Below are 117,067 nucleotides of genomic sequence, written 5' to 3'. Positions count from 1 at the left end.
ACCCTGCCTTTGTAATTAGTGTTTTCATGAGAATGATAATAAGATATGGTGATTAGGTCAGGGTACTAGAATGGAAATGACTTGTCAGCTAAGTCGGGCCTCAAACAGCCCCGCACATGATGGACCATCAATATGTGCTTCCTCCAGAAGCAATTAATGATGTTGAAAGGTAATTGAAATTGGATGGATGGATGTGGAAAGCAAAAGTAGGCTATTAATCAAATTTCTGCAAGATATTGCTTCAGCAGAGTTTTTCCTTTCTTATTTGAATCTTCTTTTTATCTTTTTGAGTTTTTGACTCAAATTTTCTTACGTTTCATATCTAATACATTGTGTGGAGGCCTTCCAGTTTTAGTCCTTGAAGGAGGTCAAAACGGATATGGAAGATAAAAAATATTAATAAACATATAAATGCTTCGATAATTTTGCAATTTTTATCCTTTTTAAAAAAGTAACTGAAATATTAAAAAATATTAAATAATTGTTGTTGTGATTTTCCTCATATTCATTTTCCTTATAAGTACAATTTTAAGTCCAAATTTAGAAAAGAAACTGGGACAGGAAACACCAAAAGGACTTTAAATCCAACTCCTGCAGATAAAAAAAAACTCAACTAAAAACTAATTTAGCACCTGGGAGAGTTGTCATAGATGAGTTGACCCTCATCTCTTCCCTTTTCGCACAATCCCCCTTAAAGTCAAACACACTGCATGTTTTTTTGGGCAGGAATGAAAAAGGTTTGCGAGTGCCCTTTCTTCACCTGTATCAGGTGCACCATCAACCTCTTCAGCCCTTGTCCTCTGTAGTAACCATACAATAAAACCCTCTGTGTCCCCTCTGCAGACAATATTACACGTAAAGCAGAGGAGGTGCAGAGAAATAGAGAGAATATGAGAGCAAGAAGCTGGCTGCTACAAGGATAGGTGCAAATGGTGATGTAGAGTATCGGTGAGAACTTTATACAAACACGTCAGGGCCATAAAGGTCATAGTTTTTTAATAAACAGGCAAACATTATGATCCTGGAATTATCCCGACTTCAACCCAAATAAAAATGAATGGGCTATGATTGAAAGATGAGTCTGTGGCACTACTCAACTATTTAAAATAAACTTTACCAGTTCTAACAAGAAGAGTGGTCAGATATTCATCCAGAATTATTCCATAAGCTTTTCGATGGGTACAAAAAATGGCATTGATGTGCAACTTCTAAAGTGACGTCAAGCAATATTATAGGGGTGCGTGGATATATCTGAGTCAATAGAGTCAAACTTCAGCACCAAAATATAGTTATTAAAAATGATTCAAGTTGCTTGGAACATGAAAAGATAAAAGAAAGGTAAAAAAAATGCCTTCTTAAAGGTCCAAAAGTAATATGATATTCCTGTCCATGATGAGTGTGTATAAACTTCTCATCATCACTGTAAATGTGTAGCTGTGCTGCACACCTGTCTAGTTTATTCATAAAAGACAAAACATAAAGAAGGGGCAGCATTATCTATCCAGTGATGGGGTTTACTCTTTGAGAGTTTTATGTCTCTTGGACATCCCTTTCTCGCCTGGCAGCACCCAAGACAGAGCCTTCCTCACAGACTGGTGACCCCACATGGAAGACGAAAATCGTCATGCCTGTAACCAACAGATAAAATTGGCAGGAGCTACAAAGGAGCTGAAATGTAAGGGCTGTGATCTAGAATGGAAAAATAAAAAACATGGACAAAATAAAAGTAAGCTGTTGGAGGCTTAGAATGATATTTGTGTGTTTAAGTAAGTTTCTCTTTCCTTCTGACACCCCTATTTTCATGATAAATGACGGAAGTTGACCATTCAGTCTTCCCTGTTAAGAATTTGCCTCCCAAACTTTGTTTCATTATAGATATTAGAACGACCCTGGGAAGTGTTTTGTGACAAGCTTTTTCAGTAGACATGGATCAGTGTGAGATTCTCACAATATAACATTAAGTAAAAATACAATGGTTCCCTGGGCATCATGGTATCAATCCAAAAGTTCAAAACAATCATGAATAACATGAAGTAATACGTTTAAATATAAATTTATTTATAATTAAATATAGTAACAGTTTGTAGTGCCGATTTCACATAAAATTATACTTTTTACTTTTATTGTTTTTATAGAGTAAAACTGTTTTATTAGTCAAGCTTGCAGTCAGCTGCTCACCGGAGATGTTGCTCATATCTTGCCGACCGTAGTTTTAAAAGAACACCTTGATTGGACTGATGACTGTTGCTACTTTAGTTTCCATACTTTGACTGCGGTCATGTTTTTTAGGTGTTTGAAATGTTTTCAGTCAGCCAAAATAGTCCATCTTACAGGTGAGAGGAAAATGTAGTATCATTATTTAAGCCAGGTGACCAGCAAAGCACAGCAACAGGTGTGGGGCACCTCATTCAAAGGATTTTAAGCTATACAAAAGGAATGATGGAAAATGTTTGTGGTTTTGAAGCATCTGCTTTTTAAAACCTTACTACGTTGATACTAGTAGCAGGGGTTTTCATTTCTCTTTCTTTAGCCTAGTTTAGCTTTTTGAATTTCACCAATAACACAAATACCAACAAAACCATTGATTTCATCCCCGGGTTGCAAATCCAATGGATAACCAACAGTGCATCTCCTGTCAAGGCAGAGAAAAAGCAGTTTGAATAATTTGTGGAGTGTGTTTTTAAGTTATTCCAGCTCCCTTCAGCTCAGCAGCGCCTGACCCTTCTCCCCTTCTGTCTGCTAAGAGGCCTACGGGGAGGAATCAGACCAAATTACCTTTATTGATCCAGAGAGACAGGTGAATACCAAACAGGCCTCTTTCCCTACTTTTATCTTATCTTTCAACGTTTCATTCTCCTATCTGGCTGCAGGAGAAGTGAATATAAAAAGAAGATGGGATTTTTTTTTTCTTATGAGACAGGGACTATTCTAGCCATCAGTCTGTGCAGTAATTTACTGTTTACATTCAGGTTGCTGTGATTAAACCTGCTTTGTTGTTGCTCATCTTTCACCATCAACGACAGGAAAGAGAAACAGGACTGACTGCTTTTCTGCCTCCCATACACAGACGACCTTTTGGCCCAGCATACAAATCACTGTGGCGGTGGAAAAGATACTCCATTAGGTCCAACTCTGAGTTAAATCAATGCGTGACTTATCAAATGAAATAGGGGATTATGAGGTAATCACCTGACAAACGTTGCTGAAATTGTAATTATCTCCATCTCAGGGAAAAAAGACCAAACTAACTATTTAAGTGGAGGGTAAGATAGCAAAGTGCAAGAGAAGCCCATCAGCGTTTTCTCTCCCAGACAGGAGTGGGAGATGGGATGTTTGTGAGGTAACTCCAAAAGCAAAATATTTACTTCACATTCTCTGTCTCATTAATACAAAACCACTTCTCAACCTTTCTGTTGTTCTGATTAAACATGTTACTGTTGCCTGTTTGTGTTACCTTTGTAGAAGAATAGCGTGGATGATGGATAATTAACAAACAGTTTGAAATAATTGAAATCAATCTTCTCTTGAAGATTAATTTAATTATTTATTTAAAGGAATAAAAAGTGAAAAAATATTAAATGAAAAAACTAACTGATTACGTTTTTACTTTCTACATTTTTTTTTATTAATTGAATTTTTTGTAATTGTAAGTTACTGTGTTTATTACAGTTATTTATTTTCTAAATATCTAAAGTAATAAAAGTAACAAAAAGTTACATTTAAAAATAATAATAGATTGAATTAAACTTTAATGATTATGTCTTATCCAACTTTAAATGCCTTTAAAAGTACAGGAAAATAAGAATGAAAAATGGTAAATATTAATCATTTCAATTTATTTTCACTACAAATAGAAGTTTATGGTATAAAGTTGAAAACAAACGTAAAAGTAAGTTTTAAACAGTCCTCATTGTTTTGTTAAAATTTTAACTGTGGATGTTACAAATTCTTTCTCAAGTACAACACCGCCTCCAGGTGGAAACTCAACGCTATTACAGTACAGAAGGCAACTTTCACGTTTTTGTTATTTTGCGCCATCTATTGGTCAAGTACATCGTTATAAAAGGTCAAAAGTCTAAGGGGAAATAGAAGGGAACAGTGAAAGCTGTTTCCTTGAGGAACAAGTGAAAAGATCTTTATCAGCTCATGTACTGACAAGCTGTCAGTACATGATACTAAGACAGGTGTCTTATTCATTTGTCTTATAACTCAAACTTGAATGTATTTTACTGTGATTTTATGTGATAAAATAATACAAGAAAAATGAAAAATGTTTTGCTGCGATAGATAGATAGATAGATAGATAGATAGATAGATAGATAGATAGATAGATAGATAGATAGATAGATAGATAGATAGATAGATAGATAGATAGATAGATAGATAGATAGATAGATAGATAGATAGATAGATAGATAGATAGATAGATAGATAGATAGATAGATAGATAGATAGATAGATAGATAGATAGATAGATAGATAGATAGATAGATAGATAGATAGATAGATAGATAGATAGATAGATAGATAGATAGATAGATAGATAGATAGATAGATAGATAGATAGATAGATAGATAGATAGATAGATAGATAGATAGATAGATAGATAGATAGATAGATAGATAGATAGATAGATAGATAGATAGATAGATAGATAAAAAATAATCTCATTTAAACAAAGACCATTTAGAGCGTTTTGAGATTAAAACAGAAATATGAATTATTGCCACATCTATTGCTCAATAATTATTGCATATCTTTGCAGAGTAATTAATGATCACATTGTGTCTGATCTGACCAAAGCACTTTCTTCCACAAGGGCCAAACTTTAAATGTGATGTTGTATAGCTTTTTTTGCAATAGTTTTCTTCTTCTCACTCTTCCATTAAGACCAAATATGTGGAGTGAACATATAATAATGGTCCTGTTGACTGATTCTCCAAGCTGAGCTGTGGATCTCTGCCACTTCTCCTTAGTTATGTTGCGGCTCTAGGTTGCTTCTTTTACTAATGCTTGGCTTCTTAGACCTGTCAACTCAGATTGATGGATGCGTCTTGGTAGGTTTGCAAATGGGCCATAATCTATCTGTATTTAGATGAATGAATTAACAGTTGTGTGAGATATGTTCAAAGTTTGGAGTATTTATAACCTAACACTACTTGAAACCTCTCCAAAACTTTCTCCCTAGCATGTCGGCTGTGTTCCTTGGTCGTTATGAAGCTGTAAGGAAGGAAGTAAGTTGAAATTAAACACATGTGGACTCTATTTACTAATTAGGTTAGTTCTGAATGCAAAAGGTTGTGCTGCATCCTTTTACAGGTATCAGAGTAAACTATTTTCTAAATACATGTACACTTTTCAGATTTGTACTTGTAAAACAATTGTTGAAAATCGTGTATCATTTTCCTTTCACTTCACTTACTTTGCATTGGTCTATGACATAAAATCCCCCTCCCAAAGACACAGTAATATTTGTGGCTATAGCATAAAAAATGTAAATAAGTGTGTTTCTTTTCAGCTATATAATTTCTAAAAGAGCTCACTGGCAACTCACTAAAGATGTAGGCCATGCTCTCAAACTCATGCACAAACCCTCTAAATTACCCAGACAGTGTAAAGAGTAAAAGGTTAATGGTGCTTTTGCATCACATTTTAATTTCCCATTAGCACAACATATATTCTTTAAAACGCTGACTATAAAATAAAATATCAACATTAAACACTTTCTCAACACAAAACTGAGCAAAGGTGAAAGAACAGCACCTCCACCCTTTGACTGATAACTGAATCATATCTGCAAACAACCATCAGACAAGAAAGATGCAACTCCAGCAGCGAGTTCTCTGCATTCCTTGTATTTAACTTGACGTGTGACTGTGGGAAGCAAGACTTATTAGATTCAGCCTCAGTTTGGCTGAGTCACACTTTGTCACCTCGCTGGTGTCTGTGATCACACCACAACCTGTAGTTAAAGCTCACAGGAGGATGACAGCAGTTGTACTCTCCATATTAGTTGCTGCAGACTAAAAATTATTTAAAAAAAATACAACAACAATAAACACTGACAACTTTGTCCTCACTAACAATAACTGAGCAGGAATTAATGCTCAGATATTAAAACAGAAACAGTTTAGAATTTAACAAAGAAACTCAAACAGCAGTGTTGCAGTAATTTCCAGTCTTTCTTATTCATATAAAAACATCCTTTATTTATTGTTACTTGCATATTTGAAGATGCTTGAATTTTTTTAAACAATAAGTTCAAACTTTAAACTTCTTTTTATCTCGGAAAAGTTGAAGCTTTCAAAAATCATGAGATTCCATCAAGTCCAACTGTGATAATTTATGATTAAAAAATATTTGACACTATATTTTATTATAAAGTTTTACTATTCCTGTCTATATCTGAAATTAACACTATAATATAAGGCAACCCTCAGTGAAATATCTGTTTCAGCTGGTATACACAAACCCACAGAGCTCAGAGAGGGCATCAGTGCTCTTAATTAGGAAAGTGGACAAATTTCGCACTAAGGTAACTGACTATGAATCTGACACTCACAATATGGAAATCCAGAAAGCCCAGCAGCTGTAACAGACATGATGGCTTTATCACAGCTTCTTATTTTATACAAGTTTTATATAGGTTTTGCATCAGTTTTGATGCAAAGCACTCAGCCTTTCCATTGCTTGGTCTCAGATCTAAAGTACTTTGTTTCTTCTTTATGCAATTAGAATGCTGGCAATTTTTATTTTTTATTTTATCTATACGGGCACTCAAGAAAATGTGAATGAGAGTTGTCAATTTATCATAATACTGCAACTTGGTTAGGTCTAGTGGAGGTCACAACTCCAGAGGCAGCACAGGGAACCCTTCCAAAGGACACTATGTTTCCCACAAAAAAGGTGTGCAAACTTTACACTCTGCCAAACACCTCAAGGCAATCCAAGAAATGTTCCCACAAACTGGCAAAGCAAAGGCTGACACTGGGTTGAGTTGAAGAGTTCAAGACTGAAACAAGTCTCCAAGCATCAACAAATGTACACTGAACTGTAAACCACAACCTATATGTGGATTACTAATAAAGCAAAATGCTTCATGTGATAATCCTGCCAATTATTGAAACTGGTTGTTAAAACAATTGTAACCATTGTTTGAGTTTAAAAATCTGATAAATAACAGCATGCTATTATTTTTACCAGGAAAATTAAATACTGAAACCATCTCCATCCCAATAACAATGCTTACTTTCCAAATGAACAAATCTTAAATGTCAGTTCAACTTAATCCAGTTTATTTATATAGTGTTAATTCACAACACATGTCGTCTCAAGGCACTTTACAAAAAAGTCAATTTAGCCCTTATCATACAGACAGATTCGAAAACAAGTACATGCTGTCCTTTCCAAATTAATCCTAGTAATCAAACAGTGCAGTCCGATTCAATTTATTATACAAATTGCGTTGACAGATTGCATCGAGTCGGTGACCTGCAGTATTTACTCCTCCTGGATGAGCAAGTTGTTGACTTTGCTGCAATCCCTCATACCAAGCAAGCATGTAGCAACAATGGAAAGGAAAACTCCTCTTTAACAGGGAGAAAATTGAAGCACAACCAGTGTGAGCGCCACTCTGCCATGACCAACTGGGGGTTTGAGAGAACAGAGCATACACACAAAAAGAACACAGGAGCACTGATCCAGAAGTACTTTCTAGCTTCTTCAGTGGCTTCAACTAGGAGAGAACGAGCTAAGCAGAGAAGCTCTGAGGCAGTTTTCAAGTCTATAGGCTGAATAAAGAGTGCATACAGTTAGTTGCAGTGAAGCCAATAGCTATAGGGAAGACAGAGTTAAACACTGAAAGACAGGGCTAAAGGGATCATATGTAGATGGACAATATTAATTTGTTTGCAGCAGTAGCTCAGGCAATGCCCCTCTCCAGGAAGGTGTCATGGCTGAACAGAAGAATAGACCAGGTGTAGTTTCAAAGAAGAAAAAAAAACAGGGAGAGAACATAAAATTAAAAGGTAAAATACCAGCAAATAACACATAAGTGGAGAATAGTATGAGAATGTTGCAGATTGAGGTAAAGTGATAATTATGCCACCCCAGCTGCCTAAACCTATTGCAGCATAACTACAGAGATAGCTATATATTTTATCAAAAAGGAAGATTTTAAATCTAGGATTAAAACCAGTCTGCCTCACAACCTAAAACTGGGATCTGGTTCCACAGGAGAGGAGCCTGATAACTAAAGGATCTGCCTCCCATTCTACTTCTAGAGAGTCTAGGAACCACCAGTAAACCTGCAGTCTGAGATCAAAGTGCTCTGTTAGAAATATATGGAACAATCAGATCTCTGATGTATGAAGGAGCTAGATCATTAAGGGCTTTATATGTGAGGAGAAGCATTTTAAGTTCTACTATGGATTTAACAGGGAGCCAATGAAGGGAAGCTAAAATAGGATAATTGTGATCTCTCTTCGTCATTTTCATCAAACACTTACTGCAGCATTTAGGATCAGTTGAAAGCGTTAACTGTATTTAATTGCCTTGCATTGAAAGTTTACATTTAGCTGCGTGCTGCATTTTTTACAGCAGGAGAAGTTATGGATAAGATTTATACTGCTGGAGATAGGCACCAGCTCCCCCGTGACCCTGTACGGAAGAAGCAGGTATAGAAAATGGATGGATGGATGGATGGATGGATGGATGGATGGATGATTTTACTAATTTAATACAATGCATCCAAATCCTATTATACAGGATTGTCATGTCTATAGGTTGGTTCTTGTATGTTTACTTTGTAACTGTAAAAGTAAATGTATGTAAGCTGAGAAAAAACTGAGCAATTTTACAAAAACAATTTGGATAATCTGTTTTTCTTTCATTTAAGGTTCTACTTTGAACTTTAGATTTATTTTACCTGTAGTAGCCAATCACTTCAAGTGGAACCATGTTTATATGTCAATATGTCAAGCTGCTTCATTTGATCTTTCAGTAAGGCCTAAAAGGTATTTTCAAACTGAACGGAAGAAACCATCATCTTTAGACATTTTGTTACAGGACTCACAAAGACATGCAGCAATCTAATTATTTTGTTGAATCGCTGACAAAAACCAAGAACAACACAGTTTGTCACACATAAAATAGTATTTTGGCACCAACAGGTTGATTCTCATATGATCCCATGATACAGTATGTTGATATTGTAAAATGGCTGGGCAGAACTTGCTGGGCAAGTGAAAAGAAGCAAAGTGCAAAGTCCTGAGCAATTTTTTTAAAGTTTTGCAGAAGTAAGAGAGTCTGACCCCTTGGAGATTAAAATATAAATAACTTCTAAGTGATTTAAAAACTTTGTATTTATAATAGAACAGAATTCAAAATATGTGTTATGGTGTTTTTATAACAAATACTAAAGAAGATCACATAACTTATCTGGAGCGTATGCAAATGTACTCATGTCACATGTCATTAAATGCTGTTCTACCATATGAAAACTGAATAAACCGATTAGAACTGCTTTAACTTAACACACAGGCATTTAGTACTCCAACACAGACAGTCACAAAATCACTAAAACATTCATAGATTTGTTTTCTTATTTAATAATTTACCATATAATCCAGAGACATCCAATACAATATTTTATTGATCTGCATGAGGTTAAGTGTTTAATTGCATGTTTTCTGTTAGCTTTTCCTTAACATCTTTCTGACCCATTATTGTTCCTTCCTGACTGGGTTTGCATTCTCCATCTGTCAGGTTTTAGCACTTCAGGTGACATTGTGCAGATTGTGGAGGAGCCCTTCGGCACTTTGCGCTTATCCAAAGGAAGACTTGTTAAGAAGAAAGCAGGCGGATGTTAATGATAAGTAAACTAAATATGAAAACATACACTTACATTTCCAAATAAGGGTCTCATGCTAAGCTAGATATATGTTATTATGTCATTGTTGGTTCATTTACCCGCATACATGTCAAAATTTCTAAAAATAACTACTGGGAAAATTCTCATTAGGGAACCTTATTTACTGCATACTCTTTGGTAATTTGATTTTATTCAATATAATAAATATGCAACACGGCAACATTTTATAAAAGACTTTATTGCAATGATAAACGAAATACCAGAGCTTGAATGTCTGATAAATAACTTAGTTATAAACATGTTTGTTAGGTATAGAAATGAAAGTCTATGTGCATGTATATACAAGAATAACTTAAATGAAATATAAATATCATATCTTGGAACAGCTTGTTTTCTTCAACTGTTCGCGTTTAATTCTGCTCCTTTCCCTCCACCTCCTCCCCATCCCCATCCTCATCCTCGCCTTCTTCATCGCTGCTGGAGTCTTCGTAGGGGCAGATGGTCGCTTGGACTGGATAGTTTCGCAGGAGCGTTTCTGCATCCCGGTACAGATAGTCAAAACATCTCGACTTCGGCCAGAATAACCTTAAAACAGAAAACATAGAATTAATAATACTATTGGTGATTTCTTTTTAAGAAAAAAGATTATGTTATGAAGATTTTTTCTAACTTGACGGGATGGATGAATTGTGGTATCTTGGGCCATGCGCTAGAAATCTCTCCATGCTCAGAGCGAGTCTGAAAGTTAAAACAGAATACAATGCTTATAAGCATTCCTTCAAAGCATTGTCTCTTTAATCATTTATATATAAAAAATCACAGCTTACCGTCAGTTGAGCACTTTTGCCCTCGGTTTTATTCCACGGTCTCCACAAATTGCTTTCCGTTGAATTTTCTCCAGCGCAAACCACTGCTCCTAATCCACTGTTGGCAGCGTTATTCTCCATCTTCAGGTTTCGCTGATCTGGTTTGAGTAAAACTTCTTCTGGAAGTGAGGCTGGGGATAGGAGGCTGGTATTTATCTGGGCCTGCAGCCCCGTGCCAAATTGAACTTTGACGCGTCCGCAAGTGTCTCCATCCACCACGGGTTAAAGGTGAGAAGTCACACTTGGCAAACAAACGGCCATATGGCCATTTTGGTTCATTTCAAATGCAATGCTAAGAAAAAATAAAACCTCCTAAGAGTTTGTAGAAAACACACAAACCCGGACAAATTAGTGCCCAGAATTATGTAAAATTGCCAATATAGCACTATTATATTTCTATTTACACATAAAGCTGTGTCAAAGAATCATAGTTTATAAAAAATAATGCATTAAAGGCTTTGCCCTAAAAAAAAAAATATGGCTTTGATAAAAAAAAAAAAAAAATGTTTTCATTAGATATGTTTGAGTTTAGATTCGACATTTGGTATTTTCTTGCTGAACTTCTGATCTCTCTTTATCTGATTGGCCATTTGGGTGGGAGGTGTGAACAAACAGGTGCCCAACCAGATTCAGTGGATGGAGGAAGGCTCGTGCACAGTTTAAAAAGTCGGATGAGGTGGGAGGAGAAGGAGCGGAGGGGGGTCGACACGCGCCAGCCTTTTGCGCAGCCACATAACAAACGGATACAAGTTATTATAGCACCTTAACAGATGCATCTCTTTTCTACATATGGCAACCCTTACATTGTTGTTTAAAAAAAATACAACATCCTAATTATGCTGAGCACTAATTGATCGGCTCTCATTATTAAAATTTGTACAAGTCAGCATTTCTCCTGCACCAGCAGGGGGCAGCGTAAAGCTGTATTACTATTGGAAACATTTTCATATCTGTCAGATTTTTGAATTAGTACTTTGCAATGCTCTGCAGTTAGGTGTCTTGGAGCACAGTGGACTCCGCTACTAGGTGTGCTTTTGTTATTTGGCTCCATTCACAACTAATGGGTGATGCATTTGCAAGCAGCACTTGTCACAGCAGTTCGTCTGCTTGAAAATGAATCATGCATAACCAGGCTTAAATTTCTTTGCCCACCAGTTCTGTTGATATTACAGAAATTGTGTCGAGGGAACAAGAGATCAGAGCTTGGTGCTAATATAGTCCACATAGATTCTATCTTTCCCTCTGTCTCTGATACAGCTTTGGAGCTAATTGGTCACCCTGGGCACAGCTACTGGACTCTTGAATGACTTCAAGTGTCATTCACTCCTTTGATATGATTCACCGGTTGTCAACCGGATCAGAAAAAAGTTTAGGTTATTTGCATGTAATTTTTTTACTGGGATGCGCTTTAAACAGAGCTCTCTGCTCTGTTCTCTCAAACCCCTAGTCGGTCGTGGCAGATGGCCGCTCACACTGAGCCTGGTGCTGCTGGAGGTTTCTTCCTGTTAAAATTGAGTTTTTCCTCTCCACTGTCGCTACATGCATGCTCAGTATGAGGGATTGCTGCAAAGTCAACGCCAGTGACTGTCCACTGTCTCTACATGCTCATCCGGGGGGAGGGAATGCTGCAAGTCACTGACTGGTTGCAATCTGCTGGGTTTCCTTAGATAGAAAAACTTTTTATCCAATTTGAATAAATAACTAACTCTGACTGCACTGTTCAATGGTTAGGATTAATTGGAATGTATGTACCTGACTGTTGTGAAGTGCCTTGAGACAACATGTGTTGTGAATTGGCACTATATAAATAAAACTGAATTAAATTGAATTAAACTGACAAAGGTTTTGTATATATTTCCTCATCTGTTCCCTGCAGCGTCTCAAAAGGTTTGCTGATCAGCATGCAGATCAAAGTAGGTATAAGTGAGCCATGTCAGGATTCTTTGTACAGGGTAAAAGGTACATGGCGTGGAATTTTATGTGAACGACCAAAACAAAGAACTGAATAATCATGAGAGGAAGGAAAGAGATATGTGTTTTTGTATTTTTTACAAACAAAAAGTACACACCTTGAGCTGCTATTACACCTGCAAGTCTTGTAAGGCATGAATATATCAGCTTTGCTCAACTAGAGGCTGAAATTTTTTGCAATTCCTCTTTGCAAAATAGTTTAAGCTCAATCATATTGGATGGAAAAATATTTGTGAACACCAGTTATCAAACTTTGCCCAAGATTCTCAGTTGGATTTAAGCCTAAAATTTGAATGGGTTATTCTAGCAATATGCTTTGATCTAAACAAAACATTTATCTGGCTGTTGGGTCCTTTGGAAGGTAAATGTGTACCTTTCAGAGTCTTTTTCAGCCTTTAACAGGTTTATTTCACCAGGATTGCCCTACATTTAGCTCCTTCCATTGTGGCAAAATATGAAAATCTTTAAGGGTTATGAATAGTTTTTCAAAGATCTTTAAGCAGCTTTTAAAGAACCATATACTACAATCTGTTTGTTAAAGGGGAGTCTGTTTATTTCTTATTTCAGTCAGAAAATATCAAACTATATAATCATTTATTCAGAAGGATGGTGATGTAAAGACCATTCTGCTGACTTTTACTGTTAAAGACGTCTGGCAAACAACAGCTATGAGTTCGGAAACATTTAGCTATAAAATCTGCGTTTAGACTGTTTCCCATTTTTCTACTTTAAGTAACAAAATGACATAAAAAGAGATAATGGCAAATGTTTTTTTTTTTTTGTTACCTACCTTGTTCCACTTTTGTTGCGTTATATTTGTAAAATTTTAACCAAACAACAAGTTAAATCAAAATCTATCAAAAAACAGGAAACGAAAGATGTAATTTCTTCAAAACACAATTCCAAACAAAGGGATGACCTTTGGAATCTTCACAACCTAATGACCATATTGGTGCATACCAAAAATATTTTAAAAAAACATTACCTTTTTCAACCAGTTTAATTAAATTTCCATTACTTCACCTATGCCCTTTGTTAATTTTGCAGTCACAGTTGTTCTGTAGACATTCAGCATTCTTTCAGAACACTGCAGAGGGACTCAAGAGAGTGAGTGAGAGGGGAATATAAAAGAAGTAGAGATGATAAATGGAAAATATGTGCCAGATCAGAATGAGGTAAATACAAATGTTTCTGTGAAGACCACAAAAAGGCACTGCCCACCCCTAAGCTCATATGCAAAAAAAGAGTCAAAATAATGATAAAAACACACTCATCAAGGAGTGCTCCGACAAATGTGGGTGAACCCATTTTCTTTTCAGGGCTGAACCCATTAACGATAAATTGGTAATGAAGAATACGATGGAGGGGAAAGAGGAGGGGATGAGCTGGCACACATTTCAACAGCATTATACTAATCTTTTCAACCAGAGCTTGCTTGACTGAAAACCAGCCATTTGCTGCCGACGCAGATCGCTTTTTGTTTTACCAAACTAACATACTTGGTTAAACTTTTTGCATACTTTTTGATCCATCACTAGGGGACTATTTCCAATCAAAATAATTTCAATTTCTCATTTCTTTTCAGTAGTTTCTAAAATATCAATCACAGCAAACCACAAATACACAATTTCTACCTCCGCGAACCGCATGACTCTAAGTTACATATTTATTTTCTTTTTATGTTAATATCTTCATGTTTCAGCGTTGTAATTAAGTCAAGTTGAAGGCCACAACTTTTAGCAGCTAATAATGTAATCTTTCTGCTTCCCATGGTTCTGCATTATGTTTTTAGTTGATCTGTCTATGAATGTGCATGTTTATGCACATTTCTCTCAAATTACAGTATGAGGTATCAGTGTTGCCAGATCGGCATAGCTCTCCTTAACAAAGAATGAAAAACATGCTTTAATGTCATCTTTTAATGGGCCTAATGGCTTTCAAGCAATTTCTTGGGATTTAAAAAGGTATATAAAATTTGGAGAGTGTCGCTGGTGCCACTGGAACCCTCAACGGAGCTCTGGAGACTGGTCAACCAGAAAAACCATTAACAGTGCTCTGGAGAGCAGCGTGGAAGCCAGGGAACTCTCGACGGAGCTCTGGAGAGCAGTGTGGATGCTGGTGCAACCCTCAATGGAGCTCTGCAGAGCTGTGTGGAAGCCAGGGTAACCTTCAATGGAGATCTGGAGAGTGGTGTGGATTCTGGAGGAACCCTTGACGGAGCTCAGAATCAGTAGAAGGAGACAAGGCCACCTGGACCCCCCTTTCAGAGAACTTAGGAACAAGAGAGGGTCATTATCGACCCCCATGGAGAAGGCTAAACAGGAGATGTAGGTGACAACAATGATGATGATGACAGAGCAGGGGGTGCAAATGGCAACAATGAGGATAATAATGATGGAGCAGTAGATGACGATGGTGTGCTGGGACTGAAGCCTGCATAGTGGGAGTATCTGATGCTGCGGACCAGAGAAATCACTGCAGCTGTGGACGTGGGAGCTGCTACTACTGTGGCAGATGAGAACATGAAAGCTGCTGCTGTGGCAGACAAGGATGTGGAGGTTGCTCTATGCTCTAACCTGTTAAGTGGCGGCTGGGTGAGGCTTGAAATGGACTCAGGTGGTCTCAGGAGATGTGAAGCGGGCTGAGCTGCTGAAAACAGCACATAGGGAGTTGTAGGAAAAGCTCTCTGATGGTAACTACAGGAGAGGGCTGAAGATGCAGCGGAACTGGCTGGAGTAGTATGGGTTTGGGAAAGCTGAGGAGTGACTTGTGATGAGGAGTCAGTGGTGGAAAGGTGGTCTGTGTTAAATAGGCGGAGAGGAGAAATATCACCATGGGCCACTTCCCGGTGGAGAGATCCCCAACCTCAAAGCCCTTGAAAAGCAATCGCGACTCCCCAGGGTCTTCAAACCTGGGCGTATTCTTCTCAACCTCGCAACGACAATATTGAGATTCATCTCTGCTCCATTGGTCCTTTTGTTTAAGTTGTGAAGCGTGTCTTTGAAGTACGACGAGCAGACAGGGAAGGGGGATGAGATTGATGAAACTTTGACAATAATAATAATAGAACACTTAAAGATTAAAACACAAGGAAAACTGAACATGAAGCCCTGGCAGAGTCACAGGCCAAAAGCGAGAAGAATGCAGAAAATAATGGGCAGTCTGACAGTGGAGAACAATGAGAACCAGAGAGCTTATATACTGAGGGAGTTGTGGAGAATAACCATAGCGACTGCTGCGTTATTTAAGAGACAGTATGGAGCAGCTGAGGCTGAAGGTAAGCAGAGAGACTGAGGAAGGGAGATTAATTAACATAGAGAAGCTCAACTGAGACACAAGGAAACACTAAACCAAGTGGAAAAGACAAAAATGTGACCTAAGTGGAATAAATTTAAATACACGGGGAACATAACACAAGAATAAACTAAGGACCTAAGAACAAAGAATAAAGAATAAACTAATATGGCAACACCTTAGAAACAATAATGCACAGAGAAATGAACAGGATCTGTGCTTCCAGACAAGGATCCCAACTGTCATATTCCTTGTGTTAAGCCACTTCTGAACCAGAAGTGAGATAAAAAGATAATGTTTCCTTAGTCGTCCAAAGTCCCATTTTCTGATGGAAGTAAAATCCCCAAGGGCTTTTCATGAAGTTTGTGCTTGAAATAACATGCCCAAATCTAATTCAGTTTTTATCAGCAATTACAAACTCTATTTAAATAATCTTGGTATCAAATTAAAGCTAACACTTAGGAGATTCCATCAGAAGTGTAAAGTGTAAATAAAAGTAGCTGCTATTGTTTCAGAGATGTTGAAGAGGGAACAAAAAAAATAAAAATAAAAAAATAAAGATTTTAGCCTCACCAGAGGTTTTTCTGCATTGTACAGTATATACACCTTTTAGAAATATCATGAATAAGGCTACAAACTTTTGAAAACCCTAAATCCACATGTGGACATTACTTGTGCAAGGATTTATGCAGGCGGGGTAAAGTAAAGTAAAGTTACAAAGCTTTTAGGAAAGATATACCAAGGTATTTTGCCCAATGGCACAGTATGTTTTTACTTGCAAAACTTTTTTTAACATGTCTAAAATGGTTCGTTTTAACATATTCGGTTTTTTAAATTACCAACATTAATTTTCCATTTTTAGTGAAACACTGAGAAACTGCTCTCTTTCGCTCCAACTGCAGCACATTCACTGACAAGTAGAGTTATGCAGAACATTAACTCAAGTTTGGCTGGTCTGAATTGCACAAATGACCCCTCCTTTTAATCCGTAGAGCCATTAGAATCTGATTATACTAAACACGTTGCTGTCAGTCCCACCAATCACCAGCAGTAAAAGACGAAGACTTGTGACGCAGACTGAGTGACTTTTACGTTTGTACAAACAAGCATAGACATTAATACGTAGACGCCCTATCAAACGCTGAACGGCGCTCCGACGTCACCGCCATTTTTGTGGAGTCAAGTCGGAGACCCAAAATGCCTCGCACGTGTGCAGCATGTGAATTGTTTGAACCGTTTAGGTGTCCAAATCAAATCATGGTAAGTTGCGTTTTTTGTAAGAGTTCTCATAAAAATTCTTGTAATTTAAAAAAAACAAAACAAATAATTTTAGCCTGGCCCTAATTCTCTGTCGTACATATGAACATAAGTGTGTGTGTGTGAATAAATAAGGTGAGGCATTGACGTAAATCTCTGTTAAAATTTGCTTTATGAAATGAACTCCCTTTGTATTAGTTCACATAGCAGCCTTGCCTCCAGCAAACACAAGGTTACATCTCAGCAGCGGGCCAACCCAGTCAAAGAGGCGTCTACGTATTAATGTCTATGCAAACAAGACTTTCTATCCAGAACCAGGAAGAAGGGAAATGTGCTAAAACCACTTGCAAAGCACACTGGGAGATGTAGTTGTCCAGTAAATGCAGTTTACCACCACTAGATTTAGGATTTGCAGAAGAAAAAGTTGAAGGTAAAAAAGTTTTTAAATTATGTTCTTCATTCGTGAGTGATAATTCTGGTCTTCTTTTGCTGCTGGTTTAGTAAATCCTGGGTGTATTTTGACACAACCTATATTTTCGGAATCTGTGAGCTCTATGTTTTCTGCAGAAATGCTGTTTGTGTGTGTTCAAGCTGTATGGTGGAGACATAGATTGGTGATGGCATTCTGTGGAGTTTGTTTATTTTCTGATTCAACTGCTTGTAGTCTTAACTGTGTTTGGTGTTTGTAGAAATTTTTTATATCAGCTTATAGCCTTGAGTCTGACTTTTTAGAGGATACCACACGTGTCTATGTGTAACTAAAGGAACGTAAAGCAATGAATGCATATAAAAAAGGGAAAACTCCTCCCCCAGTTCCAGGGAATGTGGCTGAAATAGGACAGAATCTAATACGCTTAATGTTCAGTGTGAAGTTCTAATGGTTAATAATGATTTGAGTAGCCATGTCATCTACTGGTTTTGGTCCCCTGTTTTTGGTCAAGTCCAAAGTCAGCACAGCTGCCTACAAAAAAATATGAGCACTTCATGCTTCCCATTGCTGACAGGCTTCATGGAAATTCTGATATAAAATTTCAATGGGACTTATTACATGCTGTCACTACCAAAAATACCAATAGTTCCTTTATAACCACGGTATCATTCTGTTTGATTGACCAACAAACTTGCCTGACCTGAACCCAATGGAGAATCTATCGAGCTTAAACGCCCATAAAATGTATATAAGTTGAAGGCTGATTTTAAAGCAACCTGGGCTTGCTTAACACATCATAAGAGCTACAGGCTGATTGCCTCTATGCCACAACATATTGTTTCAGAAATGTATGCAAAAGGAGCCCCTGCCAAGTAGTGAGTAAATACATGGACCTACTTTTCATTGGGTGGACATTTCTGTATTATAATTCTGTTTTTATTGGTCTTATGTTGTGTCCTAATTTCAAATAAGCAAAAATAAATGTTTAAATATATCACGCTGTGTGTAAAGAATCCATATTTTATATGAAATAAAAAAGATTCATAAATGATATTTTAATTTGAGATGGAGATACAGAATTTAAACAAATTAAAAATATATATTTGCATGCAATGCAGTAAAAAAGGTTTGGCTTAAGTTTATTCCCGACCACCCGGAGAATGGCCTTTGTTATCCATACTGTAGTATTTTTCTTGCTAATCCTGGCTTAAGAAAGCAAACATTCCTCCACGACAGCAGCAGGGGTATACTCCTGACTCATTTAGTGAGGACCACATGCTCACAGATGCACCATACTGCACCAGCTTCATGTTGAGCTTCATTTATTTTCTTAACCCCTACAAAGCCTCTATTTTTTGTTGCAAATGTATTCTTTGTCTGCATTTAAAAAATGAGCCTATTCTCAGTTTTATTTCAAAGTTCCAAAGCTGTTACAAATATAACCAATTTACTTTCTGCTAAGCCTGTTTAAGGTTAAGATGTGCTTTATGTCATCATAAAATATTCATTTGAAAGAATGCATCTTAAGTAGATATGCATGCTAAAACAAAACATTAAAAGTCCAAAATAATACTACCGGGATCATCCTAAAATGGCTAAATATTCATCAAAACTGCATATGCCATAGGAACGTTATCGGTATTTTCATTAAACATTGTTGTGCCATTCCTCTCTGATAACCTTTGAAAATACAAATTCAATATCTATTTTAGGCTTAAGAAAAATTATACATGGTTTTCAACAGTTTTTGCAAATTAAAATCTGAAAAATGCATTATGCATTTGAATTTACTTCCCCTTACTCTGATACCCCTAAATAAACTCCAGTGCAACCAACTGCCTTCAGAAGTCACCTCATTAATAAATAAAGTCCACTTGTGTGTAGTATTAAGGTTGTTCTCTGAAGGCCTTAAAGGTTTGTAAGAGAACATTAGAGAACACACAGCATCTTAAATACCAAGGAACACAGCAGACAGACACAGACACAAAGAAAGCAGGATTAGGTCAAAAAACTAATTTCAGCCTTTGAACATATGTCTGAGCACTGTTCTACATCACCCAAGGAGTATGGTACACTTACCAAGAAATGGCTGTCCACCTAAACTGACAGGCTAGACAAGGACAACATTTATCAGATAAGCAGCCAAGAGACCCATGGTATTCTGGAGGAGGTGCAGAGTTCCAGGTGGAAGATTCTGTTGACAGGGCAAATATCAGTTGTGCAGTTCTCAGCAAATATACAGAAATAGGTTTTCTAGTCAGATAGGACCAAATATACATGTTTGGCCAACATGCAAAAGCACTGTGTGGAGGAAAAATGCCACTCCGCATGCCTCTGAACAAGCCATTTCCACAGGGAAACAGGGCGGTGACAGATTCATGCTGTTGGGATGCTTTTCTTCAGCAGAGGCAGAAAAGAGTTGACAGGAAGATGGATGGACCTAAAAACAGAGCAATCCTAAAAGAAAACTTAGAGGCTTCAAAAGATGTAAGATTGGGGTGAAGGTTGACCTTCCAGCAGGACAAATACCTTAAATATACAGACAGAGCTATACTGGAAACATGGACATTAAATTATAGGCATGTTTTCAAATGTCCCAGTCAAAACCCAGACCTAATTCCAACTGAGAAATTGTGGAAAAAAGTTGAAAGCTGAAGTTAACAGATGCTCTCCATCCAATATGAATAATCTTCTATCAATTTTGCAAAGAAGATTGGGCAAGAATCTGTCACTGTTATACACTATTTGAACTAGAACTGTCACACAAAATCCTATTAAAACAGAGTGAAATTGCTGGTTGTACCAAGACAAGATGTTAAAAAGTTCCAGGGTTTTAAATAGTTTTGCAATTCACTGTACATGATCATGAGTTAGATTAGAACATAATGTGATGCAACAAATGAACATTGATATCTACATTGTACAATCTGTGGACTACACAGATATAACATAGATTTTGCCCACACATCAAAATTCTATAAGTGATCCAAAAGGACCTTTCACAAATTATCTATGGTGATAATCTTGTGGGAAATATCTCATATATTTCTTTTTCTACTTCTAATACACAAAGTATGAGTTTAAGTCATGTATCATATGAAAAAGAGATAGGAAAAGTATTTTTTCTTCCTGTGTTTGGGTGGTTGCATGTGTATTATCTACAAAGATTATCAAATGATCAACAGCCAGCAGACTAACAGAAGTTAATAAAAGGTAAGCTGCATCTTTTATCTATCAGGTGTCCAGTGGTTGTTTAATAAAACCTATTTAGTATTCAGATTATCATCCTCTGGGAGCTGCAGTTCAATTATGATTCATGATCTGATTCAAAATTTGTATGTCACATGATGTCATGAAGTACTTATGAATACTGTAGCACACATGAACATGTCTTAATATGAGTTTCTATGAGCTTCCTTCTCAGAATGGATGCGGCGAGGGTCAGGCTGTACCAGATCCTAGTTTAATTGAAGTCCTGAGTGTTCCCTTGGAAACCACTGCAGGATAAAAAAAAAATGTACCGTAAATAAAGGCTTCAGGATAACCGGGTTCAAAGAAAAATATTGGAAAACAGCTCAAATACTATTAATTAAATGTCTAATGTTAGCACAGGTAATCAGAGATAAATGAAATGTAATCTAATTAAATGTTCTATGCTGATGTTGTTTTCTGCAGTATTTCCTCCTTAATTATATCAATACTAGTCCCTCTTTATCTGTAACTTAAAGGAAAAGAATAAGTCCCCAAGAGCAAAGCTGAAGAAGACATCCCTCCATCTGGCCCTATGCTCTGCCTAGGGATTAACTTGTGTCACTGTTTTGGCTTTGTTGTGACAACAGGAGAATGCTAATGCATTGAGAGACAGAGCTGATGTCTTAATGAAATGAGAGAAACAATGAGAGAATCTTTAAAGTTGATCTTGTTGATACAAAAAAGTGCATGAAACATGAGAGGGTGTGGAACATTTCTGGTTCAGCGACGTAATACTGTTGTATCAGGGTACAAGCAACGAGTTGCCGTATCACAAGACACATAAAGGAAAAATATAGATGCAAAGACTTAATAAAATGTTGCAATGAAAAGCAATGACATTGAAAAGAAGAACAAGTTAAACTTTAGCAGTTGAGCTTGTTAGGTAAAGTCAGAATTTACCCCAATTCTGTCCTGAAAATGCATTCCACATTGTAGGAGGGCAGATGTTAAATCTCTAAGGGTTTTTACTCGCATCTGTTTGGCGTCTCCAATGCTTTTCACTTCAGATCAGTCAAAGAGGTGGGTAGTAGTAGCTTGAAAGCTGAGGCAAATATGTGATCAGAATAATAGTCAGTATAATGTGAAAATGAAGGAAAGAAAAGTAAATAAGGATCAACAGTAGAATTTGTGTTGACTCCCCACATCACTCTGTACGCATACAAATTACTGAAGGATCAAAGTGGCTACTTAAGGCTTCAGAAAGGTTCATCTCTTTGAGTTTTCGCGGCATCTGAAGTTGTGACACTTGAGCCGTTGGTCAGAGTCATTTATAAGCATCAGAAGTCTGCAGGAGTCTCGCCTCTAATCAACGGACTCCTGTGCTTCAAGAAAGATTAATATGTGAAGTCATAATCACGTGATTATGACAGGGTGAGACCATACTTGTAACACAAACACACTAAGCAGAAGGCTATTACTATTAAAATAGTACCACATGTTGCACACTAAATAATCATTCAGTGTGGATTTTGCGAGTTCTTTTATTCTTCACAACTGTTAAAGACCGATACAAAGTATCAGTGAACGCTCCCTCCCGCAGCCGTTACAACACTATTGTCGTTGGCCCCCTGAATTTTAACAATTTGGCTCAAATAACAAACAAACACAGTAAATAAACAAATTACAACTACAACAATTAACGAATTAGTGCACCATAGCTCATTTCTCCAAATACACAACAATTATAGCGGCACTCTACCGTAATTCTCATCTCCCTAGTAACCGTTGGTTTAGCTGCTCCGATCAGTTAGTTTAGCTGCGAGTTACTTCAAACAATTAACTAACATTTACTAACAACACTACAATTTCGGGGATAACCGGCCTACTTTCCTTCAGCAGCCAGACTCATCACTTTCTTACATATTGCTGTACTTGTGTACAGGTCCTTCTCAAAATATTAGCATATTGTGATAAAGTTCATTATTTTCCATAATGTAATGATGAAAATTTAACATTCATATATTTTAGATTCATTGCACACTAACTGAAATATTTCAGGTCTTTTATTGTCTTAATACGGATGATTTTGGCATACAGCTCATGAAAACCCAAAATTCCTATCTCACAAAATTAGCATATCATTACAAGGGTCTCTAAACGAGCTATGAACCTAATCATCTGAATCAACGAGTTAACTCTAAACACCTGCAAAAGATTCCTGAGGCCTTTAAAACTCCCAGCCTGGTTCATCACTCAAAACCCCAATCATGGGTAAGACTGCCGACCTGACTGCTGTCCGGAAGGCCACTATTGACACCCTCAAGGAAGAGGGTAAGACACAGAAAGAAATTTCTGAACCAATAGGCTGTTCCCAGAGTGCTGTATCAAGGCACCTCAGTGGGAAGTCTGTGGGAAGGAAAAAGTGTGGCAGAAAACGCTGCACAATGAGAAGAGGTGACCGGACCCTGAGGAAGATTGTGGAGAAGGGCCGATTCCAGACCTTGGGGGACCTGGGGAAGCAGTGGACTGAGTCTGGAGTAGAAACATCCAGAGCCACTGTGCTCAGGCGTGTGCAGGAAATGGGCTACAGGTGCCGCATTCCCCAGGTCAAGCCACTTTTGAACCAGAAACAGCGGCAGAAGTGCCTGACCTGGGCTACAGAGAAGCAGCACTGGACTGTTGCTCAGTGGTCCAAAGTACTTTTTTCGGATGAAAGCAAATTCTGCATGTCATTCGGAAATCAAGGTGCCAGAGTCTGGAGGAAGACTGGGGAGAAGGAAATGCCAAAATGCCAGAAGTCCAGTGTCAAGTACCCACAGTCAGTGATGGTCTGGGGTGCCGTGTCAGCTGCTGGTGTTGGTCCACTGTGTTTTATCAAGGGCAGGGTCAATGCAGCTAGCTATCAGGAGATTTTGGAGCACTTCATGCTTCCATCTGCTGAAAAGCTTTATGGAGATGAAGATTTCATTTTTCAGCACGACCTGACACCTGCTCACAGTGCCAAAACCACTGGTAAATGGTTTACTGACCATGGTATCACTGTGCTCAATTGGCCTGCCAACTCTCCTGACCTGAACCCCATAGAGAATCTGTGGGATATTGTGAAGAGAACGTTGAGAGACTCAAGACCCAACACTCTGGATGAGCTAAAGGCCGCTATCGAAGCATCCTGGGCCTCCATAAGACCTCAGCAGTGCCACAGGCTGATTGCCTCCATGCCACGCCGCATTGAAGCAGTCATTTCTGCCAAAGGATTCCCGACCAAGTATTGAGTGCATAACTGTACATGATTGTTTGAAGGTTGACGTTTTTTGTATTAAAAACACTTTTCTTTTATTGGTCGGATGAAATATGCTAATTTTGTGAGATAGGAATTCTGGGTTTTCATGAGCTGTATGCCAAAATCATCCGTATTAAGACAATAAAAGACCTGAAATATTTCAGTTAGTGTGCAATGAATCTAAAATATATGAAGGTTAAATTTTCATCATGACATTATGGAAAATAATGAACTTTATCACAATATGCTAATATTTTGAGAAGGACCTGTATAGTTGTCTGTTCTACATTTACCTGTTAAAGACAGATACAAAGTATCAGTGAACGCACCTTCCCGCAGCCGTTACTATTGCCGTTGGCTTGCTGCGGTAGGAGAGCCCACTGAATTTGTGACGCCCTCTGTTGGCGAACTGCTGCCACTACATGCTTCTTCCAACTCTTTGAATCAATAACAGAAATGGAGCCTGATTAACTATTTACATAAAACAAGAATTGTTGTATTCAAATAAAACAAATCAACAGGTAGGGGGAATGTAACTATATTTAATATATTCTGTCACACTCTCCCCTCTAAAATGCAATGTCGTCCCGACATTCAGGTAACCAAGCTTTACAGCAAATAAACCAGCGAGCATGTTCTTGTGATGCCTCAACAATTATATAGAGTACTTCTAAGTAGGAGTCAGAATGTATGTTCAAAGTGATGCTATACTGTTTCCAGTCCCACAATATGACATGTATCTCCTGTTAATGTCACATCGCTGCAGTCGACGTCATTGTGCACGATGACAATTCCCCACTTTATTCGCCAGTAGCGTAAATATCTGCAATCTCCTCTGAGAGTAAGGTACTAAAACACAGAAGTAGACTCTACCTTCAAGAACAGGTTGCAACTGACATCATAGATACCACTATTATCTTTCATTTTAGCTAAAATTCAACAATTATATAGTTGCAAAACCTCTGAACCTTTTACTGCTTTTAGTAAAATACCAAGTTATTTTAACCAGGCTTTTCACCAATGCAATCCTTGTAACTTATTCACATGACATAACAGGCTGTCCTAATCTATGGTAAGTAAATCTCAACATAGGTCTTCTTGTTCGAAAAGGATACTTTCCAACTCTGTGAATTGGTGTGTCGGCCTCCTCTTGGTCACTGGAAACTGACTGGTGAGACCCATCCCTAAAGTCCCTACTCTCTGGTCGAAAGTCCTCACCCAGTGTGGCATCCACTTCCTCACCTAGAGTCGATTGTTGTACTGGTCCACCCTCATCAGCTATCCAGTCACTTTGTATGTCTTCTCCAGTTGGATGGAACTCTGGTGCCTCAGCTCTCAGATGACTCTCAGTGCGATGACCTGACTCCATATTGTGATGCTGTAGAGGTGGACTCGTGATGGCCTCCCAATTCTCATCATCATTAGAGCTGTCCCCCTGTCTCTGCTTCTCTCTTTCTTTTCTGGGTCTTTTAGGTTGAGAGGGCACTTGTGATTCAGTAGTTGGTAGGAAGTCACATGGAGGCAGCAGTATGGTATTTCTTTGGTAGGAGGAGCTGTGAGTTGCTGGCTGTCTTGCGATGAAGTAATCCATCTTCGTCTATGTGCAGTCTGTGTTTTTGTCTTATTAGAGCAGCAATCTCCCTGGTGCTCCTGTGCCACCCACCTTTTGGCTTTTCATTTGCAGCAACACATCTCAGTACTTCCCCAATCACAGAATCGTCTGAGAGCTGCTTTAGTGGTGTCCTTTACTGATGTAATCGCTGCATCACATTCCTCTGTGACCAGATTATTGACAGTTGCCGGGCATAACCAAGGCTCCGACTCCTGAAACTGAACAGCAGCTCCCTGAATAACGCTGTTCATCACCTCAGAGTGTACTGCCTGTGTGCAGCTTTGCATGTACTTCTCGATGCTGAGTGGGATTCGGGAAAGATCGTCTGCATCTCCATTTTCTTTCCCGGGGCGATACTTTATCACGAACTGGAAATCAGCAAGTTCAGCAACCCATCTATGAGTGGTTGCACTCGGTTTAGCTGTGGAGAGCACATATGTAAGAGGGTTGTTGTCAGTAGAAATTGTAAATGGTGGTGCATAATAGAGATAATCTCTAAACCTCTCACATATGGCCCACTTCAGAGCCAGGAATTCCAGCTTCCCTGAATGAAGATGTTAGTTTTTCTCTGGAGCCGTTAGCGTCCTGGAGCCATAGGCTAAAACTGTTAGCTTTCCCTGCTGCACCTGATAAAGTACAGCGCCAAGCCCCCATTGTGAAGCATCACAATGTAGAATGAATGGCTGTTCAAAGTCTGGATAACCCAATACCGGTGGTTGCACTAGAAAGTCCAATAATTGGCCAAGCACCTCCTGATGTTTTGCCAACCAAATAATTGGTTGGGATGATGGTAACTGTCCACAACTGTTTCGATACTGTTTCCCTCCACCTCGCTTTTTGTGCTTATTTTTCCCCTTTGCCTCAGGACCCACAGAGAGAAGATCGTAAAGAGGCTTGGCTATGCGGGAGAACTTTGGGATGTAACTGCGATAGTAAGAGACAATTCCCATTAATTTTCTCAGCTCTCCCACGGTGGAGGGGTGTTTTTGCCTTAAAGCTTGTACAGGAGCAATATCTGCAGGATCCATTGTATATCCATCTTTTGTGACTAGCCTTCCCAGGAATCTCCCTTGGTTCTTGAAGATGTCAAATTTCCTCAGTGTCAGCTTGACTCCTGTTTCCTGACAACGGTGCAATACACTCCTCAAATGATTCAAGCGATCTTCAAATGGTTTAGAGTGCACCAAATTATCATCCAGGTAAGGCAAACATACCTCATCACTTAGCCCAGTTAGGCAGTCTTCCATGGACCTCTGAAACTCTGCTGGGGCAGATGACAATCCAAATGGTGTTCTCACCCATTCATACAGGCCCCAGGGTGTGATAAATGCAGTGAGTTGGTGGCTGTATTCTTCCAGGAAGCCCTGGTGATAGGCTTTTCTCTGGTCAAGGACTGAAAACCAGGAACTTCCAATCAGGCTGTTTAGCATGTCCTGTATGCGGGAAATAGGATGACGGTCTGGCAGAGACTTCTCATTCAACTCTCTTTAATCACAGCATAACCTGAGGCTGCCATCCTTTTTCCTTATGCAGACTATTGGGCTAGAATAGTTTGGCTTTGACTTTGTTATCCAACCCCTATTTAACAAGTCTTCGAGATATTCTTTTACCTCATTGTGTAGGGGTTTGGGTAGAGATACATATGTCCTTGTCACTGGTGTGGGATCCTGTAGACGGATTTTGAGCTGTAGCGAGGGGATGGTTCCAACATCATAATCATCACGGGAGAAAGCTGCACACTCTTCTCTGAGTAGTTGTCTCACCAGTCTGTTGTGTTGGGGGAAGGTGGGTGATAGGCACTGGTGGACCCCAAGTTCCTTCACTTTCAACCCCTTCTTGGTCCTCCTTTCTTTCTCTTTTTCATTCCGATCCTGTTGACAATCCCTTTCCACAGCTGGTATTTGGTGTCTCTGTTCGATTTATTTCTATCAATTCAGTTGGTGCCTCTTACATTGCCTTTACTGCTTGAATTTGCCCTACTTTACTTTTGGAGGGTAAAACGATGTCATGAGCAGTATCATTATTAACTGGGATTTTGAACCGGGACCAGGAACCCCGTTGAAGACACACTATTCCTTCTTTGACCCGTAGCCCCTCTGGTGATTGTGACTGTGACAGAGGTTTGAACAGGACCCCTTGCTGACCTATAAGTGGGCCAGCTCGTGCACTACAGTCCACCATCTTTACCTGACCAGCAGGGATGATGATGTTCTCCTTCTGTGCTTTCACAGTACTTGTGTCCTGTGCAACATTTGTGTTCCTCATTACTTTTAGAAGCACCTCAGCTTTTTTACTTTCAATCGAAAATGCTCTGCTGACCGCTTCTGTGATGAGAGGGGGAGAATCTACAGCCATTTTTAATAGGTATTCAATTACATTGTAACCAATGATTGCTTCTTCTCCCACCTCATCTTCTTTAGCAACCAGAACTGGTACTCAGAGCTCTAACTGTGTGTGACTCAGAGATGATAATTTAAATTTAACTTCAATCCACCCAATAAAAGGGATTGGTGTCTTATTCACTGCTCTCCCGTCCAACATTCCCAGCCCAATAAAAAACCAACATTGTAAAAGAACAGAATATATATTTCAGAATCAGAATCGGAATCAGAATCAGCTTTATTGCCAAGTTCGTACATACAAACAAGGAATTTGCCTCCGGTACACTTTGCTCTTTTGTTCTGTTTTTGCATTGCAGAAGCACAGTCTGACTGTGGGTTATAGGAGAAATAAGAAATAGAGTCCTTATTTCCAGACACATGGAGCCATCCAACCTGCAAAATTCATAAAAATCTGCTTTTTGAAGAGGAAGCTTGAGATTTTGCTGTAAAAGGATGGCTCAAGGCTTCATGCTCCATACTCTGGTAAAGCCTGAAAATAACAGCTTTAGCAAAACAACAAAAACTCACATTTATAAGACATAGGCAATAAAAAGCAAAAGTGTGGGTGACTAAAAATGAAAATAAACATGGATGAATTGGGGTTTTTTCAGGCAGTACCACCAAAACAGCCAAATACTGTAGGTCCCATTTTGAGCCACAAAAAAACTAATGCCTCTTCCACTCTCAGCACAATCCAGAGACACCTAATGATTAAAAATGAAATGATCCCAAAATATCCACAACTTCCAAACAAACATTGTCAGCTATGCAGGAGGGTACAACCATGTCACCTGTATTCCACATTGTCACTGGAGCACCACAAGGATGTGTACCCCGCCTCTCGCCCATAGACTGCTGGAGATAGGCACCAGCTCCTCCGCGACCCACTATGGAATAAGCGGCAGAAAATGACTGACTGACTGACTTTAAACCAATGATTATATCATTCCTTCACCAACCACTTACTCAGCTGACACAGCCATCACTGCACTGCTGACAGATGACCAATCTTCTCTGGACTATTACAACATCATCAAACAGTTCGCACTTTAGTGCAAAGACAAACATCTCCATCTTAATGTCAGCGAGTCATTAACCCTCCCACACCTCAACAGAACATTACCATTAACAAGTGGTTCCCAAAGTTTTCAGCTTGTGATCCTGTCAATTCATGGAAAATATAAGCATTACATGTAAGTGAATTCAACAGAGGTTTAGAAAAAACACAAACATCATCAACAGCCAACATTTATTTTTATGAATTTCCAAGTTCTGCTTTAGTCTTCTGCTGTGTTTTAACCACCATTTTTTTTATACTTTGTCTGATTTTAGAATAGGATCTTAAGACTAAAACTTTGAGAATATGTGCCACAGATAGTAAGACTGTAAACAAGGTGGACAACTTCACTACCACTGAACAATAAACACACATTCAACCAACACATAATTGATATCCAGATGTTCCATTTGTAAACAAAGGATTTTATGTGCCCCAACAGCTCTTGATCCTGCACTACAGGGTCGTCCAGCCTATTCTGCTTTACTGTTCTACCTGCTTCTACAATATTACATGCATCACTGCATCACAATCTTCAGGATCCTAGCACAACTAAGGAACATGACTGTAAAATACATTTGCATCAGGATATCTCATATCCACTATACTGCCAGCTAGAGCTGCTACCTACTGGGAAAAATTATAGGGCCCAGAGATGCAAAAGAGAAGACTGGGCTTTGAGAAAAGTCTTATTCCATCAGTCAAAGCCTCCTTGAACAAGGGTATCTTGTCTATCAAGAGTAATAATGTGTAGTTTCTGAAAAGTATGTGCTGTGAGAATACATTTCCTCCTAGAGACAATAAAGTCTAAAGTCTGAGAGAGTCGTTTTGTTCATAAGGACAATCAAGAATTGTTATTTTCTGAGAAAATTCTAAATAAAATGACAGGTTATCCTGGTTATTGATGAATATGTGAATGCACAAATAGCTAGTCCAACAACAAGAATGAAAATGGACCCAGAGGGACCTAAGAAATGTTGCCAGGAAAAGTGATAAACATCACATAATCATATATGTTTCCTCAATCCTGATGCTTTAACTCCACCCTAACTCCTCCAAGAAATACATTTTTTAATAGATTGAAGAGCATAAACAAAAAATATCCATAGAAGCTCCCAAATAGTTTTGCAATGGTCATATTTAAAGTTACTTAAAAAGTAAATGTGCAGGAATTTGTTTCCCAGAAAAACTAGCTCCATATTGGCAAATTTACTAAAGAAAATAATTTTCAATCACATTTAGCTGTGGGCTCATACTTAACTGTGTCCTGTCTGGCAGAGCAGTGCTCAGAATTGTTGTCTGAGTGCCAAGAAGAAGCCCAACAGATTTACTTTCACAAGTGGAGCATCACAGCTAACGCTTTAAAGCTCTGCTTGATATTTATAAAATAAACTTTATTAGAAACTGCTTTGGGATTATTTCAATTGTTACGGACACGGAGACAGAAATAAAAAGGAAGAAAGTAAGAAGCACGAAAAAGAGAGAGGTGGGGCAAAAAGGAAAAGGGGAGAGAAAGAGAAAAGGAGAAAAGAATGGAGGAAAGAGAGAATGATGAAGAAAATACAAGATATCACCCTGCTTGTTTCCACACCTGCAGAAAAATTCATATTAACAGTTTTTTGACTAAAAAGTGCACTTACGAATCCAAGATGTATTTAGTGGTAAATGTGGCTCAATAGAGAACATTTGTGTATCTGTTAACACCTGAATCGGAACACCTGTGGGCCTGAGTGTGAGTGCGCTTGCGTATGCAAGGTTTCTCCATAAAAATATGCAATAGCGAGTGTGAGGAGCCACAGACCTGCCCCCCTGGACCTGGGACAGATACGGAGGAGATCCGAGACATAAACATCCAAAGGCCCCTCAAAACACAGGAACCCCAGGAGAACCACCGCTGGGACTACCGCAACCCCCCAAGAGAAGAGCAGGGGAGAATCCCAGGGGAACCACCCAGCAGCAAAAGTGCAGAAGCCCCAGGGAGCTGCAGTCAGTGGGTTTTAACAATTGGTTTATTATTATTAAGCCAGCTGGTGAAAAGGGACCATAATTTATTTGTTTAAAACAAAGTAAAATTTCTTCCATTTTCAATAACCGGTTCAATAGTTGCAGGGTTACCTGGGGGCTGAAGCCTATCCCCAGCATTCAGTGGGCCGTGTACACCCTGCAGAGGTCTCCAGTTCATTATGCGGCAACACAGACATACAACCACCTATGCTTCCATTCAAATTAAAGGGCAATTTAAAGGGGCCAATTACCCTAACACACCTATTTTTGGACTGTAGGAACAAACTGGAAGACAGAAAGAAAACCCACATAGATGCACACAGATGAAAGTTATTAAAAACAAATAATTACTCTAGAACGTTGTGATACAAAGTCACATAGGGTGGGTGTTTTCTCAGACTTCTTTATTGCATCTGTGTTAAAGGAATCTGTGAGAAAAAAATCGGCAGTAAGTATAATAGTATGCTGTGAAGCTGAGATGGCCTGTTTTGTGTTATCCAGTTAAGACTGTCCAACAACCTCCAGCACTTCATTCCTAGTCATATTTGCAACAGAGTAACCTCTTTTTTTAATTTTAAGGGAATAAAAAAACAAGTATTAGTACAGTTTTTGGCCAGAGGAATAACCTATTTAAATACATTTTTAAATGTCTTGTTTAACTGGTTTAGATAACAAATTTGTTTTAAATTAGATCAACTTTCAGGATGACTTACCTTGTTTATCCCTGAGGAACAGAACAAGATTCAGTTCAAGAGAGCACATTGAAGCATAAGCAATAGTAGTAGTAGTACAGCATAAGTAGATGGATTTTTGTTCTTTGAAGCCAGCAGTATTTCAGATTTCCACAAACAATAAACAAATACGGACATGACATAGCAAATTCTCTGGTAATTTAATATCAGCTTTTTTTTTGCTAAAACAAATCCATGCCTTTCCACAAAAATCTACACAATACTGACATGCTGCACTAGCCTTCATTCATTCAGTCAATACAATATTTCAATCTTTCATTTTGCACTTACACTTTTGTTGGTGATGCAACAAGCTCTTATATCTCTGTGAGACATTTCAGCCCTTTTTAGTGTCAGCAGCCATTATATGCCCTCCTTCTGATCAAAGCCCATGAAACACCACCTGAGAAAACAGCATAACATCTTCTCAAGATCACTTTGGCTAAGGAAGAACAAAGCAGGAGACCAAAGAAAATCGTGCAAGACAGCTTTTAGAGACGAGCATGTTTTATTAATATGAGTCATAACTTTGTGGAAAGTAAGCTCATATTTACCTTCAGAGTCCATTTCAGCTTTTAATCAAATTGACACAGAAAAGAAGTAGATACAATATCTTAGGTATCCTTACTACTATACATTTGGCATATTATATAAATAAAGAGTTTGTTTGGAACAATCCTTTTGGTTTATAAAGACATTAACTCGTTGACAGAATTCAGATGTAGATTATTATTCAGTAAATAAACCACCAACACATACATTTGGGTGCTTAAAAAAATCAGACAGAAATGTTATATTTTTATCGAACTGCTTTTTCAAATTTCCTTTATTATGTGCCTCTTAGGGGTGTATAGTGATGGATAGCTCTCACCAAGTGTTATTAATATCTTTACAAGGATTTTTACTGAAGAAAGAACACGTGGTTAACGTTGTTTATGGAAAAGGTGATAAACTGATAAATGAACAATAAATAGTTTGGGTAACTGGTCAACCTTGAAAATGATCCAGCTTGTTTTGATCTTAGTAACCAAGGCTTAGAAACATTTTCTTGTGAAATACGAATTTGCAGAACCCAGCAGCCAAAACAACGTTTTCCAAGAGTTATTTAAGCTTTTAAGAAGCAAAGTAAAATTTGGGCTAAACAAAATTTACTTTCAGGTCTAGCCTCTACACTTGCTTGATAAAATTATACAGCCTCAAGACTTTTAGATTCTGGGGCCACACCTATTCTCAAATCTAATTCCAAAAACTTCTTTAGAAATGGATTGTATGGATCTAAATTGGGGCCCTAAAGTTTGTTCAAACGAAAACAATTTGAACCTGAAAAAAAAAAGTTTGTTCAAACAAAAACAATTTGAACCTGAAAAATAGAAGTTTGTTCAAAAGAAAAAAATGTTAATCTGAAAAATAAAGGTTTATTCAAAAGAAAAACATTTGAACCTGAAAAATTATTTCAAACCTCTCCCCAAAAAATGTGAAAAGTGGAAAAAAAGTTTTACAACTGAAAACAAAAACTGCTGTGAAACTGGCAAAAATAAGTTCAAAACTACTTTTCAGATTCAAGTTTTTTTTTTCGAACTTGAGATTTTTTTTTTCCAGCTTCAAACTTTTGGCCCTGTTTTGGCGTGGGGGGCGGGGCCTCAGATCACAGGGGGTGCGGAATCATGACTGACAGCTCAACACAGCGGCTGAACAACATATTCCCAGCTGTTGCATTCAGGGACCATAAGAACTGGGATTATCTGTAATACATCATCAATATTTTATATATATGTGATTGGTTTTGAATGATAACATGCTTCATCGATAGAAGCAGCTTACGTGAATACACAACGCGCATCTCAGAGGAGAAAATATGATCTTGACAGATTTGCACAGCATTTTAAGTTCGTGTTGGAGATTTCCCATGCTCACAACATAAAGTAAACGAATCGCTAAGCAGCGGTACTGAAACCAGATGCAAAACAAGCCGGTATTTTCTGAATACCCCTGCATAATTAAGCCTGGGCTTTTTTTTCTGATCTCCACTCTTCATTGTCAGCTCAGCTGCATTGCAGGTTATGTGTTATAGATCAGCTGTTCGCCAGCGTGCAGCAAAGCTGATCTGCCTGACTGGAGCAGAGGAGAGGTTTGCCCGAGCTACCGCACCCTGTTGGCGGTCAGATCTCTCGGGAGTCTCTCCAGTCCCTGGTTCCCAGAGGCGATCAGACTCTATCTAACATTGACTCTTAAATGAACGACTCTCAAAGAGTTTCAAACTTTAAGCTCCTTTAATCTAAATTAGGCAGAGGAATGATTACAGAGATCAGCGCCGAGGCTCCCGTCTTGGACCGTCACCATCTGTGAAAGGATGACGAAGAGCCCCGAAAGAAGGTCACATGTAGTTTTATATCTGGCACTCCAATGCAATGGATGTTTCCTCCCTCAGTGATTATTAGTAGACTGTGTGTCACCATTGTGGTGTCTATCTGATAGGTTGTGTAGTAGCAGGTGTCCATCCTTAATCTAAGTGTGCTGTGGCTTTCTAATCAAACCAGTTACAGCCTGCTCCACCATCAAACCCAGTGCCCCAGCCACAGGTCATTCATGACAAACCTTGGGCCATTTATCTTTGTAATGTGTGTCGATGAGCATTCTTTTCTAACAAAAAGGAAACATTAGAATTTATGCTTAATATCATTATGGTATGAGTGGGAAAAACAGCTATGAGTCATATAAATAAAGGTTATCCCTAACAGATTGATATGGCATAGTTTAGGGCACAATGGTCCAGCAAAATATCAGCGCCCAAGAAACTGTCGCCTCTTGCGTACTTGATGTCACGCTCGCCCTGCGTCTGTGCTGGGCGGTGAGCCGGTAGTTCAGCTCGTGGACCCATGAAAAACTTACCCATGTCCCTACACACACATACATATATATATATATATATATATATATATACATAGCAGAGAGATGCACTGCGGATCTCTCTGCTGGATGTCAGACACAAACGGAGATTTATTTATATATATATTTATATATATATATATATATATATATATATATTTATATATATATATATATATATATTTATATATATATATATATATTTATATATATATATATATATATAAAACGGTGGTGAAGTGAACCACCGTCCCGCTAAGCCAGCGGTCCACCGGAGATTTCCCCGGTTGACCCGTATGCCAGTTTGCTCGGATGTGAAAATACCTGCTCGTTTTGCATCTGGTTTCATACCGCCGCTTAGTCTGGCGGTTCTTTTACTTGATGTTGAGAGCATGGGAAATCTCCAACACGGACTTAAAATGCTGTGCAAATCTGTCAATATAATATTTTCTCCTCTGAGATGCACGTCGTGTATTCACGTAAGCAATCACATATATATGGAATATCGATAATGTATTACAGATATTTCCAGTTCCCACGGTCCCTGAATGCAACAGCTGGGAATATGTTATTCAGCAGCTGTGTTGAGCTGTCAGTCATGATTCCGCACCCCCATGATCTGAGGCCCCGCCCCCCACGCCAAAACAGGGCCAAAAGTTTGAAGCTGGAAAAAAAAATCTGCAAGTTCGAAAAAAAAACTTGAATCTGAAAAGTAGTTTTGAACTTATTTTTTCCAGTTTCACATGTTTTTTTTTGTCAGTTGCAAAACTTTTTTTCCAGTCTTCACATTTTTTGGGGGGGATGTTTAAAATTACTTTTCAGTTTCAAATGTTTTTCTTTTGAACAAACTTTTATTTTTCAGGTTAAATTTTTTTTCTTTTGAACAAACTTTTATTTTTCAGGTTCAAATTTTTTTCGTTTGAACAAACTTTATGGCCCCAATTTAGCTCCATAGTTTTGTTGTGAATCCAACTAAATTTGTCTCACAACCAAATTAGGTAATTGAAAGCTATATCTTCGTTTGTGGAATTCTCTCGTACCATTGAGTTCTCTCTCTGTCATTCCTGATCCCACCACCAGATGGAGCAAAATTTCAAAATGAAGTACCCAATAAATTATTATAAAGAATCTGTTGTTGAGATTTCTGAACTTGATATGCTGTGCTGACTTCCAAGCTCTGCCTCGGTCACATTTTACAGCTGAAGAGATCAGACAATGGAGAATAAAATCAACAATCAAAACACAATCTAGATTGCTGATTGAACTGAGCTTCTTCAAAAAATTAGTTGAGGGCTTTAAAAAATGTTAGCGTTGTATCCTTTTGAGAAACATTTTCAGTTATAAGTAGACCACCTCCTGCAAGTAAGTAGCTGTTCCAGCTTTAATAACTACCCTTTATCAGCCACAGGAGCAAAACTTCTTAATGAAATTATTTAATTTTCTTCTGAATTGTTCACTCTATTTTTTTATTTTTTTTGCTGGTTGTTTTGTTATTGTAAAAAATAAAGCTTTTCATTTTTTCTCTGATTCCTTTTTAACTCAATTTATGGTATTCAGGTCACATTGGAAGTTAAAAATACCAGACCTTTATACCAGGCCTGAAAATAAGCAAACTGCACTATATTGCCAAAAGTCTGTCTACTTTTACATTTAAATTAACTTTGATGACATCCTATTCTTCATCTACAAGGTCCAATTTCTTGATGGACTGTTGCCAGCAACAGCAACTTTAACTGTTCTGTAAACACCTTTCACAAGGTTGAGGAGTGTGTTCATAGTTAGATGAGAAAACCAGAATTGCTGCCTCTACTCTAATTCATCCCAAAGGTGTTCAAGTGGGTTGAGGTCAGGACTCTGGTCAAGCCAGTCAAGTTTCAGGTTGTTGTTTTGGTAGATCCTAGTCTATAAGACACAGTACTGGTACTATTATAGTTTGGGATATTTCATTGTTATGATTAGCTGGTAGAAAAACATAAACAACCGAAGTGTCAAATGTCACTACAAATAATGAATTTAAGCATTTTTGGCTTGGGTTGGTGTTTCAGTGTTTACTTAATTGCTGCTGCCTGGCAGGCTTTCAGAAATAGGTAAATATTGCAGGAAACTATCAGGCCTCACACAACACCATTGCACTATGTAAATCATCATAAAATACCATTCCTCAGTTATAGATGACTAAGCATGCAAGCATGTGTTGTAGTTATGAAGTTGATAACTAAATTTAACATATTTGTTTAAAATTCACGTCAGCTGCCATGACAGAAAAAGCAAACATAGAGATATTTGTTCAACTGCATGAACTTAAGGTTGTTATGTAGTTTGTTTTGTTTGGTTTGTGGCTATTTATCTAATGCTTAGTTGCACACATCTTTTATGACTTCTAAAGTTAACTTAAATTACAATTTCTGCTCATTTATCTATGAACTGAATTTCTGGGTTAAGTGGAAACATACAGTAACGACTCAAAGAATATTTGAAAATCAATAAAGTTAATGTTTTAAGATGGTTGCAGTCCTAAAAGAAGCAGTTCCAGTTGAAAAGCTAAAGGTGTTTTCTAGACCTGAATTCCTACAAAGAATGTTCAGAACAGACATTTGAATGTTGCTTTTTCTTCAGATTTAAGCTTTTACACTCTGAGATGGAGTCTAGGTATTTATTTGTTTTGTCTCCAATATTGTTACTGCTTTGTTGCACTTTAGTATAATGTAGAATTTGTAGCGCGGTAATAACGTTTCTTTGGTATCAGGTTTTCATACAGAAACATAAAGAAAAAAGCAAAATCTTTCACATTGTCCCCCATCTTTAACTTAATAATTTAAATTTTAAGCTTGGAACAACTACTTGGGTCTACATATGTGATATGTTTGCAAAACACAATCCATGCATGGTCCGTGTGTGTTTTGGTAGTTGGATTTCCTCACGAGAGCTGAGTAATAAAAAAATGAAAAATATAATCTTAACATAAAAATGATCGCATTAAAATATGAACCATTTTTCTTTTTATCTGGTAAAAAATAGATGAGCAAAAATTTGATTTTTCAGGGTTCATCAGGGGGATTCAACATGGAGTCACTATGTGAAAAAAATATATATAATTATTCTGCATACTTTTACACAAATTCTTACATTTTTTTAGATACAAGTTGGATGTGTGTTTTATATTTGTTATAAAGGGAAAAAACTAGGATGAAAACACCTTTTAGGCGTAGGCTATAGAAGAAAGAGCGCCTCCTAGAGTCACAGTATAGGATAGTCGCTAAAAATCTAAAAACAATTTTTTTGTTCGTTTCTCTTTTGTTTTCTCAAACCAGATTCAAATTACGACCAACAAAATATAAAAACTACTTGTATTTCAATTTATTGATTTGTATTATAAAAGAAAACCAAATAATAAACGGTTTGTATTCGTTTTTGCATTTTTGCTTGCTTGTTTATTTGTCATTACTGGCTTCTGGCGAGAAAATCTAAATACATTCATAAATAAGTGCATGCAAAGTGTGTGTTAAATTATTATATTAACTATGCTAAAGTAACATTAACATTAACTATGCTATAGTAACTGTGACAGTGTTAATGTTACATTACTTCCGTGCAAATACGTTATTCTCAGCTGCACAGGAACCACACCATTGACTGGAGGATATCAGCAGGTTCCTTAGAACATATCTGCAGCGTAATCTCTCCGTTCCCAGGAGTGAGTGCGCCACTAGCACACAGCTGCTGGATAAGGTGATGCGCACTGTGAAGCTCTCTAAAGCTGCTGCCTCACTCCCAGGGCATGACGATGGGCAGAGTTTTCCAGTAACGCCATGGATTTCTATGTTGCGGCTCACATCGTGGATGCTCTGAACTGCAGCTGAATATAAAATCTTAGTGTTTTTACTTTTTACATTTAGGATGTGAATTTGTTTTTTGTTGGTTTTTTTAACCGCAGGCATGTTCAACATACCTGGAGATGGGCTTCTGCCAACTTCATGGACTCACTGAATCCGCTTTTGCATGGCTTGTTTTTTGAAGGGACTGAATTGTCTTTTGCTGTAAATGTTCGTAAAATTGGTTTGAAATGTCCGACTTCCACAACCGAAGCCAATTAGTCAGCACACGACGCAGTGACTACGTCTGGCAATATGAGTATTATGACGACGAGGAGCCCGTGTCCTTTGATGGACTCAAAGCGCACAGATGTAAGCTGAATTCATTCCTCAGTCTTTTTGTCCCTTGTGGGTTTACATTTCCACCTCATGCATTAAGTCTTTGCGTGCCTTTTGTGCACTTTTATTTTATTATGATTTAATTAGACTTTTATTGGAGTCCATTATTTATATTGCTTTCACTGAAGGCTGACCTTCTTCATTGGCCTCCTTCACAATAACATTATTAACTACAAGCAACATTTAAGGCTGCACTTTTCCTCTGCTTCTCAGATAATGATCAAGCTACTTAATGAGACATCATTGTGGTTGTAAACAAGTCAGTCATAGTAGTGTAATCAAGTTTGGAGAAAATGTAATACTCATTGTGATTAATTAGGGATTTTTCTCTGAGAACTAAGTGCTCCTGGAAGAATTTAGCCTCATAAACACAGAGGAGAAGCAGACATGTTAAATGGGATTAAAACTAAGGCACCATAATGAAATGAAATCTTTTGTCACCTTTTAGACTCCATCGTCATAGGCTTCTGGGTGGGACTGGCAGTATTCGTCATTTTCATGTTCTTTGTTCTCACGCTGCTGACGAAGACTGGAGCACCACATCAGGAGTGAGTGTCAAAGCCGTCTGATCCATGTTTCCCCTTTTTACTTCCAGTCTCCTTACAGGGATTGAGTCAGTGGGTGAGATCAAGCCATTCAGAGCTGACCGTTTCATATCTGAGCTGTGTCAGGAGCAGGTTTCAATTGGATTTAGGTCCAAGGACTGAGATGGCCATGAAAGAAAGTTGATTTTGTGTCTGCAAAAGCACTTTTTTTTATTTAGTTTTATATTCTTGCATCAATATCCTTTTAAATCACACATCAAAGTCCACCTTTTAGTATTATGGTGAATGCCACCAGATTTGTATTTAAAGTGTTAACATGCAATGTAATGAGGTGCACACATAGAAACAGGCCAGTATCATAAGTAGCCCCCATCACTTTAATTTAATGAAGGAATGAAGGCTTTTTTTTCTGGCATCACTCCCAAACAAGAAGCTAGCACATAGACAACATCTAATGGCTATTGTGGAGACTTGGTGACCCCAAAATGCTACTCTTCAGTTAGCTTTGGATTTTTTTTACCCTCTTGCTCACTGTGATTTTTTGCTTATTTTAATGTTCAGTCAAGGCAGCAGTGTCCCCCAGTGTTTTGCACCACGTAAGCACAGTAATTAGACATGGCTGTATACCTGGCTAATGATGCTCAGGCTTGTGGTAGATTTGCAGCTTTGGTTGCATTAAAGGGCAAGTTCACTGTTAAAGAATCTAGACTAAAAATGATCATTGATAGTTCTAAGTCCAAAATACTTTGTTTGTTCAAACCTAAAATGGGCTACTCCACACTGAACAGCGAATCTCTAAACACAACTTTGGGTCCACAAAACCTTTATTATGTTTGTTGAAACACAAAAAGGAGCTCCGTCACATATATTTTTTTTTTAGGCAGGACCAGTTTAAACTTATACTAACAATAGAACACACGAAATAATCAGGCCATCTCAAAAATAGTTTTTGTGTAGAGCAGGACAAGCATCAAACTGATCTATATTTTTGAACTTCCTAATGTTTCTCTTAAGTTCTGATATACTTATTTCCATCAGAATGGTGTCCATTGCAGCAGGGTTGTGTGTGGAATCTGCAGAGGTTGGGGGGGGTACCGAAGGAGGGGCTTGCCCAGGGCAACATTCACATAAGAACCAGCACTGATGGGCTGTGTAGATAAACCAGGGTCCCCAATCCAGTTTAGTGGCCAGTGGCTACAAGTCATTTGCTTCTGTTATGTCACATGTACAGTATCCCAGTGAGAAAAAAAAAGCCATTTATTACAGAGTAGAAGTTCCTAGAAAGTCTGATCAATAAATGCTAGACATTTATTTTAAAAGAATTGGTCAGAATACTAACAATTGTGTCACTGGTGATTTTAATAAAGACAAGTATTTGCTAGAAAAGGGATTTTTTTTGCCTTCTGAATTAAAAACAGAATTTTTCAAAACAAATTTAATGTGTAAAAAGTGTCCAGAGTTACTTATACACAGCACAAAAAACTGTGACTGTGACTGTGCAAAGATAATTGGAGTTTTATGTCAAATGTGTTTTTATCTTGTCAAGCAGTACAGAATAATGATAAATCTGTTACCTAAGTCAATGTATAAAGCCCCAGCAATAACCCAAGATACAGTCGAGAGATTATTACTCAGCGAAAAATAAAAACACCCCTTCCCTACCTTTATCATATCCTCATATAAGACCTGGCAGAATGTGACAAATTGTCCTTAAAAAAGACAAGATGCTGAAAAATAAAAGATATCTGAGCCATTTTAAGTTTTGTTGACATCCAAAGAATCTTGAGTTTTTAAAGCCATTGCCTTGTTCAAAGTCACTTAATATTCTTTTATTGTTCAAACAGAAACCCAGACTTGGCGGAGAAGCGACACCGACCAGAGGGCCGTTTGGTAGATATCAATGGCCACCAGGAGGAGAATGACAAAGCTTTCTCCCGCCCACTGCTCGATGGCTCCCCTTCATACTTTAATTTCTACATCAGTGAGGAAGATCAGGCCCATAAGAAACGGAAACTAGAAGACAAAAGGAGTTCTACAAAAGACAAAGTAGGAAGACATCTGTGTTCCTCTGAGATAGAAGAGATGCACGAGGACATTGAGGAAAGCGGGGGGCACCAACCTCTCAATGGACTCATTGAGGAAAGTAAGACAGACAGAGAGTGTGCCTTCCTGTCTCACTTCAACATCCCTAATTTTGTGAACTTGGATCATAGCTCCACACTCGGAGAAGACGATCTGCTCTACGAGCCATCCATTATCCTGGAGCGTCAGTCTCAAGCTCACAATGCTCACTGTGACACCCACTAAGGCAGATAGGTGCCGTGGTCTTGTAACATAATTTGGTTTACATTGAGATGCATTTTAAGATGGAGCAGAGGGAAATGTATGCATCTGCTATGCCTGTCTTTCTGTAAAAGCTTTTAAATTACATTTTAATGTTTTCTAAAAAAACAAAAAAAAGTGCATTTGGCTTCCCAAGAAAGAGGACAGAAAACAGTCTGTAATAGCAAACTCAAAGTAACATGATGAGTTTCCTTTCAGGAGAAAAGATTGCTTCGGAAATTATACCTGTTATTTCAAGTACTGTGAGCCTAAACTGGATGCAGCTGGGCTGTATCCGGACTCTGCACAAAAAACAAGAATAATGAAAGACAAGTGGGGGTCACTGGGGAAGGATGGATTGTGGAAATTATTCTCCTGTTGTTGCTGTTTTTGTTATACTGTAAGATTCTGAACATTGGGTCTTATCTGTGGGTGAGAAGCCGGTCGGTTAGAAAAAGGGAATATCAAATTGAATCGATGTTGTTGTAAAGTCTAATACTATTTAAAAAAGTGAAATGCATATGTGTCACTTTTCACAGTACATATACATGTTAAATAATGAATAAAGATTAAAGGAATTTTAAGTCACCTTCAAGATTTATGTGGTGAAGCCTTATTTAACAACATATTATAAAAAATGCATAATTTCTAATGACAGATCCACCAACATGATGCAACAAGGACAGTTTTGACAAAAAGGCACAGAGGTAAGGCTTACCTAGTGGGAGATTTCTGTCTATTTGTTTCTGTTATCATTATTCTCTATTTTATTTTTCTGATTACATTATTTTAATTTACTCTTCTTTTCTTATGTTTGAAAAAAAGTTTTAAAAAAAACCGATAAGATTAAATAAATTAATTGAGGGGGTCAAATGTAATACCAGTAATAAACTTATTGCTGTCCTAGTTGGGAGGAAGAGACTACAGAGCTTGAATGGACTGTTCTAACACCTGAAAATGCTTTGATCTAAATCATTCCATTGTAGTTATGGATGTGTTTTTAGGGTTGTTGTCCTGCTGAAAGGCCAATATTCACCATAGGGTCAAGTCTTCTGCAGCCTCTAACAGGTTTTCTTCAGGATTGGCCTGTATTTACCTCCACCAATGTCCCCATCACCTCTGACCATTTTCCCTGTCCATTTGGTAAAGAAACACTACTGCAGCATGATACTACCACCACCATGTTTCATCTAAATGCTGTCTCTCAACAAAGATTCTCTTCTTGCCACTCTTTTAGAGTCCAGATTTGTGGTGCTTGACTAGCTGTCCTGTTGTCAGATCCTCTTACTGGAACAGTGGCTATTTTCTGTTTAAAGCTCTCAGCAATGTCTTTGTAGGTATGCATTTGCTCTCTACACTTTCCATTTCATTAAACAGTGTTCTGTGAGTAGTTCAAAGCTTGGGAAATTGTTTTATAACCTGACCCTGCTTTCACTGTCTACTGAGAGCCGTTCAATGATTGATTCCTGACCTCAGGACCTTTGCTGCATATCTTCCTCCTTTTTCTGTCTGAACAGTATGGATAATGGAAAAAAGCCAAGTGAAATCTTTTACAATTTGCCCTTGCTGTGTTTCTTGGCCTTCATGGTGCTGTTTGTTGACTAATGTTCTGTGTCAACCCTCTGACACCTGCACTGAAAGCTCAAGTTGTATCAAGATTTCTCACAAGTAAAGACTGTTGGTTGCACTGGATTTTAATTAGAGGTATACTATTGAAGGTGGACCATGCTTTTCAGATTGTTTTTAAAACCATACATCTTTTACCTTTAACCTTACAATTCATGCACTACCTTGTTTTGGTGTATCAGTAAAGAATCCAAATAAATACTGTTCATTGAAGATTCTGGTTGTAATGTGTCAAAATTTAGGAAGGTTCAAGAACTCTGCTAACTTTGTCAAAGCACTGTAAATTTATTTAGCCTGCAGGTGGATTACCTATGCTTTGGGCAGGTGTGTATTTCTCAGGTATAAATAACAGAAGCACAAACATTTCAGAATCCATAATTACACCCTCTAAAACTTGAATCATCTGCCATGTCAAAAGAACAGCGCGTATTCAATACAGCCTAAGAACCTTACAGAAAACGGAATCTTTTGGAGGACAAATGAGTAGAAACTTCATAAACAAACCCTGAAAGGGCCTACAAAATTTACAAAAGGAAAATGGAATAGGGGATATATGCCTCATGGAAGCCTACACAAGATGTAAGGGTAGCACCTGTATGTATTAAAAATCATATCAATTTTATTAAATAAAATATTTAATCAGTCTCAAATCATTAAGTATCTTTCTGTTTGGAAAATCAATAATCTTTATCAGGAAGCCTAAACTTCACGTTATAAAAGGGATGAGAAGAACATATGTTATGAAAATACTTTTATTCTCAGAATCAAAACATTAATACTTAAAATTTCAGTGATTATACGTCATCGAAGGGTCACTAAAGGATTTGACGTGATCTTGGCGTATGTTCATGTGTAAAGCTCTTTCATGCTCAGCAGATCTCCACTAGTGGGTGTGGCCGACACTCTGCAGCTTCCACACATAACTTCAATCCTATTATCATCTTTGGGGATATTAGGAGTTGCTGGACAATCAGTGTTTTCTTACTGATTAGTCAGGCCGTCTGTATTATTTGTTATTCCCATAGAGTTTGATAATCTCTTTGTGATCTGGTTACCTCCTTGTGTTGTACTGACTTAATCTTCTTTGGTCATCTGCTGCTGTGGATTCCATTCCAGATTGAACCTCCAGAAGCAGCCCCTCTGTGTGACAGAACAAACCTAAAAACCTGCTCAACGATTGTTGTTCACAGTTCAGATGCTATACTTGTTGCCTATCTACCCTCTTTGTTTTGCTCAGATCTGATCCACCTGGAAATCATCTACCTTCTCTCATTGCCTCACTTCCCTGCTCATCAGCAAAATCACTGCTTCCTCCTCCAAATCCAAATGCACCACTTGAATATATATATATATATATATATATATATATATATAGTTCAGAGTTGTCTTTATTTTCTTGACTATGAATATTGTAGCTTCATACTGAAGGCATCAAAACTATGAATTAACACATGTGGAATTATATACTGAACAAAAAAGTGTGAAACAACTGAAAATATGTCTTATATTCTAGGTTCTTCAAAGTAGCCACCTTTTGCTTTGATTACTGCTCCACACACTCTTGGCATTCTGTTGATGAGCTTCAAGAGGTAGTCACCTGAAATGGTTTTCCAACAGTCTTGAAGGAGTTCCCAGATGCTTAGCATTTGTTGGCCCTTTTGCCTTCACTCTGCGGTCCAGCTCACCCCAAACCATCTCGATTGGGTTCAGGTCCGGTGACTGTGGAGGCCAGGTCATCTGGCGCAGCACCCCATCACTCTCCTTGGTCAAATAGCTCTTACACAGCCTGGAGGTGTGTTTGGGGTCATTGTCCTGTTGAAAAATAAATGATGGTCCAACTAAACGCAAACCGGATGGAATAGCATGCCGCTGCAAGATGCTGTGGTAGCCATGCTGGTTCAGTATGCCTTCAATGTTGAATAAATTCCCAACAGTGTCACCAGCAAAGCACCCCCACACCATCACACCTCCTCCTCCATGCTTCACGGTGGGAACCAGGCATGTAGAGTCCATCCGTTCACCTCTTCTGCGCCGCACAAAGACACGGTGGTTGGAACCAAAGATCTCAAACTTGGACTCATCAGACCAAAGCACAGATTTCCACTGGTCTAATGTCCCTTCCCTGTGTTCTTTAGCCCAAACAAGTCTCTTCTGCTTGTTGCCTGTCCTCAGCAGTGGTTTCCTAGCAGCTATTTTACCATGAAGGCCTGATTCACACAGTCTCCTCTTAACAGTTGTTCTAGAGATGTGTCTGCTGCTAGAACTCTGTGTGGCATTGACCTGTTCTCTAATCTGAGCTGCTGTTAACCTGCGATTTCTGAGGCTGGTGACTTGGATGAACTTATCGTCCGCAGCAGAGGTGACTCTTGGTCTTCCTTTCCTGGGGCGGTCCTCATGTGAGCCAGTTTCTTTGTAGCGCTTGATGGTTTTTGCGACTGCACTTGGGGACACTTTCAAAGTTTTCCCAATTGTTCGGACTGACTGACCTTCATTTCTTAAAGTAATGATGGCCACTCGTTTTTCTTTACTTAACATAATACATAATACAAATTCTAACAGTCTATTCAGTAGGACTATCAGCTGTGCACTGCATCCACCTCCTGCACAACACAACTGATGGTCCCAACCTCATTTATAAGGCTTGAAATCCCACTTATTAAACCTGACAGGGCACACCTGTGAAGTGAAAACCATTTTAGGTGACTACCTCTTGAAGCTTATCAACAGAATGCCAAGAGTGTTCGGAGCAGTAATCAAAGCAAAAAGTGGCTACTTTGAAGAACCTAGAATATAAGACATATTTTCAGTGTTTTCACACTTTTTTGTTCAGTATATAATTCCACATGTGTTGATTCATAGTTTTGATGCCTTCAGTGTGAAGCTACAATATTCATAGTCATGAAAATAAAGACAACTCTTTGAATGAGGTGTGTCCAAACTTTTGGTCTGTACTGTGTGTGTGTGTGTGTATATATATATATATATATATATATATATATATATATATATATATATATATATAATTTGCTTACCTTGTTCTGTCTAACATTTAGCCTGTCCCATGTAGAGTCCGGATCATCCACTTTACATAGCTGCACATTCTGTATTGTAAACAAACTGTTTACCATTTTCATTCTGTTTCCTTGAGTGATTTCTGCATGTTGGTCAGGAAATTAAACATAGACACAATATAATCAATATTTATTAACCTATTAGTAATCACACTAATATCATGATTAATTAACAAGACTTAAAATAACATGAAATCCAACTATTTAAAATGACCTCTGAGAAGGTTGAAGAATCAATACTCAGGCTTTTACTAGCTGGCAAAGAGCTAACCTTATCATGTGGTCTCTCTGCAAATATAAAGTCATAGTTTACCCCTATAATTTGGATTTCCAAATGTCTAATTGGAATCGGAGGTAAGGTTTGGAAGAGTTATGAGGTGGGTCCAAACAGAAGAAGGGCTGGAAGTCGAGAGCCAGAAAACAGCCTTATAATAGGACTGGTTAGAGATCATCTCCAGACGGGTTTTATCAAGTTCTTGCAATCAAATTCTTGCACAATCCAAACTGCGTCTATGTAACCGCTTGTTCCGATCATCTCATTCTGATTGGGCCAATGTGACCTGAATGCTCTTGTATTCCCTATGTCCACATGACACATTTCTGCCTTTAGTGGCAAAACATGGAGGGATGACAAGATTTCCCGCTCTCTCATCCAGTATCGCAGGAACAGCAACTGCATGTGTTGCCGGGCCTGTAGCTTAATTATGGAAAGCAATAACACCTCAACTGCGCTCAGAACCTGGCGCAGGTCCATTGTGGGTGCTCAAAACACTCAGAACCAACACACTTCTCATTTGTTGTTTGTTTTCTTCAGCGCAGGTGGAAGTACAACTTCTTCTTCTGTGGTTATTTTATGAAAATTTGACAACTCTTCACATTTCAAAGTGCAGCTATTCGGAAATAAGCAGGTGCATGTAAACACACGTCGTGTGCCGATACAAGGGGTGTATTGGAATTTTTTTATTTTTTGTTCAGTCCGAACATATTTGAATCTGATGAAGACATTTTGCAAAGGTAAATATTGCTACTGACTCTGCTCTTACTCACACATATAAGACAGTGTTTTTGCCACATCTACATTAGATAACCGTTAGATTCTGCTATTTTCTCAAAATAATTTTTTTCTTGTCTCAAATAGAGACACTGTTCCAAAACAAGAATATCGCAGTCTGCAGCCAGTGTATATTTTCAGGGTCTGAGACAAGCATTGAGACATTTTTAGCAGAGGAGTACCTAAAGGGAATTACTTTTGATTTGTATTGAGATGCATTTCACTTTCAGTAAACATTTTAAACATTTCATCTTGACAAAAATTCTGTCTTAATCGCACAGTCTTTGACATAAAAGATTATGTTAAATGTAATGTCACCTGAATGCATTTTCCAACAGTCTGTGTATGTATAAGTATGTTCAAGGTCAGTCTTTTCTCTACTCTACAGATATTTACCAAAGATCATAATTATTAATAATGATCATAATAAGCATCTACAATTGTAGTTTGATGTCTTTCTTTAGAATTGTCACAGATGTTTTATATAACCAACCACTAATGATAATAAAATGATGGTGTCCAACATCTATTGAAATAAGAGCACAGAGCAGACAGACAAAAAAAAAAACTGTGAAGTGAAAGAGCTATTTTGTTCCCTGTGATATTTAGTCAGGAACTGGTCCAACACCTTTATCTTGAATAAAAGAAGAAAAAAATATTGACAAATATTTTTACCAGCCTTAATTTGTTCTTCAGGTTTGATAGAAAAATACCTTAAAAGCCTCATTGCTGGTAATGATTAGATCTGACAGATTAAGTCGAAAACAATAATACAGCGTTGTTCTTTATTCATGCTGAATATCTTCCACTAGTCAAAACAAATTAAAGCTTTTTTGAGCCACATTGGGTGCAAAGGAACATTTCTGCCTGCCATTATGACTGATAAGGGAATATGCAAGCCTCATACACAATATTTCTCAGATGGAAGAGTGTGCAGGGAATACCAGACAGCCTATCAAAGTCGACGTGACGCCAGCGTTATCAAATTGTTCTTTAAGATTTTTGAAAAACAGTTCATTAAATAAAATTTGAGAAGTAACGGGCAAAAATAAATCTATAAAAAATGATTACCTCTGCTGATATTTCTCCAGTTTGTTGAAAGGCATTCAGTTGCAAACAGACTGAGCAGATGTGCATTATTGCTCAGTGCTTCTGTGTTCCTGCTTTCATACCAAACCCACCTCAGGAAACGTCCTTTTCTTGAACTATTTTGCGCCTTTATCACATTCTAGTAGCACTTAATCAATCTCTCGCCCATTCTCTGCCCACCTGGCTGCTTGTAAGAGGGAAAAAGCATCATATCAGTTAGAAAACCTGCATGGTATTAAAGCTGCAGCATTTAGTGTTCCTGCTTTCTTCTTAGACCAGGGATGTCAAACTCCAGCCGTCGAGGGCTGATGTCCTCAAACTTTTAGATGTGTTCCTGGTCCAATACACCTGAATCTATGGCCGAATTACCTCCTCAGAATGCAGTCACGTTCTCCAGAATCCTGCTAATGACCAAATTATTAGATTCAGGTGTGCTGAAGCAGAAGCACATCTAAAGGTTGCAGGACACTGGCTCTTGAGGACTGGAGTTTGACACCTGTGTTTTAGAGCATATCACCACAAACAAGACTGCTGGATATGTCACTGAACATAGCTGCTCATTATCATTACAATGCAAGAATACAAGAACAATTGCATAATACACCGAGGCCTTGTTTATTCTCACCTTTGGCAAAAGCAGAGCTCTGAAAAAAGGTGCAGACAGCTTTGAGTTAGGGGCAGCAGATCAGACTCTAAAGAGCTGGGCTGAAAGCCAGCAGGTCAGTATGTGAAGTCATACAATGCCAACATAAGCACATCTTGACCCTCAAACTGAACAAGAGACATGTTGTCTGAGGGGAGGCATGAATCATTTCAGAAATTAATCACTGTTTTCACCACAAGAAATGTTCTCCAGCTTTGAATGTCAAACTTCAAACTAAAGCCGTGCACACATCGACTGTGATGGTTGCTGTGGTGATGTAAGACTAAATGGCTGGGCAGTAACAGAAAAGAGCAGCAGTGAATCACATGGTTCATTTACCGATGGGCTGAGGGGGCGGTCAGTCAAACAGTGTCCACTGAGTGAGCTCAAAGATGAGAAGGTGGAAGGCTGTTTGTGTGGAATCACAGAGAAGACTGCGCTTAAGTCATCATGCTTCCATATAATCTTTTATAATCTTTTCTTCTAGTATCTCAAACAACTCCTATGGTTTTATTTTACACTGTCTTGTAAAACTATTAATTATGGGGTAAGAACGCTGTCAAAAACAATGTGTATGTAAAGACGGAAATGTGTGCATATTAGTCAATAGTAGTGCATAAGTAAAATCCAAAAGAGGTATTGTATATTTTCTCCATAAGAATACAGACTAAAATGTTACAACTTCAAGAAATTACCAACACAAAGTTCAAGTTTACAGTTGTGGTTTATTCTTTATGAATACAATATGCTATAAGAGTTTGTGAACACGATTTATTTTCTTTGAGAATACGAATTTACATCAGCGACTTGGCGTCACGTGATCTCAGGCTGGTTAGTGGAGCACAGAGTTAGTCGATTTGCGTTGCGCATGCGCTGTCACACTCGTCACCACCAGTAAACATAGTGCCAGAATGGGAGATAATTCAGGCCCTGTCCCAATACCCGCACTTCCACCCTTGTGTCCCTGAATTGCATGTTCCCGTTGATGGGTTCGAGTGCGTAGTGTGTCCCAATTCTCCAGAGTGGTCCTTTGCCCCGCCCCCTTTGTGCCCCAAATCCGCCCTTCGGCGAAGCCCGCATCGAAGCGGACTTCGCCAAAGTATATTACCCACAATTCACTGCTGCAGATGACGTTCTGAGCAAAAACCAATCACAACCGTCAACGTAACCAGCCATCAAATCAGAATAATAAGAACTGCGTAAACTTTAGACAGCAAGCCGACAAATATTTTTTTTTACTGATTTTCCAGGCTCAACATTATAAGATACCACTGGGTTCGGAGTGAGTCTGGGCAGTCAGAAGGCCATAACACAGAAGTTACCTTTCAAACCAACACTGGCACGGCGAGAGTCTGGTGTATAAACCTCCTTTGCTTCCTGCACTTTCTTCTCCTCAAAACAATTGCTTGTTGCAGTTTTAAAATATGTTTTTTAGCAGCAAGACTGTGAAAACAGCACTGGTTCCCGCCCTTTTTGATTTTGCACTTACGGTGCAGAGGTGCAAGTCGATGACCTAACCCCTACTGTCCCAATTCTCCAATTTTGCACGCTTGTAACCTGCGCACTTCAACCCTTACATGCACTTGTACAAAGTACACACTTCATAGAGATGCGTAGGGTGTAGTGTGGGTATTGGGACAGGGCCTCAGTCTAAAAGGAATATCAGGAACAGAGGGGAGATAGGGAGGATATCAAGAGTATTATAAATAAAGCATTGTTCTTATTTTTATGAAATACAAAACAAAAACATAGAATATAGTGGGTGGAGTTATACAATGATGTACAGTAGGTGGCGGTATGCACCTCTGAATTTGTTGCATACCGCCAGCAGAAAAAGAAGAAGAAGCAGCAGCACTAGCGCTAAGATGACGGACCAAGAGCATATATTAACGACATTAAGACATATATAAACTTTTTAACATTACCTGGCTTTGTACCGTAGTTTCTTGGTCCATCATCTTGGCGCTAGTGCTGCTGCTTCTTCTTCTTCTTCTTTTTCTGCTGGCAGTATGCAACAAATTCAGAGGTGCATACTGCCACCTACTGTACATCATTGTATAACTCCACCCACTATATTCTATGTTTTAGTTTTGTATTTCATAAAAATAAGAACAATGCTTTATTTATAGTACTCTTGATTTCCCCCCTATCTCCCCTCTGTTCCGGATATTCCTTTTAGACGGAATTATCTCCCATTCTGGCACTACGTTTACTGGCAGTGAGGAGTGTGACAGCGCATGCGCAACGCGAATCGACAAACTCTGTGCTCCACTAACCAGCCTGAGATCACGTGACGCCAAGCCGCTGATGTAAATTCGTATTCTCATAGAAAAGAAATCGTATTCACAAACTCTTATAGCATATTGTATTCATAAAGAATAAACCACAAGTGTAAACTTGAACTTTGTGTTTGTAATTTCTTGAAGCTGTAACATTTTATTTTGTATTCTTACAGAGAAAATATACAATACCTCTTTTGGATTTTACTTATGCACAACTATTGACTAATATGCACACATTTCCGTCTTTACATACACATTGTTTTTTGACAGCGTTCTTACCCCATAATTAATTGCCCATAGACTTTTCCACATTTGGTCACATTATAACCAGACACCACAAAGAAATTATTAGTATTTTATGACACACCAACACAAAGAATTCCATAATTGTGAAGTGGATAGAAAATAATACATAGCTTTCAAAATGTGAAAAGTATGGCACGCATTTCTAGTAAGCCCATCTGAGCCAAAACTTTGTAAAACCACTTCCCACTGCAAGTATAGCTGTAGATATTTTGGGCTATGTCTCCACCTGATCTGCACATGTGGAGACTGAAACTTTTCACATTATTTATATGAAATACCTTCATTATGGATGAAGTGCATCTGTAAACATTATTTTCCATGTCTTGCCATAGGCTCTCAGATTTAGTTCTGGACATTAGTGAATGACCCTGATGAGTAAAAAGTATCCCCACAGCATGATGCGGCAATTACAATGTTTCACTGTAGGGGTGGTGAGTTCAGGGTGATGTGAAATGTTAGTTTTCTGCCACAAATAGCATTCTGCATGTTTGACAAGAAGTTTATTTTTAGTCTCATTTGACCAGAGCATTTTCTTCCACGTTTGCTGTGTTTCCAACATAGATTGCGGTAAATTTTAAACTGGACTTAAATGTCAAAATGGCTTTCTTCCTGCTCTAGTTATCAATGAACAGATTATTGCATGTGAGCTTTGGATTTTTGCAGATCCTCCAGAGGAACCATTGAACCTCTTGGGTGCCTATTTGATTTATGCTCTCCTTGTCTGACCAGTCAACTTAGGTGAATAGTCTATCCATTTCCTTCCACTTCACAATTATGAGTTACTTTGTGCTGGTTGTAATGTGACAAACGTGGAAAAGTTTAAACTGTTTGAATATTTCCCATACTTCCCAACTGTATTAAAATTACAAATGACTTGCATCTAACTGCCAAACCAACATAGTTCAGCAGTTTAACTTACATATTTTTTTAAGTTCCACAATAAAAGTCTAGTTTTAGTTGTTTCACAAAACGACCCCAGGGCATCTCTCAAGGCACTGCAGCTGACAATTGGAGGTTTGCAGTAATCAACAGATAGGAGGAGGACAAGGTAAACCATTTTGTCTATGTTCATATTTTCTGGTCGTGGTAAAGAGAAACACAAGTTAAATACTATATAAAATGAACAAAACAGGGCAGACAAGAAGTTTTATAGAATTATAAAAATGAAGTAAAAAATTTGTAGTCTGAATAAGATTTTATCATTCATTTAAGTACGACTACACTCTAATGCTGGAAATGTAATAATAATAATAATAATAATTCAATATCAATAAATTAACATATTATTTGATGGCAAAAGATCCAAGAAAATGTTGTAAGCTGTCTTTCTTTCATTCCTCTTCCTATGTGCTGGTGAACAACCAGATATAGCTGCTACAAATGCAATGCAAATAGACTGAGAAAGAAGCTGATGACTCACCTGAAAACCCTGTAGAACAGGTATTTTTTTTAAATGATGCATAAGTGTCTACATGTCTCCAGGTATCTGAGCCTTAAACAACTTTATACCACTCACCACTTTGAATGGTGTCAGAACCTTTTAGTATAAATGTACAATATACGCAAACAAACCTACACTCACCGCCCACTTTATTAGGTACACCTGTCCAGCTGCTCGTTAACACAAATTTCTAATCAGTCAATCAGCACTCAATGCATTTGGGCATGTAGAAATGGTCATGACGGTCTGCTGCAGTTCAAACCGAGCATCAGAATGGGGAAGAAAGGTGATTTAAGTGACTTTGAACATGGCATGGTTGTTGGCTGGTCTGAGTATTTCAGAAACTGCTGATCTACTGGGATTGTCGTGCACTACCTTCTCTAGGGTTTACAGAGAATGGTCCAAAAAAGAGAAAATATCCAGTGAGCAGCAGTTCTGTGGGTGCAAATGCCTTGTTGATGCCAGAGGTCAGAGAAGAATGGCCAGACTGGCCCGAGCTGATATAAAGGCAACAGTAACTCAAATAACCACTCGTTACATCCAAGGCATGCAGAAGAGCATCTCTGAACGCACAACACATCATACCTTGAGGCGGATGGGCTGCAGCAGTAGAAGACCACAAAGGGTGCCACTCATGTCAGCTAAGAACAGGAAACCGAGGCTACAATTTGCACAGGCTCACCAAAATTGGACAATAGAAGATTGGAAAAATGTTGCCTGGTCTGATGAGTCTCGATTTCTGCTGCGACATTTGGATGGTAGGGTCAGAATTTGGCGTCAACAACATGAACGCATGGATCCATCTTGCCTTATATCAACGGTTCAGGCTGGTGGTGGTGGTGTAATGGTGTGGGGGATATTTTCTTGGCACATTTTGGGCCCCTTAGTACCAATTGAGCATCGTGTCATCACCACAGCCTACCTGAGTATTGTTGCTGACCATGTCCATCCCTTTATGACCACAGTGTACCCATCTTCTGATGGTTACTTCCAGCAGGATAACGCGCCATGTCATAAAGCACGAATCATCTCAGGCTGGTTTCTTGAACATGACAATGACTTTACTGTACTCAAATGGCCTCCACAGTCCCCATATCTCAATCCAATAGAGCACCTTTGAGATGTGGTGGAACGGGAGATTTGCATCATAGATGTGCAGCCGACAAATCTGCAGCATCTGTGAGATGCTATCATGTCAATATGAACCAAACTCTCTGAGGAATGTTTCCAGTACCTTGTTGAATCTATGCCACGTAGGATTAAGGCAGTTCTGAAGGCAAAAGGGGGTCCAACCCGGTACTAGCAAGGTTTACCTAATGAAGTGGCCGGTGAGTGTATGTTCACGTTTTTACGTACCTGCAGTTAAAGGTTGATACTCTGATCCAGAGAGAGACAAAGTCAAATGTTTATATACTCTAAATCCAATATGCCTTTAAAATTATTTGTCAAACCCCAGATCATGATGTCTCTGTAAGCTTCTGATTATGGTCAATTCACAACCTTTGAGCTTAATGGAGTCAGACCCATGGATGTATTTTAAGGAACACCTTAAACACACTGCATCTTTGGACGAGAATTGTGGACCTTTCTAAAGTCTGGTTCCTCCTTTTGTATGGATGCCGGAAGGTGCCATATTAATCTGTTCAAGCAATTATATGGAAGGGTCAAAGGATAGACAGCTTAGAGCAACATTCCAACATACTATTATAAAAAGCTAATGGAAAGATGCTCAAAATGTTTGCAATAAAAAATTTAATAAAATGTAAATATCCTCTTATTATTCTGGCCTCTAGCATATAGAAAAAAGACACCATGGCAATCCTAACTAATCTAAAACAGGACATTTTTAGTCTTATAATTTCAGATGATGGAAAAAGTGTACACAACATGTCATCTAATTTGATATGTTAGAACATGCCTTTTAGCTCCCGCAAAATTTAGCATTCATGATTTCAAAATACTGTAACAGTGAACTTTTACAAAAATATGTGATCCTAGTATCATATAACATCAGAGTTGAGAGGGAACAGTCAAAAAGAGACACTACAAAAGAAGAATAAATGAAACCATTTTCATATTTATAAATAAATGTGCAATTCATCCAAGTTTTCCTTTCCCCTCCCAGGGAAAAGTTGCATACATACAAACTCTGAGAGACTCCTTCCCTGCGGCCGTTGACAATGTCTCCAGCAGTGCTCCTCTCTGCAACAAAAGGTCACATGGTGAAAACAGCTGCCGGCTGTGCAAGTCTGTAACTGTGTGAACGTAAATGTAGAGCATTGCATTCTCGACACACACCGTAAAGATATTTCCTGAATGAACAGATGTTGTAATGTCTTCTTCTCCCACTATTTATAAAAACGGGACCACTTGCTCATTAAAATCAAATAAGCGTAATTTTAGTTCAAATCCAGTAAAGCTACACTTCTAATTTTAATGTACTAAAGCTGTGTATTTTTTTTTTTTTTCTATAATTTGCCTTCAACTATGTGACCGTTTTGTTTGAACTCCCTTGAAACACTGAAGTCCCATTTGAAACAGACAGCCAACAGTGTAGATCTTACATACGAGAAATAACTGTTAGAGGCAAGGTGTGAATTTTTTATGGAGTGAAAAAAGTAGACAGGTCTCAGTTTCTGCATCTCATCAATAAGGCATGAAAAAAAGGAAAGAAAACAAAGAGTGCGTATTTGCACAACATGGGCAATGATGCATGGTATTTTGCACACAGCATGTGTTGTGTTTCTGCAGTCAGACAAAGGTCTAGAAGAGAATTTTTTAAAATAAAGTTTAACACCAGCACGTAAAAGCTTTGGTTATTACCCTCCTACCTCCAGCCGTTTTATCCAGAAAATAACAATCATTCAGAAAGAAAGAGAGAACACGAGGTGACAGTCTCAAGTAAAGAAGCAACTCTGTATGATATGTGCACTCACATGGTTGCAAAACAAACCGCCATATAGCTCACTGATACGTCAAGATGCCTTATATAGCCCTTGGGTTTGCTACCTGGCCGGGGCAGATTCCTCCGGATTTGTCTCACTCCCCTTATGGGGAAAAAATAAAATTCTACTATGACATCAGTTTGGCATAGAGTTAAGACTTTTTTTTCTCAATTTTTTTTCCAATATAGACTGCACTAAATATTAATACGGCTCCCCGTTCTGTGTGAGGAAGGACAGGTTACCTCAGAGAGCGGCTTCACTCCCAGGAGGTAACCCGGCAGCGGGCTGCATGTGACCGGTTTATTCCCTAGACAACCAACAGAGCCACTCTAATCATGGTAAGACCTAACTCTCTCCCTGTGTCTTGCGGTGGTTATATAGGAGAAGTCAGTAGGGGGTTTTGTCAACGGTTTGCACGGCGTAATTTCACTGTGAAGTTTCAAAGTCGCCACTTTAGTTTGATGGGAATGAGGCTGTTTGTGCAAGAACGTTGCTTCAGTTTCCGAGGGCTCCTCAAACCGAATATAAACGAGAAACGGATTATTTTATACCAATAAAAATAAATACAATATACGGAATCGAATGCGTTGGGAAAAAGTCTACCCCTAAAGAAAAATTTTAAATCAAGGAATTTTACAAACGTTCCCAGGTATCAAGACCACTCCCATTTCTACCTGTAGACGCTGTATTTATCTAAAAGGTAGAGATAAAACCGGAATAAAATAAACGCCCCGGTTTATTTAACTTTTATTTTGCAAAAAATATACCAAAAGTCACGTAAAACACGAGACGTTAGAGGGTTAAGTTCCTCGATCCTGGGCATGGAAAGACTGACATTAACTGCTCGCCAAGAGAAACATGAGCAAGCAGAGCTCCAAGAAACAGAAGAGCTTATTTCTACAGGCTTTAAAAGCCACCCAGTCCCTGCGTCATTTCCCGTGTAAAACTTAATTTGGACACAGCCTATTGCTGCCTTCACTTGTTCGAATAAATGTCAAAATTTCCAAATGTGTTCACCGGAGAGGATGTGACGTTATTGCACCATTCTACATTTGCCTTTTTTCGTGTCTAACCAAGCAGTTTTAGAAGTCTGCTTATTCTGACTTCTTTGCGTTTGTTTTTTGCTCCTTTTGCACCTTAATCTCTATGATCAAACTATCTGGAGCAGTCTAAGCTTGCACTCTTATCTCAGCTTACAGGGCTCTGACATTGATGTGAGGTCTTGTTCAGACATGTCATGTGTTGACGTTTATCAACATGTCACAGTTTGCCACAAGACTTGTACTGCTGGTGGTACTCTGGCTCCCTTCTGTGGTACTCAGTAGACATTTTTGGTGTAAACGTGATAGTAACCTTTAAGAAAAATTAAATTTTTAAAGGTTCCAAACAGGAAGTACTGAAAATAATTGGACATTTTGTGTGGCCAACTGTGAACTAGGTTCGTTCTAGTGAATCCTTCTGCTGCAAAGAATAATGAGTCAGTGGCAACGCTAACAGTGTGTGGTATGTGCTATATTCAGCGATTGAAGCATTAGACCATCTCATCTTAAACTGAATCTTTCAACAAAACATTCATGAATAATAAATACAAGTTTTATTTTGTCACAAGAACACTGAACTTAACTGAAAAACAGCACTTTTGGTCTGTGACTGTCATGCAATTGTCTTCACCATCTAATCGAGAAAATTATGCCAACATTTTTTGTCTAAAACAATGAGAGACCATCAAAACTAAGACGGAGGCTGCACCGCGACTTTGCAAAACCCTGTTCTAATCCATGCAGTTCTCCATTCAATGCAGTTCTCCATCTTACTTTATAAAGAAGCCCAATGGTTCTTCTGCTTTAATAACACAATTTTACTAATTTAATTTAGTTTAATTTTTTTTACTTGCCCCAGTCTGCTAAGACATGTTTTTAGTTATTGTTTTTATTTTATTGTATTTTTATTTATAGAAGTCTGGAACGAATTCTAAGCTATACTGATTCAGACAAAACAAAACATGATGGGGTGCTTTATAATTAGCTTATTTTTCAACTGATCAGTTTGCTTGTTTATGTCAGATAAGCTTGTTTGCTTATATAAATGCATTTTATTGTCTGCCATACTGGAAGAACTAGACGAGTGTTGGTGCATAACCACTCTCAATATTCATTCTTTATGTTGAACTCGTGAAACACAAATGAATTGTTCTGATTTATTAGTGGCCTGCCATTCTTGCTTTTCATTTTGCTCCTGCAGTATAAAGCACAGCACAGACCAGACCGTACAGGACGGTTTCTAAACCAGAACAAATACTCTGCGGACACTAATGCATAAAATATGATTTGATGCAGCCCACTGTTGTTCTGTTTCCGTGCGTCATCACATTCGGTACGATTGTTGGAGAATGGACACAGCATTAACATATAGAGTCTCTGTAATTGCTTTATATTTAGATGATTTACATGTGGCTCAGCGCTGATTTAGTCGAGAGGTTACTGTCTGTGGAAATGTCATTTTGAGGAGGGCTGCTCTCCTGTAGAGATTTTGCTGTATTGATTAGATTTTTTCTCAAAGTTAGGGGGTCGCACTTTAGAAGACTATACTGTCTTCACTTTAATTTGCAGATAATTACAAAACATTGTCTAAACCACCAAGTTTTACTGACGGTAAGAATTATTTAACAGTTAATTAATTGATGTAAGCTGCTATTGCCCCGTTCAACAATTATGATCAGCAACTTCAATCAAACAAAACCAAAGAGGGCAAATCATGTTTTGATGTTATAATTTCATTTTTTTCTGTTTTATGCAGTTTTATAAGTTTATGTGATTTGCTATTTCTGCATGTACAGACAAAACTGTGTGATCTCACTCAAACTTTGGAGATTCAACCTTGCAAACTTAACATTCTTATGGAGATTTTAATAAGCACATAGCATGGCCAGTTTGGCACAATAAAATGAAAGAGCTTCACTACACTGTTTCTTAATGTCTTCATTAACGGTAAGCAACAAGAATAACTTGCCAAAAAGCATTGTTTAGACTAATTCAGATTTTTAAAAGTTGCACGATGGATTTCTTATACACAGGACAAACAACCATGCACACACCCGTTCACACCTAAGGGCAATTTAGAGAGATCAAGCAACCTGTTTTTGGACTGTGGGTGGAAGCCGGAGAACCCACGCATGCACGATGAGGACCTGCAAACTTTATGCAGAACAACCCCCGGCGAGGAGTCTAAATGAGGACCCTGTAGCTGCAAGGCAGTAGTGCTACCAACTGCACCACCTTGCAGCCCCAAAAAACAAAACAGTCAGTCAGTCAGTCATTTTCTACCGCTTATTCCATAGTGGGTCGCGGGGGAGCTGGTGCCTATCTCCAGCAGTCTATGGGCGAGAGGCAGGGTACACCCTGAACAGATCGCCAGTCCATCGCAGGGCAACACACAAACAACCATGCACACACTCATTCATACACCTAAGGTAAATTTAGAGTGACCAATTAACCTAACAGGCATGTCTTTGGACTGTGGGAGGAAGCCGGAGTACCCGGTGAGAACCCACGCATGCACGATGAGGACCTGCAAACTTTATGCAGAACAACCCCCGGCGAGGAGTCTAAATGAGGACCCTGTAGCTGCAAGGCAGTAGTGCTACCAACTGCACCACCTTGCAGCCCCGAAAAACAAAACAAAATAGCTTAAAAAAATAAACACTGATATCATTGGCCAGGATTGGTTGAAGGTTTAATAAGGATCAGTTTTCGTTTTTACACAGAAGTTTACATCTTCAAGTTTGAATTTGAGAAACAAAATTGACAGAAAGGTCCCAACGAAGCAGACATTTCGCAACCTGACCTCAACGTCCAATATGGCTGCCATGCACATAAAACAGTTTATTTGTAATTTTGACACTTTGTTACTCATTAAACCAATGTTTGAAAGTACAACATGCAGAAAAATGCATTATTCTATTGCTAATTGTAGGTAGTCATGGTCACTCAGCATGTCAATTAACAAGTCCTGCTGGTTCTCTAACTTCAAGTTGAAACACGGTTAGCTTGTTTTTAATGTCCTTACCAGATCGAAATGCTGAATACTGAAGGAAATGGAACCTAGCATCAGAGCCTCCAGCACTTGTTCTTGAATCACTGTCATCCTTTTCAATCTTATCCACTGTGGTTTTCTTTGAGAAGTTTATCATGAAGTGAAAATCAAAAAGCTTTGACAAATCTCCTTTTGGGTTGTTGTTGGTTATTACCTCTGTATTATGTGAGTTAAGTTCATATTTACCATAAGAAAAATTACTAGCCAACCAGCATTTCTTCTAAGAACAAGTAAAGACAACCCAAATGTTACAAATTGTGTACTAAATACTAATACTAAATAGTAATAATACTATTCACGATTTAGAGCCACAAGACTAAAAGATTTTCCATTAAAAAACTTATTTTTCATTAGTTTTTCTTGTTTTTTGCGGGGGGTTCACGTCTACAATACTCTTTAAATAACCGGCAAATATTTCGAATAGATAAACTAAATAGGTTTTCATAGCTACAAACAAGACAATAAGATTAAAATAGAATATAATAACCACTTAAACTATATCTGAAAAGAACTGAAAGTGGATTAGCAAGTTCGTTAAAGCAAAAAATTAAAATAAAAGTTGGACGTCAGCCAAACTAACAAAGAACTCCGAAATGAAAGCGCAACTGGGCGGCTGACGTGGAAAAACTATTCGATGACTCACTACTATACTAAATAAGAGCGATGCATAACGTTTACGGGGCAGCATTTGAATGCATCATTGGAAGTACTGGGCTGCGCGCTGGCGCTCCGATGGATGGGGGCAGAACTTTTTAACAGCACCCGTTTACACCGCGCTCAAATAGTTTGTGGATGCTCGACTGGAGACAAGAAGGAGTAACGCAACATATTCATCAGTTACATTTTAGTGGAAACTCTATCCTGGACTATCTAGCAGCTTTTTACATAAAAGAGGGGAGAGAAAAGTGTTCTTCAAGAATTAAGGGTGAGTTTATTCTGAATTGACATTCCAGACTTCTTTATATTTTAGAAAGTCAGGTTTTGAGCTCTCACTTTGAAAAGGCATTTTACCTTTTTTTCAAGATCTGCTCTTTATTATTGATCGTTTATTGTGGTGGAATGATTTTGTGTTTGTCTTATGCTCTGTAGGAGTTTTTGTTCTTAACCAAAATCATGTTCACATCCTACATAAAGACTCTCAATGATATGGTATTTTCTACGGTAAGCGTACAGGTTTATAAGCACCACTGCATGTCTTTGCAATGCTAAGAGATGCATGGCTGCAATAGAAATGTCTCTGAATAACAGTTATGCATGTGCTCAGTTACATGCAATTATTGGATGATTTATTTATTTAGTTATTTAAAATCTGTCAATAGTAACATTTAGATGTATTTATATGGTGCATTTGTAGACAGATATTTATGCAAGTTCTTTTTGCTTTGCTGTAGTCTGAGGGCCCCGAGGAGCATCCGAGTACTGGAGTCTTGGGCCGTATCGGCAGTTGGTTCTCTCCATGGAGGGGAAATTCTCCAAAGTCCCTGGATGGAAGTGATTTCTCAGCTTCTGATTTTGCTCAGAGGACAGAAGGTGAAGACGAGAGTGAGGACTCTGTGAGGATCCCAGCAAAGGAACGGCAGTGGCAGGAGGAGGGGGATACAAGTTCACTTGGCCTCTTTGAAGAGTTTCTCTCTTGTGAAGAGGACGCCACGCAGTCTGCCCACAGAGACGTCTCAGTTGTGTGCAGCACTGAGACAGGAGAGGGAGGTCCAAGGGAGGAGCTTGCAGAGAGGTGGAAACAGAGAACAGGGCAGGGCAAAGAGACAGAGAACAGCAACACTCCTTCAGCAAGTGGGAATCCTGAGAGGAATGTCAGTTATCTGACACATCTTTCATCTTCATCTAAACAGGGAGTGGCGTGGGACTTTGACCAGGCCCAGACCCAGCCACACGCACTGAGACAAGTGCAGGCTCAGGCAGGTAGGAGGCTCCATGTGTACCTCGAGGAAACTAGCGTGATTCAATGTGGCCAGGACACCTGTGCTGGAAAGGAAGTTGTTTGCAAAACAGTCAAAAGGAGCTTACAGGTCCTCAGAAAATCCAAATCATCGCCAGGTTTTGATTTAGCAGTCAGCTCAAGTCCAGTAAATGCTGAGAAAAATGTGAGGCCAGCTGCCTGCGCACAGAGTTATTACAGTGTTCTAGGGGGAGTGTCGCTCAAAACACACAAAGACTCGTGGTTAGAGACTGAGCCTGAGCAAACAAAGGCAGACGACATGGGGCGTAAAAACTCAAACAGGAGAAGAATCAGGAAGAATTCTCAAGGAGATAGAGTCAAAAGCCCCACAGAAAAAAAAAACAGAAATGCTCAAGCTGCAGATGAATTCCCTCCAGCAGGTAGCTCTGCAGACAGTCCACAGGGCAAAAGTCCGAACAATCACCTGGAAGAGGCATCCGCAGACTCCTCCTTTAAGCCAAGCCCCTCCTTACAGGTCTCACCTGAAGGAGGAGAAAGCAAGATTTCCTCCACAGATATGGTCAAGCAGTTGGACAGGTTCCAGAACTCAATCTCAGTCCCTGCAGCCAGCCAGACGGGCACGGTAGACGTAGGAGCAGACATGGATGAGGATGAGAGCCTTTACAAAGTACAGAGGAAGACTGAAACACCAGAGTCCAAACGCAGGAGTATTAAGGTTTCCAAAAGTGAAGTTAAGATGTTTCCAAAAAATATTCCTCTTAAACCAGAACAAAACACAACAGAAGATCATCAGGATGTCAGCAATATGTTAAAGGAAATCACAGAAGAAGAGCAGCCCAAAACAGAGACTGATGCAAGGTAAGTGTTGAGTAACATTTAAAGTAAGTGCTGTATATTTTACATTTAACACTAGTTTGTTGGAATGTGAAGGGTTAAATATTTAAACTTGCGTACTTCCGGTAAATGTTACTTCACAGACATTTTCAGAGCATGTAACTGGTGTGGGTGAAATTGACTCAGGTATATCCACAGAGAAACAAAGGTGTGAGTCAGAACACAAAGTTCAAGCCTGAGCTTTAAGGATTGGACTTGTAACAGTGTAGATGAGATCTAAATTGAGGTCAGATAAATCTTTAGGTGATTAGAAAAGTCCCTGAAGATTAAATGAATATTTGTCCATAGAAAGTATGTGATTATAAGGCAGTCATCTTTAAGTGCTGCATTGCTTTGGATATTTCATATGTTTTCCTTTTGTTTTGCACAGTCCCCCCGATCCAAAGAAGGTTGCTGAAGAGCACAAACCTGTTGCTGGCCAGATTGCGGATAAAATCAGCCTGTTTGAGCAGAAAAGACAAGATGCGGGTTTCAAAAAGACCTCCCAGACGCCAAGAAGTGCCAATGTCTCCCCAACCCGAACTGTCCCAGACAGGTTAAAAACTGATTTACTTTCGTCTGAGCAGAGGTCTAAATCTGCTGAACGTTATGGCAGGTACGGCATTGCATCAACTGACGGTGAGAAACCAATGACTATTAAGGAACGAATGAGAAAATTTGCAGAAGCTTCAAAGTCACAAACAAAACCAGTGCCGAATCAGAGGCCACCTTTAAAAGGAATGTCTCAAAAATCCCACTCATCTGTGGCTGTTCCTTCATCAAAGTCCTCAGGACTGGACATTCTGGATAAACTTGATACCAAAGAGCCAATACAGACAAAAACAAAGTCAGAGATAACAACAAAACCAGATGGACAGGAAATTTCTGCTGCAGGGGTACAGATGCCCACTCAAGAACTGCAGCAAATGAACTCTAAAACTAATGAAACAGAAACAAAGGATGTAGATCAAGTCACACATTTAACTACTACCGAGAAAGATGATTTACAAGATTCTGCAGATATTACCAAGAACATGACCCCACAGCACAAAAGCCCAAGCAGAACAGGCTCCCGGTCTAAAAGAAGGAAAAATAAAGAAACAGCTAGTCCTATCAGCCCAAATGTACAAATCACACCAAATGTTTCTGATATAAAACAAGAGGAGGGGGGAAATACACAGGAGATGCCCTCTACCCCCAAACAACTTCCAAAAACAATCACATTACCATCGCAAAAACTCCCAGGAGACAAATCAGGAATGCAGCTTTTGACTGAAACTAAACAGGATGAATTTAAAAATGAATTAGAGGGAGCTGCTAAATCACCTGTCAATAGAGATGAACCTGATACTGCTTGCCGTAGCAGTGAAACAAAAGGGACTATTGACAAAGAGGGCAACATTTTACCCAAACAGGGGGAAATATCAGAGGAACAGAGCTTTACATTTACACAAGACAGACAAAACTCCTCAGAGGACAGGATTGAAACTTCAACATCCTCCCCATCAACAGCTCTTTCAGCTAAACGGCAGGTTGAAATGCCACCTGCAGCAAATCAGGAGTCATCTGCTGAACAACCCAAATTAGATGAAGAATTATCAATGCAGCTCGAATCAACAACTAAGCAGGAAGGAAGTACACCAGCTAAAGAAGAAGCAGAACAAAACCAACTTCCTCCCAGCACAGACACACTCCTAATATGTCAAGCTGAGACTGAAGAAGTGGAGAAATTAGAAATAACGAACAGTGGAAATCTACATCATACTGAGGAGAGAGACATAGAAAAAACCCAGCAGCTTCTGCCTTCAGACAAAACCCCTACAAAGGATAATGTTGCCGACAGTAAGCAAAGTATCTTAGGGAAAGAGCAGAGTGCTGGAGAATCAAAACAACCAGAAGCAAACTGTCAAATATCAAAAAATACCACTGGATCATCAGCTCTCCCTGTTGAAACACAAAAACCCAGTGAGCCGTTGACTATACGTCCAGAAAAAGCTGCTATTTGTACAAGCACCCAGACTTATGAGGCTGTGAGTGCAACAGAGAGTGATAAAGAGCCACAGAAGGCAGAGACAGACAAAAATGTGCCTCCTGAGTCACAACCAGAACTCGCAGAAAGCTCTGGAATACAAAGTGAGCTGGTGGCGAGAGCAACCAAGCCTGATTCTGTATCCATGGAAAAATCAGAGAATTCACTTGATGACTCATGTGCACATGGAGCTAATGATGCTGAGCTCTCCGAGTCAAAACCTATTACCAAAGCAGCTACACCAGATGAGGGAGTGAGTGCAAAAGGTGCTAGTGACACTCTCGTGAGGGTACTTGCTCAGGTTGATGTGATATACAAGGAAAAGACAGATTCAACTGCTGAAGAGTCTTCTTGTATTTCTGACAATGAATCTACATTAGGCAAAAGTCTCAGGGAAGATGACTGGGAAAAAGGAACTACTGTGCCAACAGTGCAAGAAATCAGGAACCCAGCTCTTAGCCACACATGGTCCGAGGAATCAAGATGCACAGAGAGTACGATTGATGTCTCTTCACTCAAGGATGCAAAGAAAATAACTCAGTGCCCTACTGATAGCATCACACTTCACTTAACGGGAAATGAAAAAGAAAAGGCAGCGGAGAAAATATTCACTCTCCCAGGGAATACACTTTCACCTGTTGCTAATAGTGATAGTTCCTCACATTCACAAGTCCACAAAGTCATAAAGGAGCCAGCTAACAACACGTTGAGTCAAACTCCAACACCTCCTCTACCCCTAGAGGCTAATAAGCTGATCCCAGACTCAATTTACCTTCCATCCGTGAGGAAACTCAATTTGCCAAGGGAGCTAAAGAAAGACAATTCCTCCCAACAGCAAGAAACACCATCAAGCTGGCTAGATATAGATGTTCCCAAGCACAAGATAAAAGTCCTGAAGGGAAAACTGACCTCCTCTGGAAGTGAGAGCAACCTGTTGGACACTTCTGGTGAGCTAGATGATGATGATTTTATCAAAAAAATTCAGAAGCTCTGTGCACCATTCTCTCTCCCACCCCGTAAGCACAACCACCTTCGGACCCCCCAGCATCCCTTTGTAATGCCGGCAATTAGGGAAGACCGTTTTGAGAAGCTGTTTGACCCTGAGGAGTTCACGTTTGGTTTGAGGAAGCAGTCAAAGTTAACTTTAGAAAAAACTCCAAGCCTTTTAGCCAATCTCAAGAGCTCAGAGACAAAATTTAGCCTAATACCTTCTAAGGTGAGCTTTGCCAACAGGAGCCTGCTGCTTAGTGGCCGCAGAGACAAGGATACTGAAGAAGAGGGAAAAGAAGAGACAGAGGACCAAATAAAAGTGAAGTCTCGCTTGGAGAGGAGCTGTATCCTCAGCAGTCTCACCTCCTCTCTTATTAGAGGTAAGAGAAATGGAGCTCAGACTCATTCTGAAGTCACCAGCTCAGACCACTTGTTGCCTAGTGAAGGCCCCCAGCTCGGCCCCCTAACTTCCCCCCAGCTGGCCCCCCAAAGCCCGACAGCCTCAGCTGCAACCAAACTCACAGAAGCCAAGCAGAGTGAAGAGGAAACCTGTGCTGCAGAGACTGTGGTCAGTGACTCAGGTCCTCCATTTCCTGCTTTTAATGACATCAAGCTGCCTGACTATTTAGAAAAGTACCTCCCACAGCATCAAGTAAAAGCAGTGCTGGGTTTACAAGGACAGGACCAAGTCAAACCAGAGGTTAGTTTCACTCTGTCTGAAGGAAAATTATTTTAATGTCACTGTTATTGAAGCTAAATGAAGTAAAGCAAAGCTATTCGCTTAAAAGTGAAAGTTCAGTGTACTGTGTAAATGAAACTTAATAAAAGTCACTTGAGAACATTTTAACAAGCCATGAGACAAAGATATGTCTGTTTATGTCTCAGCTCACAGGGAAAATGGCATCTCTGCTTTCTGGAGGTATGGCAGATGGAGTCATAAAACCAGGTCTGGTGCTTCCTGACTCTGCAGCTCCAAGCTTTTCTGAGATTCCTCTGACCACACACCCTAAGCATCTTTCCAAGGAACCTTTGACCCAACCACACGAAGCGCTCAGAAATACCGTAAGCACATCACGAGCATGCTGCTGCAGGATGCTATGTTGTTTTATGCAATAGATTAAGCCACTACAGTTAGAAGTATCAGGTTTCAGATGTTGACAGAGTGAGCTGGCAGGCTGTTTTTGCAGCATTTTCCATAAAGCTGCTCCTCATATGGCTTTTATGAATAAAATGCGTATGTCTCATTTGTAGGACAGCTTTTACTTGCATTTTATTACTGTATATTTGGACCACTTTCCCCTGTATACCGTTTTATGAATACATGAACTTTGCTGCGACTAATGAGGATTTTAGTGATTGTGGTTATCATTTGCAAATCCATAATCCAAAACATGCTTAACACACTTTAGTCCTTTTTTAGAGATTGATCGATCACTGGCTGATCATCTCAAAGGTCTATCATGGCTGTTCTGCCTTTGGCCAATTCCAAAGGCAGAATGTTCTCTATAAATCAGACAAACCCATTTGTGTACATTTTGTTCAAGTTAACATTTAAATTTGTACAAACACTGACCCAGAAATGATTTTAAAAAATCATCGATAAAGGTTAATCCTCATTTTTGCATCAAAGCATCTGTCTGTAACCTTTATCTCAATTTTCATTAAGAAGCAACAACTAAATGTATAGGAGAAAATGTTGCTTGTTCATGTGTAGCTATATATATCAATAAAAGTTACGGTTTTCAATAGATTTCATACTCCTAGTGAAATTATATTTTTATTTCCAATTATGTATAGTCCTATTTGTATAAAATATCATGTAGTGTTCACTCATGAAAGTTACAATAAAGTCTGTCAGTATTTTCTAAAGCAAGACGTTACATCCAAGACAGTCAGTTTCTTGGTTTTCTCCTGGAAAGAACAATGTAATTCTGTTTTAATTACACATGAACTCATGTAAAATGTTATATTTAGGATCAGAGAGGGTTATTGTGGGCAATTGCTGTTGTACTTTTATCCACAGCCAAACATTTTGGCATGTTTGAACATTCATTTGCAAACCTAAGCAGTGGGTTATTATAGAATTATAGTTGACAAAGTTGTTCAGCTTGGTCTTGTTGCTTGACATTGGTTTCTAAAGCATCCCTGGAGTATTTTAAACACATATTACCCTGTATTTGTCCAATTTGCCCATAACTGTGCTGTTTCAGTATTTAATCAGCTGTGTACTCCCAAAAGACTGTAAATAATCTAAAAAGATTAGATTAATCTGCAGACACAGAACAGCTTCAACGTAACACAAATTTGCAATTTGCAGATGTTTATCATGCTTCACGGCATTTGTCACAATCCTAAATATGTGCTTTTGTGTTCCAGATAAGAGCTGTCAAGGGATTTCATAAACGCCCTGGAAAGGTACAGTAAACAAAAACATTTGCCCAGAGACAATAAAAACAAATTTTAAGAAAAGAATCTAATCAGACAGCGCTTTGTTTTCGTGAAAACATCTGCTTTTCAGAATTTGTTTGTAGAGGGAAAAAAAGCACATCGAAAAGTCTGGTGCAAATGTTCAGCTGGGTATGATTAGCATCATGAAATGTAGTGCTGAGAAAGCAGTGCAAAAATCGAGCATCTTCATTAGCGTATAACTTTATAATAGCTGTTGCAGCTAAGCCAGTTATTCCCCAGGTGCTCAGGATACTTAGCCTGCTGCCGTTTTCTTCTGCTGTGCTGGGAATCCACTGACTTAAAATAGAAATTTGTTGTTGATGAGGTCTTTTGAAAAAAGTAATGAGAAAAAAAAAATATTTATTCCCAAGGCCGTTTTTGTTGTTCAATACTTTGCTCTTGACAATTTTTTAAATTCTATTGGACCAAATAAATATGTGAATAACCTATTATAAAGTGACTCAAAACATTAACAGCATACCCTACTTGCATGCCTGTATAGGCTTTTTAGGCTGAGTAAACATCCGATTCAATGAATCCTGTTTTACTATGAAGTATTTAACGTGATGTTTTTTTTTCCATTATTTTTCTGCATGCCTAATGTGGTGGAATGATTTTTTTTTCTGCCCTCTGTGTCTCCATGCAGATGGTGCTGTTTGAAAAAGCTCAGTTCAGTGGCCAAGCATATGAGATTTACAGGGATGTGGCAGATGCTTCGTCTCTTGTGCTCTCGCCTCTCATATCTGTGAAGGTTGTGAGGGGATGGTAAGTTTGTATACAGGGGTTGGACAATGAAACTGAAACACCTGGTTTTAGACCACAATAATTTATCAGTATGGTGTAGGGCCTCCTTTTGTGGGCAATACAGCATCAATTCGTCTTGGGAATGACATATACAAGTCCTGCACAGTGGTCAGAGGGATTTTAAGCCATTCTTCTTGCAGGATAGTGGCCAGGTCACTACGTGAAACTGGTGGAGGAAAACGTTTCCTGACTCGCTCCTCCAAAACACCCCAAAGTGGCTCAATAATATTTAGATCTGGTGACTGTGCAGGCCATGGGAGATGTTCAACTTTACTTTCATGTTCATCAAACCAATCTTTCACCAGTCTTGCTGTGTGTATTGGTGCATTGTCATCCTGATACACGGCACCGCCTTCAGGATACAATGTTTGAACCATTGGATGCACATGGTCCTCAAGAATGGTTCGGTAGTCCTTGGCAGTGATGCGCCCATCTAGCACAAGTATTGGGCCAAGGGAATGCCATGATATGGCAGCCCAAACCATCACTGATCCACCCCCATGCTTCACTCTGGGCATGCAACAGTCTGGGTGGTACGCTTCTTTGGGGCTTCTCCACACTGTAACTCTCCCGGATGTGGGGAAAACAGTAAAGGTGCTCATCAGAGAACAATACATGTTTCACATTGTCCACAGCGCAAGATTTGCGCTCCTTGCCCCATTGAAACCGACATTTGGCATTGGCATGAGTGACCAAAGGTTTGGCTATAGCAGCCCGGCCGTGTATATTGACCCTGTGGAGCTCCCGACGGACAGTTCTGGTGGAAACAGGAGAGTTGAGGTGCACATTTAATTCTGCCGTGATTTGGGCAGCCGTGGTTTTATGTTTTTTGGATACAATCCGGGTTAGCACCCAAACATCCCTTTCAGACAGCTTCCTCTTGCGTCCACAGTTAATCCTGTTGGATGTGGTTCGTCCTTCTTGGTGGTATGCTGACATCACCCTGGATACCGTGGCTCTTGATACATCACAAAGACTTGCTGTCTTGGTCACAAATGCACCAGCAAGACGTGCACCAACAATTTGTCCTCTTTTGAACTCTGGTATGTCACCCATAATGTTGTGTGCATTTCAATATTCTGAGCAAAACTGTGCTCTTACCCTGCTAATTGAACCTTTACACTCTGCTCTTACTGGTGCAATGTGCAATCAATGAAGACTGGCTACCAGGCTGGTCCAATTTAGCCATGAAACCTCCCACACTAAAATGACAGGTGTTTCAGTTTCATTGTCCAACCCCTGAATAACGTAAAAAGCTTCAATTGATGTTGTGCGATGCTGTTCTAATTAATGTCAAGTGACTCTGTGAGGGTGAGGTTGGCTGTTAGGGCTTCTCATAGTACTAATTTAATGAAATATCAGAGGTTAAACTCTTATCCTTGGTAACTTTACTTATTTTCAAAGACTTCTCCACAAAGATTAAAGCGTTTCTCTTATGAACGTATAACCTTGTTGCCCTAGTCTCCTCAACAGTAGATTAAGCCACGATTTTCCACAGGAATGTAATAACTCTGCCCACCAGAATTCTTGATATGCCTAGTAAAGATGTGAAAAATCCCTAAATGTCACACCTCATAATGCAGACAGGCGTGCAAGGGTACAGTGAATAACCAAAAAAATGAAAACTCACAGCATGTATAAACATGGATAGGCTTGACAACAGGCAAGGACATTGACTGGCTTGGCATGACAAACAGTATATATCCTCAAGGGGCAAACAGAACAGCAGGGTGTATAAAAAGCATAGCACAGGTGAAAACCTTGAGACTGATAGGCATGAGCAGGTGGACCAGATGAAGCTGATTACTATGGCAGAGGCAGAGAGTGAAAGCAAAACATGACTGGAACTAAACAGAAATCCAGGGACACAATCTAACCAAAGGAAACTCTCAAAAATAACAGAGCATAAAATGCACCATAAACAGAACAAGTAAGAAATAAAACCTAAAGGAATAAAATAAAGCATCACCTGGAAAACATCATTATGAAGAGGGGAAAACCTCATATCAAAATTCAAACACCTTCAAATAATGACACTAAATTCAGATTTTTTTTGTAGAGCAGAATCTCAAACAGAAAAATGTAGGAAAATACAACCTTTTATTATTTAATTGTTTGTAAAACCAATACGATGTTGTTTTCCTATAACATTTTACACGGTTGAAGCATACAGAGAGAGGGATATTTGAACTTTCTACTTTGAACAATCTCTCTTGATTGTCCAGAGTCCTGCTCCTGCTCTTTTTTTTTCTTCATCTCACCCCACAGAATTTGTATTAAACCATGTTTATGTTCTTTTGGCCACATGTTTCAGATCATTATAGTTCTGATAAATAATTATGGCCTATTTTCAATTTTAGGCCCTTAATTAGTATGTCCTAATAATTCAAGAGTTCTTGATGTCATCAACTCTAAACGGTTCCCAGCTGCCTATGAATAGAACCAGGCCCACAACATTACAGATCTTAGACTGCACCTAACAGTGGAAATGATGTGCTTTTCCACTCACTCATTCTTTGTTTACACTAGACCCACCTGGAGAGTTTGTTTACAAAATGTCAATCATGATGTCATCAGAAAAAGCAAAGTATTAGCATTTTGGTAAACACATTTACGTCTGCAATTGTAGGAAAGAAAATGTCTTGTCCCTTAATTTTTCCCAAGAAACTGGTTGGAATATATATAGTGCCTTAGGGCTTTCATGGAGACTTAGTGACCTCAAGATGCCCCTTTCTGCTGCAGTTTTGTAGTGGTGAGCTTTGTAGACTTTCTTTACCTTTCTCATCGTTCTCTACCCTATGTGTGGAAGCAAGATCATAAACATGAGTCCTCGTCCAGCTTTGTTTGTCACAGTTCCAGCTAAGTTTAACTTTTGTATTATTGCTGTGACAGTAGATATAGAAAGGTTCAGGTACATAGCTGTTTCTTGAAGCCATTTGCTGTCTAAAGAGATCAACACACATCTACCTTGTTTGTATGGCATGCTCCTTTCTGTTTTTTTATATGGAAGAGTATGTAAGAAAAATTGGCTGCTGTGTCTTGTCATATTTATAATCTAGTAAAACACGAGGTCTGGGATTTTTTTTAGTCTTGGAAGTTTCTAGACAATGTGATCAACTAAAAAAAAAAAAAACTGAAATTATAAATATGCTTCATGTATATATTTTTTTGTGGAAGTTGTGTTTCTGGTAATTTATTTCTTAATATGTGTTTTAAATAAGTACTCAACAAAAATGTTGGATTTTCTACCTGTTTTTACTGGGAGATTATGCTATTGCAATGACATTAATTGGCTTAAATAGCTGGGGAATGTGCTGTCAAACGTCTCTGCAGTAAACCAACTTGCACAGATTTCTGCTGCATGACGCTGTGCTTCCAAAATAGTCAAACCTTTGGGTGTTCGATTATTTCATGCATCTGTTTAACATTTGCAATAAGGTTTGCACCCTTGAACAATAAGTAAATATGTAGATGCAAATTCATAATAATACAGCAATAAATAGGAAGAAAGCTATGTAAAAGAATCCAATGGGATTTTCTGCAGCCAAACTAATCAAAGTCTCCCATTTCAAACAAATACCAAGAATTACAGCAGTTTCATTTAACTATTTACACAAGGGGCAGGTTATTGTCATTCTTTGTCGTGTTTATTTTAAACTTCATTTGGTAAGAAGATTAATCAGACAAATAATTATGCACTTCCTTGTCAGCTCTAGAGATGCAAAAGTTAGCCAAGCTAAACTAATTTTGTACTCGCTGTAAGGCTGCTAATGTTTATTTTAAGCACAAGGCATGAGAGTGAAGATCCAGTAAATATTAATTGTATTTCTATACATTCCTTTAGTTAGTTAATGCAAACTTTTTAAATCAAGCCTTCAACATTTTTTGTTTCTGTTGTCTCTGAAAAACTGTGTTCATATTACAGCTGGATCCTCTACGAGAAGCCTGACTTTCAGGGTCGCACCATCGCCTTGGAAGAAGGGGAAACAGATTTGGAGAATGTGTGGGCAGAGCCTGGCCTACAAACTGAACCACAGAACAGTCCACCAATTGTTGTTGGCTCCATGCGACTTGCTGTCAGGGTGTGTGCACTTATTAACTTCACCTTGTTTTCACCTCATTTTACCTTTAATAACTGCTGTGACATTCAGTCCAGATTCCAGAGCAGTTAATCATTGATCTGCTATTGCTGGGAGGAATTATTGAAGGATTTGTATTGGCCACTACTGATAATTGCCATGTTTTATACCTCTCCTCTCTCTGTAGGATTACAGCATCCCTCATATTGATCTGTTTACTGAGCCAGAGGGCCGGGGCAGAGTGACAGCTTACCACAATGATACTATAGAAACTGGTTCATTTGGTATCCCGCTGAATACCGCTTCTATCCAAGTCCACTCTGGAGTGTGAGTCATCTGATTTTATTCAAATCTCAACTTAACACAACCATCTATAAAAAGTTTCTTCTTGTGTTATCTCAGGTGAAGTTTTAAGTGATCTGAGTTGATAATAAAAGGTGATATTCAAACGTCAAGTTGATAAATTGCTTAAGAACTTTGTAATGTGCCGTCTTTCAAAAAGCTTCTCCAGAGTTGCACTGAGCACTTGAAACATCACTTCGATACTCTGGGAGTTAATGCTGCATTTGCTCTGCAATACTATGGTTGGTTTCATGAGCTAAAAAAACACAAGTCCAAATAAACTGTTTTCTTGCAACTGCACTAAGATTTATTTTATTTTTTTATTTTTGAGTGTGGTAGCCATAATGGATCTAAACTCGGGGGTCGACAAGGCAGATTTGACTATAAAATAAGAGTTTTTACTTTAGGGGGGATTCTATTTGATTTTTTCAATAAGAACTTGGATATTCCAACTTCTGCATACAAATCAATTGCATCTAAACGCTGAGTTCCATCATTTCCCTCTATGTTGAATTTCTGTGATCCTTGCAGGAATAATTAGCTGAAATGCTATGCAAAGGTCAGATTTCGACTTGGTAAGATGTTTTTTTTCTAAACCCCTGACCTCCAAATCCAATATGACACATTGGTACAAAAGAGATGTAATAGCTACTGCATTAAATATTTATTTTTGGCCTTTGGAAGAGAAACAAGGTTACAGCACCACAGATTCTCCACCATACTTGACAATGGGCATGAAATGCTTTCCAAAAATTCATCTATGTTTTGCGCCACATCTACCTGGAGTGTTTGTAGCCAAATAGAACACAGCCTCAGTCTGAACAAGGCATGTGACTCCAATTAAAGCCTTAGCAGCATTTAGCAAACTCCATACTATTATTTATGATTTTAAGAGAGAGAGTCTTTCCACAACATCTCTCTCAAAAACTAGTTGTAGATGGCATCTAGTGGTTGTTATAAGATGCCACTTTTTTGCTGCTGTGCCCTAAAAGTGAGCTTCAAAAAATTTTTGGGCCTGTTTTTCCATTCTTCTCACTGTGTGTGTGTGTGTGTGTGGTGGTGGGGGTGGGGGTTCCATATCTACCTTGCCTGTGGATATGGACAAGTGTAGGCAAGTGGCTAATTTTTACCCATTTCCTAAACAGGCAATCTCTAGCAATACAGCAATCACTTACACATTCGCCATGGTTATCTAGTCTAGTGAAAATCTGCTGTGAAAAACACATAAGAAAAAAAGCTGCCTGTTATTATGAGCAATTAGTGTTCACTAAACTAAAACATGCAACAGAGAAAATACCTCGAGGCTCGAAACAACAAAGAAATTGTGGGAAATCGTGGTTGGAAACATATGTGACACTTCTATTTGACTTTACTTATGCTGCTTTTTATGTATTGACTGGTAGACTCATCAGAGGTTCACTGAAGGGTAGAAATATTTTTTGTTGTGAAAAACATTGAGTGATAATAATTATTACCTTTTTCATGTATGTTTTCTTTGTTCTGATTCTTACTCTTTAGCAAGTCTGGGAATGCCTTTCCTGTCGTTGCATGTCAGAAAAAAAGTGGAGAGGTGAAGGCTAGATGAAGAGTGAGAACCAGATAGAAGTGTCAATTTAGCAAAGTATAGAATGTTTTTCTACGGGATAGGTGTAGGCATTCAGGGCGTTTTGTGCCCTGCCCCAGAAGACAGAGAATTTGATTAGATATTTGTGCTTCATTGCTACTTTACCTTTGGAAGAAGAATTTTCTTTAGAGGATGTTTGACTATCTTCACAGATACAAATAAAAGTGATGGGTGTCAGATTCCAGCTACACAGAAAATCCTAAAAGATCTTCTCCAGCTGCTCTTCTGTACATTTTTTCTTCTACCTCAAGTGGAGACAACTGTGCAACAGTTGTGGTTTTGCTCCAGCCACATGGAGTGAAAGTACTCCTTTGCTTGTGTGTGTTAGCAGAATAGGGTTCGCATCACCTCCTGGTATTACTTGCCTAGCTATGGCTGAAAGGGATGGGTTTGTTTTTTTCCTGCCAGAGGCTCACACATGGTGTTCGGTATGAGGCATTGGTATTGTGCTCGAAATGCCAGAGAAATGGGGCAACAAAGGCTGCCCACGCTAAAATTGAAATGTGAAGAAAAATGCTTTGAACTGCAGAATGCCATTCCCCTGGCATTCACTCTAAAACAAGCATCTTTTGTTATCCACTCAAGATTGTATCGCTTACATCTGAAGAAGGTTTAAAATATATCCAAATTTAAAGCCTCAATAAAGCATTTTTTTAATTGCTGTGTACAGCAGGGAAATGTTAAGTCATTCCTGGGAAAGACTTTCAGCTTTTTTATCTGTGCTGATATATGTACACCTTGAACTTTTCCACATTTTATCACATTATAGTCTTAAACTTCAGTGTATTGTAATAGGACTTTATGTAACAGAGACATATAAAGTAGTGCAGAATTTGAAGTAGAAGGAAAATCATGCCTGTTCTTTACAGAAATGTGAAAAGATTATCATGCAATTGTTTTCAGTGACTCTTAGAGATCAAGACCAACTTTTGCCGCAATTCTTGTTCCATCCTTTAATTTCAATTCAATTCAATTTAATTCAGTTTATTTATATAGCGCCAATTTACAACACATGTTGTCTCAAGGCACTTCACAAAAGTCAGGTACATACATTCCAATTAATCCTAATCATTGAACAGTGCAGTCAGATTCAGTTATTTATTCAAATTGGATAAAAAGTTTTTCTATCTAAGGAAACCCAGCAGATTGCATCCAGTCAGAGATTTGTAGCATTCCCTCCTCCCGGATGAGCATGTAGAGACAGTGGACCGTCACTGGCGTTGACTTTGCAGCAATCCCTCATACTGAGCATGCATGTAGCGACAGTGGAGAGGAAAAACTCCCTTTTAACAGGAAGAAACCTCCAGCAGAACCAGGCTCAGTGTGAGCGGCCATCTGCCACAACCGACTGGGGGTTTGAGAGAACAGAGCAGAGACACAAAGAGAACAAAGAAGCACTGATCCAGGAGTCCTTTCTATGGAAAGGAAAAGTAAATGTTAATGGATGTAGCTCCTTTAGTCGTTTCACCTAGAAAGAAAGAACAGATAAACTCTGAGCCAGTTTTCAAGGTTAGAGTCTGAAAGAGAGCACATAGAGTTAGTCACAGTAAAAGCTCAGTCAGTAGCTATGTCTAGGAGAGAGAAAAGGTTAAACACTGAAAGACAGGGCCATGTGGATCATCGGTAGAGGGTGAGCATTAAGTTGTTGCCAGCAGACGATGCCCCTCTCCAGAAAGGTGTCACAGGTAGACACAGAGTCAGGCCAGGTGTAGCTTCTAGGAAGAGAAAAGAGAGAACAAGGTTAAAAACTGAAATAACAGCAAATAATGCAGAATTGGAGAGTAGTGTGAGAATGTAGCGAAGAGGGTGAAAGTGGTCATTATGTCCTCCAGCAGCCTAAGCCTATAGCAGCATAACTACAGAGATAGCTCGGGATAACCTAAGCCACTCTAACTATAAGCTTTCTCAAAAAGGAAAGTTTTAAGCCTAGCCTTAAAAGTAGACAGTTTGTCCATCTAGAGCCCACTGATGGTCATTGTTAAACTAAAAACCACAACGATTGGGATACCTCTCTCTGTCAGATTGACCATAACCATTGGAAAAGAGAAGGGGTCATACAGGTAGCAGAAATGGAGGGTGTGTTTGCACCTCAACCATAACTGAGCCGGTTTAGGCTAAACCTGACTCCCCCGTACTCCATCCAACAAGCCTAAACTATTTTCAACACAAAATAGTTTAGGCTTGGTCATAAAACACTAGAGATGGACTGGGCCATTCTTGCACACAAATATCTCTTGATCTAAACCATTCCATTGTAGCTCTGGCTGGCTACCTGTTTAGGGTTCTTATCCTGCTGGGAGGTAAACTTTTGTCCCACCATCTAACAGTATTATGGCCAGGATTGTTCTGTATTTAGCTGCATTCATCTTCCAATCAGTTCTGTCCAGTTTTCTTGTCTGTGCTGAAGAAGCAGATCCCCTTACTATGATGCTACCACTACCATGTTTCACTGTGGGGATGGTGCATTCAGGGTCATGCAGAGTATCCAAAGTTTGCTGTGTCCCCTACTTATCTTATTAAGGTAATATGTATTACGTTTAAAACATTCTGAAAAAACATGTTTAATTTTACTTTCCACTTCACAATTATCCACTATTTTATTTCAGTCTATCACAAAAAATCTTATTAAAATTAACTGAATTTTGTGCTTATAATGGTACAAAATCTGAACAATGTTGCAAATCTTTTTAAGTATGAGAACGATGTCCACTATTCACTACAGGTAACCAGATTCATTAGGCCATTACTTCCTTTTGTTTCTCAAATCCCACTGGGTAACATGGATGGACATTTTGACATAATAAAATTGTCATGTTGGCGTTTCTGCTTCTTCCCTCAGGTGGCTGGTGTACAGTGATCCGGGATTTGGAGGCATGATAGGTGTGCTCGAAAAGGGAGTGTATCCTGTTCCTGAGGCCTGGGGCTTTTCTTCACCATTTGTGGGATCTATTAGACCACTTAAAATGGTATTTGTGTGTATTTTCTAATGCAGATAACAGAAATTAGACAAGAAATTCACTACTGGTTGCCATTCTAAAAAAGAGGTTTATGGCTGTGAAATAAATATTTTGGTTTTGCTGAAAAGTTTTGCTTTTGTTGTCAGAAGTTTCACTTCAGTGATTCTCAGACGTTTGATAACAAGTACCATATCACTAAATACTTTTTTCCAGGTGTAGTTGTACTCACAAGACAATCTAAAACAGTAACACAAGAGATTGACCTTTTCTATCCAAATCAAAAGAAAAAAAAGCATTTAATTTAGTTTGCACTGCTCGATTGAAGAATACATTCCCAAGGTCCCAGCTGGAAAAATAAATAGGAAAGCTTCCTGAAGTCAGAATTCCATCATGGACAGATGGAGGTTTCTCACCAACTTAAAAATCGTGATAGCTGCAGTGGTAAACAGTTTGTTTGCACTTCTGGCAGTTTTGGGGTCATTAAACTTGTGAAATATAAATAACTGCATGACATCTATTTGTAATAAAGTTCATTTTGTGTTTCAATACATTAAATTCATTGACAGTAGCTTGCAATTCTAATAGTAATTGGCTCCAGAATTGAGTACAATATTTAGCAAACCCTGCTGGTTTTCCAACTGAATGATGATTAAGCTAGCCTTGATGTAATTCCCAGATGTTGGAGCACAGCACAAATAGCCATTGGCCCTTCTTGGTTCACTGACGTCTGCTACAGTTTCTACGGGCCGATTTAAAAAAATATATTTTCCACTGCACATTTAAATGGGATGATGTACACTGATAAACATATAAACAGGTTAAATGTAAATTCACCAGAAGGCTAGTACTCATCTGCATTCTCTATGCCTTTTGTAAACAAGAATCCAGCAATTTGAAGCAAAGTTCAGTGGATTTAAATGACTCGTCTTTTGGGCTGTTTGAGCTTATTAGCTCTATGTTACAGCTAGCTTGCTTAGAATTTGGCTTGTAAATAGGTGATAGAATTTCCTCGTTGTATTAAAGTGCCCAAGCACCAACAGTGATGTTTTAATCACAGTTCGAAAACCATTACTCTGACTTAATGACTCATGATATCTACTATTTATCTAACCCTTGAAAATTCATCAGCAATTAATTTTTTTCCATTTTCTAATTTCTAATTTTGTACTTGATTACAACCTCTCTTCTAATTCTTCTGTCATTTCAATACTTTGGGGGAGTGAACGATTCAATGCCATCCCTATTTAGCTCCATCTGTCTTCCTATTAACTCTGCAAGCTTTGCCGTTTCTGCAAATGAAAGGCATCGCCACAGCATCATACTGTTTCACATTTGGGCTGGTGTGTTCATGATGCTAGTTTTCTGTTTAGGGGATGTCTGAAGTCAGTTGGATCTCCTGGACTTTTTTTTAGGGGTATCAGAGTAAAAGGAGCAGACACAAACACAGACCTTGCTTTCCAGATTTTTATTTGTACAAAACTTTGAAAACCATGTATCCTTTTATGTGTCCTGTTAAGCTCTACTTTGTGTTGGCCAGTCACATAAAGCACTGTTAAAATGCAATGTATTTTGTGGTTGTTGCATGGCAAAATGTGGAACAGTTCAAAGGAATGAATACTCTGGCACTGTATACTTGGCACTGTGCAATGGTGCTTATGTCTCCTCGAATTGCATTAGGTAAATGAAAGCATCGTTCAAGACAGTTGGACACACAAATCAGTTTCATGAGGTGAATTTTGAAGAGAATTCACATTTCAATGCATGCTTGGAGAAACACTTAAAGCCCCAAAGTTTTGAAAAAATCATCATCCAATTAAACTTCTAATTTGACCTTTCATTTTACGTAAGTTCATGACAAAGCTAATGTTCTTTACATCATCTTGTAGCAATTTGTTTTGTTTGCACATGGGGAAAGAACATTTTCTCTTTGAGGGAAATTAGCAGCTTAAAATACCCTCTTCAGGTTCCTATTATTACTTCCTCTTGCATTTTGTTTTTCCATGTTAAACAGCTTAGGCATGTCACTTTGTGCAAAGGCTTTCTGCGTGACTGGAGTCGTTACACATGAGCATTCTTTTATTTTCTTTTAAACCTATAACTTGACATGCTTATCTTTATTTCTAAAACCACAGAACTTGTTGTAATATTTATTAGCTTTATAAAGTTATAGAAATAAATAAACACAATTGATTGTGATGATGCTTCTTTTTCAGGGTGGGTTTAAAGTGGAGAATCCCAATGAAGTTAAGGTATGCACACTTCACTCCTCGCTCCTAGATTGTGAGTTTTGGAAGTTAAGATTTCAGATTAAAAAGAAATTTTTGGAAACGTGTTCTAAAAAAAAAAGCTTTCTACTATTTTCAGATCAAGTTGCTGTGCTGATCTTGCTTTAAACCAAAAATAGTCACGATGTAGTGGAATTTCCATTGTAGTCATAAAAAAGCAGATATTTCCAAAGCTTTTTTCAAATTCATCCTCTGTTCCTGCTGTTTAGCAACAGCAGAAGGTGAAATTAACATGTTGCTCACATAGATCAATGTGTTATATCAATTGAGCTGGTGTGGGAAAATGGAAAAACATTATGCAAATTCATTTAAAATGTTTGATCATGTTGATTAGTGAATTATAAAAATATTAAATTTAATACCATGCAAATAATAGTTTTGGACTCAGTGGTCTTGAATGCAGCCTGTCAATTCCTTTCTGCAGGCTGTGGTGTATGAAAAACCCAACTTTGAGGGCTCCTGCTTGGAAATCGACAGTGATGTTTTCAGCTTTTGTGAGACAGAAGGTGGCATCGCTGCAGATGGGGCAAACCTTGATACAAAGGAAATTAAATCTGTGGGATCCTTGAAGATCTTTGGAGGATTGTGAGTGTTCGTCTCACGCTTTTTCATCCTTACTTTGTGCAAGTTGAAATTAAGTTATTTATGTTGCAGTCCCAAGCTGGGTGCATTCAGCTCTCAGTTTGTTTAAACAGTGTAAAATGTATGAATGCAATTTAAATGCAGCTGTTTTCCTCTTCCAGCTGGGTGGGCTACAGCCAGCCCGGATTTGAGGGTCAGCAGCACATCCTGGAGGAAGGGGAGTACCTGGACTGCAGCGAATGGGGAAGCTCTGAGCTTCTGTCACTACGACCAACAATATCTGTAAGTCCTGCACTGTACACATTTCTCAGGCCTATGCATGACCAAAGCAGCTGAATTCATGCGACAAACAGGAATGTGGGGGGGCTGGAATTTGTCTAAAATTCATATTAAGTTTTTTACGTGATGCTTAAGATATAAACGTGATCGTAGGAGCTCTGGGCATTGTTTTTCCTGATTGTCAATATAAGCCTTTAAGACAGCATTGCTTATACAGGATATATACACTCACCGGCCACATTATTAGGTACACCTGTCCAGCTGCTCGTTAACGCAAATTTCTAATCAGCCAATCACATGGCAGCAACTCAATACATTTAGGCATGTAGAAATGGTCATGACGATCTGCTGCAGTTCAAACTGAGCATCAGAATGGGGAAGAAAGGTGATTTAAGTGACTTTGAACGTGGCATGGTTGTTGGTGCCAGACGGGCTGGTCTGAGTATTTCAGAAACTGCGGATCTACTGGGATTTTCACGCACTACCATCTCTAGGGTTTACAGAGAATGGTCCGGAAAAGAGAAAATATCCAGTGAGCAGCAGTTCTGTGGGCGCAAATGCCTTGTTCATGCCAGAGGTCAGAGAAGAATGGCCAGACTGGTCCGAGCTGATATAAAGGCAACAATAACTCAAATAATCACTGGTTACAACCAAGGCATTCAAAAGAGCATCTCTGAACGCATAACACGTCGAACCTTGAGGCTGATGGGCTGCAGCAGCAGAAGACCACACCTGGTGCCACTCCTGTCAGCTAAGAACAGGAAACCGAGGCTACAATTCAAGCAGGCTCACCCAAATTGGACAATAGAAGATTGGAAAACGTAGCCTAGTGTGATGAGTCTCAATTTCTGCTGCAACATTTGGATGGTAGGGTCAGAATTTGGCATCAACAACATGAACGCATGGATCCATCCTGCCTTGTATCAATGGTTCAGGCTGGTGGTGGTGGTGTAATGGTGTGGGGGATATTTTCCTGGCACACTTTGGGCCCCTTAGTACCAATTGAGCATTGTGTCATCACCACAGCCTACCTGAGTATTGTTGCTGACCATGTCCATCCCTTCGTAACCACAGTGTACCCATCTTCTGATGGTTACTTCCAGCAGGATAACGTGCCATGTCATAAAGCACGAATCATCTCAGACTGGTTTCTTGAACATGACAATGAGTTCACTGTACTCAAATGGCCTCCACAGTCACCAGATCTCAATCCAATAGAGCACCTTTGGGATGTGGTGGAATGGGAGATTTGCATCATAGATGTGCAGCCAACAAATCTGCAGCATCTGTGAGATGCTATCATGTCAATATGGACCAAACTCTCTGAGGAATATGTCTAGTACCTTGTTGAATCTATGCCACGAAGGATAAAGCAGTTCTGAAGGCAAAAGGGGGTCCAACCCGGTACTAGCAAGGTGTACCTAATAAAGTGGCCGGTGAGTGTACTTTTATTGCAGTTCTTCACTTTGCTCCTAAGAATGATCATTAAGGTTTAGAGCAGTGCTACCTACAGTTATCAGAACATTGCTAGGTTTAATAAGAAACCAGAGAGAATCCCAGAGTGTCTAGAGTTTTCTCCAGTTATTTAAAGCATAGAGTAACACGGTGCTGCCCCTACCCTCCCTGGGGTTGCACACTGCCTACTAGCTGGCTGAAAGAAGGCTACTAGTCTTTACTTTTGCTTACAAAAAAGACAAATTTGACTGTTTGGAAATATTTCCTGTATAGAAACTGAAGGTGCTTCACTCCCATTACAATAAGACGGTTTCTCAACTGCAGGCTGGCTACTGGAGCAGATAGTCTGACTAATTAAGCAGCTAATATCAGCTTGTTAGACTTCCAGTGTTTTACTATAATTAGCAGAACTATAACTGTATGATTTTCTGGGCAATAAATACTTGAAAACTACTACAACATAATTACAACATGCCATTAAAATCCAATAAATAAATACAACAGTCACCATAATAACAAAAACCACAAAAAGTAATAGTTATAATAATTAAAGTTTGCAGTTCAGTCATATTCCTAAAAATTTAAAATAATAGAGCTAAGTTGAAAAAATTTGGAAATGTTGATATTTATTAATGCGAAACCAATAGTGAAAACATAGTCCAAACATCAAAGGTAATAATCCCAACAATGGCATAAACTGTATAATGAGTTATTTATCTTTCTTCATCTGTAACGCTAGTGGATTTTATTTTTGTGCCAGGATTTTCTGTCTCCGCACTTGAAATTGTTCAGTGACCGAACCTTTGGCAAGATTGGAGTGGACTTCAACCTTACTGTGCCCGTTGTTAACATGGGTGACACTCACTACGGCATCAAGACGCAGTGTATTGATGTCATTAGTGGAGTGTAAGTGACACTTTTTACTATGTTCATCCTTGCAGTCTTTGCTTTTCATCTAAGCAGCAAACAAAACAAAAAGAACTAAGTATAATTGGCCTGAAACCTACCTTGACACCTTAATACACCTGCTAGATTCCAGTAATACGCATGGTTTTACATATGTTTTTCTACCCTTCAAGCACATAATTAGCTGACAGTTCGTGCAAAGTGCTGTGTCGAATTACTGCTACTCTTCATTGTTCAGGTGTAGCGGCAAAACTCCCACACCCAAGCAGACAGGTCAAGACAGATGAACAAATTCACTAATGTTTTTTAGTTTTCCACACTGCACTTCCCTGTTTAGGTATGTTAATGTTGGAGCATGCTGCCTCACACCCTGCTGTGGTGTGGGATAATTGTGAAATTCAGTTAGATTTTGTGTGGAGGAGGTGCATGGTTCTCTGAAAAAGAAATGCATTCGCTCGTGATCTATTTATACACGCAGCAAGAAAAGTGGCAACCCTGTGCAGAGTTTTTTTAAAATATTTTTTTAATCTAGTGATCATTTGAAAAAAATTTGGAAACGAACAAACTGGGAGCAAATAGGGATAATGAAATGCACAACATGCAATGGTAACCACTGCTTCCCAGGGGAGAAACTAACAAAACTGTTATTACTGCAGAGAGGAACATTGCGTCCTTCTTTACAAGGAAGTGCTCTCGCAGCACTGAAATTCTTGCTTTGCTGCTAGTATGCTATTAGACATCACCGCCTTTCCCTTTGTTCTCTGCCGTTCCTGTTAGCGTCTGAGTGGCTATGATGGGTTTGAATTAGACTTGCCTCACACACTATTAGTCAGTAGAGGTAATACATCCTCTTACCCACATTTTCTTCCTTTTTTCTTTTTTTATCATCAGAACCAGTTGCAAAATGGCAGGACTATTGGTAATTTGTAAACATGTTTAAGTAATAAAATGCTGACATGCTATCATGTGGGAAGCTACTATTAGTTTGGATTCTGGCCAATCATTGTTGCCGTTTATGAGAACTGCGCACAACGTAGAATCTTGTGGTGCTCTTTCTCAGGAACTGTAGTCACATGAAAGACTTACCTGTCTTTAATAATTAAAACAAAATGACATTGAGAACTGTCAGTCTGTCAGAGAGATAACGCTTCCCCTTTGTTTTGTCTTTTGTTCCTCAGCTGGGTTGTGTTTGAAGAGCCTGACTTCTACGGCGAGTCCTACATCCTGGAGAAAGGCCTGTATGTGAGCCCAGAGGACTGGGGCGGGCTGCATAACAAAGTTGGCTCAGCTATGCCTGTCCTGCTGGTATGAGCTGTGACTCACAGGAAAACCATCGAATTTCACTGTTTTTGCTTTGGTGGAAAAGTTGCCTGGTTATTACTCACACAATCCAGGGAGTGTGTTGTATTTGACATTCTGTCGCTAAAGCAGTCAGTGTATTTGTTTGGACTGAGCGGTTAGATGAACGTGTTTGGTGAGATTTCACTTCCCTAGGACTGCTCTGACCCTCCGCATGTGACCAGTCACAACACTCATAACACAATTATACGACAGAGCAGAGAAACCTCTGAGTCCTCAGGGAAATGTTTACAGAGAAAATATTATCTTCATGAGCATGAGTCACAAACAAATCAAGGATAAAAATGTGGCCTGTGGAAAGAGAAAATCATAAGAATGATCATTATAGAGTATGTATGGGGAGTGTGGGTGTATGACATCCATTGTTGTCTGTCTTTACGTTGGGTGCGTGGGTGTGAATGTTTTTATGTATACGCATGAGGGTAGGAATGTGTGATTGTGACTGTGTGTGCCTGTTTTTTGTGTCAGGTTGGGTCTTCGGTCTCCCTCTCCTAGATCAGTTTAGGCTCCTCATCAAATGTGGGGCCTATTTCCTCCCCGCCACACAACCTGCCGGTGGTTGGTGTCTCTGCCCGCTGGTGTATTTACGGTTCTAGATGTCCGGGGCTGGGGGCTTTGGTATGTGCTGGCTCACTCCCGGTGGCTGCTTGCCGGGGCCTTGACCCCTGGGCTCTGTCGGGCCTCTGCTTGGGTCTCTGGGTCTATGGCTAGATCTGCCCGGGCGTAGACGGCTGCCAGTGGAGCCTGTGGGCTCGCCGCTGCAGCTTCTTGGGGCTTCTGCACTGTGGCTGCTGGGTGGGTCCCAGTGATGGTTCTCCTGGGGTTCCTGTCCTCTGGGGGGCCTTTGGATGTCTATGGCTCGGATCTCCTCCGTATCTGTCCCGGGTCCAGGGGGGCAGGTCTGTGGCTCCTCACACTCGCTATTGCATATTTTTATGGAGAAACCTTGTATACACAAGGGTGCTCACACTCAGACCCTCAGGTGTTCTGATTCAAGTGTTAACAGATACACAAATGTTCTCTATTATCTGCATTTACCACTAAATACATCTTGCATTCATAAATACCCTTTGCACACCCTTTCATAAATACCCTTTGCCCTTTTTGGTAAAAAGCTGTTAATTTGATTTTTTTCTGCAGGTGTAGAAGCAAGCAGGGTGTTGTATTCTCTTCATCCTTCTTTCTTTCCTCTATTCTTTTCTCCTTCTCTCCCCTTTTCCTTTTTGCCCCACCTCTCTCTCTTTCGTGCTTCTTATTTTCTTCCTTTTCATTTCTGTCTCCATGTCCGTAACAATTGAAATATTCCCAAAGCAGTTTCTAATAAAGTTTCTTTTATAAATATCAAGCAGAGCTTTAAAGCGTTAGCTGTGATGCTCCACTTGTAAAAGTAAATATGTTGGGCTTCTTCTTGGCACTCAGACAACAATTCCGAGCACTACTCTGCCAGACAGGACACGGTTAAAAAAAAAAAAAAACACGAGGATAAACAGGCGCTGTTTAAGCAGTCGGATGTAGCGTTTACTATTAATAAATAAAAGGGTTTTGTTGCTTTTGTGAGATAAATTTGATAAATTAGATAAGATAAACCCAGAAATTATTTTGACTGGTTGAAGCAGCTTGGTTGCAATCAAAACACATAAAAAAAAAAACCAAAAACTTAACATGCAGAATATTCAACTATAAAATCTTTTCCATTGAAAAAAAGCCAGTTTCAGTTAATATGCCAACATAGTTATTGGTCGAATATGGACAATTGCAGCCCATGATTGATCTAAGACAACACGGTTGGGTCACAGATGTGACTCACATGTTGGATTGTAGTTTTTTAACCAGAAAAAAAAAGTTAAAGAGACTTATGTATAATGTTAAGTCTACCAAAGAGTGGGTTTAAAAGAATGTCATATGGATATTTGAACTACTGAAAATAGGGACAACGTCCTCAAGCTAATAAGATCTTTATTAATAAATACTTGACTTTACTTCACATAATTCATACTCAGTATATAACACTATTACATTAACTGACACAAGAACTAAACTCAGAACAGACAAGTAAAGTATGGATTTTGAGCATAGCTAGCACTAGCTTGTGCTAACTACTTAGCAAGTGATAGAACTGATGTTATCACTAGTGAACAATAGTGAAGAAACTCCTTCTGTAGTGTGAACCACAGTCATTAACACAACCCCCTGACATTAACAGTAGTTAACACACACCCCCATCCCAGAACCCCACCCACCATTAGTCACTCTCCAATATAGAGCTTGAAGCACATCACGCTCAGTCAGATAGGAAAAAGAGTATTTTCAGTCTTTCCCCGGATGGACCTAATTTTCAAATTTCAGGGTCAATTCAACACAAGATTAGGCTTTGATTTAAACCAGGGATTGCTCACTCCAGTCCTCAAGAGCTAATATCCTGTGTTTTAGGTTCCTGGCCAAAAACACCTAAATCAGATGAATCCTTCATTTGCAAGTTCCTGCAGAAGTTCATTACGTGCTGAGAGGGTAATGAGACATTTGAATGACCTCTATTGGTGTAGTGATACACCTAGAACATGCAGGACCTTGGCTCCTGAGGACTGGAGTTGGAATATTATTTAATAACCTTAGTCTGCTTTAAACTTTTCTACAATTTTATCCCTGACCTTTCTGCTGTGTTCCTTGGTCTTCAAGATGCTGTTTGTTCCGTAATGCTCTCTAAAAATCCCCTGAAGCCTCCAGAGAACATCTGGGCCTATACTGAGAATAAATTAGACACAAGTGGACTTTGTTTACTAAGTAGGTTACTCCAGAAAGTGATTGGATGGTCTGGGTTTTGTTTGGGGGTTTTAGGGGTGCTAGGACTCCCTGGTGACTAGTTTTTGATTTTAATTGTTTTTATCATAAGTACGACAACATGTAGTGGCTGATTTTCACTGAGCTCAGTCTATTAAAGGGCCTTAAAGTTATCAACTACTGAGTCAGTCTGAGGATGTTTTTTCAGCTAAAAGTTTAAATAAATAGCAATGAGCCAAAGGTAATTACCAGCTTTAAACAATTTTACACAGTTATTTACATAAAGTAGAACATGTCTCAGCCTTAGAGGGTGAATCTAATTAATATAGCTAGAAGACACTTACAGGAGACCCTGACCAGCATTTTAGCAGTGTTTTAGAAACAGTTCCAAGAACAAGCACATCCGTTACTAATCCGTTACTTACTTAAAATGCAACCTTTCATCTCCCTGTAAGGCAGCTGATAATAATGCTGATTTGGACACCATGCAAACCTCCCAAGGGCACTGAGACCATTTAAGCCCTTGCAAGAAAACTAGATTTTTATATTGCACATTCAGTTCACACGAATTTAGTTCATAACAATCAGGAAAAACTGTTTGAGAATATTTGGCTCCAATTATAAAGCATAGATTGGTATTTTTATTTTGATATTATTCTTTCTTTGGCTCTGTTTTTTTAATTAGTTAATTTCTCTTTCGTTTTATTGCAGGATGATTTTGACAACACTGGCAAGTTTAAGGTAGGCCCTACCTTGGCAAAAAAATATGAACTGCATTTTTGTCCATCAAATCTGATGACTCACTCTATTGTTATTTTGCTTCGTGTCCCTCAGGTGCAGCTTTTCTCTGATCCCAGTTTCCAGGGATCTGTCCTCGTCCGGGAGGACAGTGCAAACTGCTTGCAGGATGGTTTCTCAGTGGCTTCCTGCAAGGTGGTGGCAGGGAGGTGAGCAATGCCGCACACTGTGGGAAAAACATCGCACTCTAACTGTTGTTGAGTTATGACACAGGTTGAATCTATAGTACTTACCACTCTTTGCGACAACCTTCGAAAAGCAGAGCTTGAATGTAGATGACCTTGGTTGATCTGCTGTGGCTAAATAGAAATATCTCTTGAGGCGGCTATGGCTCTACTTACCAGTTAAATTTTATATAAGAGCTGATTGAAATACACTGCATTGCTCACAAATATTATTTTTGCTTAAGTTTATTGCATTGTTTATCTCATAAAATCAGTAAGAATGCAACAAATGTAAAAAAAACAAAATTGTAATCCTCAGTTTTCATTTGCATTCATGTCCATGTTCATGCAAATGTCCCTCAGTTGGCAGGCATTCGAAGGGCAGAACTTCACAGGGAAGATGTATGTGTTAGAGGAAGGAAGCTACCCAGATCTGAGAGCGATGGGCTGTGTCAGCGGGAGCTCATCCATCCAGTCACTGCAGACTGTTGGCATTGTAAGTCTGTTTTTTGGTGATTCTTCTATTGCCATTCCTCCTCTATTGTTCTGGTCGCTTATCCTTTAAAAGGTGCAATGCTTTTAATCTCCTACATATGCACACAGATTTGAACTACAAAAACTGAAATGCAATCAGAAATTACTCTTTACCTTGTTAAAATAAAAAACTACCTTTAAGTCTTTCAAAGCATCAATTACTGAAAATCTTTCTTGTTTGACTGCCTTAACTGCTAAATGCAAGACAACTCTGGCAGATAAATTATGGTAATTTTAACAAAGATATAAAAAATGAAACACAAATCTCAAAAAATGAATTAAGCCTGTTTGCAGGGAGAATGTTTGCTGTTTGTTACTGTTATCCATTTTCTACTTCCTTCATTAATGCAAAAAATAAGATGTCCGTTGTGAGTTCTGTTACAATGTACTTTTCCTCTTGGGAATTCATTATACATATATGGTCTAGCTATTTATAATGTTAGCACTGTTGTACATAGTACTGACCACCCACAGTGTAATCAAACCAGCTGCTTTGTGGTTCCTGAACAAGGTTAAATTTAGTTATGTAACCCCAAGACGGTGATTTACATATTTATGAACCTAAAAGAGCCCAAAAGCCAAGTTTAAACTAGAAAGTATATTGAGTTTGAACCATTTGTCCGTTGAAATAGTTAAATTAATTGTCCTCGTTCACATACAATCTGCTACCGAGTAGTAAATTAGAACCAGCATCAATTTAGAAAACAAGCCGTCTCTAGCAGTTTCCAGACAGCTTATGCGCCAAGAAGCACAGAGGTCTGAGTGTGGCCGGTTTCCAGGGCAACTTCTAAAATGACTCTAATTTCAAACTGCGTGACCTGCAGTTTTCCCGAGTTTGTTAATGCTCTTTCTGACTGTCTTGGCAGGAGTTTTCACTGCCATCCATCACTCTGTTCGACCGTTGTGGTTTGCGGGGGAAGAGGGTGGTTCTCACAGAAGGCTCAGTCAACCTTCAGCTGGCTGAAGGGTGCGGTTGTGTCCAGTCTGTGCTGGTGGAAGGAGGCGTGTAAGTACATGACATGGCTAGTTGGTTTTTGTTATTATATAGATATATATATATATCTATATAATATATTTCTAATGAAAAATCCCCTAAATATGCCCTATATATAGAAATACAGTATTACATACCAGAGAGGCCTGTTCCTCTTACACACTATTCATAATGGGAAAAACAGGAGACAACATTGGTTTGCCCACTAATCAAAGTTATATTTGCATGACCACACACAGCAGTGTTTCAGAAGGCATGCCTAATTCTGGGGTGATAGACCTTATAATTTTTTCAAAGGATGTTGCAGTTAACATGATTTAATGACATTTTATGACACAAATCTAAATTTGCTTATAAAAGTTTTCAATTTTAATTTATCTATTTACAAAAACATGGACTTCAGCTTCCCATATGTTGGAAAAGAAACATCCTAAATATCAGCCAAAAAAAAATGATCTCAAACAGATTTTAGAGCTGCAGAAATTGCAGAGATTTAGAGCTACAAAATGACCTCTTGAACCATCATTTATCATCATTTATGATGTATTGTTCACACATTTACGGCTTAGACTGGACAACAATTGTTTTAAACTACAGTTTCCGCCCAAATTTTCTTAATAATGTCGCAAATTTCAACAGTGGAGATATGAGGAATTAAAATGTTTAAAAAACCTTTAAAAAATCTCACTATACTGCGATGTCGTGTAAGTGGACAGTTCAAACACAGCTTCTAAAAATATAAAAGTTTTATATAGACCTGATCCTCTACAGTAGTTACAAGATAAAATACAAGTAATCAAATTAAAATTAGACATCAATCAATCAATCAATCAATCAATCAGTTAAGAGATAGTGGCTCTGATCTGTAATTGACAGGTCAAGTACAGAAAAAGGGGATTTTTTTCCTACTCATTCAATGCAACAAGAATTAGAGCTCTAATCATTTTCTGTCTATTAACATATCAACTGTCAGGATGTACTTTGATGCACAAATCAGATTAAGTTAAGGACAAGCACTTTGATGCATAAATGGGGATTCTCGTATGATTGATTCATTTTCTGTTGGATTTAAAACTGCTGCTTCTCTGAAGCAACCTGCTGCCCATTTTAATTTTGTTGTAGTCTGGAGAGTAAAATATGGAAATTGGCAGGCTGGACCTCAACGAAAACCTGATCAGTGCATGTCTAAATGTTAAGTTTACTGAAGCTGTTTTTGTTGTATTTATGTCCTTGTCTTATTGGCAATATTTCAACTTAGCCGCAGAGAGTCTCTGACATGGTCTTTTTTTGTAGGTGATCTATTCTAAGCAGCTCTATTAGTATATGTCTATTCCTTTAAAATAAAACTAGTAGTGTTGCATATTTCTAGGTAGCTGTTTTGCTCAAACTAAGCTGAATCTACTTACTGTTAGCATGGTTGAAGAATGATGTGTAGTCCCACAAAGTTCTAATATTTTGGATTTCTCCATCACACTTTTTGATCTTCCATTCTAAAAGATAAAAGGATTTTGAAGCCTAAAGCTCTGGATGATTGGACATGACATGACTTTGCACAATGCAAGGCAGGTAGCCGGCCGTCAGCATGCCGGGACTGAGAGGTTCATGCATGAGTATGTTTCTGCTGCAGATCAAATAAACTGTGCTGTCAAAGTAATTTATTCTGCCATGGAAGGCAAACGGATAACAATTTTTTATTTATCACAAGCAAAATAAAAAATGTATTTGGTGTGATGGCTCTTAGAAGCAAAGCTTCTAAATACGTAATTCTTGTAACCATTGCTGGATAGAGTTATTTAAAAGAAGATGAATGTACACAGACAAAGAAAATAACCCAAAAATAAATCTAATTGATTTTTAGGTGAAGAAACAAACAAGCAGGTTGACAGTCTGAAAAAACTGCCTGGCTTTGTTCTCCTTTACCAGCTGTTTTCTTAAATATGCTTAAAAGAGAATGTCGAAGTCTCTTGTTGTGACAAAGAGAGAACATGAGCTATTTTTGTAAATGACTGTGTGTGAAATGACATTTGGAGATGTTTATCCAATTTAAAATTCGGTGTGCTGTCTCAGCGCATCTCACAGTGCACCACTGACATGTGGATCAATGATGGAAACCTGCTGCTGATGTGTCAGATTCAGACTGTAGGTGTGAACCCTGCTGAAGAAATAAATGGCTCACAGTTTGGCAGAGCTGTCTGTGGAGTGGAACATTCCCAGTGCTAGGCAGACAGGACAGGAAATACATGTTAAAAGCAAAATCAGGCATCATGTTAAGAGATTATCTTAGAGATGCATCGATTTATCACCCAGAGGATGGAATTGCCCCCTTTGATTGGTAGTATTTTTTTTTTCAGTCTATAAAATATTGTAGATCAAAACTAAGAATAGTCGTAATTTTTTGTCTATAAACACACAGGAAAATGTACAATGTTGCAGTTTTTTCATGCAGCTTTTCATTAAGAAAATGATAAAGGTTAATAACATATTTGTGGATGTATAAATGTGGTTAACCTTAGAACTGGCCAATTTTTTCTTCGGTTGATAACTGCTGCCTCCATCAAAGACTCTCCAGCCCATTTTTTTCTCCTTTAAGTGTTAAGATCCAGAGAATAAGGAGGTATTCAAAAAAAAAATTGAGTCATCTTGATTTTTATTTATTTGTGTGGATTTACTACAATCATACAAGATGTAAGGTTTGTCTTTGTTCTTGCCTTTTCTTACATCAGCTGGGTATTATACGAGGGAATCAACTATCGAGGTGCCGAGATTTTGTTGAAACCTGGCGAGGTTCCTGACTGGCGGAAGCTCAGCAGCTGGCAGAAAATCGGATCTCTCCGCCCTCTCCTACAGGTTTGCCCCACATGTGTCATACCTAGTTCAAAGCTTGTACTGACTCTACTTCTGAAGACTGCATGCATAGATCTATACTAGTCCCAATCAGTATCTGGAATCCATTTTATTTAGAGATCACTTCCAGATGCCAGAGATTGGAATCACCAAACCCTCTGTTAATCAGCTGATCGGCAGATCAAATAATGAAAAATTATAGTAATATCCTTAGAGAAAAAGGACCTCAGTGAAAGTCTAAAATCAGTATTGGCCAGGAAATGCCTGATTGGTGCACCTTCACTTTGACTGGTTACAAACCCCTTTTCACCCCATCTCAAAAATAAAAATACTTAATCCAATAACAAATGTTCTTAAACACCTGCTCTTCACTGCATTAATGTCTTTTATTGTGTGTGTCTGTGTGTGCAGAAGCAAGCGAACTTCCGTTTAAGAAACCGACAGAGCGGGCTAATGATGTCAGTGACCGGTGATTTGGACGATGTCAAACTGCTGCGCATACAAGAAACCGAAGAGACGGATGGCATGGAGCAAATATGGTCCTACCACAATGGACATTTACACTGCAAGGTACAAACTGGTTATCCTTATACTGATGACGACAAAAGCTGCAGGATTCCTACACAGTCTTGAAAAGTCTGGAATTTGATTGCATTATCTCTAAGATCTGGATAAAAGAAAGTAGAGCATGAAAAAAGATCCCTTTGCAGTCAGCCTTTTTGAATACGTTATTTTATCTTGGGTTACGGATAAAAAATGCAAATAGAAATGTCAGCCTCAATCATTTGTCAGTCATCCATATTGATGGATTTGTCCATCCACCCATCCATACGGTCATTAATAATTTTTTCTATATATCCATCCATAAGGATTTAAAAACTTGGCCTCAAAGAAAATGACAAAAATTGACTAACATGTTTGAGTCTGGAAAAGTGTGTAATTATGATTAAGAAAATGTGTAAAAACCCAAGTGTGACACAGAGGAGCTAATGTTTTAATTACATCTATCTATCTATCTATCTATCTATCTATCTATCTATCTATCTGCCTGCTATTTCAGCAACTTTTAGAGTTGAAAAAACATAATAGTCAAACGAAACCTAAAAGCAGGATTAGGCTAGTATTTTAAAGTGGATGAACCAAGCTTGATCCTAAATATAGAATACATTTATGAATGTATTCATTCAATCAATCAATTTCAATATCTGGTTAATAGAGATGTACCAATCAAGCATTTACCAGCCAATCACTTTTTCTTTGAGGTCTGACTTGCGGATTGCGATTTTGAACATAATTGTAAAACAGAAATGACTGTAAAACAAAAGAAATGTCCAGGTTTCTTGGACCTACTAGTTTCGAATCCAACAGAAACTGAAGAAATATTCCCATTTATGCCTTAAATCCTGCATTCCTAACCTTTATTGGGTTTTTACTAAACTAAAAACAAAAAGCATTAAAGCATAGGCTGTTTTTGATGTGTTTACAGATGGAAAATGTGGGAGTTTTCAGGTTTGATCTTATGTAACAGAAAAACTAACAAATTAATATTTGATCCACTGTTTGCTGGTCAAAGCTGATCAAGTACACATTGTGAGATTTTGATCACTTTCCCAATAACTGGCACACTCTATTGATATTGTTCTTTTTTAATAATAAAGGAACTAAACTGACATGTCTGCCTCTTTCTCTTACTCATTACCTGTGTCCAGCTCTTGGAGGAGTGCAGCCTGTTTCCAAGTGGCAGTGTCACAATTGCTGGAAGCCGTGTAGGTCTCACCCCAGAGCTCAACAACCACATCCACCTCTGGAGTATTACCCCTGAAGGCTTCATTCACTACAACTCCACTAATGATCTTGTCCTGGAAGTCAAAGGTGAGCATCCATGTCTGACATGTGACTCCTGGACGAACTCCTACTACCTGAGCGATGGTGGATCAGGTGGTAGGGGTTTAATTTTATTCTGTTTTATTTCTCTGCATTCTGCTGTTTTAATAAGTAAACAAGATTTTCATAGCTGTACTTATGAGATTAGATTGGTCAAATCTGTACTGTTAAGGTATTAGAAATTTGTGACAGAATATTAGTTAATGAACAGGTCCATGCAAATAAAACATTTGCCACAACTGCAAAGCCTACCGAGACGTGGCCGTCCACCTAAACTAACAGGCGGGCAAAGAGCGCATTTATCAGAGAAACTGCCAGGAGGCACATGGTAATTCTGGAGGATCTGCAGAGATCCACAGCCCGGTTTTGAGAATATGTTAACAGGACAACTATTAGCTGTACACTCCACAAATCTGGCAATCATAAAGGGGAGGCGAGATAAAAGCCATTGTTGAAAGAAAACCTAAAGAAGTCACATTTGCATTTCGCCACAAGCCATGGAGATGACACAGCAAACATGTGAAAGAAGGTGATCTGGCTAGATTAGCTTTTTTCCCTACATGAAAAACACAATATGTGATGGAAAACTAACACTGCATATCACACTAAACATGCAATAGTGAAACACAGTGGTGGCAGCATCATTCTGTGGGAATGCTTTTCTTTAGCAGGGAGAGAGAATCTGCTAAAGAGAGTTAATGAGAATATGGATGGAGCGATCTGGTAGAGGCTGCAAAACACTTAAGACTCGGGAGGAGGTTTACCTTCCAACAGGACAAGAAACCCTAAATATACAGCCTGAGCTACAATGGAATCATTTAGGTTAAAGGATATTTAGGTTTTAGAATGGACCAGTCAGTCAAGACCTAAATTAGAGCTATATTTAAATAGAGAAAGCATCACTCAATGACTGATTCTGTTCTTAATATTTTATTGCAAGTTAATTTCCAGCAGTATTTCTCTGTTCAGTTGTATGAACTGTACAGTATCTAGTCTGTTAGCATATTATTGCTTTGTGTGCCTGTTTAAAAGGCCTCAGAACAGCTGTTCACAGATCAGTCTAATCTGGTCGAACTTGAGCTTCTCTGCAAAGAAGCTGAAAGAAACAAGCCCCAAGAGTTGCAGCTGGATTTGCAGCAAAAGGTGGCTCAGCAGGGCTTATTTTGTATCAGTAAATGTACTTGAGACCCATGTATAACTTTCCTTCCACCTCACATTAGTGCCCTACGTTGTGTTGTAAAATCCCACTAATATATACTGACGTTTGTGTTTGTAAGAAAGGGTAAGAGTACGAAACCGCAAAACAGTCAAATTGGTATTAATACGTTTTAAAGGCACTATATCAGATAAATTTCCAATCATTTTCTAGAACTATTTTTTGGGTATAGATTATTCTAAAAGCCGCTGTGTGACTCTGTAGAGAGACTTGCTATGGACTGTTGTCGATTAGTGACACCTTGTGGACTAAATACTGGAACTGTGCAGTATATATGAATACTACCTTGCACTGGGAGTTTTCCATAGCATTGTGAACATCTGTATCAATTATACTGTACATTGTATAGCAGCTATGAGCATTGTTAATGCAACCTGTAATCTTGTCATTCAGTTCTGATGGGGTAAATAATTTAGAGCATAAACTCATCCTGAAATGGGTTTAATAGGTAATCTATAATAAGCCTGTGTGGTTTAAAATGCAAATAAACACATTTAATTATCTGAATACTAACTAAAAATCTGTTCTGTATTTCAGGTGGACATCACTACGATAAAAACCATGTGATTCTGAATATACGTGACCCAAATAAACTACAGCAACGCTGGGATGTGGAGATCATTTAAGGGCTGTGCTAAAAGTTTTCCTCATTATTCAGGAGAACTATGTTGGAAACTACAAGGATGAGCTTTGGCTTCGGAGCTGTGCGAGCTTTTCATGAAGAGGTCAACATGGAGAGTTAATTTTCTAAGAATGTATTATTACCCACCGAGCATATAAAGAGTGAGAACTTGAAAATACTTTCAATTTTAAGCACTCATTAATGTTTCTTTTTGGTTTTGTGTATATTTTTTCAATGGCTTAATCTGTTTCTACCTGATAAGTTAAATAGTATTACCACTTCTTGTCTATTTTTAAGTAACAATATACCACACTGTACTGCCTTTCATTCCAGCTGCATAAAAAAAAGCAATTAGAAAATATGAAAAAAAATAGCTTTTCTTTTTTGCTTTACCAGAGCTATTAAAACAAAGCTGTAAAACTATTTTTGTCAATAAATGTCTTAAATACCTTGTATACATGCATGCAACTGTTTTATAACAATGGTAATGTATTTTTTGTTCTTGAATGGATTCTGCTTTGATGAGAGAACATGCAACAAGGGATGCGTTGTTGTGTCGCTGCAGCAAGAAAACACAAAAGAGGTCAAACGACTTCATGTCTTTTACTGAGAAACCTTTAAAGATAAATGTAACAAGACATGCCTCATTGTTCAGCTCCATGTTATATACACTATACCTGAATAACATTTATAAGTCTCCAGTTTGAATTTACTGTAATTTCACAGAAACGTGAACACAGCATACTTCAAGCACCTTTTACAAATCCAAAATGGTGCAGAAAGGTGAAAGCTCTAAGAAAAACTTAAATTTAGCTATCTCCCTTTTCTTGTTCAATTCACACTTACTGTCTTCTACACATAACCTTTCCTATTTGAAATACTCAGTTCACTGCTGTCAATTGTAGCGCTGTGAAAGGTGAAAGACGTGCATGAGGGATTCGCTTGGCAATTTTCATCTTCAATTTTGCTGCGATGTTACTTGCACTCCTTGCTCAGACTCTGCAGTCTCTATGCACTCATCATCCTCAGCCACCTTCACTACAGTCTTCCCCCTCGCGTGGCCCTGCTCCAGCTTCTGGAAAGCTTGAGGCACCTGAATAAACGGAAACTGGGCCTCCACAACTGGTAGGATCTGCAACAAACAAGCAGAGAAAATGTCAGAAACATAAAGTTGACAAATCAATTGTTGAAAAATTAAGAACTGTTGCCTAACTAGAGTTGTGGTGGTCCTTTTCTTTTATCTTATCTTTTATTACAGAAGCACAATCTGGACCTTAACTTGAGTACATTTATAAAATCTTGTTAAATTACAGTTTTTTTGTTTTACAAAATCAATTGTTTCATTGATAGCATAACAATGTCAATCAGGTAAAACAAAAAATGTTTTACCTAAATTTTATTAAGAAATGGTAGTTAGATCCTTATCAATAATATTAACATCTCAGCAAACCCTTCTTATAATTGCTGACCAGCTTTTTCCATGTTTGTCCTGGTTTTTAGTCATTTTTTATGTAGTCTTCCAGAATTACCTTTCCAGAGTTTGCCGTCCTTTGCGTTCACTTTAAAATATGAAATACTGAAGTTCATTATAAAATCTATGGAATATATGTCTAGTGTCCAGACTTTAAATTTGCAATCTGCAAAACAAATAAAAATAAAAATTAAAGAAGAAATGGTAACCAAAGGAGGGAAAGAAAAGAAAACAAAGGTGGGATGGTAGAAAAAAAAAGGAAGGCATGCAGGTAGGGAATGAGGATGCAAGGCTAAAAAGATGCAAGAAAGAAAGCAGGCCACTAGGAAGGAAGAGCAATTAATAAAGGACACAATGAAGTATACAAAGAAAGAAGGACAAAAGGAAAAGAGCAAGGATACACGAAGAAAGGACAAGTTTTGGATACTGGGATAGAGAATAAAGTGTAGAATTACAAACATGTTTCTATAAACTTTTTGCTCTTTCCCAAACTGCATATCAACCGTGTAACAAACTGATCTTTCTCTCCATCGACAGACTCTGGTTGGGCAACTTAAAAACATTAATATTGCACCAATTAATATTGTAGAGCTGCAGCAATGACTGGCTATTGGGGTCATGAAGTTCCCATAACAACCATAAGACACCATTTACATGCCAGCCCGAATAAGCCATTTTTGTCCAACTATCACAAACATGTACAATTTATTAAACTCTACTTTTAACTAAAACCATTTGCTATGGTCAAATGTGACTAAGATCAACCTGTTTGGCATGAAACACCTCATATGGGCATCTTGTAAAATAAAGACTGAATGTGTGAAAAGGCTCCTCAAGTTCATCGTTACTTACAGTAGAGGATCTGTGATGCTGTGGACCTGTTTATCCTCCAAAAACCCCAGGAATCTTGTTACAGTGCACGCCATGCCAATAATTGTGTTTTCACATTACAAGGCTTCAATGATAAATATAAGTGTACAGTATTTTATTTAATTTAGACTTGATAAGAAGGATACGCTCCAAATGTAAATCATCTCTGCTTTCATAGTGCCAAATGTAAGGGAGTGGTTAAGAATGTGATGAGGCTGGACAATCCTCTGCTAGTCCCAGAACACAGGCGGCTCGGCTTGTTATTCTGGTCAGTAGCTCTTGTAATTAACAATGAATGGAGGGTGCAATGGCATCACTACAAACCAGAGAGCGGATGTGTGCGAATGAGGGTTTTGTTATTTGGGCTTGTGTGTGTGTGTGTGTGCATATGTGTGCCTGTTCCCCAGATTCCTACCACTGGTCATAGCGTGCTGTAAGCCCCCCCAGGACAAAAGGACAGAGGGTCCGCATGCCTCAGCGACTGGCTGCTCAGCACTGTTTTAAAAATCCATTCACGGTTTCCCGGCACCCCGTCACATCGCCCCAGCACGCAGCTGTTCACACCAGCACGCTACCTGCTAAACCAGGCAAGGCAGTGCGGGAGTTTGATTTTCGCTCATTTACAAAGCCGCAGGGAAGCGTTGAACACAGGCATGTAGGGAATCCCTGGCATGTTCGTTATTTCTGCACTGCATGATCTCCATCACAGCATGAGGTCCACTGTCAGGCGGTTACTGCTGTGCAAATCAGACAATTTCTATCTCCGCCATTCAGCTCTGAATGTCAACTTTGCATGATATCACTATTAAAGTGGCACTGAGGCAGTACCTTCCCTGTATCCACCAGACGGCTGACTTCATCCAAGGTGGGTCCATCGGGAGCATAAAATGCCCACCTGTAGAAGACTCCACTTGATGTTATGTTCTAAAAGGCAAACAGAGTGAAGACAAAAACAAGAAAACAATCAAAAGAAGTAACAGAACACAACATACAGAAAAGGTTTGTCGGTATTTAAAGATAAAAACTGCCATGAGAAGTCTCTTCGCAGATCAACATGTTGGATGTCAAATTTATACCAATTTATTTTTGATACCAGAAGCTATGGTGTCCAACACAAGTCATACTCAAGCTTAACTCTTACAAATAAAAGGACCTCTGCACACTCTAATTTATCATGAGGAGCATCTCTGAAAGCATTTCTATCCTGGTAGTTTGACAGCCTTGTTACTCCAACTTCTTACTGCTTTAAAAACATGATTTGATTTGAAACAGGATTTTCAGTGCAAGACCGACACGGAATACGGAATAATTGTTAAGGGGAGTAAAACAAATGTTTTACTCCACTTCTATTTTAAAAACTATGTTAAAACATAGTTTTAGGGGAATTTCTATTTGGCCTTGGGTCAATGATTTGTGGAACATCCTTTCACTGCAAATATAGCTGCAAGTCTTTTGCTGTACATGTCTCTACTAGCTTTGCTCATTCTTAGCAAAACAGCTCAAGGTCAGTGAGATTGGATAGAGTGTCTGTGAACAGTTGCTGTCTTGCTAAAGTTGCCACAGATTCTTAGTCAAAAGGACTACTTTTGGCTTTCTTCTTATTACCCTTTGTTAAAATATTCTCCCATTTCATCAATGAATCTCTATAGCTCCTCCAGAGTTACAATTTGCCTCCGGGTTGCCGATCTGAATAATCAGCATGTTAGTTTAAGTGGACGGTTCTGTCTTGGTAGGTAGGTCTGCAGATGTGCCATGCTCTTTGCATTTTCTTGTGATTAATTGAACAGTGAAATGTTTGAATTTTGTTAGATTATTTTATAACTTGCTTTAAATGTCTGTATTTCCTTTGTTTAATGGTCATCACAATGCAGTTAAATTACTAGTGTTCTCCTAAAAACCTATGTGGCCTCGAAAGAACAGCTGCATTGATACACCTAAATTAAATCATATTATCATTAGCAGCCCTATGCAGGACTTTATGACAAGCTGAGGAGGTAAATAAATTATTTAAGTCAGAGTGTTTGGGGAAGCAACCCATTTAAAAGAGGACAGCTATCCCTTGAAGGCTGGAATTAGGTCCCACTTATCTGGAAAAATATCTGCTCAGTGCTATGTAGACATTGTACACTAGAGGGCTCAGTTGTGCTATGATCTCCCTGATGTGATGAGATAAGAGTTAGATGGTGAGGATGGATGGAGCTGCAGCTGAGCCCCACCTAACTGGCCAGCTGGCTGCTCTCAAAGACAAAAGGGCTCGAAGCATTGGCAAGAAATGCAATAATGCTGGTATTGGCTGGTAGGGTGAGTCAGTCAGTCGGCTGTAATCTGAACAAATACCAAATACTGCTGCTTCAGCAGCAAACGCCTACACTGCATCTAGTTAAATGCTCTCACATGCATGCATGGTCTAACTAACAACCAGCCAGACCCACCACAGCCATCTGTGTTGTCAGAATCGCTTTCACTGAGCCAGGCCAACTTAACTCAGTACCTATAGAGTTGCTCCACCCTGTCTTGAACGATTCATGCATTGCAATTGTGACATGTACACAATTTATCACTACATTATCAAATTAGGAGATAAAGATCTGAAATATTTTTTTCAGGGTGCACAAAGTCTGGTTTATTATTCCCCTAAAAATGTAGTTTTAAAGCTCCAGCATGAAAGGCAGCAAATGAAACCCAGTTATGTGATGACATGATTTCTCCCTCACAGTTGTACCTGAACGTCAACTAATTTGATTAACTGAACGGAACTGAAATGTGGAAGAAACTTCAGGTTCATGAACAGGTGTTCACTCCCAACAAAGTTGTCTTTACATACAACTGAGCATTAAGCAAGATATTTATGTTTGGGAGTATGACAGTGTGATGGCAAGCCACACAGGGTAAGAGCCACACCCTACTATAATCTGGTTTTCCTTTAATTTACTTTGTAGTCATTACTTTAAATATTCCTTAATTATATAGTTTCTTTGTTTATTCCTCTATCACCTTCCCCTATTGTGTGTGTGTGGTTTAGCTAAACCTGTATTTAAGGGCCCTTATATGTTAGTTCAGGAGGTCGGTTTTGGTTTGTATCTGTCTGAGTCTTGTCAGTGATGATTTTGAGTCTAGTATCTTGAGTTGACCTCTTTTATTGGCATGCCTGTATAATTGCCCATTTTGTTAACCATTTTTTCATGTTTTTTGGGTAAATAAAACCCACTTTTTTTTAATTCAACACCTGTGTCCTCTACTCTGTACTGCTTGGTTCCTGACAGACAGCAATCCCCACTCCAGCTGATGGATTTATGGGAAATGTAGATCCATGTGTATTTTGAGAAAAAAAAAAAAAAAAAACTAAGTAATACAGACTTTGTTTGTGGGAAAAATAAATTTTCTTATCGGACCATAAAACCTGTAATATACAGATTCATTATTTCATGATTTATGGTTACCTGAAAGGCTTTGTTGTGCAGGGTGAGCCCAGCGTTCAACGTGCCATCTAACAAGCCCATGGAGTCGGTTTTAAGGAGTAAAGGTGACACCAATGTGACGTACTTTGCCCCTGACCAAGGCTTCAACAGGCCCATTGCCCATTCCTCTGTATCGCCTCCCACATTGTCCAAAATAACATCGAACCTGACAGTGCAGAAACATTTAACAAAATCTTATTGGAAGACATGTTAAAATATTTGTTTTTTTCTAAAAGCACAATATCTTTCTACCTCTGCATCATTTCCAGTTGTTCAGCCACGTCTCCTGATGTGTAGTCCACCACCTCGTCAGCCCCAAGCCCTCTGACAAGGCCTTCCGCATTCTGGGAGCAGGTAACTGTTACATGGGCACCCCAAGCCTTTAATAACTGGAGAAAATAAACAGAAACAAACTCACAGCAAGAGGCCTTCATCTTTTACATGGGCAATGAGTCAAATGTTCCAGCAACTACAGAAATACAATATAAATACTTGGATGGAAAACGTTCCAACACCTCCGGATGCTCCGGTGATTAAAACTCTACGAGCAAGAACAAAAAAAAAAGACAGTCATTAATGTTTTGTGTGACTAATTTAGGCAATGCTATCAGAAAAAAAACTGCAGTCTAATGCAATACAAAAGAAATTGTATGACTGAATTATGTAATGCCCTGCCAAACTTTTTGTGATGTTTTTTACGTTTTCCAAGTTAAAATCACAAATTTCTGTGTAGTTTATTGAGATTTTAAAGGACACAAACAGCTATGTGTGGTGAAAACTACCACTGCACATCACCCTGAACATCCATCTCCACAGAAAAACATTGTAGTGGCTGCATTATGCTGGGTGGATGATTTTCTTCAGCAAGAACAGGGAAGCTTGTTGTGAAAAGGGATGGAGATAAATACAGATGCATAAGACTTGAAAGAAGTCCACTTTCCAATAGGACAGCGGCCTAAACACACAGCCAGAACAATGAAATGTTTTAGATGAAAGTATATTCAATATGTTTCAAAAAAGGCCCAGTCAAAGTCCAAACTAACAAGCAATTGAGAATCTTGACTTTAAAACTGACCTGAAAATGAATGTTTACAGATACTCTCCACCCAAATGTGATTGTGATTAAATTATTTCACAAAGAGGTATGGACAAACATTCATGTCTCTAAAGTTGCAAAGCTGGTAGACATTTCCAAAGGCATGCAGCTGTAATTACAGCATTTTTTTGATTTAGGGGGGCATGTACACTTTTTACAATATTTTGTAAAATAAACACAAGCTATTCACATAGAATCCCTATAAAATGCTTTGAAGTTTGTGGTTGTAAAGTGACAAAATTAAAACGGTTAATGGATATTAATGAATACCTATACAAGGCACTGTGAGTGCTTTAAACAAACAAAAAAAACAAAAAACGGTCTTCTGTTAAGGTGATTCTTGCCTTTTATTTGAGGAGTTTTCCCTGCACAGACCACCTGTATTGACAAGGGCAGAGAAGGCAGTGTTGGCTACATAGGGGATGGATGCAGCTTCTATGTGACTCAATGATTTTGGCTTGTAGGAAACCTACAAGAACAAGAAAAACACTGTCACGACAAAGGCAAGGAGCTACTGAACAAAATAAGCACAGCAGAAAGAAAACAGGCCAATTTATGTGTCTGCGATTACTGCCAATAAACAAACCTAATCCTAATTGCTTCCACAGCAGGGTTGCTCTTTAGTCACTTGAAATAATATTTCTAGAGCACATTTTTTTATATTTTCTGTAAAAAGAAGGGGATTACTTAGAATTAATCTTTAACCTCATGCACTTTTCTCATACAACAGTCATAGCTTACCTCATACTCTGTCAAAGTCACATATTCTGCCAGGCTGCCTTGTTTCCACGGTGGAATAGCAGCCCACACCTAGAGGACAAACATGACATTTAACAAGGTGAACATAGCTGAAATGATCTGCCCACTCGTAGTGTCTTAGTCTGCCTAATCAGCCATCTCTTAGAAGACGGTTCCTGCCGTTTATCATAATTAACTTGCCTTAAAGGTTATTTTTAAACAGGCGGATTACCATTGCAAAAAGTGTGTTGCAGGAAATCTTCGTTTTTTTCTGTTCTTTCATCATGTTCACTTGAAGGCCGAATTCGCAAAATTACATTCCAGTCTACAGGAAGACACTAATGTGGACATGTGGGAGACAACACAGTAGGCGTCTGTAATTATTATGAGTCACCTTAATGTAACGACCGACCGAAGAGGATCTTTTTGTACCCAGTAGGAGCCATAAATAATGACAGTGTAACCTGCGTAACCTCAGGAGGGTTGTATTATAATGGTATGTATAATATTACAATAGTTCCTGTTTTTTCAGGGGAGGTGGGGAGTTAAAAAGGTTTTAGTTCAGTTTTGGTTGCGTCAACAATAAAGCTATCTCACGGCTTCCAAATGTGTCTGAATTACTGTGAAGGTAAAGAAAAAGTGACCAATATCTGGTATATAGGGTTTTTTCTTTTCATAATTGTTAAACTGATCTGCTCATGATTACAACATTAGTTGAGACTGGAATTTATATTAAAAAATGGTCAAGAACAACCGAAGACACAAGAACACAATGAACCCGAACCTGTTGGGACATGTTTCCCTGCCCACACCTTGGAGGGTGCTTACCCAGAAAGAAGCATCTGCTCTGAAATTGGCAGCCTTGGCCCACATGGACAAGCCTAATGCCTTCTGGAGAAAAGCTTTATGGTCAGATGAGATAAAGACTGCGCCATTTGGCCACACTGGCAGGAGAACGTACGATTTTCAAATTTAAGAGCACTGTTTGAACTCTAAGGCATGGTGCTGACGGCATCATAATGTGGGACTTTTGCTAGTAAATGGGACACTGCAGGATGTTAATGAAATATTAAACAAGGACAACCCTCTTAGTTCACCAACTAAATCACAAATTGACAGAAAGACTGATGGATTGAAACATAATTAAGAGGATAATCCCAAACATGTTTAAAAACTGGATTTGGAAGAGATAAAACAGGTTAACAATATGCTTTTGGAAAGTGCTGATCTCAACCACATTGAAAATTCTGAAAATTTGACTATTCTTAAAATCCAGAATTACTTGTTGATGGTTATAAAAATTGCTAGTTGGGGTGTCCAAGTATAATTATCTTAAAAAGACACTGATATGTAGGGAGCCTTGCTCTGTAATATAATTAAAGCTCACTGCAGGGTTTCTACATATTTTTACTTAAAATAAATCTATATTTCCTAACTCAAATATCCAGAATTTTCAGTCTGTTTTAACCAATTTTTTAAGAACAAACACAAAACCTTACTAAACATTACATGACTGAAGTTTCTACAACTTTAATTGGACCTTCAAAAGCCAGACACAGACAGAAGATAGAAAGAAAAACAACGAAGGAAGGCTACACCAGGGGTCTACAACCTGTGACTGTGGGGCTCTGTAAGAGGGACAAACATAAAAAATATATGAAAGTAGCAATAGCCTATTAGCATAAATTTGTACACATTTAGACAAATACCTTTTTTAATCCACCGTATGACCTGATTTCAGAATTCAGTCTTCTTTGGTACACACCTAACACCAATTATGCCAAATTTGAGTAAAATAAAACAAAATCGAACTGTTCTTTTCTGACATTTGCTTCCTTTGGCTAAAGCTATAGTTTATAGATAGGTTACAAAATATCAATAGGATCCTGCTGTACAAATATATTAGTCAGGAGAAGGGTACAAATGAATTTCACAATACTTTAAATAAACCTTGACATTCTAAAAACAGTCAAAAATAATAGACTGACGAGACTGAAACTAGTAAAGGAGAACACCAATGGGGGTATACAACAGCAACACTGACAAAAATGCAGGAAATCCTGACTAGTACGGTTCTGTTCTACATGTAACAACAACTTCCTCCCACGGCGAATTAGAACAGTGGGCTGGTCATGATATGGGAATGCTTTTTTTTTGTCAAAATGAATAAAATTAGGAACATTTGCAAATACCAGTTCATTTTGAACCATAAATTGCTGGTGTCTGCTATAGAACTACCTTTCTAACATCACAGTTAGTCCAAGCATTCACTCCAATAAACAAAAGTATGGATACATCAGAGGAAATTGAGCTTTGAATCTGAGGAGTCACCTGGAGGAGTCTTCGGGTTAAGATAGCTCCTCACAGCTTGGTAAATCAAGATGTGGTGTGTTATTAGACTCCTGCTAAAGAAGACTGAATATTGTGTTTAATCAAAGGATGCTTTAACACTTATGCATCCAGGTTATCACAGCTTTTGTATTTTTATAGATAGATAGCTTGGAAAAAAACTGGCCCTGTACCTTAATTAATTTTTCAAAGGCTGAAGTGCTCACCTCATCTCCAGGAGCAAAGTGCGTCACCCCTGACCCACAGTCCACAACTACACCTGACAGATCACGGCCCAGAATGAGTGGAAACTCGCTGAAGCTGTTCAACACAGACAAAGGATCCCTCCTTATGTTAAGCAGTGCAGCCCCATAGCCCCCTAAAGGAGGGAGACATACCAAAGCATGGTTAAAAACAATTGAATTCCATGATTATTTTAGCACTTGTTGTATAATTCCTGATAATGCCAGAATAGCACTTACCCCTCATATTTACATCTAGAGGGTTGAGACTGGCCGCACTGACTTTTATCATCACGTCATGTGCAAAGTTAATAGTCGGGATGGTGATTTCTTCTGTGTGTCTCAAAACTCCACTTGAACCATACTGATCAATGACCCATGCTGACATGCTCTGCAGCCTTGAAGGTGAACTGCAGACATTTCTGCAACCGGTCCGGGCTAACGTTCTGCTACAGCCTGCAGCTTTCCCATTTAACAAACACAGAAGCCTGACTGATGCCATAACTCTGATACAGCCCGTTTAAACTCACTTCCAGCTACAAGATTAGCTTTAAAAAATACGTCATTTAAAGCAGTATAATTGGTACCAAGCAGGCTAACTAAAGGACGAAGCTACAAGCTAATATTAGCATGTTCAGCTGCTCACTGCAAAAAAAGCATGCCTCAATCCACTAAATCCATCAGCAACACTCCACCTGTTCGATATTGTTTTTTTACATTTTAATAAAGATGAACTACTGAGTTTAAACCTGCAGATAACACGTCTCCTTCTAGCATAAGTTATCAAACAACGTAACCTCTCAACCCAAGGAGATAGCCAATCAGATATTAGTAAATATAAACTCTGGCCAATAGTGTAAGAGAATTGGTTATGACGTGGGAGGTTTTGAATTATGCTTCCTCTGCACTTTTCCCGGCGTTGATTGTTTTTTGATGTCAGATTTTTTTTCATGTCAAAGTGTATTTATATATATGCTTTAATGCTGTTTGGACTGCAGTTTCTTTTATTACTTAAATTTAAATAATTAGCAAATCAACAATGAAAATAAAACGGAAACAGGGCTATTTTACTCAACTAAACGCTACTAGGGAGAAGAAAGTGAACATAGTGAGTCATTTTTTATCCTGGCCTCACCAAAAACATTTTGCTGTTTTGTTTGTGGTGTGAAGCTTCGGACTGACAGAATGATAAACTGAAGCAATGTTCAAGCATGATCCAGTTCAGAATTTTTTATTATGTAAGTTTTATGGAAGAAGAAGAACTTTAATTGGGTGTTCCTACCTACTTACTTAAATTATAAATGTGTATGCCATAACACGTGCACATGTATGCATCTATGACATCTTTGTGTGTGTATGTATATAAAGAATATATACAGGTCCTTCTCAAAATATTAGCATATTGTGATAAAGTTCATTATTTTCCATAATGTAATGATGAAAATTTAACATTAATATATTTTAGATTCATTGCACACTAACTGAAATATTTCAGGTCTTTTATTGTCTTAATACGGATGATTTTGGCATACAGCTCATGAAAACCCAAAATTCCTATCTCACAAAATTAGCATATTTCATCCGACCAATAAAAGAAAAGTGTTTTTAATACAAAAAAAGGTCAACCTTCAAATAATCATGTACAGTTATGCACTCAATACTTGGTCGGGAATCCTTTTGCAGAAATGACTGCTTCAATGCATGGAGGCAATCAGCCTGTGGCACTGCTGAGGTCTTATGGAGGCCCAGGATGCTTCGATAGCGGCCTTTAGCTCATCCAGAGTGTTGGGTCTTGAGTCTCTCAACGTTCTCTTCACAATATCCCACAGATTCTCTACGGGGTTCAGGTCAGGAGAGTTGGCAGGCCAATTGAGCACAGTGATACCATGGTCAGTAAACCATTTACCAGTGGTTTTGGCACTGTGAGCAGGTGCCAGGTCGTGCTGAAAAATGAAATCTTCATCTCCATAAAGCTTTTCAGCAGATGGAAGCATGAAGTGCTCCAAAATCTCCTGATAGCTAGCTGCATTGACCCTGCCCTTGATAAAACACAGTGGACCAACACCAGCAGCTGACACGGCACCCCAGACCATCACTGACTGTGGGTACTTGACACTGGACTTCTGGCATTTTGGCATTTCCTTCTCCCCAGTCTTCCTCCAGACTCTGGCACCTTGATTTCCGAATGACATGCAGAATTTGCTTTCATCCGAAAAAAGTACTTTGGACCACTGAGCAACAGTCCAGTGCTGCTTCTCTGTAGCCCAGGTCAGGCGCTTCTGCCGCTGTTTCTGGTTCAAAAGTGGCTTGACCTGGGGAATGCGGCACCTGTAGCCCATTTCCTGCACACGCCTGTGCACGGTGGCTCTGGATGTTTCTACTCCAGACTCAGTCCACTGCTTCCGCAGGTCCCCCAAGGTCTGGAATCGGCCCTTCTCCACAATCTTCCTCAGGGTCCAGTCACCTCTTCTCGTGCAGCGTTTTCTGCCACTTTTTCCTTCCCACAGACTTCCCACTGAGGTGCCTTGATACAGCACTCTGGGAACAGCCTATTCGTTCAGAAATTTATTTCTGTGTCTTACCCTCTTGCTTGAGGGTGTCAATAGTGGCCTTCTGGACAGCAGTCAGGTCGGCAGTCTTACCCATGATTGGTGTTTTAATTGATGAACCAGGCTGGGAGTTTTAAAGGCCTCAGGAATCTTTTGCAGGTGTTTAGAGTTAACTCGTTGATTCAGATGATTAGGTTCATAGCTCGTTTAGAGACCCTTTTAATAATATGCTAATTTTGTGAGATAGGAATTTTGGGTTTTCATGAGCTCTATGCCAAATCATCCGTATTAAGACAATAAAAGACCTGAAATATTTCAGTTAGTGTGCAATGAATCTAAAATATATGAATGTTAAATTTTCATCATGACATTATGGAAAATAATGAACTTTATCACAATATGCTAATATTTTGAGAAGGACCTGTATGTGCATATGCCATATGCAGGGGTGAAAGTAGCTTTAAATTCTTGGCGGTACTTAGGGGCGGAGCTAGAGGGGGGGCCGGGGAGGCACTGGGGGCATATATATATATATATATATATATATATATATATATATATATATGGAAGATTTGTACATGAATTATCATTGCTTAGTTTAAAAAGATTCTTTATCCTTATGATTTACCATTAAAAGACATTCTTATTTATTTAGTTGGTTGAACGTTGATAGAAGTGGTTTGAATACTTTTCACATTTATCTTTGAAGTACTTTTATGAACTATTAACAGAATTGTCATCTTGACTTAGAGTTGCATTTGGGTGTCACTGTCACTGGACTGTCTTTCCCTGGCCAGCCAAAGATAACTTTGACTCACTTGTGTCTTCATTGCATACCTTCTCTGAGTTTATTAGTGCATCTAACTCTGACAGTTGTTAATAAATAGTAATGAAGGGCTGGGATTAAAAATGTTTGTGCCTCTTATTACCCCTTTTTGATCATTTGAAATCTTCTTCTTATTATTCAAAGTACTGTTTTGTTTATTACTTTGTGTTTGTTAAATTAACATGTTCAAAAATAAAGCCTTATAAATATGAAATGATCTATGGTCTCATGGCAGCTGTGCCTCAGGAAGGTAAGCTGTTTCAAATAAGGTGCTTCCTGAGACAGATTAGAAGTCAGTATAATAAGGCCAGCACAAGTGTGATATCACTTTGTTTAGTTTATTTTAGAAGAGAGGCTGATGCATTTTACACATAGCTGATTATGGCTCTTGTGTGAATTCAACTGAAATGTAACAAAGTATGAAAGACCTTCTCAAAATCAGTTATTGGAATGTGGGCCTTAACTTTACTGAATAACTTTAATTCAAAATACACCAAATAACATGACATTCTCATTGCCTTCTTTTCAAGGGTGAAATGTTGATACAACATATACTATCAGTCAGTCAGTCAGTCATTTTCTATACTACTTCTTCCATAGTGGGTCGCGGGAAAGCTGGTGCCTACCTCCAGCAGTCTATGGGCAGGAGGCGGGGTACACCCTGGACAGGTCGCCAGTCCATTGCAGGGCAACACACAAACAACCATACACACACTCATTCACACACCTAAGGGCAAGTTAGAGAGACCAGTTACCAAAAAAAGAACAGTGTGCACTGGTTTGAGTTTTTATTGTGGAGGTTTACCTAACACAAAGTCCAAATTATACATTCCAGGTTCACACCAGGCTCCAATACAAGTCTCAGTGGTTCCTGGACTGTCCTTGAACACCCAAAAAATTTTTTTTTTGTCCGAGGTTATAATTTTGGTCAAACCTGATGGAACTTTAAGTCAGTTTGGTTTTCTACCTGACAATAATCCCAAACACATCAAAAGTTGTTTAGGATGAATAAAGCAGGGTAATATAAAGTTTCTAGAAAGGCCCAGACCTCAAACTAAATGGAAATGTGAAGCTCTATGAGAAGCTTTTGATTGCTGTGATTCCATCATTTCTCATTTCCCATTTTTGTTTCTGATAGGAAATATGCTTCCTGGCCGAATGAAATCAACTTTAAATTTAAATCTGCCAGGGGTATGAATAGCTTTGTGCTTAATTTAGAATGCATTTAATCTGTATCAATACATTTGACTTTGTGTTGATTAAAGAAAATCAACAATAAATTTAAACTTGTGCGCCAAATTATTGTATGTATTTAGTCAAATGCATCATTATATGTCATAATATAAAAGTATCAATTAATATATTAATTATTAATGTATAAAATCAATTCAGGCCAAAGATGAGTGTATGTAAACTTCTGACTGACACTAATACAGTCACAAACCAAAACCATGAGAAGTATCTCCACAATGGTTTCCAAAACAATTAAATGCATTAGTTTTGCCCTGATATCATAAAAACGGAAAACACATTAAATATTTATAACCCAGGATGCTTGAGCAGTTTTGCAAACAATAAATTCACTGCTCAGTGTCCCATCGAATGTATGGATACAAGTCAGATTGCAAAAACTAATGGAGAAGGTCTACATGTCAGTGAAAGAAAAACAGGAAACAAGCTGAAAACATGTTCATGTTTCAGTAATTCACACGGGACTTTAATCAGATTGGTTTCCATGTTTACTTGATGACTGATGGAACATGGTATTTGCCGCATGTCTTTTTTGAGGGGGAAACGTCACATTTATCGCATGCTGCTTATAAATGGTGGTGTCATCTTTAACAAGGAACAGTGTAACTTGTTACCATTAAAAGGCTAAGTCACTTTAAAGCAAACTGCTTGTGTAAGTAATGCACCTTACTTCATCTGCCTTCGCAAGACTTGTGTAATTTCCTTAGAGAAAAGACAAAAAACATATAGAAAGATTAAATTATATGCAAATCATAAGCGGTTGGTAAAGTATGATTACTGGCAGCTCAGATAAATAGATGCAATAAATAACACTTGTGTCATAAGTGATGAGGCCTAATAATGTTCTCTTGTTCCAGAAACTGATGACAGAGATGCCTAGGGCTGCATGTCTATGATTCAGCACAGAACCGAGTAACAAACAGCTATGTCATTATAGCCACATCTCCCAGAGCAAAGACAACACCGCGGAAATTGGGTTCTTTGTCAGTGCTGGCTCATTATAGTGGTTATTGCCTAATGATTAATCCCACCGGTCGCCACATTAAAAAAAACTTTAATTTCATCCTACTGAGAGCAGAATGTATCATCACGCAAACAACACCCTGACAAAACAAAGTTACTTTGCCATTTAATTAAGAAAATATATCCTTAAAGTGTATGTTTAAATATGTCATTTAAGGTGTTTTTTTTCTTTACGAAAAACTGAACACCACGTGTAGTTTTTCTAGGACTATTATCTGTCTTGAGACCTGTGGCCCATCGCATGTGACTGCTCTAAAAATAATAGCTTTGATCTAGTTTCATTTGATGGCCATGAAAAAAGAGCAGACACTTGTTAACTAAGAATAAACACTTCATCGGTTTCATGCTTTCCTTCTCAATAAGTATAAACAGTGTCTTGCAAAAGTACTCATATCCTTTAAACATGTTTTACAGTTTCTCATGTTCCATAAATAAACTTTAATGTGTTTTATTTTGATTTTATGTGTCAGGCCACATGATTTTGCAGTTTTTTTTACAAATGAATATCTGAAAGTATGGCATGCATTTGTTTTTCAAGTCTTCAAGACTTATGTCTCTACCAGCTTTGGCCATACAAAGAATTACATTTGTTTCTTTGCAGAATAGCTAAAGCTCAGGTGGACAGGATGGAAGGTCTCTCAACAGCAGATTTAAAAACTTGCCACAAATTCTCAGCTTTATTTAGATCTGGACTTTGACTACGCCATTGTAAGACATGGATGTGCTTTGATCTAAACCAGTGTTCTGCAACCTGCAGCATGTCTCTGGACCTTCCACAATGGCAGGATGCTGGTTTTAGCAGTTTTTCAATTTTTTAATTGAATAATTGCATTGATTTACCACAACAGGCTGAGACCAAAGTATCAGTAATATTTTTTAGACATCTTTCTATTATCATTAGATTGGTAACTGTGTTTTATTTTCTTTACCTCATTTATGCATCCATCCTCTGAGCAAAGGTTTTGCCTTTCTTTTGTCTTTTCTTTATTTTAAAGCCTAAAAATAGAATTAAAATGGTGGTTCTTTGAAAATATCAACATATTTGCTACAGGATTTTTTTTATTATTATTAATCATCTTTATTAAAAAGGTCATGTAACATTTGCAGCTTTAAATGAGTTTAATTTAGCTGGACTTAGGGTAAAAATTGCTTTTTGGATTATAAAGTTGCTGCTCCCTTATCTAAAGCAGTGCTGTCCAAAGTCAGTGCTCAGGGGGCGGTACCCTGTATGTTTTAGATGTTTTCCTGGACCAACTCACCTCAATAGAATAAGAGTTTAGCCTGATCTAGCAGAACTTGATGACATGCTGGGCAGATAATTCAGCCATTTGAAGCATCTTTGTGAATGCAGAGACACATCTAAAACATGCAAGAAACTGGCCTGTGAGGAATGATGTCATCCTTACAACATGAAGCTAACAGACCAGATTTAGCCATGGAGATGGTGTGTTCTCTGTAATGTGCAGTGTTAGTTTTCTGCACTCATAGCATTTTGTATCTAGGCCAAAAATCCCCTACATGATTTCTGGCAAGTTCTAATTGCTTTCTTCAACAATGGCTTTCTTCTTTCCACCCTTGCATAAAGACCATATTTTAAGAGTGCTAATAGCTAACAACTAATAGTTACCCCATCTATAGTTCCTTCTAACTGTGCTATGGATCTCAGCAGCTCCTCTAGGGCTTCTTGTCAGCTTTTCTGTTGAATTCTGTTCTTGCTCTTACTTTTTCTATCTGCAGATAATGGATCAAACAGGGATCTGTGAACTGTCTAAAACTGGGGATGTTGTTTTATAACCTAACCCTGCTTTAAACTATTCCACAACTTTATCCATAACTTGCCTGTTGTTTTCCTCGGCTTTCGTGATGCTGTTTGCTCTCTAAAAGCTGGATTTATGTTACCTCTAAAGGCAAATGATTGCACTGGCTTTAATTTTTAGGGTGTTAGAGTAAAGGGGACCAAATACAAATGCATGTCTCACTTTCCAGAACTTTTATTTGTAAAACATTTTGAAACCCATGTATTATTTTTATTCCCCTTCATTATGTACTGTTTTGTATTGGTCTGTCACGTAACAATCCCAATAAAATCCTTTGGCGTTTGTGGTTGAACGAGACAGAAATTTAAAATGTTCATTCAAAATGTATGAATACTTTTGTAAATATTTGCAAATAAAGTCATGCTTATTTTCTTCACATGTTCTTAACTTCAACTTTCATGTTCTTTCACCATCATCGTCCCTAGGACGTGGCAAATAGTGGACAGATCCAGGTTCTCCCCGCATCAGAGTTGAACACTGAGCCTTCGTTCAAGCTCGACATGAAAGGCCACTTGTTGCTGGATAATGACCACATTTTATTATGTGACAGGCCAGTTCCCTCTGAACAAAAGAGGCGAAAGAAAACAGGAATGTGCGCTTCTTTCCCTCTGTGTATTTCTAGAATGATAAATGATGTTCTTATTTCGATGCCACCTCATTTTTTGTTCTTTAGGGAAGGTGCTCAGTAAGAACATGCTAGTTTATCCAATGTCCAAACTTTAATCCAATTGAAGATCTGTGGAAAAAGAATTTAAAAAGACACAATCCGCAAAAAAAATGTCTTTAGATGCGTAAATCTAGCAGAGAACCTCCTAAAGCTATTGCAACTGCAATGGCAGCAAAAGATGCTTCTATAAAGGATTTAGTCAAGGTAGGTGGACAAATATGCACACCACACAGAATAATTTAGAAAAACATTTATCTTTTTTTGTCCACTTCACAACTATACACTGATTTGTGTTGGTTACATTAAAACTACATAAAATCCACACGTTTATGTTTATAACATCACCAAATTTAATAGGGTATGTTTATATTTGCAAGGCACTCTAAAGAAAGGAAGAAATCATTCACTACAATTGAGGATGCAGATCACAATCATTGTAATTGTAAGATAAGGTCTGGCCTTTGTAAACAACAGCAGTCTCAAAGTCCCTCAAACAGAATCAGATAAACCACAGCCTCATTTTCTGCCTGGAATATACTGGCTTGTGCTTCACGCTTACAAAGGAGTACATGTTTAATAACGTCGACCACTGAGTCCCACAGGGGGATTCAGAAGAATGCTCATTAGTGGCCATATTATATTGAGCGTGACTTAGTTTTCCCATTTGCATGCTCCTCATATGCACAGGAGTGTACGTGTGTTAACAGGTGAAAGTTAATCAGAAGAACAGCAGATCTGGGTTAAAAGCATAGGCAGTGTACAATGATGCTTTAGAGGAGCACCTCGGTGTGCAGCCACTTAGTAATTGCTAATGTTCATATCTCTCTTCAGTATTGATTCAGACTATTATTGACACTGCTGTTTCCTTTTGCATTATCAGGGCGGTATAGAAAATGACTGACTGACCTTCAGAGTTTCTATAATAACACAGGGTACAAATTGCTTAACACTTATAGTATTGTGAAAAAGTTAGAACACCACACAAAATATTAAATGTTTTATTAAGAAATGCACATATATCGATGTCTAATCTAATTTTTTTATCTCCGGAAAAGAAAATGATTTTATTGCACCTGAACAACAAAAATGTACCTTGTTTTATGCATTAAACAAAACATCAGCAAAAATGTGTTATTTACCTGGGAAACAGTTAATCCCCAATAGTAAGTGTTACCCTGAGAATAGGATCTGGGCTTTGAGTATGCCCAGGACATCCCTTTTTTTTTTTATTCTCAGCCAGTCCTATCTGGATTTATTGCTATGTTTTGGGTCAGTGTCATGTTACAGGCTTCACTTCTGCTTCAACTTTATTTTTTCACAGATGGCCTTTAATTTTCTTCAAGCATTCTCTTACACACGATAGGATTCATGGTAAGGTAAGGTAAGTTTATTTATATAGCGCTTTTCAGCAACGAGACACTCAAAGCGCTGTACATATAATTACAATACAATCACAAAGCAAATAAACACAGATACAGATGCAGAAAAACAAATCAAATGATAAAATCAA

The 117,067-nt window shown here is 38.6% G+C and overlaps 4 protein-coding genes across 6 annotated transcripts; 2 read left to right on the top strand and 2 right to left on the bottom strand.

Moving 5' to 3' along the window:
- Window positions 1-10,282: 10,282 nt before the first annotated feature.
- ripply2 (ripply transcriptional repressor 2) lies at window positions 10,283-10,819 on the bottom strand. The gene is made up of 3 exons (XM_047388890.1): window positions 10,700-10,819; window positions 10,543-10,610; window positions 10,283-10,457 (listed from the first exon to the last, which is right to left on the bottom strand). The coding sequence occupies exons 1-3, from the start codon at window positions 10,817-10,819 to the stop codon at window positions 10,283-10,285; spliced, it is 363 nt and encodes a 120-aa protein (XP_047244846.1).
- A 6,305-nt stretch (window positions 10,820-17,124) lies between these two features.
- Window positions 17,125-42,506, top strand: LOC124882213 (melanocortin-2 receptor accessory protein 2A-like). 2 transcript variants are annotated; one of them, XM_047388463.1, is made up of 5 exons: window positions 17,125-17,263; window positions 17,459-17,690; window positions 38,768-39,017; window positions 39,493-39,592; window positions 41,434-42,506. In XM_047388463.1, the coding sequence occupies exons 3-5, from the start codon at window positions 38,897-38,899 to the stop codon at window positions 41,894-41,896; spliced, it is 684 nt and encodes a 227-aa protein (XP_047244419.1). In that variant the 5' UTR covers window positions 17,125-17,263; window positions 17,459-17,690; window positions 38,768-38,896; the 3' UTR covers window positions 41,897-42,506. The 2 variants fall into 2 exon arrangements, with proteins under 2 accessions (XP_047244419.1, XP_047244418.1); XM_047388462.1 differs by lacking the exons at window positions 17,125-17,263; window positions 17,459-17,690 and having other exon boundaries at window positions 38,432-39,017.
- A 13,987-nt stretch (window positions 42,507-56,493) lies between these two features.
- LOC124881747 (beta/gamma crystallin domain-containing protein 1-like) lies at window positions 56,494-97,676 on the top strand. Of its 2 annotated transcripts, none has more exons than XM_047387505.1 (22): window positions 56,494-56,703; window positions 61,849-63,233; window positions 63,640-66,967; window positions 67,153-67,329; window positions 68,644-68,682; window positions 69,362-69,480; window positions 73,445-73,601; window positions 73,786-73,925; window positions 78,404-78,530; window positions 80,735-80,770; window positions 81,231-81,391; window positions 81,550-81,670; window positions 83,883-84,028; window positions 85,207-85,333; window positions 88,877-88,906; window positions 89,000-89,112; window positions 89,491-89,623; window positions 90,528-90,667; window positions 93,379-93,502; window positions 93,911-94,069; window positions 95,209-95,371; window positions 97,137-97,676. In XM_047387505.1, the coding sequence occupies exons 1-22, from the start codon at window positions 56,701-56,703 to the stop codon at window positions 97,223-97,225; spliced, it is 7,017 nt and encodes a 2,338-aa protein (XP_047243461.1). In that variant the 5' UTR covers window positions 56,494-56,700; the 3' UTR covers window positions 97,226-97,676. The 2 variants fall into 2 exon arrangements, with proteins under 2 accessions (XP_047243461.1, XP_047243460.1); XM_047387504.1 differs by lacking the exon at window positions 56,494-56,703 and adding an exon at window positions 60,188-61,618.
- A 129-nt stretch (window positions 97,677-97,805) lies between these two features.
- LOC124881748 (reticulon-4-interacting protein 1 homolog, mitochondrial-like) lies at window positions 97,806-108,238 on the bottom strand. The gene is made up of 9 exons (XM_047387506.1): window positions 107,665-108,238; window positions 107,410-107,561; window positions 104,858-104,926; window positions 104,461-104,585; window positions 103,513-103,561; window positions 103,273-103,409; window positions 103,003-103,186; window positions 100,391-100,486; window positions 97,806-98,353 (listed from the first exon to the last, which is right to left on the bottom strand). Exons 1-9 carry the CDS (start codon window positions 107,924-107,926, stop codon window positions 98,180-98,182), a joined length of 1,248 nt encoding a protein of 415 aa, XP_047243462.1. The 5' UTR covers window positions 107,927-108,238; the 3' UTR covers window positions 97,806-98,179.
- Window positions 108,239-117,067: the final 8,829 nt, after the last annotated feature.

The sequence above is a fragment of the Girardinichthys multiradiatus genome, chromosome 15, assembly GCF_021462225.1.
Source record: "Girardinichthys multiradiatus isolate DD_20200921_A chromosome 15, DD_fGirMul_XY1, whole genome shotgun sequence".
In the NCBI taxonomy this organism is placed as follows: Eukaryota; Metazoa; Chordata; class Actinopteri; order Cyprinodontiformes; family Goodeidae; genus Girardinichthys; species Girardinichthys multiradiatus.
The sequence above is the reverse complement of the archived record's forward strand: the minus strand, read 5'-3'. Positions and strand labels throughout refer to the sequence as shown.

Excerpts from the sequence above, each read along its gene's own strand:
- LOC124881748 (XM_047387506.1), bottom strand. The coding sequence starts at position 107,926 with ATGGCATCAGTCAGGCTTCTGTGTTTGTTAAATGGGAAAGCTGCAGGC. Across the intron at positions 104,586-104,857 it reads TGACTTTGACAGAGTATGAG|GTTTCCTACAAGCCAAAATC; the intron begins GTAAGCTATGAC and ends TTGTTCTTGTAG. Across the intron at positions 103,187-103,272 it reads CAACTGGAAATGATGCAGAG|GTTCGATGTTATTTTGGACA; the intron begins GTAGAAAGATAT and ends CTGCACTGTCAG.
- LOC124882213 (XM_047388463.1), top strand. The coding sequence starts at position 38,897 with ATGTCCGACTTCCACAACCGAAGCCAATTAGTCAGCACACGACGCAGT. Across the intron at positions 39,018-39,492 it reads TGGACTCAAAGCGCACAGAT|ACTCCATCGTCATAGGCTTC; the intron begins GTAAGCTGAATT and ends GTCACCTTTTAG. Across the intron at positions 39,593-41,433 it reads ACTGGAGCACCACATCAGGA|AAACCCAGACTTGGCGGAGA; the intron begins GTGAGTGTCAAA and ends TTGTTCAAACAG.
- ripply2 (XM_047388890.1), bottom strand. The coding sequence starts at position 10,819 with ATGGAGAATAACGCTGCCAACAGTGGATTAGGAGCAGTGGTTTGCGCT. Across the intron at positions 10,611-10,699 it reads GCAAAAGTGCTCAACTGACG|ACTCGCTCTGAGCATGGAGA; the intron begins GTAAGCTGTGAT and ends TTTAACTTTCAG. Across the intron at positions 10,458-10,542 it reads CAATTCATCCATCCCGTCAA|GTTATTCTGGCCGAAGTCGA; the intron begins GTTAGAAAAAAT and ends TTCTGTTTTAAG.
- LOC124881747 (XM_047387504.1), top strand. The coding sequence starts at position 61,571 with ATGTTCACATCCTACATAAAGACTCTCAATGATATGGTATTTTCTACG. Across the intron at positions 63,234-63,639 it reads AAAACAGAGACTGATGCAAG|TCCCCCCGATCCAAAGAAGG; the intron begins GTAAGTGTTGAG and ends TGTTTTGCACAG. Across the intron at positions 81,392-81,549 it reads TTGAAGATCTTTGGAGGATT|CTGGGTGGGCTACAGCCAGC; the intron begins GTGAGTGTTCGT and ends TTCCTCTTCCAG.